We start from the raw sequence: 144,179 nt of genomic DNA, 5'->3' as shown, positions 1-144,179 counted from the left end.
AGTTTGTCGTAGCGAATTGGGTTGTTATTTTGTCAAAGAAAGTCCTAGAAAACACACGCGATTGGACCTTTTTGTGCTCCAGCCCTGAAAATGCATTCTCCCACCTTGAGTCCCCTGAGTTCCCACCTTGCAGCATGAGCCACTCCCACCTCCATGCAAATGCATTTTGTCATACTTGGTTTGTGTGTAATCCTGAATAATTCATCACAAAGGTGGTGCGAGGTGACAGTGGGGGAACAGTGAACATCCATCTAAGGCTGCGAACTGAGAATCACCTTTCTCTAAATGCACCTCATCATCAGTTCTCGCCTCTAAATGGGAGATGCTGTTGCACACAGCTGCAAGAGAACACATCTATCCACCTGGCACCTGTCCCCAGTGAGGACAGGGGAAGCTTTACCAGCATTTCTCTTGGGATTAGACTGACAGTGCAGCAAGCACATCGACACAACTATAAATAGAGGCCAATAATAACTTCATATGATGCATTAGAATGTGGGAAACTTTCTGCAAATATGCATTGTTTTATGAGCAGACAGTAAAGATGCTGCAGTGGTATTGACTAGAAACTGAGCCTTTAATTTGCATATAGATGCTTGTGATGGAGGCTCCACAAACGATTGTGGCAATATGCTGATCATGTTTGTAATATTATGACCATATTGAGTAGATAAATTAGTGACTCCAATCTAATGTTTCCTTAATGGGCTGCTGTAAGAAAATATTCACTTCAAACAATTCTTTGAAACTAGAATCAACCTATCAAGTTTCTTTTTTTGGTTAATCATATCTGAATCACGGCAAATGTATCCCTGCAGGGTCAATATGATTTAACATTTAAAAAATTACAAAAATACTCAAGCAGCAATGGTGAGTTGCTTTGTTCTTCTTGTTAACCAATCAAATGTGACTTATTTGAGCTTTGACACATCGACTAAATCATTCTTTCAACAGAATTGTGGAGTCATGCTCGAAACACAAAAGCCCAACTGTGCGACTTTATTAGTTCGCCTTCAGAAGCCAATCACATGCATCCGTTTATCAGACAGCGCCATCTCCGATTGGTCTTTCTTCTTTTGTTGCATTTTCCTTTTTCCTGTCACTTATTCTGAAGGACAGATTTTTTTTTTAGGCACTGTGAGGTGTCCTTATAAAATCACAGACCCATGCCGGGCTTCACAGCGGATGGGTCACCTGTCTCCCCAGCCTCCTGCAGGGGGCTGAAAGAACACAGCCGGCTGTCAGTCAGGCGTGAGAGCAGAGCGGAGGAGGGGAGAACCGGAGACGAAAGAGAAAAAAAAGATAAAGAGCGTTAATAGTGAGGGGTGCACCTTGACATTTTATTTATGTGGGAGTTGGTAAGAAAGTGGAAAGAAAAATCAGCTTGGATTCATCTGTGATCCTTAACCCGAGCCCCACCCACACAATAACCGTCCCAGTATTTCTGAGATTTACTTTGGATTCATTTCAGCTCATATGAATGCATCCAGCCTTTTGTATGTAATGCTCTGTAGAAGCACACTTAGTACACGCTCCGGGTATCCACACTGAAAAAAGAGAAAAGCAGAGCATTTTTAAAGTTATCTCTCACAGAGGTGCAAAAACTACTTTGAAACACATCATTTGCAAAGCTAGACGTGGGCATTATGCTGTACCTGTGAGGGAGAGTGTGGAGAGGTACTCACCTCTGCCGTCTTCAGGTGTGTATGAGGCTGATTCGCCCTGATTTGATCCAGGTGTGTTAAGGTTATATAGATCCTTGAGCAGCTCTTTCATTGTCTCACCATCAGAGATGGTGAAAGGTTCTTTCTGTGTTTCTTCTGTCCTATAGAAGTGTGCGATTTTGCAGAAGCACCACTTGACTTTCCTATGTGTTTACTTACTGTTTCCAGCAGTTCTAAAAGTGCAGATTGTTGATGCTGGGAATTTCTGACCCAGCTTTTTTTATTTCTTTGTAAACACAAACCTGATGGTTGTCATGTGTCAGCTGTTTTTAGGGGTTTTTAACCTAGTTTTTTGGCAGTGTTATTTAGAAAAGAGAGCCTTTTGGTTCAGTTCGTAACTCTGTTTTGTGTAAAATAGAGATTTTAGTGGCTATCTGGGATAACCTGTAGATACCAGGGGTCTGCAATTGCATCCCACTGTCAGTTTGGAAGGAGTCTCTCTGAGAAACTTTGCATTACACTTAGAGCCACTGCAGCTTTGGGAAGTCATTGATATGTATATTATAATGTCAGAGTTTGACATTGTAGTATTGTGATGACCTTACTGCCATCTGATGAAAGATAAAAGTTTAGAGTAAGGGATGCCAACATTAAAGCCTCAAACGAGGCAGACAACACAAAGCACCATGCACACAAGTTCCGCTGTCTCTCTCTATCGAGTTGATGTGCACGCAAGTTGTCATGTCGCACACACTGAAGCTTCAGTGTTTAGCAAGCTCTGCATCGGTCTTGAAGCCTTAATGTGCTCTACACTGTGTCCATTATTCAAAATGTCCTTCAATATTTATTCAGTTTTTACCACAATTTGAAGCAGGCAAGGCTCAGACATGATTGAATACTCTACCCTAAAGGGCCATGTTTCCATAACACTCCAAACGAGTTCTTCCACCAAGAATCGGGAAACCCTGTCCTAAAATGTGAAAGCACCAAACGTAGAGTCATTGCAAAGAGATACTGGGACTAAGGCCTAAGTGTCAAACATTTCTAGACTGTAATTTTAAGATATTATTAGAATAAACTGTACAATTGACTGCATAATTTATGTTGATTTTTGAAGGCAATGTATCACTGTTTGGTGCGGCTCCTGAATGGGGACAAGCTTTTCTTCTATACATGTAGAAGGGGGCTTCAAGGAAAAGAGGTCAGGAACAACTGCTTTTAAAGTTTCTTAATCCAGATTTGATATTCTTCAGTCTTTATCTGGATCGTTTGATCCAATAAAGTTTTTCTTCTAACAAGCCCTGAGGATACGGAGCATGCTTTGAAAATGTTAAAGATCTCTGCCACGTTTCTGTTGCATTACATTGAGTCATTTTTTTTAAAGTTGACTTGAGGCTTGGAAGTCCTTGTGTGAAGTGAATGTAAAAGGTGACATTGACTCAACCAAAGTACTTCCATACCGACTGACTGGCAGAAAGTGCAGAAACTGAAAAAGCTAAAAATGAATCTGGAGACAAACCACATGGTGCTTCTTTTGTTTTGAACACCATAACTGACCTGTGCTCAATTTCATCCATGAAATCATTTGTTACAGAAGGTACACAATAAACACAAGATTTAGTGTTATATAATTGTATCTTGAAAGATCTTGTAAGTTATTTTTCTACACAAACCTGAGAAGCTGTAGTTTTCTCCAAGGACTTTTTTTATAAGTGCATGATTTGAATGCAGATAGGGTTAAATTGCTTTTTAAGAACTCATACCCTTTCTATTGTCACCGTATGGAATCCCAATAGAAGTGGTGCTGTCGCATTCAACTCTACGATGTATTGACGTAAAAGATGGCCAAGCACATGTCAACACATGAATAGATTTTTTGACATCCAGCCTGTGGGTGTGAGAGTGGGAGGAAGGGAGATATAAACCCATGGAAAATGGCGCTTAATTAGACTTTCTCAGATAAGGGCTTGAGATATATCGAGTTAGCCGAGGTCTTTCAATAAATTCTCGGCTGTTCCAAACGAGAAGGCAGAAAAACGGAAGCACATCTGATATACTCAATCAAGTGCAATTAATCTCAGCTGCGGGTGAAGGTAAGGGTTGGTTGTAAAGTGCCTCACATTGCTGGCATCATTACACACTTGGATGCCCACTGACTTTTAAGAGGTGTGCCACGGTGGTCTATTTGTGCATCGGAGCGTGTAGTGTACAAGCAAGGCCAGGGACATTACCCTCGCCGTGTGTCGTGACACTGTAGCCTCATCAAGGTAACCTGCAGGGAGGCAATCTGTGGATGGAGTATATCAATGTTCTAATCTAAAAGTCACCTCTTTTATATTGGAGAAAGCTCTCACACCCAAATTAATAAGAAGCAGGAAACGAAGCCTCTGTATGATGAATGTTAGAACATTTCCACACCTCGCATGCTCAAAATGTCATACAAACAGATCTTTATTTTCTTTTCTTTTTTTTACATAAACTACACAGGCTATGTCCCCACTGGTTCCTTTTCTATTACATTTGTCATGTTTTGGTCTGTGGCTCTGAATGAAGATTTTCTTATTCTCATCTGTTCACCATGTAAATATGTCATGTTGCCATGATTGGAACATTTTTATATTAAGCTCCTTCTGGCTTTAATAATCTGCCCAAGAAAAGATTGTCATCAGAAATCTGGGACAAACAACATGTTATATGTTTCATTGATTTTTTTTTTTTCATCTGTATCTACAAAAAAAACATGTTTTTACTTTTCTAAGGGGTTTTTGTTTTATAAAAAAAAACAAAAAAAACATGTATACCTACTACATACTTTAAAAAAACAAAACAAAACAAACAAACATGATTTAAATTCACTAATTTAAGTTTCTGTATCCCAGGAAGCATCTAAAGCTATTGGAGATTTGTTGTTTGTTTCTTTTATTATGTTTTGTAATTATACTTGATAATAGAGTATTATCACTGATTTCAAATGTAGGCTGTCTGCAAATCAACCATGGTAATGTATCTTTGATTGGTTAATAATAAAATGTTTGAAAGAGGACTGACACTTGAAAGACAAAAATAAAAATGTGTGTTGTACTATCTTAAAAAATGTGCTTTCATCGATGAAGCATTTCTTTTCTTTTATTTCTCTTTGTCATTTGTTCTAGCAAAAGTACTAAGTCATTTAAAAGGCTCAATATTTCCCGCTAAAATAAACGTTAAGATTTATGTTTATAGATAAACATCATTAACAAGAAATGTTTTGTAAATATATAATAACATTGCTTGTTACTGTAACCATTATGTTTCACCACTGGGATCTGTGGTGATGTTTTCTGGACTTTTCTAACTGTCAGGAAATATTCTGCAGCTGTGGCTGAGTTGATCGTCTGTCAACCGGAAGGTCAGAGGTTCAATCCCCTGTTCCTGCAGTCATATGTCAATGGGCAAGACTCTTGGCCACAACCTGCACTCGCGGCGTCTGAATGGGATTAGTTACCTCTGGTGGTCACTTTACACAGCAGCCTCTGCCATCAGTGTGTGACGTGTGGTGTTGAAGGGTTTTAAATAGCCAGAAGACTAGGAAGCATATACAAGCTCAAGTCCATTTACAAATAAATCTGGCACACTGTAATTGCAGTTTGTACACTTGAATTCACATGCATTCAAGTCAGCTGGAATCCTATTTTTAGTCCAGTAATATGTCAAGCGTTAACATGACACCACCACCACACACTGTGCCTTTTTTTCCTCTTAATGAATTCTCCGACGTTATTAGATGGCTCAATGCTTGTGAGCTCTGCAAAGATCCCAAAAGTCACCATGGTACATTGGGAGTTATTACTAATTCTTTGTAATAATTCCCATAATTCTTTGCATGGACCAGAGGAAAATCCTTCTGCTGTTTTGTTCTAATGCAATGTATATTCATTTGCTCAGCCGTAAAATCAGATCAAGGATTATGAGAAACGCTGAAACCAATACTTTTCATGAGACATTAACCTTGTGTGTACTAATCACAAATGGTGTTTGTTTCATCAGCACAGTGATGACAAACAGAGCCGCAGGGGGACAAAGAGAGGCAGATTAGATAGACTTTCTTTCGTCGTTTCGAGCGCTCGTCTTTAGACTTTATTTTGCAGACTCGGAATGATTACAACTGCACAGAACAATAGCAGGAACAACAATGGAGCTTTATTGTTGATGGAGAAAAACACTTTGGCTTTCAGGAGTTCAAGATTGTCAAATCAGACACGAGGTATACGTCAGTCCCTTTGAGGAGCAATTACTCTGAAGCACATCAGACGGCAAGATAACCTGTGTGATGTGTCCACGTTATTGTCTTCACAGCTTATTGACTGTTATGATTTGCAACATGCCCCCCCCCACCCCCACCACCACCACCACCACCCCCCACACACATACACACACACACACACATATAAGAAATAGAGAATAGAGAGAAATAGATCCAAGACCAGGAGGACAAAGGGTATTAATGGTGACTTCATATAAGGAGAAATATGTGTGTGTGTGTGCGTGCGTGTGTGTGTGTGTGTGTGTGTGTGCGCGCGTGTGTGTGGGAAGGGGAGCTATTGAGCAAGTGTTTGGGCCAGTCTCAGGGGGTTGCAGAGAAGAAGCAGAAGTTATCATAGGTTCAGGGAGGAGAGGGGACAGAGGGAGGCTGGAGGTTGTTGGGAGGACGATGGAGGATAAGAGGCTGAGAAACCAGGTTGACGAAGATAAAGAAAGCGTTGGGTTGAAACATTCTGAGAAGGATGGAAGGACAGTGGTGGTCACTGTATGTCATTATAATGTGTGATGTTAAAATGATGACAACCAACCCTGTGTTATGGACGACACACTTCTTTTTTAAAACTGGATTTAATTCCAAAGTGAAGGGTGACCTTCAACAGAAACCGCAAAAAATATATCAGAAATCAGCCCAGATTCATGAAATAAGACATTAAATATAAAGTGTATGATTTGCATTTACTGCAATATGCAGTAATGATGTATCTGAACAGTAATATCTACTCTTTTAAATACCAACCTTTGCTTCAGTGGCAATGTCCCAATCAAATGGCTCCATCCATTAAAATTTCACATTTGGAGACCAATTACAATTAGATCGCAGAGGTGCATTGAATCCCTCCCTCTTTTTTTAAGCCTCCTTCTAATGTGGCCTCCAAATTCCTCCTCCTTTCTCCAGCCAAAGAAGGAGCCATCCTGCACATCCTTCATGGGCCAACATTTCCAAAGATTCATCGCAAACCATTTAATGTATTTATTTATTTTGTTGTTGTCATTGCTATTTTCATAATCATTGTCTGACATTTCAATTATGTATTGCCAGACATCGCAAGATGAAAGACTTAACATGTTTTACTAAAATTAACCAAAAAAAAAGAAAATGGATGTAATGGACGAAGCCTGAGTGACGTCAACCATCAGTCACCACAGAGGGCTCCATCGGCAGGAAATGCGATCTTGGTTATGACATTTTAATGTCCAGTTGTCCAGTAGAACACAACAAAAAAAAGTCATATTTGCATTAAAGGTCACATTATTGGCCAAAAGACACTTAATGCCAACACTCATAAAGCCTCCTTGTCAGTCGTTTTCATACCCCTTTAAAGAAAGTGTTACCTTTATACATTTTGTACACAATCCAAACTCCAATTTTATTTTCATTCCTTTGGGTAAGAAGTCTAAAAAAGGCTTTAATGTAAACAAGAGTGTTTACATGAAAACAGAGTAAAGGTTGTCGGAATCATATTCTTGTTTGCTCCTTGTCTGACCTTCACTGGCGCCAAACACCAGATTTTTCTCCATCACCCTGCAAAAGAAAAAGTCTGACATGTTTGCCCGGGGCCCATCCCATTTCAAAGGTGGATTTTTGTATGTAGACAACAACCTAGTAATTTCCCTCGGCGCAGCAGCTGAGCACACTCGTCTGTGCGATGACAAACGGAAAGGGTTATCCTTTCCCCTCAGACTACCGCACAAACATCGCTCAGATAAACCTAATTTTGCCCAAGGCTCTCTTCACCTGCTCCAAAACTAGAGCAATACATTTGCAAATATCTTCAAGAATTCCCACTTCCCCGAGCCTGCAGTAACGATCCCTCCACAGGGGCAGATCCCCTTCCCTTGAGGACTTTGGGAAATATAATTGACGCCTTCAATATCTTTTTTTTTTTTTTTTTTGGGCTCTAACAATTACAAATGTCATGGAAGACAAATCTCAAGCTCCATCAGGGACACTGTGGTACTTTTTGGGAGTGGTGACATTGGTGATGTGTTCGCTATTTATTTATCAGGTTTCCGTTTTTTGTTCTCTTGCATAACATTGTTTATGAATATAGCCTCATGGTGGGGACTGTTTGTGGTACTCAGCAGGTTGAAAGAGACTATGAAACAGAGCTGGGAAACAAATCACGCCTGCTAATGGTAAGTGGGCTTTTGTTAAAAGGGACCAGTTATTGGTATACTCACTAAAAAATGTCACGATTTCTATATGAAAAGAGTGAAATTAACTGAAATCCTACAGAGCTGTCCATGTAAAGCTTCATTTTCTAAGTCCTGCAGGAACTCTGAGCTGACCTAAAGTGGGTTTTTACCCCCAGACTTCTTTTAGATCAGACAGCCAAACTCCAGGTCAGCAGGGATTAATTAGCTTTTTGAAACTCCACCCAGCAGATGTCAAGGTAATCTTGGGATGTTGGCTGCAGGGGTCAATGCAATATCTCTAAAGCAGAGGGAACGGGAGCTGATCTCACCAGTGTCCAACACTCTGCCAGGCCAGGCATTAGTCCCAAACAGGCTGAGACCGCTCGGTGCCAACCTCCCAGCCTCATTCAGGCCCCATTAATGGCAGAGCTTTTAATTAGGTCACATTTTTCATGCCTGCAGGAGTCGATGTAACTTTTTTTCCCACTGTTTTATATATACCATCGATATAAAGAAACTGTAAAGCAGGATCAGATTTTATGAACATGAACAAAACTTGCACTCTTTCAGGATTCCCACAGTCATACAATAGAACTGTCTGTTTTCCTTTGCCCTCTTTTTATCTGAGCTAAGAGGATAACGTTGTCCCCTCTGTTCTGGAGCTTCGTGCCAGGGACGAATCTCCAGCCAAACTTATTATTAATCACTGAAACATGAGAAAACACTCAGGTAGGAAAGGCTCTGGGATTAGAGTTGACAGGGGCCTGCATCAGAAGTCCTTAACTTCTTTGCCTTGTCAAAAAATCTCTGTGGACCATTTTGGGACATGAGCAACATGTAAGCACTTTCCACCTATACATGGGCTTGTTTCTGAATGACGTTACTGCATGTTGACATATTCATTACAAACAGGAATATTTATCTACTGCAAATAGATCTGATTTTTAAGAAGTCAGTATTATTGCACATTATATTTGTCATCATACACGCGTACCATGCTGGTATAGTATAGGCAACTGGCCTGTCCCTGTGCTATTAAAACAAACGACTGAAAGATTGGGCAAAAAAGGTGGTCGTTGGGTTTGCTCAGAGAGTTAATGACTATGGAAGCTTCAACACAGCAAGCAATACAATAATCTGCATGTGCACACGTACATAGGCAGATACAGTATCAAGAACTGGCTCACAGAGGTAAGTAGAAAGAGGGGAGGGAAGTCCAAACCCAACCAGCTGGTGGAGGCCTGGGAGGTAGAGAGGAGGGAAAGATGTGTGGAACCCTCTAACACGTACATGTTAATGCTATGTAAGGCTGCTAATCAGCTAATTATTCAAGAGTAATTGTGGGTTCAGTATCTGATTGGAGGGCGACCAACTCTACAGCCAAGCCTAAAAAGGCTTTTAATGACTAGCCTCCCTTACCAAACTTCAGTGATCTAGTAGATGACCACAGTCAAATGTCTTTGAATAAAGTCTTGTGCAGAGTTTGGGATTTTACAAGCAAAACACAATATCTCCTTTCCACTTATGTGCACAGAGGCCAGTCAACAGGAAGTCCATCAGTACCTATAGGAATCTCTGTGATATCTAATGTGCTGTAAAACTCCTCCCCTCTTCTTTTTTGGATTTTGGAACATTATGATGTTTTATCGCTCAATTCCTTTGATTCAGTTGCCAATGTTGATTGTTAAATGAGTTTGTCTAATATAAAATTATTAGTTTATACTTAATGAACCTGAATGTTATGAAGCTAAATGATGGTTTAATATCGTATACAATGAACACACTAACTTTCCAATAGTGCACTCCAGTGCACGTGAGTGGGGCTGGTTGTTTTTCGTCAGCCCTGTGATTGACTGACGATCAGTCCACGGTGTACCCCGCTTAACGCCCGATGGTAGACGAGATCGAATCCAGCCAACCGCAATCATCTTCATCACTTTGATATGAAGAACGAACAGTCGTACTCTAAATCTGCATGATCTCCAAATCTATATCCCAAACTAAATCTCACAAACAGAGGAATTTCCAGTGTTACAGCGGCAAAGCAAGATGGCAGAAGAAAAATCACACAGTGCAAAATTAAATTAGATAAAGATGAAAAAAGAAACATTTACATCAAAAAGAAAAAAAAGAAGAAAAAAAACAGCCACTGAATGGTATGAAGAGGCAAGAAGATCCACACACCAGGGAGCTCCCATTAAATGATTTTTTTAAGTAATAAGTGATGAGCCAACATGCTCTTCCTCCAAAATACTTGATGCCAAAAAAACAGAAATGGATGAAATATTCTCTCTCCCATGGCTACAGCTACTTTTTATCCATCTGTAAAGACATACACTCTCTTGGGTTAGATGTTCAGATGTATCCATTAAGTATATACTGATTTACAGACAAATATGATTTGAAAGGAGGATTTTCTAGACAAAGCCAAACGGCCAAATTTGAATCAACAAAACGTCCAAGTCAGGTTCAACCTGAGAACGTCTTTTGTGTTTGTGCATGTAGAGCAGAGAGTGAAGGGTTAAAAGGATGACCTTACTGTTGAGAATCTGCGACCTGCTCTGGAGCTGCACAGCGCTAATGAGCCAAAGAAATTCAGCCATGCAGAAAGCTTCCATGGGAGCCTCAGTCTGTTGCCCATAACCATGGATATGCATGTTGTTTTATAAGCAGAGAGAGAATGCTGGTCTCATCAATTTCAGCAATTAATATGTTGGAGTTGGGCATTTATTTCTGCAAAAAGCCCATTAAAGAGCTCTGAGTTCAAAGGGCCTCATATAATATATTTTTTCTTTTTCTCTTTGTTAGTGCATGTGTGTCTGGTTATGAGTCATTCACTGCACTGCAATACTATTCTCAGTGTACCAGGCTATCTATGAAATGCCACCCATATTACTTCAGACTTAGTGCTCAACACAGCAAAGCTTCCTGGATGAACATGCAGGCTGATGGGCTGAAAAGCGGAACTCTGGTCTTCTGCAATTACAACAGGCTGTCATTCGAACAGATGACAGTAATTGTATCCAAGTTCAGGAATAATTTCCTCAGTCAAGTATTATGTGAAATAGCATCATCATTTCTGTCACAACTCAGACTCAGAGAGCTGGACAGACAGGGAGACCAGACCGTTTTTCAAGTGATTTAAGCAATCATTTATTGAAAACCAAGGAGTGATATCCTGATAAAAGAATATGCAGTGTATAATATGCAGTCAGTGGTGATGGTGTAGTGTTGTGAAGGCTAAACAAAGACACAAACAAAACCAAAGTAAGTGTTGACAAGAAAGACACATAGAGACTGAGAAGCCAGATTAAATACTCCTGTCCGGCCTGCCCTGGTGCATGGCCTCAAATGAACCAGCTCCGCCCCTTACTACCTGAATGCAACCTGAGTAGGGAGAGATACAAGGCAGCAGGAGGAGCCATGACACAGTCAGGGGTCGTCACATTTCTAAAATAGAGAGAGTTTTGTTCCCTTTAGGCTTAACACAAAACTGACAGTTTCTAAGTCCATAGCATAGCTCAGTATGCTGGAAACCACCAGGTGACACCTCAGTCCAGAGCCACTGCAAACCTGTTCCTTCACTTCCTGTTGCTACATAACTTTATGATGTTAATTCAAGGAGAGTGGTAGATTAATTTGTGAGCACAAATTGCACATAAGTGGGAATGTAATACCAATTTGTGCACCCACATTAGCCACTCATGCATATCAATAAACAACCCTTACACCCAAATTAGGGATTTGAGGCTAGCATTTCCTAATGATTAAATATTTGGCTCCTGATATCTGTTGAGCTCCACAGAAGGAGGGAGTGTTCGCTGGTTTGATTAAATTATTGGTTGGTTGTTAAGTCACATGAAATCACCAGTAACAGTAGCTCTAGCTTTCTAAAGCCTGGGTATGTTTAGGAGGATGTGAATAGTATCTAGAGATGGTTTGAAAACATAGGTCACGTGTGTCAATTTCAAATTATGCACTCGGATAAACACGCACAATAAAACTACTACACAACACTTAAAACTACTAACGCTGGTGGGAATAATGTACTGGAGTCCTGACTCGAGTCGGACTGGACTGGCTTGTGTTCACCTATTTGCATGTTCATGTTTCATCTTGTTCAGCAACAGTTCATGTGTCGTGGTGACATGCAGACAGCAGTTGTGTTACAGTGGATAGAGCTATCAGGGACAAAGAATCTAAAAGTCTGATTAATAGTGAGTAGTTTGCAGGTAATTGTGAGTGTAGACTGGAGACTGGCTGCAATCGACCCACCACTGCAGAATCAATCAGTGCATGGTATGAAGTTAAAATATATTAATCAAGGTTCGGGAGCAGGACGACTCCCAAATCACAGCTTCAGTAACCTGAGAAGACTATTAAAACTAGGCCATCCCACTCTCCAGCCTGTTTGACTCAATTCATCGCACCACCCTCCTTTCCTCTTATCCATTCTTGTTCCTTCCTCATCGCCTCATCTTCTTAAAAGAAAATTGAAAACTCAAGACTCGACTCAAAGTCACCAGTCTTCCAGTCCAGCACTGGAAAAGGGGGATGTGTCTGTGTTTGCAGGGGCACTGCTTTATCAACAGGCAAGACAGGCAGCAGCTTGGGGCCCCAGACCAGTAGGGGGGCCCTAGAGTGCTGACAAACTTTGGACAGGTGTGTGTATTATCCAATAGGAACACATTGCTAACTTGAATCATTGCACCTGCACCAGATCAAACTGCTGTACTGTATTATATGTCATGTTAGCACTTCTGAAATACCAGTGAAGCTGTTCTCCCTTCACATGAATATCCATCTGTCATATTCTGGTTCATTTCAGACAAGGTCCTGACAAGTCACTGCTGCAGATCACTTGAATTTAAATAATACATCAGAGAGAAGGGAATAATCTCATGAGGAAAATGAACTTGTTGACGTTTTAGACAAACCGGAAAGGAAGGGAGTTCAACCTCAATGTAGGTCATTGAGTTTCCGGCCTCTGTGAAATCAATCATTCTTTACAAGGGCTGTTTCTGGAGCAGCTTCTAGTCAAAATGTGACGTGTTTTTGAACTGGAAAAAAAAAAAAACTATCATGAAGGGAAGAAGCTATGATTGAACTTTGATTGGAGTGTTAAGATCGTAGATTTCAAAAATGTGTCAGCAGAAGGCAAATATAGCGAGAAGAGTCAAAGTTGTCTTCAACAAACCTAAATATACTTACAGAATATTTTTAAAGTTATTTCTGTGAACATTTCTATCCTTGCTTGTTTCTGTCTACAGGAACTGTATGTTTCACGTTGCATCAATAAGCAACTGACGCTGTCTTTATTAGAACTGTGTTAAAGGTTCTTCATTAAAGTGATGTGCATGAGGGAGTTAGAGCTTCTGTATCTAACGTTGTGCAGGACAAGCTGTGTGGGTTGATGATGCAGAGTATTACATGATTTAGTAATGCTGCTTAATACACAGTGTTTTATTGATGATGTTGATATACCTTCAGGTCGATGCAGAACAGAGGTGCCATGTACATTTTATCTGGAGCCCAAGCAGTTAGGACTTTTGCATGATTTAACCGAGGTTTCCTCAAACTTTCAGACTGATCATTCAGCCTTTGATTAAAAAATGTTTGTTCCTGTATTTATTTATTTTTTTTTCCTTGAAGGACTCTTTAACCCCCCCTGAACATTTGCTTGCTTAACGCCCCTGATGGATAAAAAGAGTGCATGAAAAACGTGCATTAAAAACATATTTCACTTAAGTCATTAAAATCACAGTTTTAAGATTTCATTCTGGGTTACAAAAGAATCTATTATTTTTCCGAAGCTGCACCCTCTGTAGGGATTTCGTTTATCTAAGTATTTGAAATAAAGGAGTTGGAGGTAAATCCTAAAATTGGACCAAAATGAATTGACGGAGAGGAGGAAGGGAGATGAGAGTATTGGTCCTTGCAGAGAATCTTTACTTTTTATTCCTGTCCCCTTCCACATGACTGCAGAGGTCTAGGTCGTTATTAGAAAAAAAAAAATAAGTCACGTAAGAGCTGCTATAGAGATTCACCGTCTTGCTCGAGGACACTTCAAGGTCCTGGATGGTTGAAAGAAAGCTTAGCTGCACACTGTGGAACTCTTGCTGCCCAGAGTTATGATGTGCACGAAAAAAGACACTGAATAGTACAGAAATCAGCTGCCTTTATTTTCTCCTCTCGATGGAATTTTTCAGAGTTCATCTTGAAACTATAAGTAATAAAAGGATGTAACACAGGTTTCAGGGTTTATGTGCACCATGCAATGTTTCAGAAATCATCACAGATTTATTCATAACTACCAAAAACAGGCACATTTAGAAAACATAAAAGCATGTGTGTGGGTGATGTGTTAGCAGTGGTCTAAAAAGTGGAGAAGAGGTCAAACAAAACCACAAGCAGTATAAGTAGATATCAGACCTCACATATACAGTTTGAAAAAGCACAAAGCAAATTTCCAAAAAGAAGAATTCAAGCAACAACCTTCAAATGAAGCCAATGAGGAAGTGTAAAATCCTGCAGTTCTCACCAGGATGAGGAGCTGAGTGTCCACCTGAGGCTGGAGCCCAGGAAGTCACATACACAGCATTTAAAAATGGAGTTTTCACAGAATAATAATAATACTAAAAAAAAACAATTTACAGGCTGATTCAACAAAATGAAATAAGTCTGATTTAGTTCATGTCATCATGGGCACACTGCACTGAATTTTGAAAACGATAAATGTTATCCATACGGTGCGTAGCTTACATGATTGACAGGTGGCCGCAGTGTAGCGGTTTGTCAGGAGGTTTAAAACCCGCCTCAGCTGCAGCTCTCAGCCTGTCGTCATGTTGACTGAAAGTTAGTCTGAGACAGGATTCCAAAACGGTGTCTGCTGCCGATGATCCTCCAGAGCCTTGTGCATTGTCAATTACTACTTACTGTAAAAAAAACTGATTATTATTACAATTATTTATTGACAAACAATAAATATTAGACAATTTCTCATTTCTCACATCTTATTTTCCTCACAAAAAATAACACCATGACAATCAGTGACAGACAAACATTCTTAGGACGGCGTGTGAGCAGTGCTGCAGAGTGGACAGCTCCTGGTGCTGAAACAAAGCACCGTCACGGCAGCAGCAGCTATCACCATCACCTCCTCTTTAGCCCTTTGCCTACCACAAGATTTTTTTTGTTATTTTTTTATTTATTTTTTACACAGTCGATCCCGTTGAGGGTTTTTTGGCAATCATTGAGGAGAAGTTTGACTCACATCCGACACACACATGGGCTGCCCAAGTCTGGCCTGTGTTCATGAAAGTACAGAGAGAGAGGAAGAATGAATATTCTGCACAGACAGAGAGCTCACTGAAATCACAGAGTTATAAACTGTGTGCATATATTCCCAATGTAAATCTGTGCACACAGTTCAGTAAATGTCCACACAAATTGAAGATTGGTGAACTGAACCACAAACCATGGGAACGAATTTGCAAACCCTTTTTTTTTTTAAACTTTTTTGTTTCTTACCTGAACCTTTGGAGGCTCAGTGCAACATAAATATCAATTGTACCTTCTGACTCTGTATCAAAGAGAGAGAGAGAGAGAGAGGTTTGCAGTCCGTTTATCTCTCCCGTCATCGAATCGATCGAGGGGCAACAGACATGCCAAAACTGAAGCCTCTGATGCCAGTGTGTTAGAAAGAAAGCAGTCAGTCGTTCTCAGCCTGCAGTATACCTGAAACACATGTTGGATGTTGAAAGGGAAAATAAGACACTGGTTACCAAAACACATGTCATCACTCAAATAGGTCAATAATGGACTCACAGGTGTTTAAAACTCACACATGCACTGATGAATAAAGACACAATTGTAATATTTCATGCTGCACCATACCCAGAGACCTTCACATCTGTGTTTTTTTTTGTTTCTGAATAACAGCCTGTTGCAAGTTCCAGCTGCACTCTTTTAATAAATCCACTTCACAAATGAACCTCTGATTTTATTCTAGCTATTTAGCCGCTTAGAAAAACATTTGCTCGAAGCCAACTCACTTGTCGACCCCTGACATAGTGGGATTAATTCAATTGGCATTCTCATGCCAGAAGACTGCCAATTACTTGATCTATTTGGTGAAAATGTGATAAAATGTGCTTGTCATTTCAAGCCTTCGATAAAGCAACAAGTACATTAAAAAAACATCTGAGAACTATGACAGACATCTTTAGGAGGCTTATCACACATGCCAATGAGATACAGCTTCATCACTTGATGATAAATGGATGGTGTGATGGTTTTTTTGTCAATGACACACTTTTTCTTTTTTCTTTTTTTTGTATAAAATTCATTGGAGCACTTAAGCACCAGAACATATAAGATTACATCCCATGTAAACCAGAAAAATTGAATTACAGTAACTCCAATGTAAATGAATAATGATAAAAAAAAGTGCATGTAGCGACAGCGAGTGAAAGTACGAGGACAGAATATTAATACAGAAGCATCTCTGAGGAGCGTAGGAGCACTGTTGCTGGATTCTTCTTCATTATCTCTTAAAGGCAGCAGAGGCGTCACTGCAGCTGCCTTTTGTCTCCCTTCAGGGACTATTTACCTCCGACTTAATTTCCTTGTTTTGCTAATTCTTTGCAAGTTTTTTTGGGGGGGATGTGTTGGCTTTGCTGTTTATGAATAACATCACAGGGAGGTGTTTAATTTACAAATGTAACAGCATTCACCTCCGAGAGGAAGTCATTTCAATAAAACGACAGAGACAAAACAGAGAACGTTCAAATCTGTTTCGTATTGTCATGCTGTTTTTCCTCATACGAGTAAATATTTCAAATTGTTGTTCATGATCTAAAGTGAGTTTCTGTGCTTTCACTGTCAGCCTTGTAAGTCTCATTACAAATTATGCATAAAACAAGCAGCCATCTTCTTGCATGGTGGGATTCAATTGAGTGAATATTATTGCAAGAGAAAGAACACTGTGGTGAGGATGTTCACACGAGTTTCCGAGCTGAGAAATAGAGGACAAAGTCCCTGAATATTTAATGACCGTCACATTACCCCAGCCTGATCAAATGATCTGATTTGCACTTGTTTTTTATACGCTCAGTCTTTGCATAATGCTCCTCTCTTATTCGAGAAAGGGGATTCTCTGTAAATTTGCATGAACGCTCAGAGTTGAGCTGGGGACGTTTTCGGCGAGTGTAGATAGAATTTGATTTGTTTGTGTGTTTCTGTGCGTGTGTGTGTGTGGGAGGTGCAGGTGAAACAACAAGAATAAAGGCAAGCACCAAACTGCAAAGTGTATTTTTAGAACATTACTTTTTCATCATTAAATAATCGCTCCTCTATCGAGAAAATCCTTCAAGGCTAAAGAAGAGATTTTGGGGGATTTTCAGCACTTTACCATCAGTTCCTGCTGAGTGCCTCTCGAAAAATATATAGTGATCAAAACATGATGGATAGCTTTCACATTAGGCTTCATCTGCACTCCCTCTCTGCAGCACTCACTGAGGTATTCGTTCACACTCGGCTTTGTGGGCGTCAAATGTGAATGTATGTAGCCATGGAATCTGTCAGGCTTGTTCATGGCACGGTGGGGAGCAATTTCCTTTAATCAGACTTCAACAGGGTCAGTAATTCTGAAAGCAATCACAATGCTCCAGACATTCTGAAATTAAATGTACACTTGGCAGCTCACGTTTCCCTGGGAACATTTGTTTTTGATGATCCTAATAAGAAGAATTGGATGTCTTTCAACAGACGAATCAGCCAATAAACATCAGTCATTACAAGTTTGACTTATGTTTAATATTTTAAGAAGGTTATAAGTAAGAGTTGGCAGAAACATTGCTCACATTGAATATCCCTCATGCAATTCAGTAGGGTTCTAAATTTAATTCCCAATGCCGACATTGAGCATGCTGTCTGTACTTCATGCTGAGAGGTGAGAAGTTTGCACAGCTCATGGAAGGAGGTTGTTGGAGCAGATGGCCGTGCATGGTATTGAATGTTAATGCAGGAGAGTGGAATACAGCTAACAGTGTGAACTGACAGAAAACAAAGCAGATACTGCAGTACTGAAGTGATCTCTCTTGTCAATTCACAGAGATGCACGATCCACTTTTTTTCTGTTCCGATCCGATGCATATGTACCGATATTTTTTTCTATGGGTTGTTGACGAGGACAGCGAGCCCTCTTCTTACCACTCTCGTTAATAATAATACTGATAATGTTATTGTAGTTGTTGGTATTATGTGGAAGGCTAACAAAGCTGTAGCAAACATTGTGTTGCATTGTGCAGGCTTCACATAAAAACCGGAAGTAGCAACAACTGTAAGGTTTTTCAAATTAAATCCTTTTGACGGAAGAAAAGGAATTGTACTTTTGCTCCTATAGAGGGAGCTGTTTCATCTCGCCTGAACGTCGTCATGGTGAAAATTTGTGGACTTTTCTTCCAGTTCAGTCTGAACATCTTCAGTGTGCGAGCAGAGAATGTTTAAAGTGCACAACTATATGACCTGATCAGTCACATGGAACAGCGGCATCAGATCGATATCCAGTATATGAATTACTTCAAAATCGGGTTTGATACCGATTTACTCGATTGGAACAGTCCCATCTCCATGTGAGTTAAGCGGCATCATGAGTAGGTTCCATAAATCCATCTGGATCCACAAAGCTTGTGTTTTTTTTTTCTTTAATGCTTTCTCCAATAAATTCACCTTGAAATAAAAATGCAAAGAAAAACATGTGTACAAGGAATCTTTTGCTATGTTTGGCCAGAAATGATGCACTGAGCCGATTCTTCGTTGGCCTGGAAAGAAGGACGTACTTGTCAGCAGCATTTGAAGGAGCCATAATAATGGGACAGCCTTTGACCCACAGCTGTAACATATCCCGTCATTGAATGTGCCCTTTAAAGGATGTCGCCCTTGAATTGGAACATAGCCACACCAAGAGTGATTCTGAGCAGCCAAATTCAAAAACATCTTCTCTGCAACCTGTTTCCAAGTTCCTTAAAAAGCGTGTGAAAATACAGAGGTCACAGTTCTCAATTTGATTAATGGTGCTGTTTCTAAATGCGGATGTATTTGGGTTTTTACAGTCCTACAAACTGCTTCTATGTCTTTTGGAAAAAACAAAAAACAAAAAGAAAACATATATTTTCTGGTAGCTTCCAGTGACCTGCCATAACATGTCTACATTCATCATTAAATGAGGATTTGTCTTTCGCACCCTGCCTTGTAAACACAGCTGCTGCCTCTGTATGAAACCTGAACTCTGCATTACAAACGTATTCAACTGCGGCTTTGATGGGAAATCACACAACTGTTTCCCCAAGCTCCACAGAGCTTTGATCCTGATGTATATGGCTGTTTTCACACCTATAACTAGTTTACTTTGTTCTGATTCAGACTATTAAATTATTTATTGTTGCATTTTCTCGTTGGGTTGTTATGTGTTCACACAGCTATATTGTATAGCTGGCCACAGCACACACCAACACCGTGTGACTTTACGAGTTGTTTTGAACCAGTAGATACTGTCGAGTCATGTGATGCTCTGCTGATGTTGAACTGCTTGTTGGTGAGAAACCATACCTATCTTAATGCTGATTTTAGTGGTATTCAAAATTGCAGATTACTGCATGTTTACGACAACTACTGCTGCTTTAACTTACTCACTTTAACTGGAGTGTGATGAGTCAACCACGGCCTGCTCCGACCTCCAACTCAGCGATAAGGAATGTGTGGACAACAGGATTTTTGTTCTGGAAGACGGTCGATTGTGTTCTCACTGCAAATGAACCGCTCCAGGCTTTGATTGGGAGTGCTCTGCGACCAACTCTTCAAAGCAATCTGTCCAAAAGGACCGGGCCAACAGGGCCAACACCTCCTTATCCTGGAACAACTTCTCCAAACAATCCAGGTGTGAAGACAATTACCAAAATGCCCCAAAAAACTAAAAAAATATACTTGCAGTTTTAGCTTCTCAAATCTGAAGAATCTTACCTCAAGCATGAAGCATATCCTGTGGTAACTTTGCCCATATCTTTCTATAAAAAAAACAAGAATTAAGAATAATGACCAAACGATTCATGAAGAAAATGAAAAAGAAACTAATGTTTAGCTGCAGTCCGATGATAAAACAAAATTCAGTAAGTCTGCAGGGCTCTTTTCTTTGTAGATTTGTCTTGTGTCTATTTTTGTGTGCCTCTACTGTATATGTACTGTGTGAGAAGTCCTTGTTTACATCTGTTCCGGTGTGCCGGGTTCATTGTGTGAGAGCATTTATTCGATAAAGGCTTTGGGGGATTTGAGATGAATCTTGTTTCTCTGTCGTTTTCTACTGCCTACTGTTTGATTTTTGGTATGAAAGCTGAAGATGAAGATTAGAGAAAAGCTGTGCGACCTTAGAAAGCATGTGTTTGGACTGTCTCAGGGCTGTGCTCCTTTCATTTGACCTTGCTCCTGATTTATTAATGACTCAATCAGACCCTGTAACTATTCAAATTCGGGGGCAATGTATCTATGATCACTGAAATGAACTTCTCCTGTGGTTACAGAATCCTATCAAGGTTTGACCCTGAAGCCTTTTGGTAAGTTCTGCTGGTCCTTATTCAACATCCTCCTACAGACCTGCTGCACAACTGTGTAACATTGAAACATACGATTTACATTCAAGAAACCTGACAGAATTCTCAATTTGCTCTGAGCTCAGACCTCACAAACTCTAAACTTGCAACTTAACCTTGCAAAATAACCTTTTATTTAGGATTTAAACCAGGGAGAGAGAGTGGGGATTGACATGCAGGAAAGGGGCGACAGGCTGGAGTCAAACCCAGGCTGCCCGCGTTGAGGACTACAGTCTCCATACATGGGGACAAGCACACTAACCACTGCGCCACCAGCGCCCCCGCCTTGCACCTTTTTCTAAGGCCGGGCATTTTTTTTATAAAGGGGTCCAAAAAGTCGACGAAAAAGTGTAAAAAGATAACCTGTCTCTTTACTCTCCAAAGCCTTTGCTTCCCCACACATGGTATCTTTTGTCTTTGACTGTATGCATTCGAAGGCCTGCAGTAAATCGTCCTCAAAAAAAGTCTATGGAAACCAAACAGAAAGAAATTTCGCTAAATTTCTCCTGAAAAGATCTGCAGGATTCCCTGCAGGAGACCCTAATGCTGTACCTGTTTGTGTCAGATTGATAGTTATTACATAAGTTACATGATATCCTGCTGTTTGGCTTATCAGATGGAGCTGCAAGCTAACACATTACCGAGAACAGTGGTGTCCTTATCAATATTCACTCTGCGTCCCGCACTGCTACCAAACAGATGGCTTTGCTGCTCTTTTTACATAAACCCACAAGAAATGGTTACACTTCTTGCATACAGAACACAATGTAGGCTCCAATAATGGAGTGTCACTCTGCATAATGTCCACATTTCTGATGGATTTGGGCTCATAATGGATTCTTAATTAATTCTTGTAGGTTTTTGAAAGGCGCCAGTGACTGCACAGATGATGCAGCTCTCAAACTACCCTGCACTTTTACTTTTTTTCTTTTAGGAATCAGTGGACTTGAACGTGATGATGATGATGGCGATGATGATAACAGCTCTATTTAGATTCCTGTGCGTCTGTGCAGCCACCAGCCTGCCACACATCCATCTGTGGTGTTCTAATATTCTCGAACGTGGGCTGAGAGCATCATTTGTCTTAAGTGTCAAAGGCACTTGACATTACGGGCCCTACAGCTCGCATCTCAAAGAGAGGTTGTCAGGAATCTGCCAGGCGATTTGAAGCCATCTGAGACAGGCCTGATCCGTCACGGGTCTCTCGTCTGTGCACTCTTAAGTTAACCACTGCAATGACTGTTGAGAAACTTGAGCTGAGGCCTGAGAACCAAACCTTTTACTGTAAAAAGTTGCCTGGCTGCAGCATGCTGGATTGAGCAGATTATTCACTTATTCCTGCTGAATTACTGGCTATGGCAAGCTGAGCAATTTATCCAAGGCAAGTCAAAAGGTTTTGACGGGTGATAGTAAGAGACAGACGTAAGTCTCTTATAGACTAAATATTAAGTGCATGCTACCTGAACCACATGATTTCTTGACCTTCATACCTTAAAAACGTTATTTTATTTATTTGTCCGTTTTTCAGAGAATTAAATTGGGAAATATTGAATATAAACATGGCTGTCAAACAACTATATATATAGCTTTTAATTGTTTAACATTTAGGTATGTAATTACAACTGCACTGCTTCACCAGTGTGGTCTGAAACCTAGAGACCTAGAGGCAGAAGACAACCTCCAAGTGTTGTGATTTGCAGACCGGCCACATCATTTCTTCATGTTAGACTTGTTCTTTAAGAAAATAGAAATTGATGAGAAATGTATGCAAGTATTCATTTTTGTTCATGTGCTTGTTTTCTGTTGAAAAGTAGTCTAGAAGGAAAACATGCACTGCTGCTATGTCAGATGAATGTCTCAGCAATGATTTATTTCCAGCAGTTCCCATAGCGTCACCATTCTGTCAAACTCGTTCTGATCAAGGAGCAATTTCAGCAGATACACTAGAAAGGCCTTTTTGATTTAGTTTTTGACATTTTTGCCAATATGTCTGACATGCAATATATGCAAATTGAACTTCTCTAATAAGCCTCTTCTTTGGTTCAATTGGTTCAGACCTTTTTTTTCCCCCTCTCATCTGACAGTCCGCGCTTCTAATTTTGGTCATGAAAATAGCCTTATTATTTTCCTCATAAGGGCATGCCTATTGAGATGTCACTATTCTCTTCTCGCTGAGCAATCACCCCATCCGTTCAATTTGAATTCAAAATATCACTCTCACTTCTCGGGGGAGATTGTTACCTCTCTGCAGCATGTTGCAGGCACACATACAGTGATGCGCTCACGCTCAAGCACCTCATCATTGTCATCTCCAATAAGACTTAAATGATGGATGATTTTGCATTCAAGGCCAAATAGGAACACTGAGTTCTCTCACCCAGCTCCTCCAAGTTTTTGGCTCCCTGCTCTGCCAGGAGGCGGAGAGAACACTTTGCATCAATATACGCTGCTCATATTTTCCTCTCTGAATATAAAACAAGGGGCAAGTCAGTTCAGGTCATTGGAGGGACAGACTCAATGGTATATACAGTATATGTGCTTTTTGTTTAAGAATTAGCACTGAAACTGCAGTTCCTTCAGTGGCCACTCGAGGCTTGCTCCAAAAGTGAGTTGATCTACATAAGATCCCATCATAAAATACCCCACTGCACAGAGGAATGAAACATGATTATATCCAGGAAGAACTGAAACATTTGGGTCTGTGACTCACATTGATATTCATGGGGAGTGAGAGGTCAAATCTTACTCAATTAAAGTTCCATTAAATCCTTAAAGTTCTGCAGATAGTCAGCAGCATGGTGGCTGTGATTGACAAGCAGATGCCACAGGCTGTGGCATCAGATTCATAACTTAACCTCTTGGCAGTTGTTGATACCTCTTTGATATTTTCAAAGGAAATCTAGGACATCATATAGGTTGCTTTGAGATTGATTGTCTTTATACCCTGGATTTGTTGCTTCCATAGCAGCAGCTACACCTCCTGGGGTCCACCCATATGACAACAACACATACACAATCAAGAGTCAACAGACAGTTAAATCATCACATGGTATGTTTACCCAAATACCCAGTTAACTTTTGTATTAATCGTCTAAATAAACAAAACAAAGGAAAATATTCTATCAGTTCATTTCCTTTTTATTACTGGTACAGCTTTACATGTCAGACATGGCAACATATTCCACTGAGTGTTAGCCCTGTACAAAACAGTTTTCTGTTTCGCACCTGTTCTCGTCACAGGAACTAAAACATCCATGTGAAACCTGACTGTTAATTTGACAGTGCCTGTTGAAATAGGAGAACTTTGAGTATAGACATTTTACGTTTTTCATTCTGCATATAAATAAAAAAAAGGCAAGAAGATAGCTTAACAGTTTATCCTCCACTTTTAGTTATGAAAGAGCATGAGGCATGCCATCCATGCTTATCCATGATTAAAAGTTCAGAGCCAGACATGCAGCGTTAATCTGCAGTTGGAGCTTGTGCAGGTCTTTCTTTTACAAACTTTAGTTTTTTCCCCTACAATTTAAATTTTTCATATTGTTCTTGATGTTCTACTGTATCTTACGGTTACATCCCTAATGCATGGATTTCTTTAACCCTGTGCAGAGAACTCGGCATTGTTCTTGGCTTTTCCCAACAGGATCTGAGGCTGGGAGTAGTGATGAAAAGAAGGATTGTTTTTAAGTCTCTCTGAGAAGGGTTGGGGGGGGGTCAAGCAGTAAGTTTGTAGACTTCCTCAAGCTCTCTTAGCTCCTTAAGTCTGACAAATGAACGGTTCTTGTTAGCTACCGTCACAATTACAATCTCATTCTGTGGGAAACCATATAGCTGACTAGCTCATTAGCCAGCTAATGAATTAGCCACGGGCATAGACTGTTTGCCAAAAGCTCACTCCTCTCCAGCACCACCAAGTCATCCAAATGTTGTCACATCTGGCTCTTTAAAACCAATGAAAGGCCAATTCTAAGTTTTAAAAAGGTAGCAGGAAAAAAAAGAATATGTTACCGTGGTTAAGTCGACTATTTATGCAGTCTAGGATTGAAGATTAAACAACCCCAAGATGTCCATTGGAGGAACAGGTTGGAAGACATGTAACTCTGCCATTATGCACTTATTCCAGCCCCTGTGCTCTCCCTATAGATGTGTTCTCCCTGAGAGGCTGACAAATGAACAACATCGATGCAGATCTGAAGAACTGTTGCTGAGCAGCTGCACTGTGAAATTGATATTAATTGAAATTGATTATTCAATCTGGGACACATGGGTCATTAATTTCTAATCTCTCCTTTCAATCAATAAAACATCACTCTCTCTAAAGCACCTTTTACAGCATTTGACCCTTGTTTATGAAGAGAAAGGATTACTACGATAGCATCCTATAATTAAAGCGGAGGCCTCGCCGCCTCTTCTATCGAAGAAAGTTGGGGGAGAGTTAAGAGGAGGTTGAGTCATTCCTTGTTTGAAAGTTTGTACTTTTTGTTACTTCTTGGATTTGTATGGGTCTGCACATCTCTCATTGTATAACTGGCTTTATTGTATTGAGTTGGGAAAAGACAACAAGGTCCATAAGATGATCTATAGAAGGCTGTCAGCTCATTTGACACACTTCACCAGTCATGCAGAGGCACCACACTTGAAATTGTTGGTCTATTCAAAAAGGATTTAATCAGATCAGGACAGATCCCCTGAAGCAGCATGTTTAGTCAGCTCTGCGTTTAATCTTTATGTTTTTGTTTATTATTGATCTACACCCAGTTCTTCTTTTGACATAAATAAATGACAGATTCATTTGTGTTCAATTTACATTTTTCATACATACCCAAATGCATGCAGACAGACAGACAGACAGACAGACAGACAGACAGACAGACAGACAGACAGACAGACAGACAGACAGACAGACAGACAGACAGACAGACAGACAGACAGACAGACAGACAGACAGACAGACAGACATAGAGAGATGATAGATAGATAGATAGATAGATAGATAGATAGATAGATAGATAGATAGATAGATAGATAGATAGATAGATAGATAGATAGATAGATAGATAGATAGATAGATAGATAGATAGATAGATAGATAGATAGATAGATAGATAGATAGATAGATAGATAGATAGATAGATAGATAGATAGATAGATCTGTCCTTGTGGCAGCGGAGTTGGACCAGTCTGTTAGAGAAGCTGCTCCGCTGACTGTCCAGTAGGTGGTGTAGAGGCTGATCAGGATCGTGGCCAATAATACAGCGGTAGAGTAACAGACTGTACAGCTGCATATCAGCTCCTCAATGAAAATTTCCATTATATGGTAACATCAAGCTTGCAAACCTGGGATGTACATTCTGGTCCATCCATGAGAAATAATGCACCACCACTGATAATATAGTGCACTTCATGTTAGTGTTTACATTGGTTTGCAGATAGTTTATAAAAATCAGAATATGACCATTTTCTACTTGGAGAAACTGACTCAACATCGGCACCAATGGCTGTAAATAAACTTGTGAGGGGACACATTTATGTTCTTGCACAACACAGAACCGTTTTTGTTTACTACGTGAACAGTAGTCTAATCAATCTTAATGTCATGGTTATAATTGAATTAAAATCACCCAAAGATGTTTTTTTGTTTTTTTTTATGAAAATGTATGTGGTGCATATCCATCTTATTGTTTGTTAAATAGTGGTTTAATACATTGATCTCCAACAACTCCAAAAATAAAAAAATGTGGTTAAAGCTGGAGTGCAGACTTCTTCATAAGAAGAGCCAACTTTTATAACGATGATAAAATACTGAAAAAATAAAATAAAATACAAAAAACCCCTGCAATCTCATTTGAATGCAGACGACTCACCACCATTCATTTTCCGTGGACACAAAAATATTATGACGAGGTTCTTCATGCAGAGTTGTTTGCCACAATACCTCCTGATTGGGCGTTGATTACGTTTGTTGGTTCAACCTTAATTATCCCGCCTGTGCGGTACCCATCTTCTGCCTCTGATTACTGACACATATTACCGTGAGGTTGTGAGGAGTTGCATCCTGTGCATGTCAACTGCGACATTTGAAGTGCCACTGAGGTTCCTAATGATCATTTCTGAGCACTCCAGGCTGCTTGGGATTTGATTTAAAGTGCACATGCCATTAAAAAAAGCTGTTTTTCCAACCAGACACACAAAAATAGAGCTTCTTCACACAGGAATCATCATTCTTGATGATGTTCAGACCTGTTTGTCCCTGAAGTGATTGAATCACCCCTTTGTCTTTGAATTATCTCTGCTTTTATATGTACACAAACACATTGATTTAAAAATTGATGTACTTGAACATGTTACATATTTATCTGATTAAGAACCATTTTGTCATTAAATCTCTAAAAAAGAAAGAATGATTGCCCTCTGATTAATGCATCACATAGATGGGGAGAGGTGTAACACGGTCAAAACCATATAATGGTGACTTATATATTCACATAACATAATCATTTAGAGGAGGAAAAACCTGATACAATCCCATGATCATCATCTAATATGTTATTGATTTCTATAATCCTTCTATTAAACTTGTGTTGATGAACAGATTGTGGCTCCAAGGAGAGAGAAAAAAACTCTCATTGGGAACTCTCATTACTTGGCTGTACAGCAAATAAATACCTTGGATGTACCCTTGATCCTAGGTAATATTATAGAGCTGTATCTATGTGGATGGGTTCCTTGTGTTATGTCGGGGGCTTGCACACAAAGACACACATGGATGCACACACACATGCAGTATTGTACCAAAAACAAGGCAAACACTTGCTAGCAAAGGCTATGACAATGACAATGAATACTTCACTTGTAATATTTATATCTCAACATACAGCGTACACACAGCAGTCCTTTTGTCTTATGATGTCACGCTCAGGGAGGGAAGCTCATAGGTTGGTGTGATGAAAAATGTTTTGTGTCAGATTAGCAAACCCTTTAAACCAAGTAGAGTTTGAAAAATAGCTATGATTCTCTGCTTCTCTGTTTGTCAGCAAGTGAAAAGACATTGGGCGGTTGAACGTTGGAGAAGTATACGGTCAAAGTAAAAAGGTACATTAGGTGGAATAAGTACCTCTAGCTTGAAATATAAGCCTTTTTCTAACGTAGGCCTACGATGTAATACCGTCTAAATGTCGTCTCCTAAAAAAAACATTGAGAGATCCAGACAGCCTTATTATTTATTTTACTCTAAAAATGTAAATCTTGTACATTTGGGGCAGCAGTTGCTCAGTCCGCAGGGACTTGGATTGGGTCCTGATGTGGACCATAATGATGAAGTTGGTCCGGTAGCTGGAGAGGTGTAAGGGCGACTCCCGAGCACTGCCGAGGTGCACTTGAGCTAGGCACTGAACCCCTGCGTAGCATTGTGTAGCAGCCCCACATCTCTCCACTAATGGATGTCCACAAGGTCCTGTTTGGACATGTGTGATTTGGGCCTGTGTGTTACTGAGTGACATGCTTCTCCCAGTGTGAAGCAAAGTGTGGAGCCAGAATTTCCCCCAGGGATCAAAAAGCACATCGAATTTAAAAAAATGAAATAAAAAGACGAACCTTCCTTCAATTGCTTTAAATGTGTTTCATATAAGCTCAATTTGGCCAAATTTGATATTGAACATTTTAGTTTGCTAATCCAAACCTTTTTTTCTGTAAAACCGACAGTATGAAATTTATGTAACACTAGTTTGAAAAATGAACAGCCATTTAATTTGAATCAAACTCTTTTCACAGCTGATTTCCTCTTTTATACAAAGTGTGTCCGCTTATTTTACAGTCATGAAATTTAACACAATGAGCCCATTTTTTAAAACCCGATTCAATTTAAATACCATCATCTAAGGCCAAACATTGATGCTGGATGAGCATTAAGTAGGTAATACTTTCTTGAAGCATGGCCTGAGTTATATTGAAAATAAATAGTTAATTTGTGATTTCACACTCCACTCCCTTAACAGACAAGCAGACTCACATATCGACTGTGAGGCATCACATTCGTAAAAATGTGACACATAATCCAAATAATTCATAAATGACCTTGTCTAACGCCGGTGCCTCAATCCTCTGATGAGTACATGTCACAGCAAAGGATTGTCTAATAAGTGATGCATTGGAAAGCCTGGTCAGAGCATCCCTGAAGCAATTCTTTTGTAATTGATGTTGCAGCATAAAATGGCTCTCAGTGGGCCAGGCTGATTAGGTTGGGTTTTTTTTTTTGTTGCCGTCTAGCCGCTCGCCTCTTTCAAACAGTCACTCACCAGGTGGAATGACAGTTTCACATCCAATTATCCCATTAAGCCTGTTTGCATTTGTGTGTGTCCTCCTGCTATGTGTCTCACATCTCATCTCTGAATGCATGTTTGCAGACCAGAAGGGTCTGCATATTAATATTAAAGTCTGACTATCACATACACTAATTAAGAGCAGCAGCAACAAACTCAAGCTGCATGAGTTTATTCAGAGCATTGAATACAATGTTTAATTTATGGGGATGAATATGCAGGAAAATTCTCTCTCTCTCTCTCTCTCTCTCTCTCTCTTTCTTTCCCAATCCGTCTTATCGTCCTTGTTTTGTTTTCTGTATTCACTGTCATATGGAGTCTGGGGACTCAATGCAAATCACCCGGTGTTCCACATACTCGCCAATTCAACAGGGTTCATCAACTCTCATCAGCTGTGTGGCTCCGCTGGTTTCTCCACCATGTACCAAACACCAACAGAAGAGCATAAATGCATGCTTGTCTATGCAAACTCATCATTGTTTTTATAGCACTTCAGTGCATTTTGAGGCACTGCATATAAACACAACTGTATGAGCATTTCATGTTGTTACTGTGCAAGGCATTAGTATGCAGCTAATAAAATACATTATCTATTCTCATTATAACATGCAGATTTCTGCATGTATCAAGTATAAAATCAGCTGTAGTGATGATTTAGTAATATGAACTCACAAATATGTCTTTGATGTTTTATCAGCAACATTTCAGATTAAAGATAATATATTTGGTTTGTCTGAACTGTTTAATAAATCAGTTTTTAAGGATATTTCCAATACTGAAGAAGAAGCTGTGTTTATGTCATTGTCTCTATGCTGATGATGTCATGCTGTTCACTTGACAATATGTGTTTTGATTAAGAATAGATAGATACAAGTACAGCTTGTACTTCGGAGGAGAATGACTGCAGTATGGAAGAGAGTCTAAAAATTAGATATTTAATACACAGCCTTGTTAAGAAAGTTAATCAATGAGCGCTGAGTAATAATCTTTTCACAGCAAGGTATATTTATCAGGTCTTCTAGTAGGTCTGAGTTTTTAAAAATCCATTGCTATGGGCCAGATTCCTGCTCTGGCACATCAATAAGGATTCCTCGTACACCATTACTTGTTTACAAGTGTTAAATGCACAAGCAACCATGACAACAGAGAGTAACTATGGGTAATGTAAGCAACCATGGCAACAGAGAAAAACCTGGGAGCGACATGATCATAGAAATAAAGTACGACTAGAGGTAGAGTCTTGTCAGAAGAAGCAGGAAGTTGAAAGAACTACTTTTGCGGTCAGTATGATGCAGAATGCCAGATGACTATACCATAAAGAAGTTTGGTTAACTTCATCACAAGCAGCACAAACAATATTTAATATACGTATAACCAGCTGCTTTTTGACCAAAACGTAAGATTAAGCTCAGCTTTACAAGGATTGATAAAAGATGAAAATACCCAGGCTTTTGGTTAAAAATTGAAAAGTATGTAAATTCTTGCTCTTAGTGAGATCAGTACTTAAAAGCTTGCTAACTTTACTCAGACCTAGTTTTTTCAGTGTCGTTAAGCCAAAAAAGAGAGTTGCATTTTAGCACCTATAGCTGCATATTGTATCGCCATTTTACCCCTCCAATGGATGTGTTTTCAAAGTGTGTTGGATCATCCTCTAACTACCCAGATGCCCCTAATCCTGACAAACTGCTTCACTCACACCTGGTCGGAGACCAACAAAAGGCAGAGTGTATGAAACTGTCCAGGTCGATGCACAGGTAAGCAAATCAGCGGAGCAAACAAATCTGAAATGGACAGGCAATCAAGGCAAAAATCAAGAAGGCAGATGAGGTCGAAAAACACTGGAAGGCCTTCTAGAAGAAAAGTATTAGAACGAGGCAACACAAGGGACACACAACCAGCTGGCAACATGAGGGAGGACACGCAGGGATAAACACCCACCCAAGATGGAACGACAACTCAGAAAAGAATCAGAGGCTCGACTTGTCATCAGAATCCTCATGAGGCTCAACATGTGTTTTGTTTACACAGTACTTTTTATTGATTCATGTATTGCACATCAACTTTTTGCTCAAATATAACTTTGAACAATTACATTCGCACCCATCTCGAGGAGTAGGTGTGCACCATAAAATACTTCTTCCCCGGTCCCTAAATCAAATGCCAGATAAAGGTCTGAAAACTGAGTAAGTTTATTTGACACAACACCAACTTACTCTTAGAAACTAAAGCACATTGAATCAGCATGAACAAAAACCCAAATCACAAACTAAACTAAAATATATATTTTCATTCAACTATCTTTCTGAACACAAAAAAAAATGAAAACAAAAAGAAAATCACTTAATCTAACTCGATAAGTTCAGCAAAAACAGGAGAAAAAGTAAGTGCAAAAGAAAATGGCAGCTCACCCCCACTGTTTTCAAACTAAGCAATTACTCAAAGACACAAAGATAGAGAATTCAACTCGCTAAGGTCTGAAACTACAACACACAATTGAACCAGTTTGGAGTTCCAAGGGAAAAACAAATTTGCCTTCTGTCAGTTTGAAACACGCTGCTCTTGATGGGACAGGAATGCAGCTTATAGACACGAACAATCGGGGGATAACAAGATGCACTCTCGGAGGTTTTACTTACCAAAATTTGTTTTATAGCAAAAATAATTAGCTTACATCGTATAAACTATTCATTATTAATACTGAAATAACATTACACACAATGGGGTTTACACTGTACAGCAACACCGTTTCATGCCCATCCTAGAGACTCTCTTATTCCCTGCACATCCACAGTCGTCGATGCAGCCTTCCCTCCTAATGAATGGTATTCATCTGGCACCCTGAGTAATGTCATTTTACAATAAATCATAGCAGCTAATAAACTCTGGATTGATTTGTGCTGATACAAAAACACGTCAGGCGGAAACCATCACATAGGTAATAAATTGATGCTGATCTGGTCGTGGGGACAGAGCAGCCAAATGCCAGGAGGATTTATTTATCTATTTATATATTTTTATCTTATTGGCGGCTCCTCAGCGGTGCAATCGATCTTGGTGCAGAGCCTTTTGTTCTCTGAAGTAATAAAGGTATGTATTGATTTATTGGCGGGCGACAGAGTTACCTTTCGCCTCCTCCTCCTGTGCTCTGTTTCGTTCGCTGTTGGGACCCTGGGGAGGAAAAGTTTGGTCTGTATGAAGGCTGAAGCCTTACACTTTGCTACAGTACATCCATACTGACACTGAGATTTAATCTTCTTGTCAAAAGACAATACAAGAAGTATGGATCTGGACAAGCAGATTTTCTCTGGAATGGATTTTAGAAGAAGTCAGGCCTCTAACATCTTGTACAAATATGTTTGTTGATTTTCTGACTCTGTCAAACGCTAACAGTCCCAGTATGAACTCCACTCAGGGCTACATGATCTGGAGTTGTCATAACAGGTGTGAGTGTCTGTAATGGTATAAACTGAGCAGTAATGCATGCAGGAAACACAGTGGTAGAAGCTTCCTGATTCAGCTAGGTATCACGAGCACCCACACTGCATTTTTTCAATCCTTTATTTTGTATCCAAACTTTAATTACACCACCCCCACCCCAGACATTTTAACAGCTCCTCCAAATGGCTATCAGTTTTCACAAATCGATACAGAATGCCTCAAACCAAAACCAGACGTGCCAGAGTTTCTTGTATCCCTTTTGCAATTGAAAAGTTGCAACGTTGCTCTCTTGTATTTCTATGATGATGTGGGTTAGACATTTCTAAATTACAGATTTGTAAACCTCGATATTTATTTTTATTTGTATCTTATCTTTCCTTGCTAGATTATTCATTACTGCAATTTTTTAACCTCTTGCACATCACTTTATTTGACTCAATGCACGTTTCTAAACTGTGTCTGAACTGTTTCAATAAGATTGGGAGGCATGGTAAAACGAGATATCACTGAGATGTCAGACTGGGCCTCTGACCATTTATAACCAGCAGGTCGTGAGGAAAGCTAAGGCTACACTTGCCAACTCAAATCAGCCGCTTCACAGTGAAATTGACCTTTGACTCTCAGGTCGTCGTTTGAGAGCTCCTTTAAGAAAAACTAAAAGACTCCAGGTCTCATTTGTTCACAGTGCAATTAATATATTCAATAATAATTAGCTATTTGGTTACTCTTATTGTACTTGAACTAGACATTGCTTATTTCAATGCAATAAGCCACAAACATGGCTACTGTCTTGACGTCTTTTCCTGTTGATAGATAGATTGTAAATTAGGTTGGAACGCATTTTCCGAGATTGTGACTTTTCCAACATGGTGGCCACCATCATTGAGCTTCCAAACGCCTCTGAAGAAACCAATAAGTGACATCACTGAGACTGTGTCCATGTGTTATACAGTCTATGTTTTCACTGAAACAGCAAGCATGCTGAATGCAAGGGTTGGTTGCCATGAGCAACTCTTGTTGCCAGGTGAAAGTGGGTTGACTTTGAGGTCACATGTCGGCGCACTGAGTGTTGTGATGACACTTAAGGGAACCTTGTGAAGACATTTCCTTTTCCAAAGTGGTTCCCTATCTTCATTGCCTCCTTGTTTTTGTTAGTCTGTTGTATTCAATGTTTCTCTCATGATCTTTGCTACTGTTATTACATTTCCTGTTTTTTTTAGTTTCCAGAATTTAATGAAGTTATCAACGTTTTTACTAAAACCGCCAAAGGTCATAATCAGTATAAATCTCATGCCTCCTCTTCTTGTGTCAAAGTAGGATAACACCACAAACTAAAATGAATCATTTTCCAACTAACAAGCAGATTTACAGTGAATCATTCGTACTTTGCTTTCCTCCAATATGTGAGCTCGAAAAAGTACTACATGTTAGAGCATCTCTAATCAAAGCTTGCCTCGTTCCACCCACTCACACTGCCATACAGGAGGCTGCTGGTGGAATAATAAAAAATAAAAAAAGAGCTATTTTCAAGTTTGCCATGATGTATTATTGCAAGCTGCCCCTGCAGGACGGGTTTTTAGAATAGTAGGGTAATTGCACAATGAGCAGAGTGCTGTTAAACATCATAATTATGGATATGTTACCTTGGGATCTTTTTATTTTGCTGGAGGGGGAACATGTAGGGAGGGCAAAACTACCAGTCCTCCAGTTCCATTTTTCTTTAAAAAGCCCATCCATATCACTAATTAGTGGCGGGATTCTGCAGGCTCCTGTTATGTGATCCTTACTCCTTATGAGTTATGAAAGAGTTTAAAAACCTAAGGCTTTGCTACCCAGCTGTAAGAGGAGCAGTTTGCTACAACTTTAAGGTCACTAAATGCTCAAAGTCACCGCCATCATGCTGTCAAATGTGTTGTCTCTCTCTCTTCCTAACAGAACTGCTCTTCTAACGCTGTGGTGAAGCGTTCATCTCCGCCACATAATTGACACGGCTGTATCCAGGAAAAAGACATGCTGACATTTACTAATACATTCCACCACTCACGCATCTCATCAAACACTACTCATCCATGTACAGCCATTGTCCAACGAAGCTTTTGACATGAGTTGGAGTTGATGGGGGGAGCCGACAAATTGAGGTGATGACTGTTAACCTTCACAGGTGCTTGACTTCCCTCTTTGTTCTGCAGGGTCGCTGAGGCACATGTGCATGTTAGCAGATTAAAGGAGGCATTTTACACCTTCGGTTGATGGTGCAGATTGAATCTTTGACCTAGTCTACAGGGGTACACAAGCACCAAATCAGTGACTCAACTACAAGTCAAAAATGTTTCTGAATCTATTTAACACCACGTTATTAATTTTTAGAATAATCAGGAGACATTAGTATATTTAATTGAATGAAAAATGTTGGATTATTTGTCTGTCGTAGACTTAAACCTGCAAAGCTAAATCTGCAGTATACTGTACCTTTAGACCTAGATGATAATTAGACATTCAGTCCAGTTCAGTGTTAAGTGTGCAGTATGCTTCCACCAATTTACAGACAAAGTTAAAAACAAAATTAAGTATATGGCAAGAAGAAGATTAGAATTAGAAGCATTAGGGAAGAATTAAGGGTGGAAAAAAATGCTGAGATTCTGAGGTCATATTTGGAAGATAAACTCATAAATCTATGACAATAAAGTTATTTAAGTCTATAGGTACTGTATATCACAACTTTTCTTACCCCCATTCAAATCTCAGAAAATGATCAATTCAGACAAAATGTGTAGGAAGGGGACAATGATTTTTTGATGTCAGAAGTATTCTTGTTTTAGTTTAACTATATATGAGGACGCTTTATGGGAAAAATAGAAATCAACAAGACTTTACACTTCTTTTGCTTTTTGGAAAAGTTTACTGTCAGCTTCAAGCACAATGGTAATGGTAGTAAGAAGCTTGTTTTTTCTTTAAAAAAAAGAAAAATGTGATGAATGAAAACCAGTGTGATAAAGTTCAAAATGTACGCTGTAGAAGGGGAAGTAATGTAAGTGTTTTTCAGCCTTGTGTCTGTCTGTGACCAGCAGGAGGGGCAGAGCGAGAACACTTATTAACTGATCACAGACCATGTAATTTCCTGGAAAATAAATAAATATATTATGATGTGTCGCAAAATTGACTTGGGCTACTGTTAATTAACCTGGGTGGGGGCCAAGTTAAAGAATGTGTGTGGGGAAACACTGGGTGTTCATTATTAGCTGTGTGTAACTCATCATACTGCAGACCACACAAATGAACACGGGCCATATCCAGGGGCCCGCTAGTTAAAAAGGCGTGTTACACAACATCTTCCTCAGTCCCCCAAGCTGACCTGAAAAGGGGATCTAAAATGCATCTTGCTATATGACAGTACATAAAAAGTGCATTTGTTGACCAACAGTGGTGATTCTCGAGGCGGCTGGGGGCCTGGGCAAAAATTAATTCCTCCAACCACTATGATATCTACCAGAGTAGAAAGAGTCAGAGTTTAAGTTTAGCAGTTGGTTTGACACCATTGTGTTTAATTTGAGTCTTTCAAACTTTTTCACTGAGGAGTATTGAGGTTTCATCTCTCCATCTGAGGTTTAAAAGATATGTGTAGAATCAAACCTAATCCCTTTAAATTACATCTGTTTGTTAGGATGACATGTTCCTTGTTTTAGTTGTTGTTTTCTTTAAGAAGTTCTAAAGTATTGAACAATCATTTTTTTAAAGGGGATTAGTTACGTAAAAAAGGGCATTGGGTAAAATGCAACTCTTGAACATGTGAGCGATCATCAAAAAAAGGATTTGGATTGTTTTTACACTGGATCTGTAATCAGCACACACAACAATAGTTGTATGTTTACATCATGTTGACATGAAGAGGTCTCATAACACAGGGCAGAGTGGTTGCAGGATTCAGTATGGCGGAGGTGTGGCCAAACAAGACTTTGTTTTGGTTTCATGCGGGAGCTCGAGGGCGACATCCACTGGATCAAAAAGTTGCACGTTCTTGCTTTAACCAAGGCTGTCTGTGAAATGAAAGAGATTGTGCCTTTCAAAGGTAATACAAGCATTTGTCCAAAAACATAAAGTATACGAGTGACATTGCATATCATCTCGTATGCAGTATGTTTTAGTGGTTATGGTGGCCTATATTCTGTGTGACCTTGAAGAGGCCTCAGACTGTATAACAAAAGAGAAACACAACAACACAATGTTACGACAAGACAGTATTTTTTTGAAGGACACGCTTTTGTGTGCTTTTTTTCTATTCTTCCCAGACTGTCTTGACATACTGAATGAAGCTCACACAAGCTGTCTTGCAGCCACAGTTTAACAATAGTTTGTTGAGCTGCCATGCACTTGAGTTGGACATGAAGTGCGGTGTGCTGCCTGAGCCTAATTGGTACTTGGTCCAATCACCTTGTCGTTACTGGCATTGGAGCCGAAACAGCGCGTCAGCAACACAATAGCAACAGCTGCTGTCCTCTGTCAGCGTCTACTCTGGATGCGTTCAGCCCCAGCACTGCTGTGCAATCAAGGTGTGTTTGACAAAGCTCACAGTCCAGGGTATACAAGCATAGCTGTTATTTAAACGATAGAGGGAATGGACAAAAACCTTCAAGTTGCAGTTGCATTGAAAAATGAGACACATGCTATGACACAGCTGGTCAAGTCAGCACTAAATGAATGTATCTGTTTAATGACACTGGAAAGACTGGAAAAAGAGTAGATCAGATTCTGGTTACAATATGGTTTGAAACCCAAACTCAGCAACCCTGGTGCCCAGATCAAAGCCTTGCACTGTCCCTAACCTCTCTTTTTTACTCCCCTAGATGCCTGTGTTTGTATTGTGTAAATATGTCTACATGTTTAAATGTAAAAAAAAAAAAAAAAAAAAAGTGGTTAACGCATGTTAGTACAAATTAATCTGGACCACTAAAAACCATGTAGGGGCACCAGACAGCCTAGCAGTTATGTTGCAAACCCGTGGACAGAGGCTGCAGTCTTCATCTGCTGTGCTGGGTCCAAATCTGACCTCAGCCTTTTGTTGCAACAATGTTAGTCCAATGGAAATTATAGATCGATTTTTTGGACTACCACTTTCACTGTTGGAAAAACAATTTCCCGCTTGCTAACTTGTTTGTCGATTGTTTGGTTTTGGACCTAATGGGTAAACCAGTAGAAGATCCAACCTTGACAAACTGAAGGAGGGCGCTTGTGACCTCCTGTTACTGAGTAAAAAAAATGGATTCTTCCTCATGGTTGCATTTTGGGATGTCAGTAGTTCTATCAAATGTGCTTATCAATTGATGAACGCAGCTGGACATAATTGTGCTACAGTATAAGGGACAGTTGTTTGTTCTTGAAAAGGGAAACAAATGGATTCCCTTGTCTCTGAAAAAAATACCCTGAATGGAATTTACTCTTTATTTTCATTTAACTTTAACACATCAGGAGCAGGGGGGAGTTTCTAGATAAACACATTTATATAACCTTGTTGCTGTGACCTGCCAGTGTGTACAGAAAACAAGAGAGCTTTTGTAATTGGTAAACTTTGTATGACAACGTTGTGCTCTAATCAAAATGTCCTTGGTACTTTTTTTTTTTTAATTCCAAGATGGCAGTAATCAATGTTTCTGAAGTCCTGACTAATCTGTCAAAACTTTAAAAGTGTATTTTTCAATGATGATTCCAACAACAGTTTTCCGTTATAACATAATGTTTTAATATCAATTTATCTACAAAATCTTGACTCACACCACTTTAATCTGGTCTTCATGGAAAGTGCACTGTTACTGAAGCAAAATAACATATAAAAATTACAAACAAATAGACTGTACCTTTTTTTAACCATAAAATGTCCATCCAGTTGGCATCAGGTACTTACAGTATAAATGAGCAGAGTCATATTGAAACATGATGATTCAACGTTTATGTGGTGGTATCTGAATTTTTAGGATAGAATTATTTTGTGAAAGAGTTTTTTTTTTTTGTGGAATAGTTGTGCATTTTCTTGCTGATTCACCTCAGTCTTTGTGATAGAGCACTGAAGGTAGATGCCACAAAACAGAAACCAAAACAACCACATAATTACATTCTTCAGCTGTCTACAGCTGGTTCTCTCCTGATTCAACATACAGTTTGATAATCCATGAGACGGGACAGCTGTAAGCGTCTGTCTCTCATTGGGCACAATGAAATCTTTCTTCTGGATTTCTTCTTGAGGCAGTCAAGATCTCTGTTCAAGCAGCTGTTAACTGCACAACTTGGTGGTCTCGTAATCCACTGAATTGGGCAGACGTGAGCTGAAGGCCTGTAAGGAGGTATGTATGCGAACCACATCGCTGGCAGTCAGTTTGAGCCGGTGCCGCAGCAAACAAGCAAACAGATCCAATCTCTGTTGACCTGGTGGAGACAGACGGTTCACCCTGTCTCGTATTTCCAAGAGCTGCAGCATGGCCGTGTCTTGGGAACCTTGGGTGTAAGGATAGTCCAGCTGGAGAATCAAGTCACGGATGGCCTCCGGGTCAAAGTGCATGCTGTAGCCAAAGACCTGGATGCTGTTGATCTTCATGTAGCCCAGGTTTCGTACTGGATCTGTAATTTCTAAAGGCTCATAGTAAGCACTGTCATTCAACCCATCTTGAGTCTTTATCCTGCTCCGGAGATAGATGTGAATGGTTTCAAAGAACGTCTTCCATTTGTTGCCCAGCGTAAGCGTCCAGTTATAGCACTCAAAGGGAAGGTCAAGCTTGGTGGCTTGCCAGTCTGGAAAGTTATTCTCATTTACAGGGATGTACCAGCTCTCTGAATGGCTCCCTCCAAAGGGGTTGATGTAGAGAGTAAGGACTGGCTCAAGGGTGCTGTTCTTTGTAAGGCAGATCTGGAGGGATATTCCAAGCAGCATGTGGACCATGTTGGACTTGTACTTGTTGCTCTTCAGCGTCAGCAGCATCCTTTTTCTCCATGAAGGGTCAAACCAGCTGTTGAGTCGCATATCATTGCTGATGAAAATAGCGTGGACCTATTAGACAAACAAGACATGAAAACAGTCAAAACAATTAGAAGACAAAGTAATAGTGTTGTTTTAGTCTTAAAAATTTGCTGTGTTATAGATGGTAAATTATCTGCAAGGTCTATGTTAAGGCATTTTTCCGAGGAGCTTGACATGTAACAAGGACCTTGGTTCGACTTTACCCAGGCACATCACGTCACTGATAGTGCAAGCCCGAAATACCTCTTGCAGAAACATCAGTTGAAATAAAGTGTCAACCTGGGTTGTTTTAAAGCCAAGCCAGTGCAAAAGTGCAAAGAAAGTGCAGTCCTTCAAGTGTCAACATGAAGCATCCTTATTAACCCCCATGTTATTTTCTGTGCAGGCAATGATTTTATTTTTACCTTTGATTATTTTAAGGTTAATTGCATAATAAGATGTTTGGCTAAGTTAACTGACAGGTTGGCGTGCTGTAGTTTTTTGCTAGAACACTTTGGCCTTGCGTCAAAACATTGTTTCAGAAACCAATTGGTGATGTCACTACGTCCATGTTGTACAGTCTATTTGTTTTGGTAAGATTATCCTGGCACAACAAAAACAAACACAATGCTTATGTACCAAGAGTTTACAGAGTGTTGTCCTTTGTTGGTGCATTCCTACATCGAGTGCCATGTCAGATTTTTTTCCTGTTCTGTTCATTCATCTGTCCATCAAAAAGCAAGACATTTACATAGTAGAGTCGACATTTACTGAGGTACAAAAATCAAGGTGGGGGGTGTACATTTAGAAGAAGTATAAAGTGAAAACAGGCAACCCATGACTTGTGCTTTTCAATGCTTTCAACCATATCTTGCAGCATTTTGACCTTCCAATGTAGCTATTAGTATTATTCATTTATGACAATATGCAACATCGCCACACCAAGTGAGAAAGGAATGTCATGCTGGCATTTGAAATGTTCTTAGCTGAGTGATAATGGGAATCATACAAGGCAAAATGAAATCAACATTTAGTTGGCTCACCATATGTCATCATTTACTAACTCCACAATGAGAGTTGGTGGTGGTAAGGATTTTGTTAAAATAACATGCCAGCCCCCCAGACACATTGCCAATTCAAATTATAATTGAGAGGAAGCCTTTATAAAACAGAACTGTTTTATATGTATGCAACATCTAAAAGATGAAACATGCAAAATCATTGGGCAAACCTATTAGTTCCTCAGTAGAAAGAAGGGAAATACTTTGTTATTCAGCATAGCTCCCATCAGTGAGTTTTTTTCCCAAGGCTAGTCTTGTGAAAGGCAGCTCAGGTTTTGGTCAGTCTGACATGATTTAACAAAGGTTAAAAGAAAAATACCTCTAGCCTGCGGTCAGCTCTCTGCAGTAGGTAGCCCAGTTCCAAATCCTGGAGGTCTGTCTCGAATCCCAGGTAGTTTTCCGAAGAGTCAGCCACCATGGGCCTGCAGGCCCCCTGCGTCAGGGCAAAGCCCGGGTTGCAGCTCCCACAGCGGGTGTGGTTGTCCAGTGCACATGCTGCACAGGCAGAACCTTCCCCAACAGAGCAGGGCGGTGGCAGCAGACAGGGACTGTGGTCGTAACGGCAGCTGCAGCTGTGCAGCTCTTCAGAGAAGGACCCGAGCTGGTTGTTTTCCGAGCAGTACAGGAGAGACTGGAAGTGATTCAGCCAGTAGGACTGACGGCTGCAGCAGGGATGGGAGAAAAGAGACAAAGGCAATAAAGGTTGTCATTGACCAGGGCTAAAAAGATGAGCTTGTTTAATTTGTAGCTGCATTTTTAGGTCAAGGATGTCTGATTAAGTCTGTAGAAAGCTTTTTTATCAAAACACTGGACATTATCAGCATGTCGGCAGCAGTTCAAAATGATTGAAATTCTGTAAATATGTGCCTGCTACTTTCAAATCTATGAAATCATTCTGATTTAAAACGCTGTATATCTAAATGTTCTGCAGACTATCTAGTTTAATCTCTAAAATAAATGTGCAAAATATTTTTTTTTAATAAACTGTTCTGACAAAGTTTATCGACAATTTATTTCTGGAAAATATCTCATTTGAGAAAAAAAAAGTTGCTTCAATTTGACTTTGAGAGTGTGTTATTTTTCAATGCTCAGTGCTGATCATGACAGGCTCGAGCTCGACAAGAACAGGATTATTTATATAAATATAGAAGACCTTACTCTCAGGATTTATGGCATCAAAAAAAATCGTGAGAATATTATTGAAATGTCTCTGCCACAAACTCCACAGTCTACCTTTCTTAAACTGGAGATTTCCTGCAGGGTAATGATGTTACACTCAAGTGAAAAAGGTTTGCAGGAAGTCTTCCTGTTATTGAGTCAGTCAGGCTGTGTAGTATACCATGTTATTTTGCAAAAGTGCCAAATGCATGTATGTTAACATATGCAAGAACTATGAGCATAAACACTGTTCAAAGCAGAGAGGAAGGACGGAAGGACGGAAGGAAGGAAGAGAAGAAGGGATGCATGAGAAAGACGACGTTGTCTTTGATCAGTTTGTGACATAAATGTTAGAAGTGCTCTGCAGCCGCAGGGTAACTGACGCTTAGATGCACATATAATTCCCTCATGTGGGGAAGAGTTTGATTCCCGTCTGTAGCACTTTCTTGACTGTGATCCCTTTATGCCTCTTATCCTCTTTGCTTGCTGAAGAGAAGAAATTCACAGTACATAGCGCTGGCTCTCCGTTCAGAACAGAATCTTTTTCTTTGTTGAGATGGCATTGAGGTAAACTTTATGCTAATCTGAAAATGTTTGTTGGATTACATTTGGGGCAAACCTTTCCCCAGATTCTCCACCTTTAATGTGTGCTTGGCAGCAGGAAGCAGGTCTGAATTGTGAAAATCCTTCATTTAAATATCAAAACCCCCAAATGGAAATAAAGCAGTCATGGGAGATGAACTGAAAGGACTCCACCTCTCCATCACCCGCTACCTGTGGGCAAGGCATTTTACCTCTGACAGCTTTAGCGGCACAAAGCAGTCACCCGGTCAAGACTGCTGTTGTAGTGTTAGTTCCCTGGTGTGATTATGTACAGTCTTCCACACACTGCAACTCTCCTTCCAACCCACTGTTACTCTCACTTTCTTATTCTGGGTTTATTTAAAGGCAAAACTGTGTTTGGAAAATAAAGTTTTTAGAATACACTATTTTAACCTCTCCGTAAAAAACCTGTAAAACTACAGTACACCTCTCTGTAATGTTTACTATAGAGGGGAAACTGCAGGAAATGTATGGAGAATAACACGAGAACAAGAGGACCAAAGATTTAAAAAGATGTAAGAAACCAAAAAGATAAAAGCAAATTAAACTAAATAACAACAATAATAAGGAAAGAGCAGTTAAAGAAATAAAAACCAGTAAAAAAAGTTAAATAATAGCAGATCAAATATCTGAAATATATAGAAAACTGTCAATCAATAAAAAAGCGAGCAAACAAAAGCAATCAATATCCCTTCCTTATTTATACTGCTTTTTCCCGTTCGGGGTCACAGGGGGCTGGAGCTGATCCTAGGGGTAGGAGGCGGGGTTAACCCTGGACTGTTCGCATGTCAACCGCCACACTCACAGTCACACCTACAAGCAATTTTAGAGTCGCCAATTAAACTAACGAGCATGTCTTTGGACTGTGGGTGGGAGGCGGAGAACCCGGAGAGAACCCACGCATGCACAGGGGAAGAAACTGCTAACTGCACAGAGGCAGGCTCCTGCACGATGGGGATTCAAACCTCCTAACTGCACAACTATGCAGCCAAAAGCAATCAATGTGACCAATGTTCAGTCAGAAAACATCAAACGCTTTAATCATGCCTCCTGGACACTTTTTCTTCTTACCACTGAATGCAATTGAAACCGTTCAAGGTTGTAACAATGAAATATGTCCAATCTAACGTCATTAAAAATCTATTTCACATTTTTATACAGAAATCTGAATTCCTCTGTTTCAGTCAAAGATGAAAGAACTCCTTGAGAACATATCCTGGTGGATGTGAATCGAATTGCCAGGACCAATTTTATGTGAGAAGTCTTAAAAAAAAAGCATTCTCTCAGCTGATTAAAACAGAAGCACTGAAATCATCACTTCAATGACAGTGTGCATCATTACACCTAATGACTTAGGTTTGAGCACAGATTGTTCTGTTCAGTCTTATCATTACTCGACTAATAAAAGCCAAGCTGGCTGCTGCTTTGATTCGCTCATAATTGTTGGAAAAGTTGCCCCAAGGAAGCAAAATCAATCTTCTATCCGTCATCCATCTCAAGTGTCTCACACAGGATGTTAAAGGGAGAGCAAAGGGTTTCTGAAGAGCCTCCGTTTGTCTCGCAGGCAAACTGACACACATCCCACTTTCTATCTCTTTCCGCCGGGTGTGGAGATTTCCGTGAAGACAGAAAAGAAAGGGAAGGCTCCACGGTTGATTCTGCTGTAATAATGTAGACGAACACTGCCTGAATGAGGGCGATGATGCTCCTACTCCATTTCCTGGCGAGTGGGTGGGAATATCAGCTGCATGGATCAGTGATTAATGTGTGCTTTGGCATGTTGGTGAAGGGAAGGAGACAGTGGGGTACGCTGAGAGAGAAAAAGAAGGACGGAGAAAGAGAGACTGGACGTTGAACGGAGTGCACTGTATAGATTCATCTGCAGGTTGATTCATGTGTTGTTCTCTCCAGCCTCACTGCCATCACTGTGGACGCTCAGTCAATATCAACACTGTGCAACATTGATGGGTGGTAATCTGCCTCTCTGACTAAATCAATGACAATTTCCAGTCAGTGAATTTCAGGAACTGTCCTCAACCAATGAAATAACATTGGTCAAACACTTAACAGGAATTATGCCCGTCAATTGACTTCTTTCTGCTGTGTGTATAGAAAAGACATTGATGTGTTCAACGTTGATGTTTGTTCTAAATCAGTAACAGTAATTTGTTTTTCATGTTTACAACCAGAACTGTCAGAAACAAAATGTTTATTTTTGTAGAATACATCAGGCATTGACCTTGTGTTGCAGGTCAGAAAACACACATCTATTTTTTTTGTAATTGTGCGTGAACAGTTCCGTGCCGTGATAGGGCACATGAGCACTCTCACTTGTCAAACGAACCGTGCTCAGGCACGGTACAGACTGCCAGTGTGAGTGCAGCCTAAGCCACCTCACTCAAAAGAACCTGTTTCACATGATGACAGCCTTGTTAAAAAAAAGGGTACATGGGAACATTTTGACATTAATCACCTTCTTAAAATGATTTTGGGGCTAAAAAGTTGTGCAAAAGTAAAGGGCTTGGTTACAAATACTAACCATGCAACTGCACTATCAAAACACACAGTGCTTATAAGTCTACTTCTCCTAGACTACATGAATTTGTTATGCAAAGGATGTGAAGCCGGCAAGATACAGTGAGAAGCCAAACAATCCTGTCTGAAATTCTCCCTGTTGAGTAAGTGAGTAAACACACTGTTAGACCGATTTGCAATGGCATACAAAAAAATAAACATGTCATTGTTTTATTGAAGACTTCATGAAGCTTATTAAACATTTAATGGGGCAGAGACTTGTTGGTTTAAAAATTCAAGGTTAAGTGTCGAGGCAGAGAAACTGTAATGTTGGCCAGGTGTGGTAATTCATGGGTATCTTCATGTGAACAGTTGTGTCTGAAAAAAGTGGTTGACAAATTGCACTTCAATGTAAATACCGAGCTTTTCATTGACTTTCAAAATCCAGCAAAATGTACCTATTTCTCGAAAAGCTGAACATGAGCGATAAAAATTACTTTACATACACCGATGGAGTATTTCAAGGGTGTGTGAAATTCTACTTCAGCAACGGGAGCATTTTTACTTCCACCTACATCCCTGAAATTGATCTTTAGAGAGGACTGCAGGCTGTGACTCCACGTACAGTTTTGATTTGCGCCTCAAATGCCAGAACCTTTCAACTCCAATGAAGATATATATGAACCAGAAAGAGAAATATGCAATATCAAGACCAGACCAAAAAGACTCCCTTGATGTAAAAATGTTGGCTGCAGGATATCTCCTCAAAGTAATTCTTGATCAAGACATGTTTTTTTGAAGTATTGGAGGCTGTGCTCACCGTTCTCTTGGCAGATGGACCTGGGGCTGTCTGTGGCATCTTTTACTCAGACTGAAGAGCTTAAAGATGACTCTGTGGGCTCGTCTGGAGAGGAGCTGCATGCTGTTCTCCAGCTGTTCATATCGCCACTGAAACATGTTGTCCATGGACCACAAGTGTTGGATGGTCGACACGTTTAGGAAATAGTTCTGGGGCAGCCTTCCATAGAACCCCTTGAATTCATCTGGAACAACAGAAATTGGTTATTTGACCAAACGAACATTATTGCAGTATTACTGTACCTTGTTCAAAACACATGGGGATGAATAAAATACGCCCTTGTTAAACTTTACCAAATGATTGTTGGCATTGACTCGAATGATGCTGGCCCTGTTTTTTGTTCAGGAAGAGTAGAAAGGCCATTTTGGAAGACCCTCACCACCACCTTCATTCAGAGTTTAGACTTCTCTCCACAAGAAGGAGGTTAACTTACACCAGCAGGGCCAAATTAAACAGAGACTATTTGTCCCATCACTAGCTGACTTCTTAAATAAGCTGTATAGGCATTGAAGCCATTACACTTAAACTGTGGACTGTTGGACTTTGTGTGTCTTATTTCACTGCATGTCTATCATGATGACGTCCATTAGAAGTTATGGATCCTATGGATGTATTTATGTCTTGGTACAGCTTGATGACTTGTATTGCAGGTGTGAATTCTGTTGCAAACTAAATTTCCCTTTTGGGATGTTAAAAAACAAAAATCCAATCTAATATTGAACATATTGTCTCCAGTCATTATGTCAATGTGGTATTCCTTTGATTGTTTCTCATCTACTGTCCCTGGAGACACAGTGTAAACAACCTAAAATGATGTTAGGACTTTATTGTGAGAATTACAAGAAGCAGAACACAAGTCATCTCTTTAACGGCTTTTTTTTTTTTTTGATTTTCACAACCATGGGTCAAATATGCAAGTTTAATTTTTACATGTTTTTCAAAAGAATCTCGCGACCCTCCTCTCAATTTCTCGTGACCCTCGAGGGGGTCATGACCCCCACTTTGGGAACCTGTATCAGGTCTCAGTGGCTGACAGGAACATGTACTACATATGCTTACACTTACATTCATTTTGTACATTCTGTAGGAGCTTTATTATATATATACACATTATGTATTCTATGTATCAGTTCATGGTCACATCAAAGAGAATACATGAAATAATAAAGTGACCAGTGCATACTGAGTTGTATGACACTATAAAATCAGAGAGTGGGCACCAGCTGTGTTTTCAGTTGGAGGCACAGGCTGTTTGAATAAGAGAGAGACCTTGGCAGCTGGTTCTGTTGGTTCAGGAATGAGGAGTTGAAAATGTATCTTAGAAAGGTATTTTGAAAATTGATTGCTAAAAAAAAATCGCTGAATATAACAGTTATATAATATAACCACAACAGCAATCAATGTTTTACTATCATGAGAATCTAAGATTTTTTTTCTCCCTTCATGGAAGAATGTTCAACTTTTTGATCCAGTAGGAGAATAAAGTGGACACGGGGGGAGAGGGGCCTTGAAGAGTATATGAGATAAATAAGGATTTTTTTTTTTTTGAACTGTGAAGATTTTCAAACGATTTCCCCGACTGACAACATGGAGGGTAAAAATGAATATAATCTAAAACCTTTCCCTCCAGAGGAGACAGATGCTAAAACAGGAGTTTTAGTTGTTTTAAGGAACCCAGCATGCATGTGCATATGATGCTTTAACAATAGCAATGTGTCAGTGGGAAGTCTAATTAAATCTCAATCCGTGTCAGTTGATCTTGGTCTGCTGATAAAGCAGCTGGCTGGAAGCGTGTGATACCTCTCGCTGAAGGACACATTTATGACACTTGTGAGTGTCGGCATTCTCAGCACGTTCCTGCACTCGCCACGCACCCAGCTATTAAAACATACACTTTGCAAGTAATTGCACTTAGAGAGATATTTCAGCAAAATCTATCTATGGAATTAAAAGAAGATGACGTCCATTTTGATTTCACCTGAGTAATAATGGTGAAGGCAGGTTGAGCGAGCACAGCAGTAATAACCAAACATTATGCTTGGAGATTCCACTCCAATTCTGCATCCCGGGTGATATGAAAAAGGGGGCTGGCGATAAATGGGCTTTATAGCAGATTAATCTGCTCCGGACATATTGTAAACTACCTGAGCCGAAAACTGTTGATTTTTAATTTGGTACTTTTGCCTTGTTAATATGCTTTATGCAGATAGTGTGCCAAGACCCAGGATTCACAACCAGCAATTATAGCTCACCTATAAATCATAGAACAGGGAGGATCACACATATAGGATCCACTCTCAGATTTAACAGTGGAGATAAAACACTTGAATTCATCCCCTCTTCCTCTCATATAAATGATTCATATCCTAAAAGTTAGATCTTCTTGCATTAAGGATGAAGCATGCAATGTGGGAAAGAAGAAAGCCTCCGTTATTTTCCAGAAGCCTTTCATACCTGATTCTTCAAACTCTTTATAAAGCATCCCCCACGTCTCTGTGATCCTCTCCAGGCTCTCCTCCATAGCTTGGATGTCCATATAAGGGCAGTTGCACTCTGGATACTTGGGGTCACAGCTGCACCAGCAGTCGCTGTCCTTGCAGACAAATTCGCCCTCTCCATTACAGGCTATGTAGCTGAGAGCAGCCTGCACAAAGCCTTCCCTCAGGTAGACTGGAAGGATCAGCTGCAAACCTGTAAATCCAAACTGGTTTTAGTGCTAATATGCAGACTTGAGGAGTGACCGTGTAGAATCTGTGACTTGTGCAATTATACAGATGTTAAGACTTTATTGTTCATGTTTCGTTGACGGTTTGCTTTGTTATCTTTAAAACATTCACTATAAAACAGATTAAAAAAGCAAACGTACCTTGAAGCTGGACTTTATTTTCAGGGCTCTGAACCAGCACAGAGCTCACAGAATCAAGGTTGTCATAGTTACTGCATCCAAGAGGACCTGTGCGGGTCTCTGTCACCTGGGCAACAACAAATAAAAAAAGCTCACATTTTAAGTCCTTCACGGCATCCAATTATGAGCAAATGCAGTGTTCAATTACCCGTGTTTATACGACTTAAGGTCAGTTTAAAGGGACGTCATATCAAGTGCCTCCTCAGTTATTGGCATAAATATCTGTCATAACCTTGAACTTTTCAGAATGCCAACACAGAGTTGCAGATGGCATCACATTTATTTGTGTCTCGCAAAAGATGCAATTAAATCATTCCATTTGCCAGATTTACTTTGTGATGAATGAGTGTGGTACTGTGAGAGATAGAGGAATCATCTGTGTTTCATAGCCCTTTAATCATCTCCTACAGGAAATGTCCCTGTGTCCCTTCTCTCTATATGTTTCTCTGTGAGACAGGTCCATAAATGTATTTGATTATATACGAAACATGTCCCTTTTGTCAAGTGAAAGTGCCTTTTTGTGCTTTGTTTAAATAAAGCAGTTTCTACATAATCAATTGTACTTTGTGAGAGAAACAGAAAAAAACTGGGGTAAGCTCATTTATTTCCTCTAAATTGCTGTAAGAGTGCTTTCCTGCACTTTTCTGCAAGAATGCTAAACCGTTTGTTTTTTTCTGTCTCGTCACTGATGGACGACGCTTCCATTGACCTTTGCCACAAAGCAGCTCCAGCAAAGCATCCTTTTTTTTCCCTCCCTCCCTCTTCATTTGCAAGAAGAAGAACTTATTTCAGTTCTCTTTTCTCTAGCTGTGACACGGCAGGGAAGCAACTAACCGATTCTCATTTTTCTCCCTTTGTGGTGCCGGGACACCATATTTTGTTCAGCGATTTGTCCTGGTCAAGCTTGTCAGAGGACAGTTGGTGTAAAGTGACAGATGGATGAGGCGAGACAATGAGGGTCAGTCGATCAGTAACACAATCATAGAGGGCTGACTGGGCTTGAGAGCTCATATGGAGGCCGCTGCTGCAGGGAAGTGAAAACACAGTATGGGGCTCTTTAATCACAAGCCTAATCCAAAGAAAAAAAGAGGGGGTTTGTGAGCGGAAGAATAAATATCCTGTGAATGGGAAAAGGAAAATGAAAGATAATTTGAGTGCAATTCAAAGACTATAATATTTCTATCACATTATAAATCCCTTGTTTCCCTCATGAGGGATTTGAATGCTGATATGAGAGTGAGGAAATGAGATACAAACCCGGGTTTTCAGGCTGCATGAATATTGAATCCATATAAGGAATTATTTGATATGCCAGATGATATGCCATATGGTAAAACACTGACTGATGAGCAGAGCATTCAATTTCCGCTTTGCATAGCAGCTGCTTATCACTGTACATGCATTCTGGTATATTAAAAATACTTAACAGGGCATTATTGGCCACCTGTATCAGGGCATGTTGCTGTGTGAGGGGAGAAAAAGCACACAAGCTCTTCCAAGTTGGCGGGTCTTCTTTTTCATGCCGTGACCCTCTAATCCAGGTGTTACTGTGCTTGAAGTAGACTCATTCAAAGAGCAGAGTGGAAGCAACACAAGACCAGGGAGACTGGATCGTTACCGCACACAGCACATGAATCATTATAAAGCCTGATAGCTTCTAAAATCCTTTCTTTTTTTTCTTTTTTTTCTTTAATTTGTTTTTTCTAAAGTAAGATAAACCTCTTTCAATGTTTCTTAAAGCTGCATGGAGCAAATGTGGCCTGTAGAGAGCAGTAGAGACACTACCTGAAACGTGTACGTTTTTTTTTTTTTTTTTTTAAAGTTAAGAATAAGTGCATATAAGGGAATTTTCAAAGCGGGATTTATTGACTGACTCTACAATGTCAGATGACTGACATTTAGTCTGAAAGGGCATTAAACTCGACACAGTGAATCATCCGAAGAAAACTTTAGAAATTCTTTAGATTTGCTTTCTTGTGGAAAAGGTCACCTATGAAAGCTGGTGAGTGTTAAGAACAGGTGAGAGGTTTACCAAGACTTCTTAAGGGCACTTTGGTAACAGACATCTGAACATTTCCCTCCAGATTCTTGATGAAACTATTTAAACTGCAGCATAAATGACCTAAGAACAGTGTGAATCACAGCTATTATATTATTGCAGAGACTCATGTTGAAAGGTAAAATTGAAACTCGACATATTGACATTTTCAAAACTCAGGTCAGACTTTACAAAAAAATGGTTTTGTGAATAAGAAGACTAAAGCAACTTCTGAAAGGATGCATAGTGCAGGGTACATCCAGGTATACGCCATATACCCACTTCTTTTACAGCCTTCATTGCTTATACCCGCTTCTAACTCAGCGCTGACTTAGAACCATAACTCCGTTCAGTCTCCCCATGACTGAACCGAAAAGTCAGTGGAGAAAGTTTTATAAATGTCGCCATCTGTTGTACTCCAACACTAACTTTCAGTCAACCTAACGACAGGCTGAGAGCTGCAGCTGAGGCGGGTTTTAAGATTCTTTACAAACGTTACATCATGCCCACCTGTCAGTCATGTCAGCTAGGCGCCTAACTATGGATAACACGTATCGTCCTTAAAACCAAAATGGGGCAGTTTTAAAAAAAAAACCTGCACGGTGTGTGCTAGTGATGACTAACTAATCAGACCTATTTAGTTTGTTGTACCAGGCTGTAAAAATGTTACTTTAAACAGTAAAAAACGTCTGTGGTGTTTATGTGACTTCCTGTTTTTCTGTGTATGTGCTCGAATGAGCGTTTATGATGACTTTTATTCAATCATCTCACCTAAGTCAGCAACTTACACAAAGGATAGAAGATGTCAAAAGATGTCATTCAGATATATTAAGTATTGTTCATTTGTCTAAAATGTATTGCCATGGCAGTCTTGCACTATTTTAGATTGTTCGTACTGAGTGTCTCTTTGCCGGTATCATAAAGTTTGGTTTGAGTGATCAAAGATGATGAAGTTAGCTGTCTTTGTACTTTGCAACAGTCCAGGCAACAACTGATCGATTCATAGGCCAGGTAACACAACACTTTGTTTCTCTAGCAAAATGAAATCACAATACAATAGAGAGGCTGTCTGCAAGATGAAATATGAAACCAGAGACTCCCGCTGTTTCCCTGTTGAAGTCTGATTTCTTGTTCATCACGGCGTGTAGACTGGCCGGTATATATGGTCCGAGTTGTTTGGGGTGATCGCTTTTCGATTCAGCCCAGGAAATTCTCAAATTGTACCAGGAATGCTCCCTGATGCTCTCCAACAACTGAAATCATTACTCTTTGTGCAAACACGTTGATCAGACCCCGGGCTCTTCGCTCGTCCGTGACTTCTTTAAGAAAGCCCAGGTTTCCACAGTCGATGGTAACGGGCTTTTGATAAATCCAAAATGAGCTCCAATTTCTCCTTTGCATGCAGGCAGCAGGAGGGCCTTTGGCTCGCCAGACCTCCCTCTTTATTCCTCAACCAGTTCAATTTCAACTTCATGCAGAGTACAGCTTAGTTGTATCTGTTCCGCTGCTGTGTGGGTCAACACCCTGTGGAAATGAAGCAGAAATGTGGAGGAATATGTTTCTTTTGCCTCCCATTCCTCCAGTGATGGAGGTGAGTCTGTACTCTTTCCACTTCCTACCTGTCAGTTTCGCCCTATGACTGTCTTTGGAGCATGAAAGCGCATTCTAGCTCCTCTCTGTAGCTACAGAAAAACCCTAATTCCCAAGAAATGACACACACAAAAGCGTCTGCCTCTGCCCTTCTGATGTGCCCACCTCAGCTGCAAAGACGAAAAACCCAAGCCCTCCCTGAACACAATGTAGAGCGAGGACAGGGCTTTGATATAAGTACAGGGAGACTGATTCATGTTCCGCTCCAGCAGGGAAAGCCACACTTCACAGGCCGACTACCACTGTGTTCAGACAAATAGAGAAAGGGAGAAAGAAGGGGTCATCCTCCTCCTACCCTCCAAAGCCCTATTAACCCCACACAGCCTGAGGGTGACAACAGGAGTCAGAGCGAGTCGTCTTTCACAAGATTTATTTATCTCCCCCAACCCCCCGCCATATGGGCTCATCACAGAGCTTCCTCCAGACGCAATGTGCTTGCGGCGGCGGATCATCACATCTCATAACGAGCCGGATGATAAAAGCCTCACCTTCCACTTTAATTTCATTGCTGATTCTAATGTTACATGAAAAAGGTTAATTACAAAAAACAAAAAAAAAACACCTTTATTTATTCTTTGCAATGCAAAAAAATATGGGGGTCATGGAAACACTAAACACATGCATGGAATGCTCCGAATCTTCATGTTTCCGAGAGAAATAAAGTCTGTTTCTACTAAGGCCCTTATTGGCTGAAGTAGCCTTGGAACAGTAGCCTCCCTAGGGAGGCGTCCAGGGGGCATCCGGACCAGATGCCCGAACCACCTCAACTGACTCCTCTCGATGTGGAGGAGTAACGACTCTACTCCGAACTCCTCCCTGGTGACCGAGCTCCTCACCCTATCTCTAAGGGTGCGCCCAGTGTGGGAAATTACCTAGACTCTCAGGAGACATCTCTGAACAGAGGTGTCAGAGAGCCACAGGAGGGCCTCCTCCTTCGCAGACAGTACCATACGAATGTAAATGTTATTTGATTATCACAGAGTCACTGTCTCCAGACAGACAGAATACACTAAACTTTAAGATCACCATTTGTTAAGTGTAAGGTCACCTCCCCATATCTCTCTGTATTGTATAAAAGGACTTGTAATGTAAAGGTTCGGGAGAAGATGCTCTGGCCTCTCCTCCGTGCTGCACGTATTAAAAGAGATCTGATTCAAGCGCCACCGTGAAGTTCTTCTTTTGAGAATTAGCAACTCTCCACCTCGTAAAAGGAGAATTTTCCACGACATTATGGCGACGAGAGGATGGGATAGACGTTTCCGCTGATTGCAACCTGAGACTGAACTGAAGGAGCTGCCGGCCGGGAAAATTCCGCTCCGACAAACGGAGATTTTGGATCCCACCTGACGTCAGATACAGGGTGCAGACAGCGGACGCTCTATCTAAGTGAGTACGGCGTTTGAATCATTTGCTCAATTTGTAAAAGCCTAGGTAGCTGAAACGTAATTTAAGTCCTTTGGGGTGGTTTCAGTTATGCTTTTCGGGTCCATATAGTGTTTTATGGACGCCATGCCCATGTAATACCGGTCTTGGAGGTTTATGTTTTTGGTAATTCCCATACCCTGCGCGGTGATGGAGGTTGATGTGTAGTGGTTTTGTTGATGTGTTGTGCGTTTTATATGTTTAGAGTGTCTTAAACGAGAAAAGTTAAGAAAAAGAAAAAACGAAAAATGAAACTAAAATATCTAACGAACAGCACGAGGCTGTCTGCACTTAAAGAATAAAACACGTGAAACAACGATTATTATAGATATACACAAGGCCCCACTAAAATAAAATGGGCGTATGAGTGATAATCAAAAATAAAAACTTTGTTTGCGACATTCAGTGTCTGGCATGCAGATTGTATGCTATTGAGGTGCGTTGCTCGGAACTTATGTGTCATACAAACCACCTGGCTGAATTAAGTTGCAAAAAGTTTTAGTGTATGTTTGATAAGATCCAACCATGCACTGTATGGGAAGATCAGTGTGATTGTGAAGTTGTGTGAGTGATAAGCCCATTGAACGTTTAAGCACATCTGTCCCAGTGAGTCACTGAAAACATGAGAAAACAAAACGGGGAAAAATAAACATTTATATCTGATTTTTTCTTTTTCTGACAGGCTCTGCTGAATTAAGAGCAGACAAATGGGGAATATGTGATTTAAAGATGTTCAACTTTAGCAGTTTCTCACACATGAGATGTCTTCTATTAAAAGAAATTAAGCACAGAATGTTTTATGATGGCGTTGAGTATGTTAGACTAAAAGGTAAAATGAAAGTAGGGAAGAAAAGATAGACTGATTTTTGTTTTTTCAAAATTAGTAGAGATTGAAAGGAAAGAGAAATGAGGTTTTAAGTAAGAAATGAAGGACAAGTAGAAATGTAGGGTTAGATTTTAAGATGTGACTTCCTCCTCTGTCTCCACACCTACAACTCTGCAGCAACACCTCCTCCACAGGAGGTCAAGCACACCAGACAAACTCTTGGAAAGAAGGGGGGCCGACCACACACCTGGATTTAAAAGCCTTCTTTCTGTCTCTTTAAGCAAGTAACTCTGTTTCTCCAAGAAAGAATTTTTACACAGGCCATGTCAACCAAACAACATGAAGGAGGTTGCAGAGGAAACACCTGAAAAAAAACTGGAGATTGATGGGCCACAGAGTCCTGGACAGAGATTGCCACCAAAAAGCAAAAGGAGAAGAAGACTGGGTCCATATCGAACTGAAAGTGCAACAGCACTGACTCCAAGAACAATGCTACAGGAGGGAAGGAGATGGGAATCCTGAGATTAATACAAGATCCAGAAGAATCCTGGTCACATGCACCACTTGAAGATGTCTGTTCATTCTGTAGGATTCCTCTTGACAAAGCCAGAGGAGGCAGTGGAGGAAGGTCAGAGTAGTGAGCAGCACATACAGAGACACACACACACACACACACACACACACACCTACACACACAGAGAAACACTGATTCGACTGAAAAAGAGTAAACATTGCAACTAACACTGTAATGATAATTAAAATTTTAAACAATCTTGAATTTTAGAAATAGAATAGTATATTGTTTTCCAGTCAAAATTTATTTTTAGACGAGGTTAAAGATATCCATTTAGTCCTGAGACTGTTTGGAAATCATTGTTTTATAAATTAAGGTGCTATTGTTTGAACTTTCTAAATCTCACCATACCTCCCCCATCGTGCCTGAAGAAAAAAAAAAACAAATTGGGGTTGGAATTCATTAAAATGCTTAAGGGATGTAAATGAGAGGTGGTCAGCATCCGGCAGATGTCTGTAACACCTATGTTAATCAGCTTGGGTTTTTGGTTGTTCTAACAAATGCAAATTCTAGCATTTCTTTTCATCTTGACTCACAGTTCTGTGTTGCTTTCACAATCAATGGTGCATTTTATTCTTGGATGAAGATACCATAGGGTGTTCTCCAATTTTTCACTCTGGATTGAAATAGAGCTGAGAAATTAGTTTTTATCAACCATTGTGTATTAATACACTTGTTCAGTATGTTGACAATGTCTGTGTATATGTTTCCCTATGCAGAGGCATTGTCAAGCTGAGACAGTGTTTGTTGTTTGTCCATTTTTGTTTTCTGGCAGAAAACGGTCCGATATTTTGCAGGACAAGTTTGCAAGCTATTTTTAGTTTTTTAAAAATGCATTATTTTACTCCGGAGTTTCATAAATTTGGTCCTGATTTACGTCCACAATCTTGGATGTTAAAAAACTGCAAAAACAAACAAACGGTTGCCTAATTGGTTTGAACAGGCTATTGTTGTCCATGGATTTTAAAAAGGGTGGAGATCTCCCTACCCCCACACATGGGGGTAGATATTTGGCCATGACTGACTTTTTTGACTTGAACTCCTGACGCAGATAAAGCTTCAACTGACTTGACACAAGCTTTATCGAGTTCCCTCTGTCTATGACTACCAGACACTACCAACCTTTTTAAATCTTTTTGTGCACTCATGTGATTTTAAAATGAAGAACAGTCTTAACCTTACTCTTTACAGCTCAAGATGGAGAACCACACCCCTGTCTGTGTCAAAAACCAAGAGATGCACTCTTTGACACTCTTTTCATTAACTTTGATTTGTTTGTACTAACACTGCTAACCTGTCTGCTCAGGCAGCTGTACTATTGGGAAGGATTTCACAGTACATACTGACTTTAAATATGCATTTCATCAGTATGTAAATGTCAGCTCATACAGGTGCTAATGACCCAGAGTCACTGGGATTTGAAGCTCCTGGGACTGCTGCTCTTTCACCTGTCTCCCCCACTCTACAAATGTTTTATCTGTCCAAAATGACGTTTTTACCCCTCAAAGATATCTCTGTGCCTCAAAAGTTTGACACATGGTCTTGACCATGTGTCAAAGGGGTGGATAACCATGTTTTCTAAGTTGTCTTCCCTAAGGTGAAAGCGGCCCTTCTGGGGATTACATTGGTGAAACTCCACAACATCCAGCCTGGAGATGGAAAGGACCTGAGAAGGAAGCATGGACGTTTTAACCACGGTGGACAAGAACCAGATCTGGAGCTGCTGACAACAACAACTGCTGTCCAGATAACTGAGAGGGACACCTGGAGATGATGACAACATCCACTGACGATCGGATAGCTGAGAGGGATACCAAGATCCATACATCACTGCAACCCTTTTTCGAGCCATGGCACCGACGGAAGAACGACGATCTAACCTACGGAGTGCTGAGAGAGGACGCCGTGGGACGATTACCTATCATCAACTGATTCACTATACTGATACTTAGACACCCCATCTCTTACAGAAGGGTAAACATGGACTGTGTGCAACAACAGATGAAGACACAAGATTCAACACAGGATCGGAACATCCAACAAGGGCATGATCAAAAAACTTGCCACAGAGAACTGTTTCAACAACATAAGTGCCTATTTTGTTATTATTTTGTTTTGTTTTTGTTTTATTTTTACTTTTTATTTGTTTTCATTCATTTCCACTGTAACGAACAGTCTGTTTTTATAATGACCTTGTATGGTAATTTCTACAAATGTTGTGTTGACACTTTGTGTCAAGAGGGAGGAATGTGGGAAATTACCTAGACTCTCAGGAGACATCTCTGAACAGAGGTGTCAGAGAGCCACAGGAGGGCCTCCTCCTTCGCAGACAGTACCATACGAATGTAAATGTTATTTGATTATCACAGAGTCACTGTCTCCAGACAGACAGAATACACTAAACTTTAAGATCACCATTTGTTAAGTGTAAGGTCACCTCCCCATATCTCTCTGTATTGTATAAAAGGACTTGTAATGTAAAGGTTCGGGAGAAGATGCTCTGGCCTCTCCTCCGTGCTGCACGTATTAAAAGAGATCTGATTCAAGCGCCACCGTGAAGTTCTTCTTTTGAGAATTAGCAACTCTCCACCTCGTAAAAGGAGAATTTTCCACGACACCAGACACCCTACGGAGGAAGCCCATTTCGGCCGCTTGTATCCGAGATCTCGTTCTTTCGGTCATGACCCAAAGCTCATGACCATAGGTAAGTCACGTTCATACTTGACTTCTGTTTTTGCACCTTCCAGCATACAACCCCAACGGAGAAGGAACAAGGAAGAAGCTTTTTTTAAATTGCTCACAATTGCAGGACACATCGGTTTAATCTTAATTAGAGGCCCTTCTAAATCCCTGCTCACGGACAATTCATACTACTAAATGAACATCTTTCTATCAGAGATACTGTATATTACTGGATAATATTCCACTTTATATTAGTGTATGTGTTACGGTAACTCTACTTTGCTCTCATTCAAAAGAAGGATTTCATAACAGCTTCCAATGTAAGCAGCTCTAAATATGTAGCAAACATTTCACAAAAACCCTTCTCTTTAGTTTACAGCCAAAGTCAGACTGACATTTTATAACAGAGAAGACAGCAGCACAGGGTTTTTGGTTTTTGATTACAGGCTTCTTTGAATAACAGCAATCACTCGGCTGTACAGGACAAAAAAAAGCTTTTTCTTCTAGTCGAGGACATTTCTTTTTCCTATTTGTCAACCCAGCTACAGTACTTCCATCAGTAAAGGTCGACTTCATTACATCATCCGTTTGATGTAATGCGGCTAAATCAAAACAATGCACACCGTTCTGCAGTGGCATATTTTATGGACTTCCAGGTAAATGTAAGGCTAAAAATGAATCTTCACCAGATGTTACAGCTACTGAGAGAAACACAAGAAAACACAATGAGTCACGGCTCACCAAAGGCTTCACCTGTACCATAGTGTGTAATGAAAAGAGCCACACTTCCATTTGACACATCCGACCTGCGTGAGGTTTTTCTGCAGGTCGTCCAATCAACACAAAACACAGATCACAGCTGGACATTAAAACTGAAGTGCACCCCAGACTTGAGAGGATCTGGAGCACAAAAGAAGCCCACAGTAGGTATTAAAATGATTGCAAGACAGAAAATCTGAAAAGATTCTAACAACTTCTTTTTACCTTCAGATAGTTGTTGATCTTTAGAGAGTCAGGTTTAAAAAAAACAAGTTTTTAAGAAAGAAGACAATTTGGAAGTTTGTCTGTGCAAAATACCTTTTCACTGCTTCCTCGGTAAAAACTGTTTGATAGTTTTTTTTTTTAATTTCTCTTCGCAGTGTAACTTTTGCAGACAATGATTGAGATATATTCTACATTAAAGGAACTTGTTAGCAATCTGTGCGACTGACAGAGTGTTTAGTGTGTTGATGTGTGTGGTAATGGGAGGGGGGGGGGGCTTGGGGAAAGGTAAGAGAACCACTGCTATAGTCTGAGAGTAATTGTTCTGTGAGAACCAAGCAATAGAGACACGAGGGCGTTACCTTGATGGCAGTGGAGGCGATCTGGATGTGGTGCAGCTTGCGCAGGGTGCTCTCCCTGTCGATGAAGTAGGAGGCAGCCAGCTGGTGCAGAGCTTCCAGAGTCACAGTGGAGGAGTTTCCAGAGTAATCGCTCACCTCGGCTTTCTTACTCAGTTTCCTCTTGTCCACAAATATCGTTAAGGCCTCTTCTCCTGCAAGGAGACATTACATTTAGTGGTTTTTTTTATACATATATATTTCCCTGTGCTTGCTGAATCAGAGGGCGCACACATTATCCATTGCTGTCCAAGGACATTTTGTACTTATTTCAGCGTCCAGGTGACCAATGGGTACAAAATGTTTTTCAAATTGTTCCAGTGGATTGCTCCGCTGGCAGCCAGGGCTCTTAGCGCTGAATCATACATCCAGATTTTTGTGTGGCCCTCGATTTCTAAAGGTTTATCTTGGATCCAAAACAACAGAACAGAACAAACAGGTTGAGACGGCGGTGGACGAGTTCAACTCCTGGGTTAAAATTTGACGGTGTGTACGTTGGCTTTGGAGAGCAACAGAACCGCTGTTTTAGGTTCAAGCATGTCTCTTACGTTAACAAAAAAAGTCCATCTGTGTAGCTTTTATCTGTTGAGATGTTGTCAGACAGTTCTATAACAATCGGAGCCTGTCAGTGGCAACAACAGCACCTTTCTCTATGTGCTCTGAGATTGGGCGCCAAAAGATTAAACTCTAGTCATTACAGGCTGCTGCAGCCTGTACTGAAGCAATTCCTAAACTTTTTGAACTTGTAAGTCCTCTCGACCAGGGGCTCCAAAACTTTTCAGCCCATGACCCCGAAGAAAAGCTGCAAGAGCCCCCCCCCCCACACACACACAAACACTGTCCCTGGAGGTGGTGGAGGTAAAATATCCAAGCAGACACTTTAAAACGACTACAACAGGTGAACAAAACATCAAATTATTTGTATCGTAAATTGTATACACCGAGAAGTACCGTGTAAATACCAGTAAACCAGTACATTGTTATTTTTACACATATTAAAGATTATTTAAAAAAATCTTTTATTCAATTGTTCATGTGACCATGTGTGAAGTATTGAACACACCTTTAACACACCAAGTGATTATGCTGGCTGAACCAGGAAGTACTGCTTTGTTTCTTGTTTTTAATTTTTTTATTTTTTTTTTTCAAAGGCATCACTTGAGCTCCACTGTTGGCTGCTCTCGACCCCCTGGGTAATCCTGTGTCACACTTTGATTCCAGTTCCGGGTCGCTGCTCCCGTGGTCGACCTACTGGCTCGCAGAGCAGAATTTAGCGTTATTTAGCATTTATTAAATTTTAGTATGCCTGCACTGTTGTTCTGTTGACTCTCTGATCTTTCACTTGGATTCTTTTGCACATGAAGTCTGAGAATCTGCGTGTGGCACCATGGCGCCACAAGGTCCCTTGCTGCTCTTTTTTTGCTTTGAATTATTCGTACTCATATTTGGGATCATTTTTAAACCAAACAGCTGCTCTGCTTCTGGAGAAACACACACATGCACACATCCACTGCATTCCAGGTGTTTAAGAGCACAGCAGCAGCTCTTTAGGAGCTCCTGAAGCACATAGACACTTGACCACAATTAGGAGAAGCCACATCACCCTCTCTCTCAGTAGCCGGTGATCACAGCAATCAGCACTTTATAAGTGCAGAAGCTGTGGAGCTGCTCACACTGCTTAAGAGTTCCCAAGACACTACACATCATATTTCTCATCATAATGCAGCGTTAATGCTTCGGGGCCATTTCTCTGCCCACTGCCTTTTCTTCCTCCGCTGCTGAAGGGCACCCTCTTAATAACACAATCTATTTATTAATTTCATTAAGTCCATATGTTTCTGCACACAGAGGCAATCCATTCAGGACCACAGAGGCATATCTCTGGCAGCAACCCAAAGCAAACTCCTCATTCTCCTCTCTTCATACCACTAAGTGCTGGCTGAGGGCCAAAGTGCGTGGCTGCATCGCCGCCGGCAGCTGCTACGGTTGTATTACATGCAGCCACTCACAACAGCGACCTTTCCTCAGCCGGATGTTGGGTCCAAACTCATTGACAAGTGTTGCTCTGTAGAAGCAAATCTGCTTTGCAATACTTACCTGCACTCTCTCTGTAATCTTAAATGACTTTTTTCTTCTTCCACTTAGAGTGCTATTAATGCATGTTCATTCATCACGCCGACGAAAGACCAAAAAGAAGGGGTTCAACTGTGACCAGGAGTGGCAGGCTCACAGTACACAAGCTTTTACATGCATTCATTCCTCTCTTTTTCTGTGCTGTCTGTGCTGTTTTATATGGCTGTGATGTTTTATTCAGTTACTTACTGGAGCTGAGTTATTGTGCAGCGTCCATCTGCTTTCCATATACAACAGCCAGGAGAGCTAATTCTAAAAGCTTTTATTGGGGCAAATTGTATACTTAACTAAACACTACATCATGTGGGGGAGGAGTCATTCCTTAAAGCACATTGTTCTTCTTCAAACTTCTGTACAATAAAGATAATAAGCTTCACACAAGAAACTGTACTTCTACTTAATAATTAGTATATGTGAGATCCCACAAGCCCTTATGGTAAATGTTAAATGGACTTGAGCTTGTAGAGCACTTTTCTAGTCTTTTGAATACTTTCACACTGCAGGTCACACCGACACATTCACACACTGATGGCAGAAGTTGCTGTGTAAAGTGACCATCAGAAGTAACTCATCCCATGCATATACGTTAATGTATGAAGCAGCAGTACAAACTTGGGCATAATTGTCTTTCCCAAAGAGCTGGGGATCAAGTGAATTTTGCAGTATTGCGTAAGCATGACTATCAAGAATACTTCAAAAAGGTCACATTTCAACCTAATCAGTTAAAACATTTCAAATCAAACCAAAAACAGATTTCTTTTTTGTCAAACAATGTAATCCATTTATCTCAGATTCCACCATCTTCCTCAAAACAAGAACCTTTTCTTACTCTGATGCCTTTTTGTTGTTGTTAGAAACTGAACACCTGCTGACTCAGACTTGCTGGCATGAAATGAAAAATGAAGGGCCGTACTGCTCTGTGAATAAACACAAGGCTTGCTGTTGGGGTCAGTTGGCAGACACATGATTCAATTCTTAAAACGCACAACAGTCCATGCATGCATACCAATATGACTCATCTTAACAACATCAAATGAACAGTATTTTGGGATCATCATATTGTTGTTGTTTACCTCCCAGCGTGGCTGACAACAGGAAGTGCGTGCCATACTTCCTGATCAGGTTGTCCGTGATCGTCTGGGTGTTGGGCCGACGGCCCAGGAGTCGAATGTTCCTGATGAACTCAGGGGTCAGAGGTAACGGAGACGCCAAGAAATCCCTCCTTTCCACAGCCAGGTTGTTCACCTTCCATCTCCCAAACTCCCTGCAGAAATCACAGGAGAAAGACGTAAAATACCAGTTCAAATATTTATTATTTTTAAGTTCTGTAATGGAAGTGAGAACATTGCCTTTAAAGGAACAAATGCTGTCTGAGGACACTTCCGGTATTTAGAAGTTGCCGCTCTACTCGCATTCAAAAGAAGGAGCTATCAATTAGAACGCATTATAATTAACAACCAATAAGTGCAAACAGCAGACGAAATTGTTCTTTGATCGAGCAGCAGTTGACTGTGTCCTGTTTTACCCATGAAGTCTTTTCATTCATGAAAACATATAACCAGAGATTGTGTGATCAATAAAAATGCACACAATAAGTTGTGACTTCGGAAAGTTGTTGGCCTGCAAGTTCAACCTGTGCTGCCTCTCATGGTGACATCAGTTTGCCCAAGGCTGGGAATCTCTGTAAGTGGAATAAATCATAGGAAGAAAGACACACGAGGGGGGATAATTCAATTTATATTCTTCGCTTTTGCAATGTAAGGATTCCTGCACACCATGCCCACACAGCCTGTACTTGACAAAGAAAGTGGGAGAGACCAAGGGAGGGAAAAAAAGCAGTGAGAAGAAGAAGAAAACATCCATGCAAAACCGGGTTTGTCATCTGGGATCGACATGTGCTCATACTACAAAGTCGATGCATGTTTTCCCTAATAGCCCCATAATGACTGAGATGTACATTGGAATGGAATAAATGAATAAAGCACATGGTGGCAACAGCTCAAAGCATCATTGCTCAAACGCAGAATGTGTTCTGAAATGTGAGGGAATGAAAAGGGGGGGGGGGGGGGGGGCAGTGTGAACAAAAGACTCCCCCTCACACCTAATGTCTGACCTCAGCCATTATATTCCCTGTTTAGAGCAATCCCTAATGCTTCATGATCATATTGCATTTGGACATGTTCACATTTGATTGCATCTGACAGCTTTACAATGATTACAGGATGCCGGTCCAGGCAGCAGGAAGGGAGCAGAATTTCAATAAAGCTTTGAATACTGTAAAGGCAGGACTTTCTTTCTGCTGCCTATCTCCCTCTTACAGCTTTTAATCCACTGTGGTTCTCCACTTTAATGTAAAGCTGAAAACATTTATAATAAGAAGGGGAGAAAAATATGAATGTCAAAGCCTGTTTTGCACTGGAGCAAAACTTGAGGAACCAAAGGATATGGATGTTGAACAAACAAAGACCAACCTGGCACCCTGCAAGCATTCTTTCTAGTTTTCTTTGAACAAATGTGCCCAAGGCACAGCTCTTTAAACTGATATTGCATTCAGCAGTGCTTTGACTCACATATAAAGTTATACTACCGGCAAAAGTTCAAGGTGTTTAGTGGAAGATTGCCATGTGAAGTGTCCTTCAAAAATACTTCAGTGTTCTGCGTGACCTGCAGCTCCGCACTCAGCTTAACAGAGACGGCATGGTGTGAATTAAAATCAGACTTTCATGGGCTGCTTGTCTGACATTTGGGAAGAGGTGCACAATTTAGGAGAAAACTGTGTTTTGTGAAGAGAGGTGAGCGTCGCATCCGTCTTTTGAATAGCTTTGCAAAGTCAAACAAGTCAACGGAAAGAGGTAGGCTGAATAAGTGATTTAGATTCTCACAACAGTGCATCTTTTCTATTGTTGCATCGCAACACATTTCCTTTTTTATTTGTTGTTCCGCCTCAGAGGAAAGTTAAATCAAAGAAAATAAAACACCATTTCATTCTTCCTGGTAAACATTATGGTGCATTGACGACAGAAGTAAGTTGAATACAAAGCACATTGGAAGTTTCCATAAGAACAGACATAAAAAAAAAAACTACTAATCAATACCTTTAAAAGGAGTTCGAAAAAGTTGTTGGTTTATGTTTGTTTACTTCAACTTTCCAGCTAAAACTGGACATGTTGACCTGACTTAACCCCTTGACGCCTGAATTTATTTCCAATATCAAAACTGTTTTTTTTATGTGTTTCTGCTTACAAGTAGATGCTAAATGAAGTCGAGAACATTTGTTTGAAAACAGCACATAAATAGATATTACATAAAAATAGCACATACATAGCACATCAAACGGATGTTGTTCTGTCTCTGACTGGTCCTATGACAAACTAATGCTTGCTTCCTCGGTATGTATTGAAAGTGCATCAAGCGGCAGTGGAGGAATACAGATGCTATTTTGGATGCATTTGGAGCGGAAGCCAGTTTGATGCAAATTTGTGACAATAGGCGTCAAGGGGGTTAAGTCCAATTTCTCAAAGTCCAGTTAATGCGTTTGGAGTCAATTCACCTGGTCCAGGTGCTCTGAATGTGCTCCACAGTTCAGTATGTCCTGGGTACCATACATCTAGCAAACCTTTGTCAGGCATTATGGTAATCAATCCATGTGTTAGAATAGTAGTGGTTGAACTGACTGAGACCAAAACCGTTCTGTGGGTTATGTCGCTACAGGGCTAAAAAGGTAATATTGCAGACTAAATGGTGTCAAAAGTTGTCCTCCTAAGTTATTATGAGGAAAAAAGAGGTGAAACGTGTGAAGAGCTGTAAACACGCTTCGATCCATCTTAAAACTCCTCTCTCCTTTTGTTTCGTTCATTATTGTCTTCGAACAGATCGCTCACGTTTCCGTTGATAAAAACGTCTAAAAACATGCACACAGAGTTCCCAGCATTGCCTCCACACAGACCTACACGGTTGCAATGCTCGGTTTTTCAGCTCAGCACCTCCCAAAGAAAAAAATCAACACGTTTGGATTAAAGGGTTTTCTATTTGCCCCGAGCCGTCCGGGCTAAAAGGTACAGTCTGACCGCTGCTAACCTGCTGTCATAACAAATTGGATAAAAGAACCGACGGCCAAACTCTATACGACGAAGGCAGCACGAGATAAAAAATGCAGGGTGAAAACAGCTAGCTCTACAGAAAATACATGCTCTCAGATGTGAGCGTTCAGCTCCGGGTTTTCTGCTTTGGGTTGAAAGCACTTTAAGACGTTAACATCCTGTGACAACAAGGAGATGTTTCCACAGAGACTGATGACACCTGTTGCATTTTAAAAGCATATTATTTCATTTTTTAATGTTAAAGCCATCATGAGAGGAAAAGTCCCTAACAGGGTAAAATAAATAAATGTTGAACTTCAACCCTGTTAAAACTACCTTATCTCCATGTGAAGATCTTGTAAAATAAATGAGGATAACTTGAAGTTAGTGTTGTTGAAATGGGTCTTGGTCTCAGGACTGGTCACTGGACCAATTGTTGAAGGTCGAGGTCTTGTCTCGGTCTCAGATTGGGTGGAATTTACTGGTCAAGCACTGATGAGGTATTTTTCCACCTCTGTCTAATTTAGTGACACGCCGGCTGCACACACGATGAGGATTGTTTCTGATGAGACATGCGATGCATGGTCTGTAGTGTTTTATTCCTAAATTGATCCGATGCTCTCTGCGTTCCAGCGTCTGACTTCCTGTCCTGTTCGACCTGCTCCATTCAGCTTTAACTCAAAGCACCTCAAAATAGCCTTGGTGCGTATTCAGAGCGGAGCAGAGCAGAATGATTCTGGGAAAGTGGTTCAGATTTATTTACTGCAGCTTGGACCTCAGTTGATACAAATCATGTGATAGAAGCCAGAAACTGAACAAAACCAAAACGTTCGCGAACCACTGAAAGTGGCTCCTCGATCCACCTTTGGGCCCCGACCCACAGATTGAGAACCACAACTCGAGCACACACCAGAGATAAACTGCGGCACATGTTGTAAAAACACAGTGTTGACTAAGACAGGATGGACCGCATGCAGTACACACAGATGCTGGGGGTTCTGCAGATTATTATTACCCCTAAAAACACAACAAAGGTAAAAATAAATAAATAAAAAAACACATTGCACATACTGTTACCTTAATAAAATACATGTATCAAGTGAGCCACAGCCGCCACTGTGCAGGGATGAAAGAGCACAACACAGCTATCATCTTCATAATACATTCTAAGGCACTTTGATTCAGTTCTTCTTTTCAGGATTCAGTCAAGCTGACACACAAAGAAGAGGAAGGACACGACCTCCAAGCAAGTGAGAAAAAGACTCCTTAATAATGTCAGCTTCACGTCTTTTTCTTTTCACCACAGTCAAATGAGTACATCTTGTACACACGTACAGCATGCCATCTTTTTTTCTGGTTCTGTGAATCTCTATAAATAAGGCTATAGAGTCCATTTCTTTATCCGTGGGCTTGTTATGATTTTAAATCATTATGTGGAGAGTTTTTGGGGAAAACAGATACATGCCACCTATTGAGATCGGACCTATTTCAGCATCAGTAACTTGCACTAATTAAAAAGATACTTGAAGAACTCAGACACTGTTTGAAGAGCACAGCTACCTTTGAAGTTTGAAAAAAAAAAAGTCTGATGTGTCCAGTGGAGAGATTGTGTTTATTTCCGAGAGCACTTTCCCTCCATCACAATCTGCATGGTAATGAATGTATAAAGAGACAGTTATGAAGTCACAGACAGATATCGCTGCTGTAATTATAATAGATCGCTTGTGATTACTTTGAAATTTCTCAGGGAAGGCAACAAGAGTGCTGGGCCAATTTTTCTTTTTTTGTGTGCAATCCGTCTGGCTCTGGCCCCAATTTACTCACACAATTACGCTTATATGAGAAGGAAATGCACGGGGAAGAAAAAACATCCCATCAAAGAGCCTTCAGCCTTTTTAAAGAGCATTTTTAAAAGGGATCTGAAAGACTACTTACTGGCGCTTTATGGGATGGAATAGCAACAATGACAGGAATCATTTCTCGACGTTCATGAAAACCACGTAGAAATGAGCAGAACTGTGAACACTCTATGTGATATTATTTTCCACAGTAGCTGCAGCTTTTCTGTTAACATGGGCGCCCTCTACTGGTGCTACTGTTTCCAGTTTGTATTTTCCTGTCCTGTGATAGGTTGTTGCTTTGTTTTCCTTTGAATAACATGATTAAAATCTAATGACTCCTATACAGAGCTTATCATATAGATACTGAGCACTGGGGAGCTATATTAATAGCTCAATATGTTTTAACAAGTCGGCTTGTAGCTTCATCGTGACCCTACAAATAGTAGCTTTTTAACCAAGAGTTAACCACAAGTGTGTTTTAGCAGGTCTTTGCAGGGGACATGCACCCCTGAAAATGTCCAGCAGGCTGCCCTTAAAATGTTTCTGTGTTGCCTGTTTGCGTCAAAGACTGTAAATATTAAATGACAAAGCCTGAGTCCCCCTTTCGTTAATGCAGGGGGCTTTGGAGTCCCATCAGTCATGGCTGTTGCTAGAAATGCTGTCTTACTTATTGTCGACCTAACGACTGGAGCTGGAGCCTAAGGAAGGGTTGAAAGCCTCATGGCAAATGGTTACACCGTGCCTGTCTGTCAATCAGGTCAGCTATACAAACAAACAAGGAGCGAGTAAAAAAATAAAATAAAAATCTCATTTGTCAGTGTGTGCCAATCGTAGCATGAGCTAATCAGACCTCACAGTCTTTTTAACAGGCTGTAAACATGTTCATTTCTGCTGTAAACACAGGTTTTTGATAGGTGTGGTAGCCTCTAGTGGACACTTGAAGAACTGCAAGTTCTTGCACTTGCACATTGACTTCACTTACACCTCACACTAGGAGCGTAAGAAACTGCAAATCAATTTCCCTCCGCACCACAAGGAGACTTATAGAATGTTTACAGAACTTTAACCCTAACGTGCATTTATACAACTTAATTTGAAGATTGTGCATATGATTTGTTTGGATAGATATTGTAATCAATTCTGTCTTTCTTTGGAACCATGGCAATCAACAGTACATTCATAAAGCTCCATTTATGTTAAAAATACAAAGGATGGATCTGATTGCAACTTTCCTGGCGTTTTGCGGCTCCAGTTAGAACTGTCGGCATCCTACACCGAGACTATCCTTTTCAGATGTTAGCGGCTGCAGGAAGTGGGGGTGCTGCAGCACCCCCTAGTGGCGAGGGGGAGCTTTTTTTTTTAAATAAATGTTTTTAAAAATTATTAAAAATATTTTTGCACATTTTATAAATTCCATTTTCACATTCCTTTATGAATGGGAAAAGATTTTGACCCATGTAGGCTATTACATGTATTTCTTGATTTTGATTTAATTATTTTTAGGCATAATCAACACAAGTTCACGGAAGTTACGTTGTCAACGTAAGGCCGGCTCATGGTTGTAGACGCCGAGTAAAGTGAAAAGGTTCCCTGCTCGCTCCATGCTCGGTCTACGAGTGGCACAGTTCAAGATGTAGCATCGTGTTGGACTAAGTTCCAGTAACAAACAAGAGCCATGTTTTCAGAGACAGAAAATTTGATTGACTTACGTCTGTGCCTCCCCATCTATGTGGCCTCACCTGAGCGCACTTTCTCAGCCTTGCGTCTTTTGAAGACACGCAGCACCATGATGACCCAGAAAAGACTCACAAACCATTAATTGATGTATGCCAATACAGACATCATGAACTCTCTGGACATTCGTCCCCTCATTAGAGACTTTATTTCCACGACCCCAGAGCGCACCTGGACATTTGGACACCTGTAACCAGGGCACTCTGTCCGCAGCTCAAAGTAAGATCATGGTGCCGCCGCGCACTTTCATATATGCAGTTTAATGTCACACTATAGTATTTTTGCAAGCTGGTGGGGATTGAGAGTGTTACTTTGATCGTGTGTTCTGTGCGTAATGGATTTGGAGAACTATTTAATAACGTGTAAATGGTTTGGATTGTTTCTTTGTGGCTTGCGTAAAAAGGTTGGAGATGGAGAAAAAAGTGCTCTTGTGCGTATGTTTGCGTATTGAATGTGGAGAGCTATTCAATAATGTGCTTAGATTGTCTGAGATGATTTCTTTGCGCTGTGCGTAAAAGGATTTTGGAGCTAATAGAGTCGTGCGTGACGTAAATGTAGGTGCAGTGACTCAGGTTGATGCCAGCTGATCAAACCTGTTGCATTGTTTAAGTGTTATTGTGAAGTTTAAGTCATTGTGCATATTCCTCTGAGAACTGATGGTGTGTGTCTGTGTGCGGCCCTGTCTGTGTTCACTGAAGAGTGTAAAACAATGACGTGGTGAATCTTCATCTTTTTAAAAACATATTTAAATGTATATATTATAAATGTATTCTAAATAGGCCTATAGGCTCATAGGGGGGTTTTTTTGTCCAAAAAAGAACAAAATATTTTTTACAGCACCCCCTGTTCAAAATAACTTCCATCGGCCCTGGACGTTAGAGGGTTTCAGGAGGCAGGACAGAAAGTAAAAGAACAATGCTTAAAGGACAGACAATGCTGACCTGACGCTATGGTGTAGTTTCACATATAATTGCTATCAACAAAAGAGCGGAGAAGAACATAATGGCGAACAGAAAATAATTTCATTCTGTGCATGACGATCACACAAGTGGGACGTATGGTCACCGTAGGTGGAGCCCAAAGTGAATGTTTGAAGGCCTGGTTCATCACACAAAGCCAAAGAGAGTACACAACCGCTATGTGAAGAATTATTTTGTGTGTGACAGAAAGAAAAAAGAAATCCTTAAAAAACATGTCAGCTGCGTGTCCTCTCTGTCAAATGTTGGACCTCTCTCTCTCTCCAAACTAAAAAAGCCCTGACTGCTGTAATCAGAACGGGGTTGAGCAACCTTGGCGGCCGATGATGGATGGAGGGAGTGTGGCCTTTTGAAAGGGTATATATCACATTAAAGCAGGAGTAATGAGGAAAGCTCGAACACCCAGATGTTTGAGTGATACAGAGCGTGAATCCATCTCCAATTCAAAGTGACGCACACAAAGTTAGAACGAGTTTGTGGCAGATATTTGGAGCGCATATCCATTTCAATTTCTCTTACATTATCACAAAACAAGACACTCTTTTTTACACGGTGTTAAGCAGAAACTCTACCCAGAGTGCGTAAAATAAACATAATAATGTTAAATGGATACGTTGTACCTGCTGACCTTTTTGCTGACGCCGTAGTTTTCAGACAAAGGCTTTGACTAATCTCTTGCTCAGATACATCGAGTGTAGCTATTAATCTTCACCTCATTTCATGCCATACAAATAAATGACCTCTTCAAACGGGACACTGTTTCTCTCGGGTTCCACTTTGTAGCGTGAAAGCACTAGTTCAAAGCCACAGCACGTTCTGTGGAGAAAAAAAGAGGAATACACAGGGAAGGAGGGAGGAAGGGCGAGCGAGAGAGAAGGAGAGGGAGAACAGGTACAGAAAGAGTATTCGCAAATCCCTGCTGTTGTTCGTTTCCTCGGTTATCGTTGACTGTGATAAGCTACCCTGGCCTTATCTTAAACCCCTATAGGCCAAATAGTTCATCCTGCGAGGAGAGGAGGAAATGAAATGGGTTTCACCACAGAGTTGATTTTAAGGGGCCCCAATCCTCCCACCAAGCAGCTCCGTCATTATTATTATCAATAGCATTGCTCCTGTTCAACTCTCTGGATGCTATCATGAAACAAAGTTTTAGAGTTGTTGCTGTTTCTCTCTCTCTCTCTCTGAATTCAAAGAAGCTTAAAAAAAATCTTCAACTTCATTGATAGGCGGTTTCAGGAAGGATTCTCAGTAATTAAGTGAAATGCAATATGCAAATGTTGGTCCTGAATATTTCTGTTTTATGCTCTTTTATATTTGTCAGGAGGTTGAGAGATGATTCATGGGGAGGAGAGGAGGCTTCTGCTGCCCATGTTTTCTATTCATATTCTTGACTTTACTTTTTTATGAAAAGTAGTCGATAAATTGACCTCTTTGCATCCTACAAACTTTATTTTAGTGACCATTAGAGAAGAGGAGATCGTTCTCAAAATCCAGAACTGAGCTCATCTTGATAGACGCCACTTTTTATAGGAATAGGGAATTTTAACCACATGGTTTCATCTGTGACAATAGATGGCTTGTTATTATCATATTCATTGAAAGCTTATTTAAAGGTCACATAATTCTCCTCTTTTTTTAAGTTTAAATAATTCTAAGACCTGTCCAAAGCGTGTATATGAAGTTTTTTTTGTTTTTTTTTGTGTAAATCCACTCTGATCGTGTATTTGATCATATCATAAACCCCTCTATTTCAGCCCTGCTCAGAACAGGCTGTTTCTGTCTGTAGCTTTAAATATGTAAATGAGCTGTGTCTGACCACGCCCCCTCTCTGGAAGCGCTGGGGTCAGCTCGGGCTTTCTCGCTCCATGTCCTATTGTTTACGGTGAGAAGGCAGACTCAGAGGGCAGAACAAACACCTAGCTGTGGGAGTGTCACCCACCTGGGAGAGGGGCGACTGCCGTGAAAGAAAAGTCTCCAAACGTCCTGTTTGAGCTCACATTTTCTGAAAAAAATGGAGCAGGCAAAAGGATGGACTTTTCTCATCATTCAGGGGTTTGCAGTCAGACGAGGGACATATATTAGTCCTACAAAACCATGGTATGAAGTGTATTTTTCAAAATACGTCATGTTAGTGTGTATTTTTATTAGATTGGATCATCACTAAGCCTCTAAAAAATACCTGTGCGTGTTTGCTGGCATGATATTTTATTTGTGCACAGGGGATTTTTCACAGTTAAATAATACTTATAAATCTTATTCAGTGAAAAAAAATGACATGTATTATTCAAGTGCAATATGTTGAGAACACGGCCAAATACATATCAACGCTCCTGCCTTCACCCTGGTGAACATGGCAGCCTTCCCTTGGCAGTGTTTCCTGTGGACAGGTGGCTGAGCAGGAAGGCCCACATTGTGTTTGTGTTGGAAGCAACGGTTGGCTCTCCAGTGAATCGCCAAAGCACACTCACTGACAGCCACAAAAACACAACCGCTCTATGATTTATTTCAAGTGTAATCAGTAAGAGGTGACAAACAGAGTAGAGGGCTGACTTAATGTGGAAGTGTAACTCAAGCTTTGCTAAGGTAAAAGCTTGAACGCTGTAACTCAAAGCACTGCATCTGGTGATCCATCTTCTCCTGTACTGGAACATTTATTAGGATTTAACAAAGATCCAGACGAACAATGAACAAGACCAGACAAGACGATAACAGAGTCACTTTCAACCACATCTGTCCTCTTTCCTACATTTAGGACGACGACTCTCCAACAACAATGAACAATATTTACTCATTTAAGCGATGCCTGTGCATCTTTTGAACAGTATATTGCACATGTGACAGTAAGTCTCTAACACTATTGAATTTGTTTCGATGAAAAGGTTCACACTGCAATCATCTATCTTGACTTTCGATCAGTGCTCAGCTTGGTTATGGCTTCAGGGTAGAAACTTGTTCTTGAGTCTATCGGTGCATGCTTTGATTGATCTTTGGCGCTCTCCTGAGTGCAAGAGGTGAAACAGGAAGTGGACAGGTTGAGATGTGTCCTTGAGGGTGCAGGATGCCTTGCGTATAACGGGAGGTGTAGATGTCATCCAGGGCAAGGCAGATGTGTGTGTGTTTGGCGATCTCCTGTGCTGCAGCGATAACCCTCTGTAGGGTCTTCCTGTCAGCAACAGAGCTGCTGCAGTGCTGCACCAGGATCCCGTTTGTCAGTGTGCTCTCAATGGAGCTTTGGTAAGAATTCATCAGCAGCTGTTGTGTAAGATTGACCTTCCTGAGTGTCTTAGGAAGCAGAGCCGCTGTTGTGTAATGACGTACACCACTGTTCCACATTTATAATCTTCAGTGAATGAATAGTTCAGTGAAACGGCTCATCTCGGGAGAAACTGCCAACCTCTTAAGCCTGAGGCGTAAACCAATATAATAAAAGTGAGAGGTTTTTTTTTTTTTTTTAAGTGAGCAATTAATCGAGCCAATTTAAGGAAGACTGTCTAATGTTGTGTCTCATAAGACTTCAAAAACAAGGAAGTACAGAGACCAATAAGCTTCCTGCTACTTTAAAGCAGCGGCTGAGGAAATGTGCCTGAAGGGGGGGGAAAGAACTACAATTTATTAGGAGTTCCTTCAACAGCCTGTTTACCACCAGGAGCAACATAAAGTTGCCAAAATCTCTGAGGGAATTGCAGTGGAAGAGAGCAGACAAAGAACATCAGTAGGAGTGTAGCAGCGGGGTGTTGAGAAGCAGCGCTGGGGGAGTTTGATCTAAAACACTAACCTCAAGCCTCTTCAGAGCACCTGCACGCTCCCCTGGGGTTGAGAAAATGTGCTGTTGTTCACTCTGTTTGAAGTGGCTCTCATATCCAACATGATTGAACATGAGCGGCGTTCTTTTGATCAAGTTAACTCTACGGGTTGGCGCTTCCTGCATGCTGTTTTTTTTTTTTTTGTATTTGAGTCTTATTGTTTTAAGTCATTATATTGATGTACAGTGACACTTTCCAACAAAGTTACTCTTTCAACTAATATGCACTTTTAGAAACTTTCTAGTAAGGTTTCACCTGGAGAAAGGGCCTGAATCTAGAAAACAAAAACATGTATCTGGCTACGTAGTCTTCATTTACCTGAACTTGCTCTTATAGTGCAGGGACATAAACACATATAGTAAATACTTTGAGGAAGTCAAATGAGGCAATTGAAAGAAGTTTTCAAGCTCTGTATCCCGTGTCCCACAAGTGTCTATAAAACACTTGTATGTGTCCTGATCTGGAACAGTCCCTGTCCCTGTTTTAACCAAAAGAAAACATCACAAATGCACCATGATTTAAAGTTTAATACTTATTTGTTTGTACATGCATCAATCTATCTCAGGTTTTCAGCTGTCACTAAGCTAGCCTAGCGTATTACGCTAGCAGGACCCGCTGCGTAATGACAGGTAGGCGATATGGCCTGGGACATTATTATCTCACTAAAAAACATTATTATTATTATAGCGAGATGCTGCAGTTGACCTGAGTTACAGCTCCAGTCTTACACATATTAGTCTGTAATTACTTGGTAAACATACCTGGCGAATAAAATTGAACATATTGCTCAACAAAGATGAATCACAAAGTAAATCAAAAGAAATTCAACTTTATTTTATTCCATCCTCAGACTTCTCTCCAAACTGGTAATCAAATCTCAATTCTCAGTAAACACACACTTTGGATGTCCCCAAAGCATCAAATAAAGAAAGCTGTTAGTTCTGATTGCCTGGTCTGAGTTTGAATCATGTTTACTGATTCTTTGATCGGATGTTTCTCATTAAAATCAAAGAATCTAAAAAGGCAAAAACCTTGTTTTTTAAAAAAATAAATAAAAAACTTAACATGAGCCTTAAAAGCTGACTATTCACTGATGCATTGAGATGTCAGAGAGCATATTCATTTTCATAATTATAAATGTATAAACATAAGTTTCTAAACTTGTGGTATCTCATCTAGATCAAAACTTTTTTTTTTTTTTTTTTTAGCAGCTCCAGTCACTCACATCTACTTATTCAAATGAAAGAGCCCAACAGGGAAACATCAGCCTTGATTTGATCATGGGTTGATGAGTGGGTAAAATGTTTGTTTGAGCATAGCTATAAAATTAAACATTATGCACCAGTTTTCAAGGTTTTTTTTTCTGATTTGGCGTGACATGGTCCTCCTGAGACAATACGGCAGCGGGCCCAGTTTCTTTAATAAAACAACTCGAATGCATTTTTCATGAGCCAGCTCCAGGTGTGTGCACCCCCGAAAACATCACCACATTTCACCCCCGAACAACGCCACGGCACTGAACGAGAGCTGATATTTTGCCAAAAACATATGAACACAAGCTTCCTAACACGGCTGTTTCCCTTCTGTCCTTCTTGGACTGGATTGGGACTGAGTCCAAGAGAATTTCAATTTGGGAAAGATTTACAAGCTATTTACTTTTTAGGTTAGTTTTGCCTTTTTAATATCATCACAATTAATCAACGCCGCATTGTGGTAATCTAGAGAGCCTCAAACACAACCTTGCAGCTGACAGAATCCTCTCAGGGGATTCTGTGATAATGCAGAGTAATAAGTACTAAGAGCTCACTAATCACTTGGCCACATGATAAGACTATTAATCTTGCTGCCCGTGCAGCTCGGCTCCGACGGATCGCTGCCTTTTTTGCCATAGAAGGAAATATTAAAAAAGCTCTAATGCAGCAGCCGTTCGCAGACGCCATAAAGCATCCTTGCAGCGATCCATAGATGTCAGGAACCCTGTCCATCCATTTCCTGAAGCCCAGACAACATCCCCCTTCTCCCCCCCCCTTAATGACGAAGGATATGATTCATGACACAATCTCGGCTAATTTGCTCGCATACCGATACCTCAGACTGTGTTGCTGTCACGACAAATCATCATTTTTTCCAGCGCTAATCACCATATTTCAGCTGACCACCTGATCGGGAGACTCCCCGAGGGCTTTGGAAAGGCTGAACGTGACGTACAGCCTGCTGATGGCAACATGTCCGCATGAAATGCATGATGATTCTGTCGAGGAAAGTGCCAGAAATCTTGTGAACGTTGGCAGCGAGGAACCTTTTCAGCATGACGGCACAGGGCAAATAATCCAGCCTGCCTACTAAATAACCATGAACAGGCTTTTCAGAGAGCATATTGGCCAGTGTGTGTGCACAAATGTGATGTTTCATTTTCTCCCTTACATCATTTTGATGTGACAATAAAAAAAATGGAGGCAGGGTAAAAGAAATGCACTGCTAAAACTCCTATGCTGTTGAAGCTGTCACATCTGCAGGGGTCAAATCCCATATATGTGGTAATGCCCTTGGAACGACCTTGTCCTAAATGAAATCAGACGTACATGTTCAAGATAGTTCAGTCCCTTCTATCTCAGTCCTATCATTTAATTCAGCTTCATTTGATTGGCAGAATACAGTCCATTTCTTAGGACTCAGAGCATGGCTGGAACGAGGGTCTGGTAAGGATAGACAAATACCTGGCAATGATGGAAACAGGCAGTAACACCTCCATGAATGATTCTGAGGACATAGGATTCAAACTGTCTATCCAGAATTATTTCCTCCAAATCAACATAAACAGTGTAATAAATGAACGGTCGACGTCGCTGTGTGGTCACCGGTAGCTACAGAGTCATCGAAGCTGAAAGCTCGCTCTCTCATCCCAATTTCCTACTCACAGTCCTGTTATTAAAAAGGTACGTTTGACTAGTTTGGATGTACGCCCTGAGTGCACATTCATCAACACATTTGATTTCTCTTTGTTTTTCTTTGATAAAGAGGAGTTTTAATTGTTTCCTCAAAATTTCGAATGATTAACTCGTTATCTCTGGATAATAACGCTGGCTTTCAAACAACTTCCTGTAAGCCACTTTCTTGAGATCTCAATAAATAAACTGGTTATCGCTCCAAAATCCACCGCTGTCATCCCGAGATAACAAGATATAAAGGTCAAGATCTCCAGGAATAAAACCAATCACACATCATTACAGAAACAGAATCAGCCTGTGTGTGGGTGCAATCAAAGCCTACACACGTCTTTCATTTTAGTCTTTACTGCAGTAAAAATAGTTTTTACTTTGATAATTGTTAAACAGAATGTATGGATGTATGTCGGCTGAGGGCTTGCACTAAAAGTGTAACAGATTAAAAAAGCATCAAATTTACACCTAAGTTTGACTTTTTCAAGTGTTGACCACTCCAAGCTATAATCATTTGCATCATGTCTATCATTAAAATAACAGTAATTAAAGTCTGCAGTGTTTGAGCAGCTGTGATTTTATTCAGTAATTATGCTGGCTAAAGTTCATATCTGATCCGCTAGTTTAACTGTCTTTCTCTGAACATATCTGGGTAGTATTCCTTCGTTCTTAAACGTCTGTGAAAATCTCTGAAACGTTCTGATTCTCAACATGTTGTGGTCTTGTTTTGTGTTTGTTCAACCATTCCTTTGTCATAATACTCCTGTTGAACGACTACATAGACTTTTGTCTTGTTCATGTCTCGAGTGTGTGCGTGAGCGCTCACGTGCACATGCGTGGTTGTACACTTACCTTACAAACGACTAAATGCTAATCTTTAACACTGTTTGCTCATATTTAATGAGCTAACAGTACGCTCTCAGTGCTTTTGTTTACAGCCTGTGACTCTTATTAAATTGTGTAAACAAAATCAGATGTGGTCTTCATTTGGATGCAACCAGTCTTTCAGAAAACAGCCCTGGAGACTGTTTGATGCGTCTGGAGGGAGATGTGTCATTCATGTGAGTAAAGTAATTCCCAGTCCTGCACTCCTTACTAACCTGTATATCTTGTATCTGGTGGAGAAGCCTTGCCGGTTCTTCTCCACAAAGTCAATGTACTCCGGGGAGTGGTGGAACGGCCCTTTATCCGACAGGAGCCAGTCCAAGGGGCCCCCAGCCTTGTCATTGGGGAGGCTGGTTGTTGCCGCTGCAGCTGCCGTTACCACAGACCGTAAACACACCCAGCAGTGAAGGCTGAGGCTGATGACGCCCCATAGAGCCATCAGAGATGGAGGGCGCGAGGAGGGGCTGAGGGGTGGCGATGGTGAAGGTGGGGGGGTGTTCAGCAGCGAGAGCCACTCTTTATTAGCTGGCTCCTCCACTGGGATGACCGGGGGACCTGCATCACCTCAACGCCCCCCGAGCACCTGAAGGAGAGCACAAACAAAGACATCAGGACACAAACCAACGCTCCCAACCGACATATAGACAGAGAGAGGTGGACATAAAGCCGACAATACTTCAAACTTTAACAGCTCCGTGCGGCGCACAGACACAGATGCTTGTCATCTCAAGTGTTTAAAAAGATTTCATTACACAGATGGATCGTTTCTACACCATCGCTTTGTGTTGGAATGATTCATACGTTAATCACTCATGAATTAAAGGGAAATCAATTGATCATTGAAATCATTCATCAAAGAAAGATGGCAAACTCCAGCTGCAGCTTCTTTAGGATTTTGTACTTTTCTCTTTTGTTTAACATAGTAGCAGATCAAAAATGCCCAGATTGTCCTTAAAAATGTTACACAATTAAAATGATTATTACTATTAAAAAACTGTATCATGATGAATCCCTAAAAACGTAATTGATAATTGGATTAATCAAATGTTTGAAATTCTATCATTTGCATTTTGGGCCACCCAATAAGATTTTTCATTGATTCATAAAATTGCTGTGTGCACGAGAGTGTGTGCGTGTGAGAGAGAACATCCCGGCTCCGTGCTACATAACAAAACTCATGTTTAAGAAAATATTCCCTTTGGACTCTTGTGGAGAGATTAGACTCACATCATCTTCAGAGAAAGACAGACAGATCAGGTCCACTGTCCGTACGTCCCTCTTGTAAATACACCAATTGTCCTTTTTTTCCCATCACTGTGACAACATTGGGACACCTCTTTCTGTGCAAAGGCTTAACTATGGTGTGCTTAAGTGGAAAAAATAGCATGAGGGTCCGATCCACTGAGCCCCACCTTCACGGACAGCCTTGCTGCTAGACTCAAAAAGCTCTGATTGGGTTAGAGTGCTCATGCGTGAATGAGATGAGATGTTAGAAATATTGTTTTATTACTTTATGTAGAACAGGAAAACACAAATACCAACTCCAGAAATCAGCCTCTACCTGTGATCTCCTGATGCATGCTGGGAAGCTAAAAAAACTCAGAGTGCTGAAATGTCAATGAATGCAGATGAAATAAAAATAGTCTAGCTGTCTACATGTAAAGCTCCTGTGAGGACTCCGTGTGTGTGTGTGTGTGTGTGTGTGTGTGTGTGTGTGTGTGTGTGTGTGTGTGTGTGTGTGTGTGTGTGTGTGTGTGTGTGTGTGTGTGTGTGTGTGTGTGTGTGTGTGTGTGTGTGTGTGTGTGTGTGTGTGTGTGTGTGTGTGTGTGTGTGTGTGTGTGAGAAATCAGTGCAGCAGTACTGCAGGATACACACACTGGAGAGCAGCCCTTCACTGGCAGCCCTACAGTGTTCTGCAAATCACGCAAAGCTACTCAACATACAGACCATTACATTTAAAAACTCAAAAAGAATCACTGAACTATAACATCATAACAAAAGCAATACTAAGTTACAGTTCTATGCTACTTAAAACGCAAACTTTCCAGGGTCTGTTGGGAATAAATAGCACCATCAAATAAAATGAAAATCGCAGCACTCTCAGGTTAACTGCCCTGTGATGTGCTGTAAATCGGTCTTATTCAGAAAGACGACAACCAATCTCTCTCTCTTTTTAGACAGCTTAGAATTTCACATTAGTTACGAGTCATTGCGTTTTGTGATTTTTTTTTTTCTCACCAAGGAGACAAGAAGTTAATTTCTGTTAAATGGGAAAATATTAGCAAGAGACGATTAGTAATGCTCACGGTGTGATCTTCAAAGATGTGCTCACACAAAAGTCTATGACTGCTTCTTTACTGTTCTTTGATGATGTTTACAGCATATGGCTGTGCTGCAGTCTTAAATGTACACTCATCTTTCTTTAATTGTCACTTTACAGGAATGTTTCAGTTTCATTTAAGAGTAGTACGAAGAAGCAAACCAAGAATAACACTCACACAGTTAAACAGAAAAAAAAAAAAAACATATCTTGGGAGCTGCGTTCTCACAGCAGACATGCTGTTCAGACTGTTGTCCAGAGCTCACATTAGTCTCCATCATCTTCTCGAGCCCTGTCAATCATCTCCCCCGCAGTGACACACTCCTTTGCTGTGTTTGTGCGTATGTGTTGCTGTTGCGGTACTGGGAGTGGAGGTTTGAGTCCCATTACAGTATTCTGATGACAATCTGTCAAGTTAACTCAGCCATACCATTGTGTGTGTGCGTGTGTGTAGGTGTGTTTGCAAGTGTGGGTTTCGACAATCATGCCTCTCAGACAAACCAGCAGGAAGCATGGGAAGAGTGCACAACAGCTGGAGGTGGGTAGAAACAGCAGCAACACAACGGATTTTTCATAATGTTTTATGTTTAGAGGAGAATGTTGATTGCTGAAAGTTGAAGCTCTAGGGAGGTCTAAGACTCAGCAGTTTTGACGAGATGAGCTGGAAAATTCAAAGTGCAATTCAGTCGCTGCTGACACTGCTTGTCTGACCCCAAAGAGTGAAGGACTATCTAGCTTATGCATTCAAATGTTGTTTTTTGTTATGTAGTAAATTGTCTCCCCCAGGCTGTTTTAGTAGATTTACTCTTCACTCTTTTTTTTCCCTTTTTTGACTTGGAAAAAAACGAGAACAAATCAGGGCAGCCACAGGAAAACATTTCATATTTTCATTATTCTACACTTTTATTACACAAAGTGGCTGCTAACAGCTTGGAGATGGTGAGAGGGCTTGTCATGCTAGCACATGCTTTAATGTTGAGATAGCCTGGAGCTCAGATACAGATTGAGTAACTGAGGTCTGGTACGCTCATCTCCAAAATGTCAAAATTCCCTTCAGTGATGACACAAAACAACATTTTCCACCAGTGTTCACGCTCGGTTCTTCATCGGTCATTTAGCAAGTAGCCTTTAAATATTATTTAGTTTAACATGTTGCACTCTTTATTTGATATATGTTCAAATGCTGAGAGAAGCATCCGATTGAAACATTTAAACAAATCAGAAGATTAAATTAAATAGCCTGTTTTCTGTTGTTGAGTTACCTTTGATTGTTGTTCTTACCACTTACGGATGTTGCTCTCAATATCACTCGTACATGAATGCACCTTTCTTTACTTCTTCATAGGTTGTGGCAATGTGGACTGCACCAAATAGTATTTAATGGAGCTCTCAAACAATTTCCTAGAGTGTTGGTTTTACAGTATTTGTTTCTCTGAACTATACCCAGCTTTGCTGCTTTGCATCCTGATGAGCAGGTTAAAAAAAATCTCTCCCCTCACGAGTGTTGAAGGAGGACGACCCTCACTGGACGGCAGGTCATAAAGTGATTTAAATTGGAAAACCACAACAGCTCTTGTTCCAACTCCAAAACACAAACGGACATGCAGCAAAAACTGTCCCCTTGTGCTGATATATTTTGAACCAAAAATGTCAGACTAAAGCATCAAGATTTTCCTTTGAGATTAATACAGTTCTATCTTGGCTCATCTGCTCTCTCTTAATGCACATAAAAGGCTGAATGGACCAGGTCTGTAGAGACAGCTAGAGGAGATGGAGCAGTTTGAGAGGTTAGAGGATTTGTATTTCAAAGTTACTTCCACTCATAGCACCTAACTGCTGTACCATTTTCACCGCTTGCTTTTTTACCACCTTGGTCTTTATTACAATTACAAAACCTAGGTTTTAAAGCACTTTGGCTCAATCTTTCTACAGTCTGCCCTTACCTGAGGTAAGATGAGCCTCTTTTCATATTTAGGTCCAATACATCAAGGCAATCCCACTTCTGTCGCTAACTAATATATCTGCATATATTTCAGGATGTTGTGCATCCCTTCAAACAAACACAATGAGTGTAAAAATAACTGTTGAGATAATATAGCACGTCAGACCCAGTCTCCTCTTTAGAGACATTGTTGGAGTTGTATCGGATTGACACCATATTTAGAGTTCTGTTTGACCCTCTTTTTATTGGTCACAACACATGAAAAGAAGGCTGAATTTCCTGTTCCTTCTTGAATCTTGGGATGGCTGAAATAGTCCTTATGTGAACCTTTATGATGATATGAAGACACACTTTGTAAACATGAATCTGCAGCCCTTTGCCTATAGCCATGTACAAAACTCTTTCAACATAAAATGCTGCTATAATGTCAATGCAACTTTAATGGAGTTTTCAATTTAGTCCCTAAAATATCTAAAAACCCATCTGCTGAAGTTCACAGTTGAAGTTCACAGTTATACAATATATATGTCAAACTTCATATAAAGTACATGCGTAGGCAGTGATTTGGTAAAACTCTGAACAGTGTCTGGGAGTTTCAAGAACACATGAAAAAATGGTGCAAAATCTTCTTTCTTTTTAACTTTTGTTGTTCATGGAGTCAAACTGCCAACGAGTCCTTCAGCGATCTCTGCTGTGGTTCCAGCAGTGTTCAATTCTTTTTTGGCACAGAGACAGAGGACCGCTGTCTTCCCATCTTTTCTGTTATCTTCTGCCATGCTTGCACATCAAACTTTCCTCTTTCATCCCTTTCAAAGGGCCACACAGGGTACCGAGCAACACTGCGGTGTCAGAGTTTGTCAGAACACACACAAAGTTGTGGCTTACTGTCGCTTAGAATCAGCTTCTAAAGTGAGTTGTGTTAAAATGCAACACATTCTCACTCATCACGCTTCAGACATGGCAGCCTGGCCAGCTGTGGCCAACTCAAAACATGACAGAAAAGGTGCCATCCTATGATGCACTGTCGTCAAGGAAACCAACAGAAATATGAAATGTGTTTAACATTCAGATAGATTAAAAAAAATAAGTTGAACTAGGTTTCAATGAAGAACATTGGGCAACTTGTTGTTCATTAAATGCAGCCTGGTGTTGCTTTCTATGCTATGTTGTGTTTGTTGGCCATGTACGAATTATTCGCACCTCAAATCAATGAAAACATATTTGGCTGGTTGCGTTTGCATCGCGATTAATGGTCATTCAAACTACTGAGTTATTTCTGGGCACATAAATTACTCTGATTGCTTTGAGGAAACTGTATGCTGTATGCTTGGATTGCTAAGAACCCCTTTTAAATTCTGAGCTGGTGAAAAGTTTTAATCTGGATAAGAATGATCAAATTTCTTCTACCAAGGCTCAGTAATCCAGTTTACTAATAACCAGTTTTTTTCCAGAGTAAAATTGGATTGGATCAACCTTACGTATATTTCATGATTATAAAATCTGGATTACCGTTGTTTCGTGAGGAACACACACTTCACATTTTGTCCACAGAGGGCGCCAAACTGTACACAAACTGAAGCTCTTTCCATCATTAATGTTAAATTGAATATTTAAAGATAAAATTGTCCACAGATGATGCTTGATGGAGACATTGAGCCACCATCCAGCATGTTGTATTCAACAGTTTTTTTTAGGGAGAACTCACTTGATAATAGCTCTGATCAGACTGCTGTTTTAATCTGTGATATTCACGCCTTTGTGGTGTTTCACCTTTAATCTGAAAATCGTGGATGTTTAATATGAGGGACAAAGCTATAGCATCTTATCACTGTGTTCATAGGTAGTAACAGAGGCAGGATGGTTTCAGTGGAGCCAGCGCGAGGCTGCAGTCTGAAAAGTCTGATAAGAACAACTGACTTGGATACAAACCTACAAGGTCATCTTTTGTTAACCAAACACTTTAACTCAATTTTATAGGTGGGCACTGACTTCATTTACATGGTGCATTTTGTGTATACAGCGACCTCTCTCAGAGGGGAGCCGGTGGCGTGTTTATCTAAAAAAAAAAAAGGTGCAGAGGTCGTATTAAAAGACTCTTTAATCCTATCATCCAACAGGCAGCTGTCCAAAAAGCTGAGGCAGGAAAACTCTGGGCTCGCTCTCTTCCCTGTTGAACACCTTCATATGTTTTACCTACGCGCTCATCTTCGTCATTCTCTTTTTGTCTCTCCTTCCTCAAACAACCCACTCTCTCCTTCCCCGCTTCTTCTGAAATGCCTCCAAAGCCCACTGACTCACATCCTCATTGTTTTCTTTTACACACTTGGTGTGACAGTTCTGTCTGTAAACATTCATTGTTTTTCTGACAAGTCTGTGCCAGCCTTATAATCACATTATCTCCACAACAAAGCCATCCACTAAGTCTTTGTCATCGGCTGCCGGGGTGTTATCAGATACATGCCATTTTCACTTTACAAGACCATTTTGTCACATTTCCAACCTTGTGCAAATACTGCTTTTCATCGCTGTGAAAAAGAATGCATCTCCTTGAGGCAGGAAGGAGCCACATAATCTAGAAACAACAAATCAAATGTTTGGTGATACAGCAAGGAGGAATTTTCAATTTTAGCAGTCGACAAACGCCGGAGCTCCAGTGGATCCACTCAAATATGATTTTGCACAACGTGGGCTAGCAATAACCCGGGGCTGTTTGGATCCTCTGTATAAAATGAAAGCTCTGTTTGTTCCTGTGAGGTCCTCTCAATGGGATTGTGAGTGGAGTGCAAACGATGGCGGGAATAGAGTTTCTCACACATGAATGTAATGAGGACTCATATTCCCTGAATAGGCAAATGCTAAGAATAATATCCGTGAAAGGATGAAGCATCAAACAGCAAATACAGCCCTTTTACCAATCAAGCATGTAGATTCAAGCTATCAAGTGACTGTCTTTTTTTTTTTTCATAAGCTCCCTCTAAATTATGCCAGACGTACTCTCCAAGCACTGAGGTAATCAGGATTTTAAGTTAAATTAAAAACCGGTTGAGCCTTCAGAAGCATTATTTGCTGCTCTCTGGAAACATCTGTTATTAGAGCTCAAGGTTTACAACATTTCTCTGGTTGCACATGTTGGCTGACAAATTCTCCAATCACCTCAGCCTTGTCATATGACGTGCAATTCTTCTTCCATCAGCTTAAAAAAACAAGTTCAACACATTTGCAGAGGAGAAATACAGCGTTTCTTTGAGCGTAGGAGAAGCACAGACATTATAATCTATCTTTAAATAAATGACACGATATGGCAAGGCCGTGTTTATTTCTGCAAGAAAGAAAGATCGCTTTAAAAGGTCTCTTTATTTTCTGGCCATTTCCATGGAGAGAGAAGTGTGTTTAACAAATGGCCATTTGAGTGAAGCACAGCCAACAGTGGATCAAACTCTACAACATTTTTACGCCCACTGCCAGTCATAATGGCAGGCCATATTCAGTAAGCACCACTGAATATCAAATAGTTCAGCTGCAGAAATGCTTAACAACTTGTCCATGATGACTTCTAACATTTTCCAGGTTTAATGTCTCATCATTACTTGACCATAAGGCCAAGAAGATCAATGGTGGAGAAAGAAATGCTGAGTGTGTCTCAGCATCTTTTTATTCTACTGGCACCATTTGCTTTTTGACTGAAGACTGCCAACCCAGTCTGAAATGCTGTATATATAGAGAATATCACTTGGACAGGTATTTCCATATTTGTGCATCATTTAGCATCACAAAGAAGTATACTGCATTATGAGGTGGTGGAGGCACAATGTGGACATCATCATCATCAGCCTTCAGCGTCTTCTTTCAGCAGAGGCCCGACTTGTCAACAGGCAAGGCAGGCAACTGCTTGGCTGACAAACTTTTAAACCACAGCATTGCCTCAGAATTGAATGGCCTCCCCAGGGTTATTATTGCTGTGAAATTAATAACGAATGCTGGTTGGAGGGGCCCCCAATGAATTTGCCAAGGGCCCAACAGACCCTTAGAAGAATTACAAATCTATCACTTGATCTAAAGTTTACAGAGTAGTGTTGGTACCTAAGAATCTGAATCTGTCTTATGATTATGTTTTCAATACAGGGTCATGGTCAGTACCAGGGTTCAGGTTGGAAAGCAGCTTGGTGTTACTACGATTGATGTAAATAAAATAAAATATTTAGGTTTAAAAGTATGAAAGTTGACCATCTTAGGTAGTATAACTTATGGGAGCACCTCTTTCTCCTTGCTTACAACACACAAGTCATGGGGCTGCAGCCCTGACAATGCCCCCCAGTATAGGGGCTCTAATATACCTACCTGGTGGTGGGGTTGCTACCAGTAAACCATTTTTAAGGAAAAACCCAATTGTTTGGGGCTCTGTGTCCCTTCTCACTCTTTAATCCCGAACACATGACTACATTACTTCGATGTAAAACAGAGACCACGTTAAGACTGGTAGTCAAAGAAATAAGACACCATACTATAGCTTAGTCAAATCTCACAATGTTCTTTCCTGAGGCATGATGTTAAAAAAGTAAATAAAACAGCCAATCAGACATTATTGTGAGGCCTACTGGTGAATTCATTACGGTATGACACATACACAGTGACGGCCTCGCGTGTCCTCTGGCTATTTGGAACCTCAGTGTAAGATGACGACTCTCTTTGTTTCTTTGCTTTTACATCAGAATGATCAAAAAGGAAGCATTCACAAAATGAAAAACCATCACGTCCTCCACTTATACCGCTGTTACTGTCTTGTAAATGAACAGCCTCCGGGGATGAAAAAAAGTGTTTGCAAATGTGTCACTCAGGAAAAAAGATAATTTTCCTCGAAGGCAAGAGTGCTGAAATTCTTGACATTCTTGTTTTCAGAGGATGTGATTGATTAAGAGTTCTTGAGCTGAATTAACCAAATTGGCACTTGTTGCCACTCTGAGTTAATATCTTAATTGATTTTGCTAAAGAGAACATCCGAAACAAGCTTTCATTTATGGCCCTCTCTTACTAATCTGCTTCATTTGTGATGAATAGATTTATCTGTCTCCACAAAATCTTTGGGGCTGTGCTGCAGTACTTCCAGTAACTCTGTGGAACTGCCAGAATGTTTCCTCTAGATATAAAGGCATGGCTACTGACTGCGGTGTTGGATCTTGACTTTCACCCCGTCTTTCTGAGGATACTGCAAGCTTGATGAGATGTGGGAACTCCCAAGCTTAATCTTTCTTGAGAATTTCAGCAGCCGTTTTCATTGGAGACCGGCACAAAAGACATCATTCAGCCCTCCGAACATCTGCTCGCTTATTGTAGGGTGCCAGCTGTAATGGTCACCTACCTGAGAGTATGAGTGTAGATATGTACCAGTGTGTGTCCTTATCCACAATTGGAGGCTTCCAAACAGCATCTCTCTGTGGACACTGCCAGTATGCAAACTGAAATGACTCTCTCTCTCTCTTTTTTTTTTATCTCTTGCAATCAAGCCCCATTCCCACATGCACCACACTCTTTAAATGTCCAAAGATTTGCGTGATTAGCTGCATGTGTGTAAACAAGCAGGAACACATAGCCCTCTAGTAGAACTTTTACAATAAGGCAAGGCATGCTGCTGCTGTTCACGTACAGAAAAATGATCTGCAAAGAGGTGGAAGGGGGTGTTTTTATCCTTCAGTTGTTGTGATCTTCTGTTGGTCATTTTTGGCACTGTCAATATGCAGATTTATATGTCTCCTTTTTGGACTGTCAGCCTCAAGCCCTTTTCTTACATCACATTAAGTTCTAAACATGTCCCTTTATTTTCTGCTCAAGCTGCATGTGTGAACACAAACAGGTGAGTTTACTCCCTGACTTTACGCAGTAATGTTCCTTACAGCATGTATATTCAGTGCAAGTGAGAGGATCCGATAATGTTTACATCCTTAGGGTTGCTTGACCGCTGTGATCTTTGTGCATGTGATGACACTGCTTCATTAAATTTCCCGTTCCCCTGTTTTTTCCTCCCTCACTCTCTTAACTGTGAATTCGTCCAGCATTGATACTGAAGCTAAAACTGTGATCTTATTGAGGACTCTCTCACTCATCCCCAATGTCCGCATATTCGTTTTCACCACATGGCTTGCCTCCTCAGACCCTCAATACCTCTGGCGTCTGACCGGGAAAAACTTCCCACTGTGAAGGATGTGTGAACAATCAACTGTGGAAGATTTCAAGCGCAGGCTACAGCGATGTTCGATACACTTTCAGGAGTGCATGAAAACGGCTACTGAAAGCATTTGGGAGAAATGACAGTAGAAGAGACGCACTGTAAACGAGAGAGAGGTTGGAGGGTTTAATTAAAACATTTCATGAGATTTTCTTCAACAGGATCAGCTTTGTAACACGTCCGCGAGCCAACCCCAAAACCACCCTCAAAGTAAGGAAGAGGGAACTGTTAAACTATACATCTTCCCCTCCATGCTGACTAATGAGTTTTTTGGCCCTAATTAACCCAGTTATCTTTCCCCCTACAACTGTCAACAATGCCTCTCACACTAGCGGTAAAACACGGCCTTTGTGAAATCAGAATATGTGACTGCCAGTTGCACTCATCCGGCTGTCTTGCAAACAAATACAAAGGATGAGCTCCCGTGGTGTCCTGGGAGGCAGACATGAAAATGTCACTAAGTGCTTGCACACATGCACCCACATACATTATCAACAAACCTGCATATTTAACAGCACACATGGAGACTCAAAACAGTAATTCATAACCTAGCAGTGCTGAGCTGCTGCAGGGAAGGTCGAATTAAAGTGTGTGTGGCGTTGGTGTGTGAGGGCGTGTTTATTTTCTGCACAAAAACTGTAGTTCAGGTGTTGCTGTGTAGACTGCTACATTTACCTCTGAGCCTTCTCGAGATGTTCCAATGTGGTGTTTGAAGATTGTCCTTCCATCACCAAAGACACATTTATTAAACATGTAGCTCTGCTGTCTTGAGTCCAAATTCTGATTTACTAAGTGAACACTCTGACACATAATTTCACACACGTTAACTCTGTTATTTTCTTCATAAGTCCCGCTTTATCACTCTGAAGTTTGGCTTAAACTATGATTTGCATTTTGGCTGCAGTTTTCCTTATCTCATATAATCCTCTTTGTATGTAAATGACTTTAAGTGAAGTTAGTCACTCAGCAAAGCACTAATATTTATATTAGTTATTGACATGGACGCCGACTATGTTGATGTTCACCACAGTAAAGGGAGATGCTGTCATTTTAGACTGAATTCTGAGGGCTAGTCTTTAGCTTTCTTAAACCCCTGATTTAGTGAAAGGAGGGATGACAAAACAAAATGTATGCATAACATTTAGAAGTAACAGTTGTATGAGGATGTGTTGATAAAAGACCTCAAAGCAGCAGCGTTTTATGGCCGCCTCTCAACCACTGGTGTGTGTTCACTTTAGTAACGTCATTCCATGATGCCCGAACACACTTCTGTATGTACACAGTCTGATTCAGCAAGTGGCAGTATGCCCGTAATTGGTTTGCAAATCTGCCAAGAGGCAGAGTCCATCCTGCTAACTATTTGACCCTCTTTCTACTTTGTCATCGAGTGTGCAACACAGAGGACAAAATGTGCCCATGAACACAAATATGTCGTTTTTTGAAGCAACCATTAACAATGATGTCATGTAGCGTCCCACTTCGTTGTTTGAGCACCGTTGTGGGCGTTGCTCGAGTACACGTGAATTGTGCCCAATACTACCTCTTCAAGTGGAAACGGGGTAATGATATGTTTGTGTTCACACTGATCACATGAAAAAATTGGGCTCAAGTGTACTCTGATCTAGCCATAGGTCCCAATTTGAAAACACCAACGGTATCCTTAAACTTGCCATAATATCCAATGTTAATCTGCAATTTGAATTATGTCCTCAAACGTGATAATGTACCAAGCCATTACAAATGTGTATTTTGAAAGCTGATAAAAATGGTCTCTTCACAACCCCAGACAGAAAAGCCATACACACTAAAGAAGCAAGGCGTCCATGGTTGTGTGTTAAAGTTTGCTTTTTAAAAAGAATTCCAAACAGTCCAGAGTTTCTGCTTCCTCCCTCTGATAAAGCAGCGGCTGATCAACAGAGGAGCCAGGATGCAGATAAGCCAATAAACCAGCCAGTGTTACTGCCTCGAATGCACTCTGGGACTCTTACAGTAGTCCAGTCGGGTTCAGTAGACTTGTCTTTTAGGAAGCATACGTCACAGCAAAAACTCTGTCTTTCTAAAATCCCCTTTAATCCATCTACCACTGTCTACAAAATACAGTAGTTTGTGAGAGCAGAGAAACTCTCCAGCAAACATCTCCATGGCCAGCTTGGAAACAGATCAGAAAAACAAATCCTTCCTCTCACAAAAGAAAGAGAAACATTTGGCTGGAGGAGGAAGCAATAAACTGATAACAAACACTGCAAGCCCTCTTTTTTTAATACTGTGACAATTCATTATGGAGGATAGATGAAACGAAACAAGCCCAGTCGCACAACACCGGATAATTTTGATAAAAAGGTCGACACACCATCTGGTTTAAAAAGTGAAGTCAACGTGAAAAAAAAGCTCTAAACCAGTGTATTTAACAATGACCAGCAGGGGGCGACAACATTGATCCCATTGCTCGAAACAAGCGATGATTATGAGCCACAGTTAACATTGTTCTTATTAGTTTATGCTCTCAAGTCCTCTTTGATTATTTAATCATTTTGAGTGAAATAAAAGTAAAGAAGAGTCATCTTTAGCACGTCACTATCAGTGTCATTAGCAAGTATACCTAATAGTCAAAATATGGTCTCCTGTGGTTCCAAAAATCAAGATGGCAGTCAAACAAAGCCTCATACAGTAGGGTGTACCAAAATCAATGATTATTTAAGGTAGCTAAGTCAATTTGTGTTGTACCAGAGAGTCGCAAAGTGAAGCCCTAGAGGGAGGCCTGGGGTTATGACGCGGGGCAAGGCTAAATCCAAATAACACACTTCATTCTGCACTGCTATCAAAGCATGACATATTTTGTTCGAGGACTTCAGGGTAAACGTAAAGCTGACTATGAATCTACACTCGATGTTACGACTAAAACAAAGAAAATCTAATGAGTCATAAGTCTCCTTCGATGTCACCTGTACAACATTGCGTAATGAATTCTGCCACATCCTACCTGTGTGGAAAAGGTTTCTCTGCAGTTACCCCAATCAACACAAAATACAGATCACAGCTGTCCATTCAAGATGAACTTAAAAAGACTTGAGAAGATCTGTAGCACACAACAAGCCAACACTAGACCTATAAATTATTGCAGGACTGGAAATATAAATCTGAAAAGACTTTGATCATTTATTTTCATGTCGAGGTAGTTGATCATTCAGAGATTCAGGTAAAAAATCAGTTTAAAGAAATTAGTTACATTATTGAACATTTGGAAGTTTGTTGTTGCAGGAAAACTTCTATAAACTTCCTGAAAAAAAGCTGCTTGTTACATTCTTTCAGTTCATTGTCACACTGGAGCTGCTATTCTGCACTTTTTCCACATTTTGATAGCAGAAATAGACGTGGATACAGTCTGGTTCAAAACGGTTGTGGTCTTCTATTGGTTCCTTCTGTATTATTCACTGAATTATTATCATAAGCTATCCTGTACAATTTTATTAAGCAGAAAACTTTTTGCATAATTAGTTGTGTGGCTTATCTGACTGACAGGCCGGTTTGTTGTCATTGTTTTCCAGGAGGCTGAAAGCTCGTGTCAGCTCCACGTCTATAACTGTTTCTCCGTTGACTAAAAGTTAAAATGGTAACCGCCATTATTGAGCTTCAGAACTCCACTTATAGGAAACCAGTGGGTGAGGTCACTGAGCATACGTCCATGAACTATACAGTCTATGCACCAACCCAATCTATTCCATTTTAATTGTTCGAATGAAAGCTCAATTTTCAGCAGCTGCTGAGCATTAGAGTTGTGTAAGTGCATGCAGGAAGTGTTTATGTAAGAGTGCGTCAGGCTGTTTTCTATGTCTGTTTATCCCTCTACTCAATGGCTGGTGCAGCGATGGGTGATTAATTATTTAGACACATTCAATCCTTTACTCGGCTCGTGGTCTCTATCAGTGTCTATGTGTGTGTACACGTGTTGACTGAAGCCCGTTCAGTGTGACATTTTTAAATCTACAAGGAATATTATATAAAATCACTGTAAGCTATTGTATATTTAAAAACTCAAGTTGAAAGCAAACAGGAGCAAAATTCCCACTAATGATGGCTTTACAGACTGTAAACTTCATGCTTGCTTCTTTTTTTTTTTTTTATAGCTGCATATCATCGAGCGGCTGAGAGAATACGGAGAGTGAAGCCTCTATAAATCAGAGTAAAATACAAACAGAGCTCTTCTGCTGGTGGCCTTGTGCAAACAGGGACAAAGGTGCCTCTTAAATTAAAGGGGCCGCCTTCTTTCCTCGCTGTTCTCGTCGGCTGCTTTATTTCGTGCGTCTCTTCTGCTTTCACACCGATTTCCTTGACTGCCAACAAATGGAACAAATGAGACGTTATGTCCGAGCGCTTTTAATCCCCTTCCTTTTATCGTCCAAGAGAAAGTCTAGCCGATGTATGTTTTCAAAACATTTATTTTTGATGTTGTAATATTGAAGCTCAACCTTAAGCACTCTATGTGGGCAGTGGCAGATTGGTGTACACTGGCTGTATGCAGCTTTGTGTACTTTCTTCATGAAAAGAGGACACTTGAACCTGACCCAACGTAATTGGTGATTATCTGAGCTATGAGAGTTCAGGAGCTGTGTCGGTTTATTTATTAAGAATGTGAAAGCACATTGATTTCTTTACTTTACACAATTTGTCGTCCTTTTGTAGACCCTTAAGCGTGGTGCACACTACTGATTACTTCCTTCCACAAAGCAAGCCAGTGGTAGTTTCAAATTGTAACGGGACTTAGCGTAAAAAGATTTTGAGTCAATAAGGGAGAAAAGATGTGAAAAAAGCGACGCTGCCAGCCCTGACTGTACCGCTATGTTTCACCACTTTTTAGATGACGAAACATGTTCTAAAAAAAGTGTGTCCTGTACACCAGGTTGTACGATGACGGGCGTCCTACGTGTCCATGGTATGAAATTCTAGGACTGCTAATGGGAGCATAAAGACAAGTTCATGCTCGGAAATACCACCTTAGCATAATGTGAACTTGTTTCTACTTAAATAGTAGAAACAAGCTCTTTATTATTCAACCGCTCTAACACATAGTGGCATCTTTGTCTGATGCCCTTAAAATGATTCACGGACTGATTACCCCAAAACCCCTTTAATATTCTGTAATACTTTAAACCATATACTGAGCTCATGTTTCCCTTGGCTTCTATTACACACCTCTGAGATATAACACAAGGTATGGCTCCAGTGGGATAAGAATTAAGTTGAGGGTTAAACCACTACATGCATGACATCCCATGTGGAAATCACAACCTCCACTGTGATTTTCATGACAACGCCCATGTTAATCATAACAGGCTTGTCTAACACTAGCTCCTTCTGAACTCATTTACATAACTTTACCAAATAAAAGGTTCATATCACTTTTAAGAAGAGGAGTTCACATTGTGATACAGGGTCCTTCTTACTCAAGCACCTGCACGTAAAAAGTCTGTTCATGTTGCTTGAAGAAGTAATCTCGAGTATTTAGGTATCAAATAAAATGTAACCTGCATTGGCCCTGCCCATGCAACTAAGTCCCAGAAAGCGTTCCCCTTTATGGTCAGCCTTAATTTAACACTGACGTACTTTCTAATGGAAATGTATCATTGCCATGTCGACTGTATGGTGTTGTGTGTGTGGATGAATGTCCTTGACTTCATTTGAAAAAGTAAAATAAGGTATGACATTTGGTATGTTACTTTTTGTAACGGACGGCAAATTCGCCACAAGAGCTCAAGATGTCGAGTCTGCTGGTATACAGTATGCGTGTGTGCAAAAGAACGGGCTTTCAGGATCTTCAGACTCAATATTCAATTACCAGTTGCCTCAAAGAGATTCTGCTTTAATGCCCCAGTCGCACTTAATCTGAGAGATTCTATTTTAATGCCCTCGTCGGTCCCAAATCCCTCAATGAGACATTTTTTCCTCTTTTCATCATCTTCTCCTCCTTTTTCTTTTTTCCACATCTTCTCATTTTTCCCCGGCTCTCCCTCGCACCCACTCTGCTCCATCATTTCAGATTGAAGTCAAACCCCACGCTTCGCTCATTATCATGAAATAATGGGCATATTCTGGCAAATGTTGACCTCCAAAATACCACCAAAAACTGCACAGTCAGTCAATCCTTTTATCCTCTTCTTCTTCTCTTTATCCTCAGTTTTTTTTCTCCCTATCTTTACACCCTGTATCTACTTAATTCAGACCTCGTTTTTTTTTTTTTTTACCTCCCTCCTCACTCTCCCACTTCTAAGCAAATAGCTGGTATGATCAAATACACTGCAGCGAGGGCCCTCATTCATTAAGTCGTAACACTTGTTAGCTTTCCGGCTAACAGCCCCCCCCCCCCCCACAGGAAGCTGCCGCACTGGAGAGACGTTGAGTGTCAAACTGAAACTACATGCTCACTCCGCAGAATCTCCTCATTCCCTTGTGGTGTGTTTACAGTGAGTGTGGGAGGAAGAGAGGCACAATTCCTCCCTCGTCTCCCATTTTCTCCTCAGCCGTCACGTACTAACGACGCCTGATCCAGACTGATCAGGCGCCCAACACTAAACTGTAAGAACAGGGCGCCCTCTCAGGCATGTCATTCCTCCTGTTCCAGTTAATTAAGACACTTAAAGTTCACCCCAAATAGCCTGTTTGAATGTTTGTGTTGAATTTTTTAGTATAGTACAGAGTAGAGAGTTTATTTTGTTTATTTTTTACTCATCACTTGTTGGGCCGGTACACGTCTAGCGTAATCAAAACATACTCAATGTAATATCAAAAAAAAGATTGCACTACAGAAATGAGTGATTAAATAAATGTGATTTAATTTACAATAAAACCTTGTATTCAATTCACCAAAACACCTTAATAACCGGTGTTCAATAAGCTTAAAATGACGACAGCTGCAGAGTCCCTTTGCACCTTTAAGAAAAAACTAAAGACCCAGTTATTTCTTGGACAGCACGCACTTCATGATTGAAGGCAATGATGATGAGGATTTTTATGATGATGACTGAGGAGGGTTTTTATGCTTCTTCGAACTTTCAAGAACAGCTGTTGATGTAATTGTTGATGACAAAATATCGTCTTACATTATTAAAACATTAAAGGAAGAGAAAGTGCTTTGCCTCTGTTCCCTTCCTGCCAGCATCTTTGCTTCCAATCAGACTTGAAGCTGTTTGCTCTTACTGACTTCGTTTCCTCCTCTCTGGATCCTTGCTGTTGTTGTTGTTATTCGCTGACGTTCATTGCTGCAGATAAAAGTATCTGCTAAGTGAATTGTTGAATTGCAACTTTGTTTTTACTCGGCACCATCTATTTTATTTGTAAAGATTTGACAATAAATCTTAAGTCAATTTGATATCAGAGCCTTTCTATGGAGAAAGCTTATGACGTTGTATGTTTACAGTATGTTGTCATTCTACATACTCCTCTGTTGCTGTCCCATTCTAGGATATATGTGGTAGCAGAATCGAGACGGCTGATCCATGTGAAAACTTTTAGAGAAACACTTAAGAGTAACTCTTTTAAACAACAGATATGTATCTTTTTTCAATGTTACAGTGATGCCTTTTGTCTGTTTCTAGTGCATAAGGATGTAAGGTTTCTAGATGCGGATAGTGGTGCTTGAGCTCCATTCAAAGAAACTAAGAGAAAATAATGTTTGCCAAGGGCATTGTTGAATAGTGGTTGGTACTCTAGCTCAGTTTCTCCTCCACGACAGACAGCTGGCCTCCTCATTGACACCTGCACAAACGAGCAAATCTGGCATAACAGTAGTCACACAAAAGTGTCTCTCCCTGGCTGGACATCCTAACAGGGAGGAAAGTAGGAGAGTGTTGAGCTGTTAACTTCTCCTTTTGTGGCGCAGGTGAGCGACACAGGGAGAGAAATCTCTCTTTTCATGGGAGGAGACAGTGTGCCTTTCAGGCCCAGACACGCTCGGGTTCACCAGTCTCCCAGGATAGATGAGGACGGCGGCTGAACAGTGGCCCTGTTGTGGCCCTATAAACCGTCTGAGGATCTGGCACTTCTGCCCAACACTGGCGAGTAGCACTGAGAATTACAGCACGTTTTTTTTCTCTCTCCACAGCATAAGATCAGCTATAAAACCACCTTCCTTCCTCTGCTATGGTTTCTTAAGATATTACATTATTATGAACTTACATTTTAAATATTACAAATAACACCTATGCAATGGTGCCCTTGGGCCAGTATGATTGCATTTTAAATGTTATTTGTATGCTTCGAGGGCGTTTGGCTCATAATCAGAGTCTCTGCTGACGCTCCCATATGGCTGCCCTGACTCATGTGCTGTCTTTGAGGGTGATGCTAAAGGGTGAAATGTATAATTATGAAATCAGTGGGAATGTTTTGCCTTTTTTTTCTTCTCTTCCTCCCCGGCTGAAAGTGAGCAGGCTTTTTCTGCCTCGCTGCTGCTTGGTGAAGCGTGGCACTGTGCACACATCAGTGTTAGAGATCTGATCCTCTACAGGCGAGAATGCCAATACACCCTAAGGAATATAGATTAGAGATGTTTGTTGGAGGAGGCAGATAAAGGGTGGCAGTGTGTGTGTACAGGGAAGGGAGGGAGAAGGGAAGGGAAGGGAAGGCAGTCACAAAGCAAGGAGATGAGTCTGATTGTGCTCATATATGTACTGACAAGGCATGAAAAGCAATATTGTGTTCGCTCTCCTGGAGGCGGCAGCGCTGTAGATAGAGTTTGCCTGTTTGCATGCATGTCAAGGTGTGAGTCTGTTGTCATACTTGTGCAGGTATGTGTGTGTGTGAGTGTGTGTGTGTGTGTGGGAGTTTGAGGAGGCATTTCACACATGTCACAGCACAGCACATTTGTTTTTGGAACGCTATCCAGGTCAAATACACTGCAGGTATGTGAATGTATCAAGAGAAATAAGCAGACCGTTTTCCACGGGATGGTAATTAATTGATGTAGGAATTCTAATATGTAATCACACACTGAAATTTCACTGGGAAAAAAAAAGATATATATTACAAAAGAACTCACCGCGGTTTGGAACAGCAGATAAAGTTTAACTCAGTATTTCCCATTCTCGGTGCCTTGTAATTGCCGAAATTGCAGAGGAACTCATGTCACAGTTAATCAGGGTTCAATAGCAACTCCGTGAAGGGGGGGGGGGGGGGAAACAATCAAGCACTCCAAAAACACTCAGTACACACACAGGGATCCGGTAAAACGCAAAAAAAAAGTGAAGGGTGGTGAAGGCTGCTCCGGACCAATCCGCCGCACCAGCGACAAACTTTCACTTTGTCTGTGGGTGAAAAAGTCGCTTTATCCCAGCTGCAATTCAACGTCCCTAGAAGCTTTGACCTTTGTGAGGATAATGAGTTAACAAAATGAAATCATCCAGCAGGAGACGTAGTCAAGGGTAGAGAGAGAGAGATGAGGAGAAGGAGGAGGAGGAGGAGGAGAGAGACTCAAGAAGCGCAAAGGGGCTGTCGATTAGAGGATTAAAAAAGACGCGTTTGCGCAATTTGTTGCAGCCAAAAAGCGACGGGGTCCAGCGGTGGGACATGCGACGGAATGCAGCTACAGGGGGACGCGGACAGCCGCCCCACCGAGATGGTTAAAAATCCCGTTATGAATTCCAAACCAACAACACGACCCGCCTACTCCGCATCAGTGACTGTGTGTGTGTGTGTGTGTGTGTGTGTGAAGGAGCGCATGAGACCGATCCTGTAGAAAGTGTAGGCGCCCGGCAGCAGATAACAGGCATGGGCGCCTCAGCTCTCCCCTCTGCCCCTCTCTCGCTCTCTCTCTCTCCCTCTCTCTCTCTCATTTAGTCACATGTTTAAGACACAAGAAGCCCTTTGTAATAGCTGCCAAAGCGGGGTAGAATAAGGTAGGCGACGTGGAGAGAATGATAACACGCCACTTTTTTTCCCTTTTTTTTTTAAAATTCACACTCTTCCTTCTCACTTTAAATGAGGCTGTGCACTAAGCGAAATGGCAGTCTTCTCATTAACTTTATGCCCCAATATAGTTCTTTTAATGCCGCCGTTATTTATAAAGACATGGGCAATGGCAGTAATTGAATAACTCGAATAACTGCTTGGCTGGGTTCACAAAAAAGGAAAGAAGGCTTCCAAAGAGAGGACGTCAACACTGAAGTCCTTTTCTGTCTCAGCTGTCACATTAATCAGAGGAGAAAAGGTGCTGAGCAGAAAAAAAAAAAAAAAAAAGCTCAATCCTCTCAGGTTTTGTCTTGTGAAGCATGCCTATGCATGAACCATGAGTCATTAAGCGAGTCTGTACAGGACGCTCTGCTCAAATCACCATGCAGCAGAGAGACCATGAAGCCACTGAGTGAATGAATGGATGCTGGCGCTTTCATAATGACTATGACAGCACACATTACAGTTACAGGGATCAGCGCTGTTAAACTGTACGCCCAGGCACCTGATTTCATTTCAGGTGGCACTGATCAAAACCAGTGCCAGAGCATGTAGGGTTTGAACTTGGCCAGGAGGGATCGAACTGCTCTGCAGGAAAAGGATAATCACTATGCATGGAGAATAACTTCAACTAAAAGGCTTGTGAAACTGAATTAAAATATCCCCAGAGATGTGAACATTTCTATGTGTCAGGAGGTTTTAAACATGTTTTTTTAAATCGTTAATACCAACTTTAAAATGTGTAATGTGCATATCCTACCAATGTCTTGAGGCTCCTTAGGTATCCTCATGAATCTGAGAGGACATGCATGTTTCAAACTTTAGGGATAGAAAGTTACAGATTTATAACATTAAAGTAAAGAAATCAAAGAGCAAGTCCACAACCAACTAAAATAAGATGATATAATTACAATAAATCAACATGGGAAGAGTTTGCAGTTTGGCGCAGTCATGCCTGGCAGTGCTGAAGAGAGAATTGTGTGGCCGGATACTTGCTCTGATTTTAGATTTGATGGCCTGGCTCTTTGTCAGAAAGCTATGTGCAGCACTAAACATTACTTTTTGAACTTCTAGCTTGTCTATCAGTGCACGTTAATCAACATATTGCAGTATGCATCAGTTGAAATATGCTGGAATAAGCACAACAGCTAAAAGGCATCCCTAGTCCTATGGAAAACGAGCTGCATGTTCAAACTAAATGAAGACATTGTTACAGGCCCATTAGGTGGTTGAAATGAAGGATAAGCCAGGACTGTGGCATATACCAGTTGGCTGATTACGATTCAGTGTTCTATAATAATAAAAAGAGGATAGTGATTTTCAAGAGGAAGATGAGAGACGCCAGAGCTAACAAAACAGACGAGCTGAAGGCCGCTGTAGAAGCTACCTGAGCTTCCATAACAACTGATGAATACCAGACTGATATGACTCCATAACTGCAAAAAGAAGCCTTGAACAAGTATTGAATTCATAGATGTATATACTTTTGAGAAGGTCGACATTTCAGTGTTGTCAATTCTGTTTTTTTCATATTGGTCTTACAGTTTGTGATCTAATATTTTGAGTTACTGGATTGTCAGATTCTCATTCGCTGTATCAGCTGCACTTTAAACAAGACAAGACTTGTCATAGTTCACCTATAATGTGTAATGGATTTAAAATATAAGAAAGATTCACTGTGTAAGTTAAATAAAGACAGGTAAAATAACTTTTCCAAAAGGTGCTAATTTTTCAACATTCCTCCGTATGGGCTGCACGTTTTGTTGTTGCCAAAACTAGATCACCAACGATACGAAAAATAAATCCTGTTTGAGACATTGGACATCAACATAATGGCTAAAGAGCGGGGCTTTAACATTTTTTTAATTGAATCATGAAATTACTGGGTAATTCTTGTCACACATTCATCTGTTTAACTAAGCTTTATCCATTTAAAAAGTTTCAAGAAAGTTTCATTCTAATACATTGAATAGGATTTTGACTAATGTCTCAACCTTGAGATTTTTACTTTAATGTACAAAGGACCAAAGATTGCATATAGTACATGCAAAGTGCACGACTGTCTGCATCCAGCACTTTCATGTAACAGAAGATGTTATTACTCCTGTTAAACACTGAACTTTGTTACCATGTGAATGGTAACGGTGGTGTTTCATATAAAGTACGATGTGGGTGGTGTCTGGGAGTCATTTTTCAACCCCTGAGTCCACTGGGACTAAAGAAAAAGAACTAAATCCACTCGGAAACAGCAGAAATTAATCTGCGAGAGCAATCAGCCCCGTGGAATTCTACAAGCACAGCAGCCTCATAGTGCTGCTAATTAACCCAGTTCCCTTGCATGTTTCCAGTGTCCATTTAGTATGCTGTGCTGCTCTGTGGCCCGTCCCTGCTTCTGAAGTTGATTTATGTCGTGTCCCAGCAGAGATTGGTGCCGTATTCTCTGTGACACGAACCCAGTTTTAATATTCCTATCTGTCAATTCCGATCAGGACGGTGCTGCAAAAAAGTGACAACTTGTTTGAAAAATTTCATTAATTTAACCATTTCCTTAAAGTGTATCCATCCATTTGTGCACTAATTTAGAATAGCAACACTGTTGCTGCCTTCAGAATCCATCCGTCATTCACAATAAGGCCCCTTCAGATGTGTGGGTCTTGTTGATGCTGACAAGTGTGGGGAATTGGAGCTGTCCATGGTGCTGAATAACCAGCCTCACACTGTTCAGAGCTCCTGGAGTCATCAAAGTTGAACTTTTAAATGATATGCTACTTTAATGCTTGATTGGATAAGTAATGTGCTGTTTGCAAGAGAGCCCTCCTCATGTAACAGTAAACATAATAATTACAAACCACTTCAAATGTGTTTTTTTGTTCAACAACATATACACTCCAAACTTTGCTTCACATAAATACTTTTTTGGTACCTTGAAATGGCTTTCTGTTTGAAACTGTATCCCTCTCTTTCTGGCCATGACCCGCTTTGTTCTGTAATTCCATTAATTCCGCTATCAACCATTAATGACCTCCATTAGCATATTAATAAGTTATGTTCATGAAATGGATCTCCATCGTGTCTGCTGGAAGTGGAGCAGCCCAGTGGATGTGCTGCTCCAGTGTCTGTGATGAGCGGGGCTGTGTCACTAATTTACACCTTAAGCACAGTCTCATTAGAGGACCTGGGAGTGTCTGTAGAAAATCACATTCATTTTCAGCTCTGCCACTCACCGCCGTCTGGATGGGTGCAGAAAATGTTCCTCTGTAGAGGGGGTGAGCTGAGTGTGATATTTGGCCTTTTTCAGCGTCATTCTTCATTCTCTAATGCCAGGCTTCTGCTCACAAAGGAGATAATGTCCATGTCATTGTCTTCCCTGTGTCAGAGACCTTTTTTCAGGGGTGGGATGTTTGTTTGACTTTTATGCAGGGTGGGACTTAGATAAAAATCCTGTGGCATTTAACCCAGCATGGTCTACCACCATCAATTACACAAGATCCATCTAATTGCTGCTTGTGTCAGGGTCTAATGTGAATGAATGAAATGAAACTTAAAGGATTGATAACACTGGAGACATTGTTAATGTAATTGCAACTGTCTGGTACTTAGAAGTGCTGTTGACCAAAGATGTTTGGATGAATTGACACAATGTGCATGGAGTCTGTGTACCATAGAGTTATTTTTAAATTAAATATTTTCACAATTAGTCAACTTTATAACACGTTATTAAATGTTGGGTAGAAACTCAATAAAAAATGTCTTACAACTCATTTAGTGTCTTCATAGATTGGTGTTTGCATTTCCACGTTGGAGATTGAAGTATTTTGAATGTTTAGGCACAGACCTGAGAATAACCACATGTCAAACGTTCGAGCTGTATCCAGTTTTAACAAACCAAAGTGTGTCAGAATGAAGTGAGCTTCAGATGCTTTTGTTGTCCTAATCTCCCGGTTCACCTTGTATTTGCTGAAGTGGATTGTTTTGAAACATCCTCCTTCGGTATTCAGACTCACAGTTTGCTCAGTCAGTGTCCTGGACATCCCACCCAGAGGTGCTGTGCTGGTGAAATCAACCCACAGTCAATACAGCTAAACACATCACCAATGTTTGCATCGAGAACTGTGTGTTGGGTCTGCCAATAATAGCAAATAATCTCTGCGAGTAATCGGCAAGTGCTGTGAATCCACTCACCCCAGAGTCTTACCGCCCCGCCCATTACAGTTAGAGCTGTGTCCAGAGCAACGGCTAACTCTGTAGCCTTCATAAAATGAGCTACAGTAGCTTTCATTACTCAAATAAAATTGAACATATCTTAAAACTTGCAAACCTAGCAGTATTACATTAAACTGAACACTGAAGTGAGACGAGGTGAACGGATCGTTATTTCACATGCCATCTTTAGTTTTGCGGATTTCTTCATCATACTGTCCTTTTGGTTCCTTATTTTTTTACATATGTATTTGTAAAGGGACCATGTATATTGTTAAAAAGATGTATGTTGCCATTTGTTGATTTACCCTCTTTCCTGTTGTTATATTCTCCTTTTTCCTTTTCCTCCAGTAAAAAGACCAATGTCAAATTAAGCAGACCTCTTTCTGCCCATTGATGATTACAGTAAGTCCTTCAGAGTCTATGATTAGAGCAGTGTCCCTTGAAGACCATTGTTAAGTACCACTAGCCAATCAGAATCAAGTATTTAACACAGTCAAATAATTACAGTTTGCTGTCAGACAATGAAACCATTACAATTATAGTTTAAAGCTCAGTAGAAGGGACAGTATGAAGGTACATTGTGTTAACACATGTAAGTAAGAAAAGCCTCGGTATCAGTCTGCTTGCTGCTTGTTCCAATTTAGAATCCTTTCCATTTCTGTGGTTATCATTTTGTTTGTAGATTGTAAAAGTCATTATTCTGGCTTTGTATTTCTCTGCATCCTAAAAGTGTAAGCTGACCCAAGGAAGAGTAGCATCTCCTTAGGTGAGGCTAATGGGGATCCAAATAAATAAATACATGAACAGTAATGTTACTTGTTCATTTCTTTTTCTGAAAACGTAGTTGTAACAACTGGACGACAGCCATTGGTTGGCCTGAAATAATAAAAAAAAAAAAGACATGTTCCCCACCATAAAAGATCTCTGCTGACCAGTTCAACCCTATACTCCAATACATGTTTGACTTAACGCTTTGGACCAAACTGCCTTTAATACACAACAGGATTTGTCTTTCCGACCCAATTTAAGCTCCATCTCAGTGGATCTTACTGTATAAAGCCGAATGTCAGGGTCCTGCAATTCCTCTACAGTCACACACAAGCCGACACCCCCATTCCTCTAGTTTGACCTTCGCCGTCTCCAATATCCCTCAGGCAGCCATGGAGGACAGCAGATTCAGAAAACTCCATTTCGTTGGGCCTGTGAAATGAATTTAGATCTGTTCAACCAAGAGCCCATTCATTTTGGCTCCATTTTGCCCTCTATCATTTCCCCAGAATGCCATCAGAACAGCCGTTATCTATTCCATATTTAAAACAGCGGGGATTATTATTGGTGCAGGGGATGGATCTACCTCTACTTCAGACTGATTTCCTCTAGCTATCTTGCATTACCTTCTATGTATTGCTGCACTACAGATTCTCTGTATTAGAATATAAGCCATTGCCAGCAGTATACCCTGTTTATTGTGATGTCTGCTTATCGCTGCATAGACGGGACAAAGGGGCTTATGAACAGAAGGAACTTTTGAAACGCTCAGAGGGGAATATTTCAACTTTTTTTGTCTCATCACAAAGCAAATTCTGTTGCATCCCCTCTTGACTTCTTAAGGAGTCACGCCGCAATCATGATTATTTACCCTGATTGAACGCGACAAAATCTCAAGAACAACCCCATTGACTCCTGTTCTTACCAGATGCTGTACAAGACTTAATGAGAGTCTTCAGGGTTAATGTTTTCATCTACTGGAACTCCTCACAGTATCATTACCAGCTCCCAAATGCATCCTACTTTAGTACTTATAATACCGTAAACAACGCTTTGTGTAACGGCCGATATGAGGCTTAATGTTGAACCTGATGAGAAGAGGAATTAAGAAGACACCAAAGGCAGAGTTATAAAGGTGAGATAACCTTGTTTTCAGCTCGAAGCATCAACAGTAATACTGTGATAGCAATCAGTGTTTTCATTTCAGATATTTATCACAGTGTGGCAGCATCAGTGCTTAACAGTGTGGCCGCTAATTTCAGAGGGATTGTTGGACTGATAAAACATCTGCAGAGGAGGGTGAGGAAGGTAAGCTGCTTTGACTACCCTTCAGTAAACACGGATCATATTTCCTATCAGACAGTGACAGTGCTTTTCTTCTGAACAAGCTGCCCAGGCTCCCTTTGGTATTTTCATTAAACTAATTCCACACTTTCCCATTGTGATCTAAAAATCAGTAGACACACAGTATGTCAAATCATCAATAATAATAAAAAACGATAACGAAATATGATGTTGAGGCTGGTGGGGACTCATGGGAGTGATTATCCCTCCTATTCCCTCCCTTACGCCCCGTAAAAAGGAACTCCATGTTGACCGTAGCCAACATGAACAGGTAAAAAAGACCTGAGGAAGAGAATGTGAAGGTATTTTAAACTTGTTGTGAAAAAGACCCAAATTAATACAAATTCCTCTCTATGACCTACAAAAGAATATTGTTATCTTTAACTTCTGAAAAGGCTTGCAGTGGGCAGGTGTCAGACCAAAGGGATTAAGTATGACCTTTGTCTTCAGCAAAAACAAAACAGGATGAGAATTGTGTGAAAAAAAAAAAAAAAAAAAAACTACCTACACAGGATGTATCACTTTGTCCACAGGGGGCGCCAGAATCCACACAAGCAGAAACTTCCTGACAGGAGCTTTAACATGAGTGTTCTAGGCTTATATTAGGACATTTTAAATAAACCTCAGTTGCTTTCATGGTGCTGTTTAATCAACACTCATTTCAGAAAGTGAATGTATTACTGTCGTGAAAGAACTGTAAAAAACTACTGTGGCAGTAGTGTGTTGGAAAACATTTTGCCACCTGCTATAAAACACAAAAAAGAAGAATTTTAGTATAAAGGTACGAATTACTGTTTAACAGATAGAATAATTCATTTCATTGCATTGTTCGCACTGTGTGGCATATTATCATTATCATTAACATGTAATGGCAATGAGTTGAAAAGGTTGCGTTATTTAATTTCCTCTGCATCTATTGTGAAATCTTCTTTATGCACTGTTTCCCTGGAAACAATGATGAATACTGAAATAGAAGAAAACAACTATTCCTGCATGACTAATTAACTTTCAGAGAAGGTCCCTATGTGGTGATTTCTAAGTCAATGTGTCGGCAATAGCTCAGTCTGCAAGGACTTGGAGGGAAGTGGAGGGAGGTGGAGGGACGCCGGTTTAAGTCATGGTGCAGGTCTGGATGTTGGTCTCGCAGCTGGAGAGATGGAAGTTAACTTCCTGAGCACTGCTGGAGTGCCCTTGACCGTTCTTGGGACTCGGGAGCGCTCACTGTGGGAATCCCTGTCCATTAGTGCATGTCCATAGTTTGTGCATGTGTGTGAATATCAGCCTGTAGGTGTGTTTTTGTTTCTTTTTGCAAAAATGAATTTCCTAAAATCTGTGAACATTTCTCCAAACTCTCTCCTCTTTTTCACATTTATCCAGACCTGAAAACAGCCTTATTCATTTCCCTTCTTACTATACTGAGTAGGATCCAAGACAGCTTTTATTTATTATTATTATTATTTTTTTACAATAGGAAGTGCATGCTTGGAGGGATTAAGTAAAGGTTTGAGTTGCTACTCAAAAGGTGAAGTCGCATTTTCTTTTTGCTGTGACAGAGCGAAATTCATGACAAAACGTTGATGCCACAAAATCCCTGAAAAGGCTCACAGAAAAAGAAGAAATACTTGAACATCAGCTACAGCTAAAAGCCCTTAGGTTAGACACTGAACGTACTACTACTCCCTTCAAGCTGTTGTGTTCCCCAACAAAACAGAGTTCTTATACACATTTGACAAAGAAGTCCCGGTGCAGGTGCTCCCCTGTTGCTGGAATGTAATATGTTGTTTTATCAGTCCTAGTTTAAAATATTGAAATGTAACCCTTGCGATCAGCCGTACAGCTTGAATGTGTATGTGTAAAGTGAAACACTCCAGCAGTGCAGACTTTGTCAATCAGTTCTCTTCTGGAAGGAAATTGGAAGATTGAGAGGCCAGGCATGGATGGACCAGTGTGCCTTTTTTATAACATGGATGAAGCCTATCATTGAAACCCAATGAACAGATCGCTCTGAGATTCATCCGAAATGATATAGTGCTGTGAATGAGAAGGCTATGGCTTCTCCATTACCCATCCATCACCAGTGATGTATTGCAGATAAACAACTAGGCAGCAACAAGCTCTTGCTGAGAGGCTGACCTCGTTGATGAAAGTGAAAACTCCCCCATGGCCATCCCTGCATACACAGCCCCCTCTCCTCTATACAACAGTCGGTGCTTGTCTCTGTACAAGGGAACTCATATCAACACTATTACTTCTTGGGGGTGGTGTGTGTGCACTGACAGAAAATAACAAACACACAATATTTCTCCAGACTTGGGATGGAAGGTCTCATGTCTCGTCCACAGTCCCTTGAGGTGAAGTTTAAAGGTTACTCTTGCACTTATCTCTATTGTTCTACATAGAAATACATCCGTAGAATCTGTAAACGGGTGTCTGGACTGTCAGTGTGTGAAGTTTTCTGGTTTTTGTTTGAAGTATATTTGTAGGCTGAGCTGTGTTGACCAATCACGTCTCAGCAGGCATTGGTGTCTGCATGAGAAACATTCTGTGGACAGCGGGAAAACAGGCTGAACGTCCAACAGCGTTATTGAATTACCAGCTCCCATCGGCAGTATTCTGCTTATGATTTAATTGTCCTTATAAACATGTATCTTATCAAAATGAGGCGAACAATCTTTTCTAGATCTGTCTAACAAATGTGCTCGTCTCTGTGACACGGAAGCCTATTACTTTTTTAAATCGGCACAAAGATGTAATCTAAATAAAAGCTTTTATTTCCAGTAATTGCAAGTAAATCACAAAAAACACATTTCTTTTCCACACTCTTACGGTTGAGGTGATCCAGACTGAAGCAGCTTTATAACTTGTATCGTTTCACTGAGACTAAGCAGATGACCAGGTGCTACTCAGGGATGTTACAGAAAGTGTACACAAAGTGAAAATGCTGCTGTTGACGTAATCTGAAGTCTTGCTTTGAAGTCATTTAAAGCTAAACCAGTGGCTTCACTTAAATTACTCAGAAATTCTTCCCAACATCTGCTTCTTGAGACATCCTCTATCAGATGATGATAGATCATAGGTTCTCAGAATGCTCTCTCCAGGCAGATGTGCGTCTTCACTCGCCTGTGTCTTACTTGTTTCTGATCCACCCAAGTCAGCCTTTTAACTGTTCACATACGAGATGATTCAACTACCCAAAAGCATAAAAAATCAACCGTGAGCAAAAAAACACATAATGATATTAATGGCATTAACACACCCCACTTCAGAAGGGTTGTCCCAATTATGTTTGTAACCCACAGCCCTTATTTAATATGTCTGCTGTTAGAGGTCAACCCAACATTTACATTTCTCTGCACACTGTAGGACAGCTGCACAGCCCCCTCACTCTGACATCTCTCCATCAGTGCATGTCCACAGGATCCAGCCTATGTGTGGGTGGCATGTTCAACATCAGAGGGTAAAAAATGCTCTTTCGTCTCAGGAGGTTAAGCAAAGTATGTTCTTCTTCTTCTCCTAAAAAACATTAGCCAGTTATTACAGACTAAAACGTGTGTTCTGAAAGGTTCTCAGAATGCCTAGATCCAGTGAGGTGACTCGAGTCCTATCGTCCTGCCATTGTCACAAGCAGTTCTTTCAGGAGTTCAGTTTGATCAGTTTGTACAGGACATGGAGAATATTCTTCATATTTATTCTCACGTTCATGTCTCCGGGGCTCATGTATTTCATCCTGCATCTCCTTTGTGTTTTTCTGCTGTTTATCTGTGACTGGATATGTACATTCAGTCTGGCATGATGCCCCTTTAACTCCGGATACTTGGACTTCATAGTCGTGAAGATGAGTGGGAAGTTGAGTGGCCCCTCCGAGCATCTTAAAGCCTCATTGTGTGGTGAGGAATCCATGGTAACAGTCTGCTCCAGTTTGAAGGACCACACACAGGAAATGTACACGTTTTTTTTGGTAACATAATGAGATAATAGAGTAAGGTCTTTTAGCTGCTGTTTGTGAAGTGTCTTGGGATAACATTTGTGATGAATTGGAGCTATACAAATAAAGATTGATTGAATCTGTCGGTTACGTTTGGGCTGATGAGACAACCCCGTCTCTCCGGGACAGGATTCATTTCCATTAAAAATAATGTTGCAAGGATAGTCTTAAGTTGTTTTGTTTTTTTTACACAAGGCCAACTTAGACGCATCGAGTTGCAATTGCAAAAAAGTGACAAGGTGCTACCAAAATTGATGCTGAACAACTGATGACCATGTTTTCATTTGTTGTCTTCAAGTATCTGCTGGTAGCAACTTAAACATTAGGAGACGATACTGTGTTTATGTTGAGGCACATGCAGCACTTGTACTTTTTTAATGTAAATGAGTCATTTTCTATTGCTGAAAACATTGTGAGATTGTAGATGTTAAGTTTATGGCTGTTTAAAGCTCTTACATTTGCATTGTTTTGGTATCACAAAGTGGGTGTTGTGTAAACCCACAACACAATTAAACATATGCTTGTCAGAATCCTCACAGTAGAAATATGTAGCACAAGCAAACTCTTGAAGTCAAAGCAGCATTTGTGCGTACCATCACCTCATATTTAGGATTAAAATAACTCAAGTATAGACATAGATTAACTAGAGCATAAGGCTAAGTGGAGACATCCCTTCTTTGATACAATTCCTGTTTTTCTTTTCACATGCCAGAGTAGTGTCTTCACCAGGCCTGGGTCCTGCAGAAATCAATACTAACCTTGCAGATTGAACCATCCTTTGTGCTATTAAAAGGCCTGTCCAACCATTAGGAGTCATTTTTGCATTAACAAGTGCAGGAATCCTCATTAGCTTCTCTACCTAAAAGCAGCCTGGCTGCATTGATCAGGCCAAACAGAGCTTGCTATTAACATGTCCTGCTCACTTATCAATGCTTCTGACATTCCTGCGGTTTGTTTTCTGTAATATTTAAAGAACATTGTCAGTGCTAGTGCCACACTAACCAAGACCAGTCCGGAGTTCTCCAAAACTGAGACAACACCAAGGCATTTAAGTATCGAGGCTGATTCTAGACTAAGGCAGGGTGAGACCAAGACCAAGACATTCAGGAATAGAGACTGAGAGGAGGCCAAGACAAAGTTGCAGGGGTGGCTGGACAATCGCCTCTCAGTGGTGGTCTTGACAATCTGGAGTCAGGCCAGTCTGAGACCAAGACAAGACCAATTTAAAAGGCCTTCAATTCTGAGACCAGACCTTCAAAATGTCACCTCAAGACTGGTCTTGAGACCAAGACCAATTTTGAGAACCACAACACTCGTCGATACTATTAAATGAGATGTTTAACAATGTGGTAAAGGATTGAGACCTGCTTGGGCACGACCCCACAGACACGTGGCTCAGCCAGGAATAAATCAAGAATTCGATCATGTTTCTGTTTTATCAGTTTCTGAAGGCAGAGATTTTTCTCTCCGTGACCTGAACCCACATCAGAATTGTATTCCACAAAGGAGAGTAAAAGATGAAATATCTTTTTTCCTCTGTGTACTCTTCTTATCCAACCTTTTGTTTCGCCTTCAAGAGGGTAAACAAATGACACAAAGCTGAGTGGAAGTCTTGGAGATAAATTCTCAACCTGTGGTTTGCAGAGGATTGAGCTTTGGATGAAGGGACAAGTTAAGGCATGTGAAGTGACCCGGTCCACATTACCCCTGTCACTATCTGTATTTCCCAGCTTGGCCTGATAGATCCATGGGCCCTCTGCTGACAGAGATAATACGAGGACCAGAGAAAGACTGTTTTGTGACAGCCTCGAAAGGAGCGAGGAAAAGCAGAGAAAAAGGGGAAAGTGCATGACTCAGCGAAAGGTGCCGCACCATTAAAATTAAATTTACAGCTGGTTTCAGACAAATCTGTAAGCTCTGTGGCTGTAGGCAGGGGTGGCTGGGCATTTGGAGGACATTACAAATTGACACCCTACTTCTTGGGACTACTGAATCATTTATTACACCTACCACTACTTAAGCTGTCGAAGCAGTGATGGGTTTGGCACTGTGTTGTCCACAGTTAATTTATCAGCGATGAGCAGGCTGCTGCCCAGTCCACTGTTGAATCTTCCTCAGTCAGTAAAAATGTCAAAATCTCCGGCTTTCATTTAATCTGTGAAGCACGTCAAACTACTAACCGAAGCATACACTAAGCTAGAAGATGCATGTGTGTGCTCATTTGAATAATCAATAATCTTATCTAATGATAAGATGACACTAGGTGAGGGTCCGTATGATTTTTTTTAAAGGGAATTGTTAAGTATCAAAAACCAGCAGCCAAAAAAAAAAAGAAGAAGAATATTTAAGCAACCTGCAGGACGGCTGTGCGATCTCAATCTCAATATGTGCACAACACCATAAGAGAACTGATGATTTTCTGCTGCAGACTATGACCCCTGATTAAACATACAAGTTAAAAGTGTAACAAAAACCTGGCTTTTCCTGTTGGAGTATTGCACAAAAAAAGAAGCACTTCCAACATTCTGCAGACAAATTGATTTTTTTTTTTTTTGAAACATTACCATAATACCCTTATATCTATCTGCACAAATTAATTACTTCCATTACAGTCGAGCTTAGCTGAATGGATTTGCATTTTTTGGCCTTATAGCAAAAGCCACTCTCCTTTTTCTGACTTTTATTCATTAGGTCTTCACTCATGGATACCAGGAAAAAAAAAAAAACAAAAAAAAAAAAACAGACCTAATTTGGGGTTTTCTGCTTTCCAGCTTCACAACAGTTTTTATCAATCCATGACTTTTACTTTCTTTCCTTTGTGCAATTAATGAGGTTTTTACTGTAGGCTTAAATAACTATGTTAAAAAGCTTGAACATCAAACAAAAACGAATCCTTAGAAATCATTAAAAATCTCTAATTTTTAACAATATATATAACCGAGAAAGACTAGAATTCTGGATTGCATTCCTGCAGGGGCTTTTTCAGTTTCAAGTAAAAAAAAAAAAGGACTCATACGATATATGTAGTTTTTGCTTTTTTAAGTCCTTCTTCATAACTCAAGAAGAAGGCAGAAAGGGGGCTTGGAGATACATCCTTTAGTGTCAAATCTTTCCAGAGTGGACAGGTCGGTGAACATGTTTGATTGGCAGGTTAACCAGTCAGAGCACAGAGCCACAACGTGAACAAAGCTTGCAGTGAACCAGCCATGGGCAGATGTCATCGTGTCAGCAGGACAAAACGAGCGCAGCGTTTGTGATTTTGCATGTGCTCCAGCAGATGAATGAGCAACATGGCCTGCTAAATGATTACAGCCATGTACCAGGGACGGAGCCTGATCTTCTTGTCCGCCTTGTCAGAGATGACACTTGTGTTTAAATCAACTGTTTGTGCAGAGTTACAACAGGCCTCTCTTAGCTTCTAATCCATTACAGTGTCGCCCGTTTTAATGTTTGTATTTTATAATGCGACTTTAGACATGCATCATATTTTTTAGTCTTTAAAGAATAAAGTTCAGAAGCTCCTCCTAAAGAAAACACTCCAATGGCTCGCGCCATCTTGACAGAGGCGCTGCTTGTCAACAGGCAAGGCAGGCAACTGCTTGGGGCCCCATGCCAGGAGGGGGCCCCTGTATCTGAACATAACCGAACTGAAAAATGAAAAACTTATTAGCCGGTCTCTAACTGTGTCAATCTGCAGTTTGTACATGGGAATTTTTAAAGCTAATGTTCAAATTAAACAACCTGATGTGGCTTAAAAAGCTTTAAGAGTGAATCAATACAGGGCAGATGTGCAGACAGAAAGACAAAGTCCCTGTGAAGCTCTGCAGAGCTGAAATGAGTTGTGCGTTTAGGTGACAACTTCCATGGCATTCATTGAAGTGACAGAAAGCTTTTTTTTTTTTTTAGATGAAAATCTAAATCAAAGAACATAAAAGCTTGCTCTAGATGGGAAAAAAAGCTAGCTTCTGGTAGTTTGGTAACTTCTCAAACTGCTGGAAGATTGGGTAACCTTCACATGCCCATAGTTTAATTAACTAACTATGAATTGAATCCTCAGAGTATAAAACTGAAATAGAATTCTTTAAAAAAAAAAAAAAAAAAAAACTCAGCTCAAAAGCAAGAAGAATGTATCATTTGATTTTATTTATTTTTTTAGCACCAGTGAACTATGAAGTCTAAACTCAATGTCAGTTTATATTACAGCCGCCTTCCTCAGGAACAAAAGTGGGTTTCTATTCAACTCCTAGCTAAACGCTTTCATTGGCCCACTGAGCAGTGGTGATTTGGCTTGCTTTCAAAACACACTTTCACCCATCAACAGTGATTTAGAGTTTGATTGTTGGACATCTGTTTTCCAGGGTTTTGGATAATATTTACTGAGAAACAGAGCTGTCGCCAACCCCTGGCGTTTATCCCCAATATAGACAAGGGATTTAGAGGCCCTTTAGAAACAGTGATTGACAGTCATGTTAAATAACAGACAGCTTCCAGAAGAGCCGTCTTCCCTTGTGGTTTGACTGGCTGTAATTTTCCCTGAATCTGGTGCGAGCATTCCCCTGCTTCCAAACGCTGATTTAACAGTCCTAAAGCACCTCGGTGCACTTGGTGCTGAACAAAAAACAAACATTGCTAATGCCAAGTTAATTAATAGAACCCCAGCTGCTTAGGTCTGGAAAAAGACATGACAAAGCCAAGGAGGAAATATTCTGCTCCATATGTGTCTATTGTGTTGATAAATATTCAGTGTCAATGGGAAATGCCCTTATTGCACCTCTCATCTGCTTTGTTTGTTTTGTTTACAGGGGCATTACTTTCCAAAAAATGCTCGGATTAATTTTTCGTATCATGGCTCATGGGGGTTTCCAAGTGCTGTCAGATTTGAAAGGAAGTTACCACACAAGTGGATAGTTTTGTCAACACAATGAATTATTTCAAGTTCATGTGATGAAAATCAAATTTCTGAGGGATTTTTCAGGGAACACATTTATTCCCTCACTCATTAGCCCATTCTTTAAACAAATGCCTTGGTCTAAGAAAAAAGCTGCTTAACATCAACATGGATGAAACACACCAAACTAACTCTTGTACATTCTAATCTGAACATATAACAAAGAATAATGTACCTTTATCAGACATGATTTTTTGTTCTAATCTATATGTTGGATAAGCTAGCAACAAGCTCGCGCAAACGTAAATAAAATTCAACAACAATAACATTTATTAGCAATACAATTATTTAGTTATTGCAGAACTTTCTGATAACATACACATCTTGTTTTTACAGTTCTACAGTTCAGTTACTTTTATTCATTTGCTATTTTCTGTCTGGTTGGATGAAGAGTGAGTACGACCATCGTGAGCTTTAAAGTCCCAGGGAAACAGAACTTTGAGTTTATCTAATGAGCTGCCATGTCTTGACATATGTTGTACTGAAAGGGGATAGAACCAATCACAAGACAGAAGGCGGAACATAAAGTTGGGATGAATTTGATTGGATCGTTAGCTTTGTGACAGCTAAGGTTGAAAATAAGTAAACACAGATGAGTGCAGGATGAGTCGTCAGGCGTTTGAAATGTTTTACAGGAAGATAAACAGTTACAGTTACCATGCTTTATCAGAATATATTTGGCAGATGATGTCTTATATATAAACATTTAACACATCAGCGATAGATTTTACCTGGTACGATTATGTATCATTTCATGGGGACTCATGACCCATCTCGTAAACACACAGGGATGTTTTAAATTATTGTATGTGGTGAACTTCGGAACACACGCCTTACGCAATGTGCCATATTACTTGACATGAGTCGTATGAATGTTTGCAATATTGGACACAATCATCGTCATTATCAGCATTTTACTGATATTGACGCTTGCACCAGTAACATATTCTTGTTATGATAATGTTATGAGACATTAAGACACATGCATGTTGAGATTTTGCGCAATGGAAAAATATTTGGACAAGGAGGCTAAAACGATCGTGTTTCAGAAAATAACTTGAGAAAGGGTTGTGAAGGATCAATGGTAAGAGATGAGTAAATGCCACCTTTGAGAAAATCATTGAATTTGAAATAACACTATCTTTCACTTACGAGCAGTGCCAGACCTTTTTTTTTTCCTGCCCTTTCAAATGTAATCTCCCTCTCCCTTAATCAAGGGACTTGGGTAATTGAAAGGATAGATAACAACATGTTTTCATTGGGTGCAACGCTTTATCTTATCCAGTTTTGAGGGGAGATAATTAAAGGTCAAATGACTGACCAAGGTAGTGCTTCTACTCGCATCGGTGCCCCCTCTGATAAAACACCATGTCACCCAATCATTTAATTGACTTTGCTTAACATGCGCTACCTCAAAAAATTGGAGAGCGATATACGATCGTGGGAGGGAAGGTCATAAATCATCTACCCTGCCTGTAAACACTATCACTTAAATGGGATGGTAGATCGAGCCGGCGCTGTTAACAAATCTCCTTTGACCTGCAGAAGCAGACGGACAGCCTCTGCTGCTCGGCCGGGACCATTTCACCGGAGAGCAGCACAGGCGCACATGCACCTTTCCATTTCTGACTCTTTAATTTTTCATATCCAGCCTCTCTCCTGATACGAAGAGGCAGGGCAAATTGAGAAACATTGCCCAGAGTATGGTAACTGTGGTCAGCTAATGGCTCTGAAATATGTAGGCATTTTCCCCTCTTCTCAGGCACGCACGCTATCGATTCCTTTGGGGCTCCATCAATCATGGCGATAACTCCGGCGTCACATAAGTTACTGAGAGCCATCGCTCAGACCCCGAGGCCGAGGGAGGACAGGACAGGAAGGGACAGAAATCTATGGGGTCTTTATCTGTCCAGTTTGTTTCATTCCTGTCTCTGTGTTGTTGCCACCATTCAAATGGAGGATGACAGTAAGAGCCTTTGAGTCCTCTGACAATCAGTCTAATTGTTAAAAGTCAAAGTGCTGCCTCTTTAACACCTCTTTTCATTTTCTTTTAAAATATGATAACCTCTCAGGTCTTTGGGAGGCTTGAAGATGAATTTATTGGTAAAAATTATTTTCTGTGATGAAGAAGAAAATGTCTTGCTGAAGCTAAACCATGGAAGAAATTGCACATCAATTAAACATGATCAATATTCTATTGTATTTCTTGTAGTATTTAATATATCATGAAACATTGTTGCTGTGAAGTAAAATAGATTTTTCGACCAAGCAACATTTGAGCATTAATATTAATAAACATGCATCTTTAATATTGTTGTTTCTTCTCTTCTTTAATAACTGTATGTTCTTCATTTAAAGATCAGATATGGTCCACTTTTTTGAATAGTTCAGATAAGTCTCAGAGCTGCCCAAAAAAACATGCCTTCAAAGTTTCTTGCCAAAAATCCCAAATATGTTATCCCTCTCCTTCAGCCCTGCTCAGAACAGACTGTTCTCCCGAGAGGAAAATGGATGGCTCACCCAAAACGTCCACATACTTTAGTTTTCCCTCATGCACTGGATCCGTTTCTGGAACAACGAGCAGCCATGAGCAGGTGTACACACCTGTGTCATAGGAAGACTACTAGATCACACAGACATACAGAAAGCAACATGCTGCTTGCTCATTTTTCGGTCTGTTTGGTGCCTGTTTTGACATAGATAAAGTGATGGAAAATACAATCAAGAGTCTGTATGTGTTTTATTTTGAAATTTACCGGATGCTCTATGCATCTACTTATTAACTATTAACCTGTAGTGTAAAAACACTGGCAGTGTATTTAAAGCTGAGCGTAGTGGCCCTGCTAGCATGCTCCGGAGATGGACTGCGACGCCTTCTGTCGCAACACAGTCATATTGTAGAGTGGCAGTGAACAGTGGCGTCGTGTGTGACGCTGACAAAGTAGCGTGTGAGGAGAGTAAGTAGAAGTTGGAGGTCAGGTTTTCTCACTTAATGCCCCAAAGTTCACAGTGAGAGGGCAGAGTCAGTAGACCAGGGACACATTGTGATTGTTATAACAAAACCATCTCATAGCATATGACCTTTAAATTATAAGAGTGAGTGCTGTAGCAGAGAAAATCATTTTGGCTCATTATTCAATAATAAGCTCAACAAAGTGGCACTCAAGTTCAAAAATATTCAAATGCATGTTGGTGCTGCAGTGCTGCAAAATAAAGGAGTGTCTTTACATTATCCAAGTCAATGCATATTCTGTCTTGTGAGACAAATACATCTGTTCTCTTCATTTGATTTTCACTGAGAGCCCTGGATAGAGCTTGAACTACTTCATAAATAAGTCATAAAAACATACATATACAATTTTATTTTCTCTTGCTCCTGTGTGATTTTAAAAACATTTAAGTTGTTTGTCTCTCTTCATCGTGTTCCCCCTGAAGAGGAGAGCGGTCACCCTGCTGTAAAGATCCACAGATTGTGTTTCGACGGAGACTTGTTTTCTATTCAAAAGAAAACAATGAATACTTATTGTTTGCAATACTGATATCCAGGCACATGGAACATAAGGACCAAATACTTTCAACTGAAAAGCCTCAGTGCTGAAATACCGATATCTATACACTTTCTTGAAAACATTATTTGTCTTACATGTCATAATATTTGAGCGTGTCATGGAGAGATTCAACTAGATTCTGACAGTAACAGGAATGTATCTGAAAGTCACTTTATTACATTTGTATGTGATTGACAACCCGCTGCCTTCGCTGACACCGTCTTAATTGTGCTGGTGCAGTAAATCCCTGCTATCATGCAGTGCACAGAGATTTTAAAAAAGTGAGATTGATTTGCATGTATTCTTTGACCCGGGCCACAGTCACAAGCCTGTGCAAATGTCACTCAATGCACGTTGTGGCAAAGAGAGCACAAAAGGCAGCCGGGTGTAATATTTATTTTAAACTGAATTTGATGGGTATTTAAAAAGGGGTCTGTTCTTGTCTTTTCTTCAGGCCAGCTGTGAGTAAACAAGCGGCCATCGTCTGATTGCTTTGCTGATGTCAAAGCTTTCCCCTGGGACCCACATCAAATATTCATAAAGCCTGTTCTGAAATGCAAGTGAAGTCATAGCAGAGAGTGAGTTGCAGAGGGGCTGCCACTATATCTTTTCTTTTTTGTTTCTTTTTTTTTACAAGTTCCTTTAATCTGGAAGACAGTACCAGCATGTTTTAGCTTCACAGTATGTCATAATAATGGCCCAGACTGGATTTCTCATTTCAGGCTGGTTAGATCTCTGCTGGGCTTGAGGTTGGCCATAAATAAAGCATTGCATAAAATGAAATGGAGTCAAATAATGCAGGTCGAGTTGAAATAGCATCTAGATGATAGATATGTATATGTCTTGAGCCGACATTCTTTTCAGTAAATTGGACATGTGTAGTTGTTCAGGTTTCCTATGCATCTCCCAGAGATGGACTAATATCAAGTTTTCGGAAAAGGAGATAACAATGTGGTATAAAGCTGTCGAGAAAATTGGCAGTGTGCGTTTGGGACATTTCCAAAAAAAATAATGATTCAATATGTTTTTGTTGTTTTTCTTTCCACTTGCATAGCTTTGAGACTTTTTATTCAGAGCACAGCAGGTCATTTGAATTTATAAAAAAAAACAGGAGTTCTGCCGGCAAGGACAGAGAACAAACTTTTCAACAACAAAGAAACGGTTTTCCTTAAAAAATCGTCTTTGAGTTCTTAAACCAAATGACAAGTTTTTGTTCTTTCGACAATTAACTAAAGGTGAGAGAAAGCACGGAATGTGCTCCAAACATTTTGGTGGGAAAAGCTAAGCAAAGACTGCTTCCAAACTAATTTGCAGTGCGTCACCTGGCCAAGTTGCAGGAAGATTACATGACTTAATTACGGCAATTATCTGGGACTATGTGATGCAAATCCTGTAATCTCGGGGGCTGTTAGCGGAGTGGTTCCCCATGTGGGGAGGCTGTAGTCCTTGGCCAGGGTTCGAATCCGGCCTCTGGCTCCTTTCCCGCACGTTATTCCCCACTCTCTCCGTCTCTGAATTCTGACTGTTCGCTGTACTATCTCTACAATAGAGTCACAAAAAGGCCAACAAATACATCTTTACAAAATATTGTAATATCAGCCTGGCATATGTTTTCCTGCCTGAAAAAAAAAAAGATGTCAGTGTAGCACTGTCTGTGTCTTCAATGCTATGAGCTGAATTCTTTCTAAACAACTGCAACACCTGTTTCTTAATCCAAACTCCAACAGATGCACCTCATGATGTGTGATTAGAGTCTTTCTCTCAGGCTGTCAGACGAAGATCTTTCATCTTTTATTTAGTGTTGATTCAAACTTCAACACCATTTACAGATTCTACATAAGAATCTGAAAACAGGGGATCTGACTTTTTGCCATGTTTCTAAAGTACATTTGTAGTTTAAGCAGTCTGATCACAATTAGCAGACTTTGGTGTATCCACTTCAAATAGTCTGTGTGTACAACAATAAACTGGCAGAAAGTCAACTGTGCTTATGACATGGTCAATGCTCTTCAACAGTTTTCTTATTTATGTCTCTGTGGACAAACGTGCATACAAATTAAGCATCAGAATTTATTTCTCCAACCTCCATTTTTTCAGCAGTATTAGTTATTGTTTGTAAATCACAAGAAAATGTGTGTGTCAGGTTCGTACCGCTTAAGTGATAGCTTATTCTTGCTGTCCTTTGTTTGACACTTTAGTCTTTTGTTGACTCTGTATCTTGGTTACATTTTTTAGTATAGCTGCACTGCCGTTCACTTACTGCTCTGTGTGCCCTTGAATTGCACCCCAGGGATAAATAAAGGTTTTTGAATTTGAATTCTACCATTAAAATGAGACTCAATAGATAAGTGGGCAGTACTGCAGGATGCTGTGGCACTTTGGAACATTACAGACGTAAAATGTCACACGGTCGATGAAGTCTTGCCTAGAAAGATGTTAAACACCTAACACTGGCTTCATTGGAATTACTGAGGAATTCAGGCCGGTTTCCTGAGGCACATGGGGCATCAGTTGATGACAGATGATGAATATCAAAGTGTTCCAAGATGTTTTCACTGAGTCCATGTTTTGGGTTTTATTATTGGCTCTGTATCATTAAGTCCCTTTTTTGGGGGGGGCTTTTCAATCAGTTCGGTCCATTGTCATTCAACCTCTAAATCTATGTAAACATTTAAAACTCAGAAGATTTTCCAGTTGCTACATTTTGCTTTGTGAAGCATTGTCTTACAAGAATCTCTTGGACTTTTAAATGGTGAATTTTCCAAAAAGTATTTTTTCTATGGCGCCATTTGCCGAGTGGTTAGTTTACAGTTAATTTATAGAAGATGCGGTCGTTGGAGTTGGCTGCTGGGTTTAAATCCGTATTATCTGCTTTCCCCTCTCTCTCTTTCTCTCTCTCTCTCTCTCTCTCTCTCATCCTGTTTACCAAAACTATCCACCCTAACAATGAGTCGCAAAAAAAGGCGCAAAATAATCTTAAAAAAATAGAAATGTGTCACCATTTGAATTGAACCCCTTTTTTTTCCATCTTGAAGAGTAGAGTTTGATATTGAAGCATCACCATGACCAACAACAAACAAACTCTTAGTGTGATTCGCTGTCCTCCTGCACTGAAACGTATCCCACTGGGCGCTGTAGCAAACTGACACAAACGAGGTACCGCTGAAAAAATACTTTGTTTTGTTGTTCTAATGTGGATGCAAACTTGCGGCTTCATATTAACATTCCTGGTCAGACTACTTTTTAGTTGTTGTTGTTGTCTTTCATTTTGTTCTCGCAAACAAACAGCGGGAAGCCGGAGCGGTGGCATCATCCTTCTTTCAAAGGGAAGCAGCAGGGGTTTATGGGAAACAGAACAGGTGCTAGTGAGTTATCAACTCTCCACAACTACGGCTGTCAACTTCATGATTGATGTCCTCCAGTGTTATTCGCTGTAAATAAGATTGGAATCCAAATTGCCTGTGCCGCCTGTGCTGCCGGAGTCAAATGGCTAGAAAGAGGAGAATAGAAAAAAAAAAGAGGGTGATTGGGTGACAGAATTGGAGATAGTAAAAACCACAATGATATTGTCTGATTACAATTTAGCCTCCGAGGCAAAGGTGCATATTCTGCTTCATTCAGTGTAGCCAGTGGATATCTGAATCATGTTATCCACGCCAAGACCTCCTTTTCAGTGTTGTGGTCATTGTTCACAGCCAACAAGCCTTCTGATATGCAAGAATGGAGTTAGAAGGGAGAGCCAATCGTCAAGAATGGATGTGTATCTCTATACATGTGCAGATTTCTGCTTATGGAGGTGAACAAAAAAGCTTAATAATTGGCCCTTGGGTTCCAAAATACATGGGGTCCAATGGCTGCTTAATCACACCCAGTCAACACACACAGAAAGTATACATATGTACAATATAGAACTTAGGAAACCCTGTAAAGTAGCAGGTGTAAAATGTGTTTGTTATGTTTACAGAGCCCAACGTAACCATGAGAATAGGACTTTTAAACGTGTCAGTTGTTCAAGCAAAACAAGGAAAAGTAGTAAGAAAGAGCCTCTCAGTTTGACAGCTATCTGCCTCGACTGGATCGAGAGTGATGCAGACAGGAAGCTATAGATAGAGACATAGAAACAGAGAGAAAGAAAACAACATTTAGCATTATGGTAGTGGTAAATGGCCTTGAGCTTGTAGAGCGCTTTTCTAGTCTTCTAACTACTCAAAGCATTTTTACACCGCATGTCACACCTACACATTCACACACTGATGGTAGAGGCTCTTATGTTAAGTGTCCATCAATATTAACTAATATATTCATATACATTCAGTCCTCCCCCCGAGGACCTTAAGTGGTTTAGAACCAGCGGTCAAGCCATTATTTAAAACCTTTAGTTTTATATTTGACTGATTTGTACAGTTTTGTTGTGTTCTCTTCTGTAGCTGATTTCATTTATGTAATGATGTTTCACTGAGACGACCTTGACATGAAAGACATGTGGCAGCATCATATAAATGTGGAAGTAGTCTGCAATTAAATGAAAAAGTGATCTTTTTATTTTTCGCTGTTTTTAAAAACGCAGGTTTATTTGTCATCAGAAGTTATCAAATGTTGTGTTAAAGTCCATATTTTCTGCTGTAGTCTTTGCTGCAGCATTGTTGGCAGGCCAGGTTTGTTTCTTGTGATAACAGCAATTAAGATTACTCCAAGGCCTGAACAAGCTTTTAGCTATCTAAACAAATTAATCCCAATTAGCCAGTATTTGGTGGCAAAGTTGATTACATCAATTGTGGAAAACAACCTCAAACAGGGGAATTGGATGTGAGATTGGAGCCATGTTTCTCCGCTCCTAGCATTTTGAGTTGAAGTTTGAAAAAAAAAAAAGAAGTAGAAGAACCATTGCAACATATAATCTCACATAAATGTTACTAAAAACGAGGGGTTTGTCATTTCTTTGTTAGATTATCTCAGTCGCTTGCACTTAGTGAAGCCATGGAGTCATTATTATCAAGGAGCCCCTATGAACTTTTCTCCAGCTGGTTCTGTCCCAACAGGGGCTTTCATTAACATGGACTCCAGCTCCGAGCCTGGAGCCTTCCACCGTCCTTAAACTGCCCGCGCTCAAAAGAGAAATTAGCAAATGTCAATCACCGGCTGACACGACTATCAGGAGGAGTCGCTGTGAGTCTGAAAACAACCCGAGGGGTTTGGTGGTGACAGAGCGGGGGTATCGTTTCCTTTTACATAGTCCCACTATGAATATTAACTTGTCATATTATGTCCATCTTTCTCGCTGTGCGGAATTTTTTTGCCCACGGTGCTTCACACCAAGTCGCCCCCTCCTCCTCCACCTTGTTTGCTCAAAATGACAGCCACTGAAAATCATGTAGGAGGATGAATTAGATGGCAGATGATACAACAATCACTGGCGCGTTAGCTTGCAGGATTTCAACCAAGAGAGCTCCTCTTATTCTGCAGATAATATATGCAGTTCAGACACACAGAGATTATTCTAATTTACACGGCTTAGCCGAAGTTGTGTAATAGCTATGTGTGGTAGAATATAAATGACCATGGAGCAGATGGGACATAAATTAAGACATCATCAAGGGTTCCAATGATCTTGACATGGCAATGGAAAGAGAGAACAATGATTGACCCAAAATACTTTCTTTCATGCCTTTACAAAAGCAGAGTGAAAACCATATTTTTCCATGATGCAAGAAATCTCTTGCATTACAAAAATGTCCCTAACATAAAACACAATGTTCTTTTTTCGATGGAGGAGCAGAATGATGTTAGGATGCTAACATCATTGGACTAAAGGTTGCTATCTCAGTGTAGTAGGTAATTGGGAATTTCCCTTCATTAGTTGCATTCTTAAAGACTTTCCCCTCATTTCTGTGACCTGCATACTGCAGTCGCGATTCACAACCAACTACCAACCTTGATTCACCTGGTGAGTGTGGCATAGCAACATGATGTTTCCTGACTTTCCCACATTGACAAGGACCTTCTGAATGCACCATTAAACAATTGACTATTGGCTTAATTGGCTGCAAAGGGTACATTAGTTTGTGTCCCCCAATTTCAAACAAGGCTGGCTGCATTAATTTCTCTGCTGTTAGAGTAGTGTAGGGGAGAGAACAGGTCCGTAAGCCTGATGTATTCGCTGGTAAAAATACGGTGTATAGGAGGGTGTAGTCTCTGAATTGAGATGCAACACACAGCAGTTGTGCCAAACAGAAGTCCCTGAGTCTCCCGTTGTGTTTTCCCTGCATGCAGTCCTGTGCTCCCCTGTCTCAGCTGCCTCTAATTAAGGCCTACCTTATTATCCCTAATGTATTTAGGCTGTGTGCCGCAGTCTCAGCTGCTAAAAGTAATGACAGATTGGTCTAATTCTTTATAAAAACAAACAGAAAAAAAAAATCTGCTCTCACACTAACTTCATCTTCCTGTTGCGGTGTTTTATTTTGTACTTGTACTCATATTATAAGCATTTTTTAGGAAAGCTTGTTGGCTGTACGATTACATTTCAGCAGATTTAATAAGGTATATGTTTTGAATTTCACTTTAACTCATAAGTTACTTCATCAAAATGCAAATGAAACCACTAAAATTGCAGAAAAGACACTTTAAACTGTGATTAGATCCTAACAGAGGAGTTCATTTGTTCATCTCGCCCCTACAAACACATATGAAGAAAAAAAACCTCCAAATCTTACACAGCACATTTAAATACACTTGGGAGTACTATCTACTCCCGAGCCCTGTGTGTGAGATACCCTAATATTGCACAGGGGTTTTGAATTGCAATTAGAATTTTATCAGAGACTTAAATGGAGTAAACTCATAAGAACACTTCCACCAATGGATCCTCTTAAGTGTGACCCCCGAGGTCAGCAGGGCCAAGAAAGTCTTGCACAATTTTACTCAGCTGTGGTCAGTGCATTAACCTACTAAAGCATGCCACAGTGTGAGAAAGAGCTCATATAATCTTTCCCATAATCTGTAAGACTGTATGTCTGTTGTGTATTTAAGTTGTTGACTGTAAGAATTCAGACGTACAATTCTGACAGCCAGACTTCTATGCCATCCATCTAAGAGTAAGTCTTTTCGGTTTGTGAAGCTGTAATACATATGTGTAATAGAGATCTTACACAAGATGCAGAGTCATATTGGTATAGGAGCCAGCTGTCTGTTTTAACAGGATATTTTGCTAAGAATGTACGTTTGTTATTTACGAGTCTAGGAGAAGTTATCAGGAAGTACACAAATAGTAAAGACTACAGGGTCCTGGTCAAGCATGTGTAAGTCATATTGAGATCTTGGTCAAGCATGTTTAAGCAGTTGTCTGTAACGTATATTATGTTGTTGTGTTGTTTGTAAAACAGACTGCAGATTTATTTAGCCGTGGTCAATGTTCTCATTGTTCATTTAACACAGAAACAAACAAAAAAAAACACCTAACACCTTTCATTGATGTCTCTTCTAACTTTCTAGAACCAAGTTTTTTCAAGGATGGAAGAATTTTTTCCACAGGATGACCTTGTTTCTTTTCCGATTGTCAACTTCTGTTTGGAAGAGCCTGAAGCTGCAGAGTGTGGAGGCCATTTTTTTTACTGCAACGCATACATTTGAATAAACTGAATTTCTGACACTTTGCCTTTATTGTATAGTGCTAGTGGTAGTTTTTGTGAGTATGATTCCTATCCAGTCTGCAGAAACAGCACTCATCTCTCGGCGATAAGCCTCAGGTTTTTAATTTTTTTTTTTGTCAACAGGTCAAAACTATGTCTAAAAATCGCAAGAAGGATTTTCAAACGTTTTCTTCACAATGGCAAAGGCCAGCCAACTTACCACATGCCTTGTTTTTAACCGCTCATGGTGAATTGCCAAGTCTGCTTAGGTTAAGCCTCCTCCAATCTTGGCAGTACTTCAAGTTTTGGAGCCGAGGCCGCCCAGACTTTCACATCTTTAGTTTCTAAGTCCAACCATATTAGCGGCTGAATTCCTTGGAGTCCAGCAAAATCTGTGATGCATCCCTTTTGCTGGTTTAACAAGCCCTATCTACATTTTTACTTGGCTGCTTCTTTTTGAGTGATCATAAGTTTCTACCATTTTGGTTAATACTCAAGTGGACGTTTTATGTAATCAACCCTTCAGGGAGGAGGTCATCTCTAAAAAAAAAAAAACTCTATCAAAGATACCGCCATGAATATATCCCATGTTTTCTAAAATAAGCATTATGAATGCTCTAATTTATTGTTTCCTGTGGCTGTCAAATCCGTTTTACCTTTAGATGGCAAAACACCCGTTGCTTGACTGATCTCTTGACATTTTTTTACACTACCACTGGTTGTTCTTTAAGTCAACCAATGTTTCCATACAAACTACTTGTATGAGCCAGCTTCAACTTACCTATTTTTAATGATGCAAATTCACAAATCTGCTATATGCGATGATTGTACTGCTCCCAATACCCCAATAACCAATGACAGCAAGCAGATGGGAAAGCATCAATGGCTCACCTCCGGCTCGTTCTGCAAAGTTTACAGTATCAGTCGCACCATCTTCTCAGCCAGGATTCCACCCATATTCTTTATTGAGAAGAATCACATTTCATAATTTGTGTTCACTGAATAATACCCATTGCAAAAACAAGAAATTACAAGACATTTTCGAGGAAGGCATTTCACAAAGGAAATGTTTTCGCCTTTTACTCTCCCAAGTGAAAGAAAATCTGAGTAGAAACAACATGAGGTCACAGCGATCGATTTTCTGTTGACCAACAGTTGTTGAACATGTGAGAGGTAGCTCCCAGGGGGAAAACTACAGAGTATTTCTTCAAAAAGGGAAAAGAGAGAGAGACATTTGATTGCCACATAGGCTTTCTGATGTTGTTTTTCACTGACTTTCATTCTCAGTCAGTTGATAAGTCAAATATCTGCACAGCTCAAAACACCAAAATTGCTCTGTGCTGCTAGATTGTTACTGACACATCCACTCACTGTGCCTTTCCTCTGACTTTGTGAAGTTACGCTCACAATGACAAAGGGAGAGAACGTGAGAAAAAGTCAACTTCCCTCTAAACACAATCCATACCCTCTGTAAATCTGTGTTCGGAGAATGAAAATGACATGGGATGCACATTCTCTAACACAAAAATAAATCCAAAAACAAAGGCTTGCTGGTGGTGTAGAATGTGAGCTCACCTCTGGTCAGGAGTCGACGGTTAGCTCCGACCGTCAGCTCTCACAGAACAGGCTTGGACAAGAAAAATTTATCTATCTATTTTTTTAGTTGTTTAGTTCAATTGAAAAGGAACAAATATGGGAGGTGGTGGATGTCCATCTTTAATGTTTTCGGGTCACAGCTCAGCCTTGAGGTTCGCCCTGGATGCTGTGACCTACTGTAACACACCTAACAAACCAAGGCCACTGTGTTAAATGATTAGCCCGACCTACTATCAACTAAAATGAAGAAGTAAGAAATACTACGAGACTGTAGACCCAAACAATCTATGAGTATAACTGATCTTATTCTTCCAGGAACCTGGGACTTTGTGAGTTTACACAGCAGGTGTGTAGTTATAAAAATGTATAGTTTACACTTCTGTTCATACAACTTAGGAGAATCTTGGAAAATGTACAGAAGATCAACATGTTAATAGCAAACACATAGGATTGTAGTACACTCAAGGGAGTTGATTGGGAGCCAAGAGGGCGGAGCTAGAACCACTGCAGTCCACTGATTGGTTGAAAAAGTCTTAACTTAGTGTGGACAAACCTATTTGTGGATTTAGAGTCTTTTTTTTTTTTTTTTTTCAACTTTTGTCAGCAAAGACGTCTTCAGAGATGCTGGACTTCCTTAGAATCAATGGTCTTTGTTTACTGTGCCACATTCTTCTTTATTGAATACATGGCTGTATACACAATGTTGTTTCACTATGATTTAGTGATGTCTATGAATTTGACTCAATGCTTTAAAATCCAATCTAGATTGGGGAGTGCTGTGTCATCCGCCCTTCACTTAGGCATTGTGTTGTGTTTGATTAATTTTTGCGTTGGATGGTCGTTGTCTGATGAGTTCATTTTTTAACAATTTGATCAACATAAAATCCCATTTGAGTGTTTAATGTTTTTCCTTCTTTCATTTGTAGAAGCGTGTTAGCCCCATAGAGCTGTCTAAGGTTGGAGCATAACAGACTGCTAAAGAGAGAGTGCTCACCATAGTAGCTTCTTCCCCCCCTAGAATAGAGTGTGAAAAACTGAACATAGTGTGTATTGGTATTTTTTGTAGTATTTCCTATTTTCAAGAAATTTTATTTATTTCTGGGACGTTTCAAAGTTTGTGAATGGGAACTCCAAACTTATCAAAACATTTGAACACAGTGGGTTCAGAAGAGTAGAGCTTTGTAGCAGGAAAAGAGCAAGGGTGAGGCAGCAGTCAGAGCTGACCTCTGGAGCCCTAAGTGGGAGTCACTGTGGAGCCAGGCATCGGGGTTTTTAAAACCAAACCGAGGAATTCAAAAGTAAGACTGGGGAGAAGTTTGCCACTGCATTTTATGTTTAGAGTGAATATACTAAATGTACAAACATGTTGCCAAGGAAATGCTTTACATATCACTATTTACCATATCCCATTTTTTTTATAGCAGTCTTTTACAGTGGGACCTTTCAACATATCGTTATCACTTTCCAGGACACTCTGTGTAAGGTCTCTGCAGACAGCTAAAATGCAAATCTTAAACAATGACAGATAGTCCTTGATTAGACTTGTGCCTGTGCGGGGCAGGCTGGGTGTGATAGTGGAAGAGAGTGAGATCATTTGCATTGATTATGTCACCTTCTTGTTATAGAGAGCCAATCCCTGGGAATTAACTTCAGTTCCGGATCTCTAATCACTTTTAACCAACGTGCTGAAATGAAGGCAAGAGTGATCGATATGGCTTCGACGTCTTCCATGTGGGGGTCGCTCCACGTCTTATCTCCTCCTCTAGCAGCATTGACAGATGAATTTAACAAGAGGGGCACTATCTGCCTCTCCGAGAATAAAGCAGCTAAACTATCCACGGCCTTGCTTGCACGGTTTCAGCAGTATTGATGAATATATCACAGTGCGTTCAGCCAGAAGGAACCAATCCTCCTCCTCCTTGTCTTTTCATTTTAATCACTGATTTGGTTGGAACTCTTCCCGTGCAGCTGGGTGTGATGACCCATGGTAAGCCGCGTTTTCACGAGCAGATTTTTGTGCTGGTAAATGAAATTCTTTCCATTCCTAAATGCATTCATTCTGGCTATTCTGTTGGAGGTCATGAGTGCTTTTACAGCTCAGTAAACAAGTTGAATAAAGCTTTCGCTGTGCAGTAAACAAATTACCTGATGCAATGTTTGACATCACAGTGCACTGCCAGATGTAGAGTCTTGATTGTGTACTTTGCCATACTCTTTTCATCTGATATGATGTTGACTTTATATAGTAAGGACAATAAATAACTAGAGGGTTGGATTCTGTAGAGAAGCCTGAGCGAGAGAGAGAGAGAGAGAGAGAGAGAGAGAGAGAGAGAGAGAGAGGACGCACAGCAAAGCGCTTGCAGGGCCATCAATGATTGAATCATTTTCTTCACTTTGAAATGAATGATACTGTTTCTGGCCCATCGACCAATGTTGTGTTCACCTGCAGCAAGAATGTTCAAAGGATAAAAAAAACTTCTCCATGGATGATGGCAGTGAGGTTCAGAAGTCTGACACAGAGCCTGGGGCAACATAGCTTCCATACATTACGGAAAAAGAGTGGACAGAATTTCTGTCTCAATGTCAGGGATACACATCTTAAAAGTAAATCAAGTAGACTCAGATGACCTCGATTTCAGCCTCCAAGTGTCTTTTGCATTCTCCACTTCATCTTATGGAAGAAAGCACATCGTACAATATTTTGTATTTATGGCCTTTTATGGCCAAAAGAAAATAACGGGTACCATGAATAAAATATTTTGAGAAATGTGTTCCCCTCAGCTGTTTATCGTTTTGCAACTCCTTGCACATTAGGTCAATGTTTTCAGCTAATTTTTAGACATTAATAGAAATTGCATAGCATAAAGCTCTGTGTCCACCAGCTTCAAATGTTTTTTTGTTCTGGTAGAAAAGTCCAGACTGAGCACTCTGAAGCTTTTGAATAAAGCGTTTGTGAACTGGAAAGCGCTGCACAGCCATCCTGTCTCCATGACAACAGTGTATTGACTAGGCCACAGGATGACCAACACTGCTCCGTTGCTTTTTGCTGTACTTGAATTTCTTTTTTATATGATTTTACCCAATTAGACACGGAACAAAGAGGACGTGGGTACGATCTGTAGGTGGTAGAAATACGGTGAGTATAGTATTTTGGAAAAGAGCACCGGTGTCGCCAACTGCGCCTTTCTGAAAATTCGAAAGATTTTCAATTTGAGTTCTCGGAGCGGCCGTACGAAAAAGTTGGACTGCTCGGAAAAAGAAAACACGGGGTGCTGCACATCTTCTTTCGGAGGCCGCCTGCTGCTGCAAACGCTCTCTATTCATTTAAAACATTTTAAAAAAGGTCTAGCGCTCAGAAAATGAAATAGGTGGACACAGAGCCGAACAGCAGCATATGTGGCAGGTTCATCGGTAAATAACAAAATCAATCCAAGAGCTGTTTAGTCTTTTTTTTCCATTTCTCAAAACTAAAACTCGGCTACTTATTAGCCTTATAGGCCAAGTGAAAGCACCTGGATGGTGGCACAGTTAGTTATGCTGAGGATTGATTAGGTGTGGTGCATAGGTTAACAAGGTCCCTGTGTGGGAAATGATGAAGGACACTTATTAATATCACAGCATGTGCAGGCCCGGGGAAAAAGGGCACTCGTTGTTTTTTCAAGCAATCTGCCGCCCCACAGTGTCAGAGCGGAGCGGCAGAGACAGCTTATTTACCGCTCGTCCCTCAGGATCTGTGACATTTCCATATCAAGCCTCACCCTTACCCTCATTTTCTATACCATGTTTTTCTTGTCTTTTCTCTTTTTTTTTTTATTTTGAGGAAGAGGAAAAAAATATAGGGGAAATGTTGGCTGACATGAACAGCATCACTCTCAGTATGCGAAATTGCAGCAAATATATGAATTATTCATGTATTATTTGAGCTGTCTGTCATTAGCTTTTCAATAACATACCAGGATAATGGCATAGTATGACATAACATGTTTGAAAAGCTGAGGTGATTGTTTATTGCATTTTAAGCATTACACCCCAGTTTTGCCATTTAGTTCAACAATGTGGGGGGTTCAGTCAGGGAGATATGAGGAGTATGGGTCAATGTGTGCAGAGGTTGTGTGTAGAATTTAAATGAAGAGTTGTGGGGGGGGTGCTTGTCATGACAGAGTACCATAAAGTGATATGGATTTATTGTCCCCAGGGAATTGTGTGTGTTTGTCTTTTTCTTTCCACTGTGCTGATGGTTTGGAAACCATGCTCATAAATCATGAGTGTATGGACGCGTACATATTATGCACAGGTTAGATAGTATACATTTGATTTATATATAGAGAGAGATGTACATATTAACCTAAGGAGATAGAACCACAAACCGTCACGCCCTTTGGACAATTAACATTGGCTACATGTTGTCTTATTTAGTAGTTACACCAAAGAGCTATCAGCTTTGCTTTGTTTACAGGTGTAGATTCAGTTTTTAGAGGAAAGGACAGTAGACTGGAGCAGAGAGTAGGAAAGAGACAAAGGTCGTCATCTGGTCGTCATGATGGATGCTGCAAATCTAACTAAGAATACAAATGAAGTTGGGGTCAAACCTGAGCTCCTCAATCTGAGGACTACATCATCTGAGCCTGGGGCAAAAGATCTAACCACTTGGCAAAAACTAAACTGTTCGAACCTTGCAGAGGGTGTGACTGCAATGAAAACCCCACGGGGACATAGTAAACAACAACAACCACACAAATTATAACATGTCAAATTAAGTTTAAAGCATTTGAGTACCTATAAAAGAGAGAGAAATCTTTACCCAAACATCTGTGTTGTGGTCATCTCAATGTAAAAACAAAAATGTGTTTAAAACTGTAAAATAATACAATGGCACAGTATGTGTAGCCCATGAATAAAAAAACAAGTACATGCAATATGTATATAACTGAAATAAATAAATATCTACTTTATTTTTATTTTTTTTCATGACATTATATGTACTTTTCTGATCAGTTCAATCAGGAGAGACTTTAGTCAGAGTTAGCAATTATTTATTGAGCAATTTAGGAAACAATTAATAAGCAAGGTCTTTGGCGATCAAACTCCGTCAAGTGGACTTCCTGTACTCAGAGGAGGAAGGAGGTCGACAGTAGGGTGTGATGAGGAGTGAGTTTCTGAGGCTGGATCTGAACTGTGCTGAGCTGGAACAGAGGAGGGCCGCAGCGATCGCACTAAAATGACAGAAACTGATTTTGGAAGAGCGAGAACAGGTTTTAAAATGTGACCGCAGCAGGATGGGTGGTTGAGAGAGGTCGTGGCAGAATCTGGTTGAATTATTACTGCTTGAATTTATGCTAAACTGAACAGTAATAAGATTCAAAGATTCAAAAGATTAGCACAGCGTTTCATCAGTTTGCGCTAAATGTGACTTTCTTTGTGTTGTGGTGTTGTTCATGGTTTTTGAAAAACCGCACTGGGGCAGATAATGATGTGATTGTTTCTGCTACATTAAAAAATAAAAAAACAATGCTTCATCTCACGCAGAAATTTAAGAAATCATTTTTTTGTCTGATTCCCTTCAATTGAATCTCAAAATTTCAACTTTTTTATGACAACCAACACACACTAATTATCCAAAAAGCGTGTCCCCTATGTTTTCATTTTCTTAAATACCTTCTCCTGTTCTTGGTCCGGATTTTCATTTTCTTATTTTCAGCTTCTGACTAATCATCCACAACAAAACAAAGTCAGAGTCTGCACACAAAGATGGCACGTCGGCAATTCCACTATAAAACTCTGCAGATTCCCGCTGTAAAGATTAACTTTCAATTTCGTTAATTGGCCTCCTAAATGACATTTTATGTCTTTTGTATTTTCCTGCAGAGGTAATTAGATTAATGAGGAACATCGCTGTTTAACAAGAACAGGCTGCACAACTGTCCTTGGGAAGACAACCATTGCTGCACCAACAAAATGTTGATGGCTAAACTGTGGTGAGCAAGCCAGAGGAATGTTTACATGAGGAGAGACAGAACTTCGGAAAAGAAGCCGAGGGAGGCAGGAGGGGAGGGGGGCGAAATAATCATTGGGAGGGGGATGTGCGATCCACAGGGGCTCCTGCTAATTGCCTCGCTCACGAGTTTGTGGGACGTGTTAGTCGGCGACTGGATCTGGATCCAGCTCTGCCGCCTCAGGGGTGTTGGCATCTCGGCTCACCAGACGACAGCTCAGTTTGACATGGACTTTTTTTTCCCCTTCCTTTCCTTCCTCCCAGCCATTGCAGCCTGCCTCCCCTAGAGGTTTCCCCCCCATCAGAAGTGGCCTAGCTGTGATGGATTGGCATCCTGTGAGTGTCAAACTGCTTTATGGCTCTTTAATGAGGCGATCAGGCTGAGGGAGCCTCCACTGCCGCGGCCACTATTGGCGCTTAAACAGGAAATCAAAACAGGTGAAGTTTCATTACGGCTGCTGTTAGCAACCGCCTTTGGTGGACAAACTGCTCCTATGTAGAAACAAGCACACACATTCAGTTAGGGGGGAAATTGGAGCATTTCCATATTTGAGATCGATTCAACTCACCCTGTATGTTTGCATGTGTTTAACGGACATAAACTAGTTATGTCAAGCTTAGGAAACATGTGGAATGCAATTCCTCAGATTGAATAGAGTTTCTGAAATCTAAATGTATGAAAGCAATCAAAGATGCTTCAACCAAAACTGCATTATTCTGAATTCCTGCTCAAACAAGGCTAATTCTTGTATATGAATAGCATAATTACAAGCAAGACAGGGGCGAACACTTGCACAAAGCAGATGTCTTCTCAGCTTCAATATTGCATTTTTTTTCTAATTTTTTTGCACTTACATCATTATGGAAACACAACAGAACAGCCAGCATTCAATAATGATGTTTCAGCTCATAGCAATCTGTTGGTTTTAATGTATTCTGCATTGACTTCGACTTAGCCCCCACCCACTCGCACTGTCTGCACACAAGCACAAATACACACCTATGCATGTCTGCACACAATCCAGTCCCACTACAACACAAAGTGAACCCTGTTGACAAAGAAATACTCCAATTATGCATAAAAGAAGATACAGCAGCGAGCAATTACTCAAACTGTGCCAGCTGTCACAACAGTAATACGGCTGTGTGTATGCCGTATGCCATCAATCAGGAAGGCGCCACATGTGTGTCTCAGCGCAGAGCTGTAGTCTGCTGATGGCCAAAAATAATTTATTCTGACAAAATTAGTCACAACTGGAAAGCAAAAAGTATGTCTGTTTGTTGCAAACATCAAATCCCAAAATAACGTATGCAATGAATTTCTAATTTTTCTCAATCTGTGTACTGTCAGTGTCTTTCTTTTACTGCCATGTCGGCAGGAAGAAGAATCCAACGACATTTAAGTGACGGTTAAAACTTGGTGAACTGAGCATGAACTCTGAAATGCTCATTATTGTTTTCTTGGACAAATACAGGATGCATTTCTTTCCTGCAGGCCACAAACAACACGACAGGACTTTCTATGTTTCTGCTCATCACTTGCTACAAGTTAAAGTCAGACAAAGTTGCAGGTGAAAAAGAGAACAGGACACGAGGAAACATCATTTAATGCGAGAAAAATGTACTTTCTATAATGGTATCTTTAATATGAGAGACACTGGACATTGTTTCAATGCCCCTGGATTTCAAGATGCACATGAGTTAATAATTACTGTCAGGACTGAAAGACAATTTCCAACAAAATCTTAAAAAGTGGATCTGGAGAAAATGACCAATCCTGCCTTTAAGTGCTGAGCCAGTGACTAAAAACCTTTAATAATGGGATACAGCATATTGTGCTTCTTGAGCGTGTATGTGATGACATATTAGAATGCATGAGCCTCACAAGATAATAAAACAAAACTTAGGCAATATGTGGTAACCTCTTCAACACAAATCATACAGCCATGATTTGATTGCATTTAATGCTCTATAAATGTCCAGCAGAGGATGTTGCAGCAATCTAAGGACAACACAATAAATAAACAACATGTTTTATAGCGACCATGATGTCTAGAAGATAGAAGATGTTAAAAAAATAATTATACTCCTCTTTTAAATCCTTTCTATTTATCCAATGTGAAGCAATTAAAACGCCACTTTGGGAGAGACACTATAAATACACGTTGAGTCGTAAAAACTAAATTAAAGGCCTCTTAATGCCGCTTGTTTTGTTTGGGGGTTTGTGTGTGGTTTTTCTTTATTTTATTTTTTTTTTCAATTTTGGAGATTAAGCCAAAAACAGTAAGTCCCATTCTGTCTTGTATCTCCATTGCTCCGCAGAGGCTGAATAAAATACAGAGTTTTACTGATTGGAATTACTTGTTGCTCTTCCTCTAAAGATGTTTTTTTTTCCCCCGGAATAGCTTGCAAACAGAACCAATTTCATGCCGCTTTAACACTTAGAAAATCATTTTAATTCAGGAACACAAAGCGGATCCCAAACCGCTGCAGTCAGATGAAGACCATTATGAGGATTAAATACACAATACATGTCATTGACATGAAACTCTCATGAATCTCACAGATTTTTTAACATGTTATCTTGATGCTAACACATACTGGAAAATGCCATTAACTTGCTAAAACAAGTAGCTGCACAATTGTTGAAGCTGAGGAAACAACATATGTCACTAATGTGCTCAACCACCAACACCATATGAACTTGTACATACATGGATCAGGGGACTTTCAAACAAACACTTCCTGAATAGAAAGAAAAGCCATAACCTCTTTACTTTGCAGCCACAGTGACTCCGACACTTACTCTGTCACTCCACAGAATAGGCCTTCCTAAAAAGCACAGCAAGTGGTGATTATGTAGGAAGGGAAGTGGATGAAAATAAATCATATCCTCCAGCCTGGCCCTATGGAACAAATTCAATCTCCCCAAATGTGCAAGCAGTGCCCAAGCAAGGAAACCGATGTACTTAAACTCATTGTAAGCATTTTGATTGCTACTTTGCCCATGCTTTAGATTATAATCCCACAGCATTGCCACCAGAGGCTGAATGTTGGAGGCAGCAGGCAGCACTAAAAAGGTCCCCTGGACAATGATTTATGTCAGCGCAGAGTGTTTCTAAAAGCCTAAACTTAATAAAAAATAAAAAAAATACCGTTTCTGCGAAAGGTCAAGAAAAACTTTGGCTTCCGATATTCTTGCTAAAAACAAAGAAAAAACACATTGAATGGATGAGATTTATATTTGATTTATTCCACTTATTATTATTTTTTATTTCAGTGTCATAGTAATAACATTGGATATGTATGAATAGCACTGTAAAACACTATAAAAAGAACACAGGTACAAAATGCAGGAGAAATATAAAAAATCCACAGCACACTCAGTAAAACATACAAACTCACTGTCACACGTGTTTTAAAAAAATGTAACATGCATCACAGATCATACCACATTCAAACACAGCACAGTGCATGAACAGACATGATTTATGTACATATTTAAAGGCAGGGTAGGTCATTTTCTCCAGATCCTCGTTTTAAATTTTCTTCATGTACCAACCCGATGAACCAATCCCGCCTCCATGTCTCCATGCTCGTTCTCTAACCCTTTGCATGCTCTAGCTATCACTCAAAGCGCGTCACAGATGGCCAATGTTGTACTGTAAATGTACTTACCACTGAATGAGACTGATGCAGTTTCTACACAATGCAAGTTGTGAGCTGAGGTCACCCTTTTTAGCCACGTAAAGTGAGAGGCGTGGCTTTTGATGGAGCACAGAGGGGAGGGAGTGGGTGCAGACGGAGCGCTAAGGAAATGCTACTTTCAAAATCATACTAGCTTTCAAACATTACCTGACCTGATGTTCTGTTTGGAGTCTGTTCTAGAGTTTAGGAGCTTCCCCTTTAAAAGCACGATCACCTCGGAATCGCTTGGAATCAAACCTCGGCCGCCCACTTGGAGGACGACGGCCTCTGTACGTGCGGCACATGCACTAACAACTGAAGAACCCAGACGACTACATTTTGATAACAACCACTCTGCATATCTGCAAAATAACAAAGTGATATACAGGATCGGTCTGGCCAGAAGGTGCATGCATGCATACCTTTCCTCCTACAGAGCTGTGATGCATAAACATCCAAAAACAGATCACTTGCTTTTAATTGGGATTTTGGGAAAAAAAGAAAAAAAAAAGAAAGAAAGAAAGAAAATCATGCATTTCAGTGTTTCCATTATAAATTTGTACGGGGGGAAAAATAATTGCTGCTTCCATTTTAGTATGAATAGAAAACATAAGTAAGACTGAAATGATATCATCTTGTAATATATAATATTAATTTCTATACTAAATGTGGACTCTATTTGAATGGCTTGTTGAGTATACTTATCATATTGCCTATGAGCACTTTGGACTAATGATTCTGTCTCGTTATGTCTAATAGAAAGCAGTTATGGCCTCCCTGCAATACTTTATCCTTGTTAAAGTCTGTGCACTGGACAATGGCTGTGCAGCGGTAAGTTATTACTGAGATGAGCCCTCCAACTTAGCTCATTTCCATCCAAATGTCAGCTTTGATTAATCACCTCGGTGAGAGCCCTCCACCATCTCATGCATCCGCCAAGACGCGGCATCACCACAGCACACCAGCAGACTCCCAAACAGGTCCGGCTTCCACCGGCTGAGACACAATTGAGAAATTACAGTACCGCCTTCAGTACAGTGAGAGGATATTGGAAGGATGTCAGCAGAGTTCTATCAAATGAAATCATTTTCGATGGAGATATGAAACAATTTAGACGTCTAAATTAGCGGGAGTCACTTTGTTTCCACAGATTGATTGATATATCCGTCATGTGTCATGTCCCAATAAACATTTATCGTTTTTCAATCACATAACAAATTGAAAATGAAAGTTATCTCAAGTTTTTGTTCTGAAAGCTTGAAAGGAAAGTGCTCTGGGTGAGAAAATCTTGACAGTAGAAAATTCAAAACTGGTTGAAGAGAAGTCAATAAGTTTTATGAAATTAACTTTGAAGCACGCTAGCATAATGATTTTATGAAGCAAAAAGAATGCATTCGATATTTGATAGCCTTTTTGATGGATTTAAAGTGAAGATAAAACTGACATTTGCAGCAACTCCACCTGTCAAACTCATCTTTCAAAAGTGACTCGATTCTAAATTAGCTTCCTTATTTTGCTTATGCTTTATTACTGATGACTGACAGGGAAACAAAGATAAGCATCTCCTCATTATGCGGCCAATTTACTGATTCATGGAGCAGTATCTATTCTGATGAAGTTATTAATAAACTTTTGAGAAAGTTTGACAGGAGAAAACAGAAAACATCTGGGGAGTCCACTCCGTCAGATTAAAATGTGTATTATCTAATTCGAGGAAACCTCTTAAAATGTTTTGTCCATGAGAACGCAGATGCTAGACTGATGAACGTTTTGAATAGACAGTTGTGGGTTCAAAATTTATTTATTAAGAAGGTCACAATATTTCCCATTAACTAGCAGCTTATTAGCAATTAGTAGCATACTGGCTGCTTTTTAGCCATTAAGAAACTTTTATTCGTACCTTATTCTACTTGACCATCTATTCATTTGACCTCAAAACAATGATTTTTGTCCAACATGTACCAGTAATTAATTGGGATTAAGGTTGCAGAAACTAAAGCCTAATGATGTACATTTGTAAAAGTAAGACGTTCGTCCAGAGGAGATAAAAATCCAAAACGCTGATTGGCTTTGACAACACGCTGTCACTCAGATTTGTGACTCAAGTCGAAATGAGTGATCTTGATTCAATTGTCAGCTGCACTTTTCATCCAGATCTCCGTTTCTATAGAGATCAGTGAATCATGGTTTGAATCCAAGGATGTCATTACTGAGGAAAACAATCCACCTGATTGCTGTTGACACTTATTGACGCAAATTTGCATCAGACCGCTTCTGCTCCAAATGCAGCCAAAATAGCGTCCGCATTCCTCCATTCCTAACTGCGATTTCGAGTAGTGGTTAATTTTACAGGCAGGTAAAACTCTTTCTGTCTTTCACGGAGAGGCTGTGAAATCAACAGAGAAAACAAAAACAGAGGAGGCTCTAAATAAAAGACTGATAAAAACGGACTGACTGAGAAAGAGTTCTGTTTCCTTAAAAGCTCTCTGTTATCCTTTGTTGGCCGTCAACATGGGTAACCTATTTGAACAACATGCTGAGCTCTCTGGCTGCCTCCCTCTCCAAAATTCAAAGACAAAGTTCATTTTTTTTATTTTTTTTTACATTCACTTCGAGAAAGTTGTCACACCACTAAATAAAATCAGGGCGAGCTGTCCCATGGTCTGACACTGGACCTAGGAGGAAGGACAACAAGTCGGTGTCATTCGACAATTTGACCAGGTAGCTGCCCTCCTGAGAGCTTCTGCAAGCGAGGCTACAAATGTTTTGCAAACGGACACCAGAGCACTTCACATGCTGGCAATCCAGACACCTGATTTCTATCTCGAATCTGTAAACAGAGATTATAAGGCCACAAAACAACAGGCGAAATACAATTTATCTTTCAAGACAGAGACGCAGGCAACTAAGTAATATAATGTTTTGCATAATTACCATATAAAAGTCAGACCTGTGATTGACTGCTGACCAGTCCAAGGTTTACCTGCCTCTCTTTCCCGATCACAGCTGGGATTGGCTCCAGACCCCATGCGACCCCGAACAGGAAAAGCAGTATTGAAAATGGATGGATGGATTGACGTATTTGCAATACGTTTTAAATTAACGGCAGAAACTGACCTCTTGTCTGAGCAACTATCAGGTATAAAGTTTGGGACTTGGGGGGGTTGTGGTTGAAAGTAAATAACTATGTAGACCAGCAGAGTAAAAAAAAAAACCTTTTGAGTTTCAAGTCTAAATGAGATTCTTAAACGAGCTGCTCCTTCCCTGTGGAGCGTCCGGCATTTTCCCCTGGCATTGTGTACTGGTGATGTTGAATACAAATAAAGCGTTGTAATCATAGCTGCGTTGAATAAAGATTGCTTTGCATTCACAGGTAATTGTAGAGCTAATCATTGTTGTCTCTGACAGATGTTGCCACACAGAGGCAAAGCTGATTAAGAAAACCTTGTGGCAAAGTGTCTGGATTGTTCTTGGATCTTTAAATGGCGGGATATAGGAGCCAAGTGTTAGTCGATATCCATTCACTGCTTTTGCAATAATACCAACTGCCCTGCGATAAAGATGTTAAACCAGGTGGTTTATAAGTTCAACCAACACGGGTTTTAATAAGTTTGCAGGAGACACAAACATTAAGTGTATCTATGGCTCAGTTCTGAAACAATTCAGATTTATCTCAGTCCATAATACCATTTCAACAAATGTGGGAATATAAATATATATGTGGGAGCTGAGAATTAATCGTCTGTCTTTTTCTGCATTAGCCAAAAACAATGCTTCTTTTAGCTTTATCGCATATGATGAAAGACCATTGAACATGCAGTCCCTTTGAGTAAGGGGCTCATTTATTTCTCTGTGCCCACTTTATATATAGCACTGAATATATACGGGAATATTTCAAGGATATTTGAACTGAGATGTGTGTGTGTGTGTGTGTGTGTGTGCTGACATAGAGACAACCATTGTGACAAAGAGCAGCGGGTGGAACACATTAAAGGACATGAATTGGAACCACCAAGAATTCATTGCACCTGTTGTTTTCTGTCATGAATGTCTTTTGAAATAAGAGAATATTTTTGAAAATAGGCCCCCAATGCGACGTCCTTGCTTGGATATTTTCAGCTTTTGAAATAGAAATAAGGGCTTAGCACTCACAGCAGGCAATCCAAAGTCCAGTTCATTTCACTAGTGTGAGTGCTACTTCCTAGGCCCTGTCACACTTGGAAGAGGTGTGCTTCGGCACGGCACAGATCATGCACGATCAGAAACGTGAGTACACAATGTGCAGCATTCTGTTATTAAGTAATCCAGTTGTGTTGTGGCTGATGGACTGTAATGACTCACAATAAGCCACAAAGTCAGAAGATGTAGACGCATTCTTTGGGTTGTTCTCCGATGTGCAGACAAGGACTTGCCAGTGTGTCCTTTTTTTTTAGTTCTTATTTAGTACTACGACGTTATGTAGGCTACAAGAGCTAACCTTGCACAGGCCCGGTTCATCCTGGAGCAGTGTGAGTGCAGACCAGGTGGGAGAGTGGAGCCTATAGTGTGAGTGCAACCATAAACTCATCATGTGGTTATTTGTTTGTTAATACTGAAAACTGCTCGGTCAGAATACAGAAAAGAAACAACCTCGCTTATTTCTAAAATGACTCCAAAAATGACCCGTTTTTTTATGTCTAGGGCTTTATAGCTTGTTTTTCTGGATTCAAATTGTATGCACCCCCTCCCTACATACTTCAGCTCTGTTTGTGTGCATGCTGGAGGGTCGGCCACATTGAGTGCCTTCCAAAACCTCTCTGTGTGAAGTGTAGGTTGTTAAACCCTCCAACAGAAAAGCAAGCTTATTGAACACCGTCTACTAGTCGTCATGGGAAACAATCCGTGCATACGTGAAAACAGTACATGTGTTTATTTGACTGGGAAGAGTTTTATGTTTATAGAGACTTACAAGAACGTATTATCTTATAAAGAGCAGATTGAGATGGAGATGATCAACCACGGCATGCACCACATATTTTTTATTTATGTTTTCTCTCATATTGTGGATTGATTTTAATGACTCTGCTCTAAAGGCAGCGTTTGCAGTTTTAAAAAAAAACTAGCATGATTTTGTAAGTAGCATCCTCCCCGTTCTCCGTCTTCACCCTTCCTTCCACCTGTGCTCCCTCTGAAGCCACGCCCCTCACTTCCATGGTCCAGAAGCGGATTTCAGCTCATGCTTTCAGTGTGGGCTCGTGCATGCATGTGGTAGAGAGGCTTGATTGGTTTAAAAAACGTGTACCGAGTGCCGATATTGGTCGAAGTTTTTACGTGTTTACTACTGCTACAGATGACCCATTTCTTTTTTTGTTTGTTTCTTTTTCTGACCACATAAATTATTCATTAATGTCAGGACCTAAAGACAATTTCAAACAAAGTCTTTCAAAGTGTATCTGGAGGAAATAACCGACCCTGCCTTTAATTTATTTACATGAATTTTTTCACTTTTCATTTTTGAGTGACATAAAATCATAGTTATATAAAGTCCATGTTTCTGTGGGAGTGATGTGAGTTCGTCCCATAGCTCGCGGCTGCATTTCTCCCTTCCACCTTATTAAGAGCTTCAATAGCCAAGGGAAAAAAAGCTCTTTTTAAAGCATGTCCTCTTTCAGGCCAGAGTCCTGTATCTCTGTCCTGTTTGTGGAAGCTTCACACGTAAAGGACTTTATACATTGCATTCCAGGGTTCTGAGTTCCTAACAATACTGTGGTTGTGTGTGCCTGCTGTTTTTCAAGATGTAATTAAAATGGGTTTGTTTTGGATAGTCGACTGCATGCTCTCTGACAAAGAAGTGTTTTACATAACTGCATAAAACCTCCTCGAAACCACTGTTTGGTTCCAGTGTCACAACCATGTTGCCCAAACACACCCTGTGTCCTGCAGCAATATATCTGCAATTACTCTGTAGTGTTATTGTGACACATTGGGCTGATAGCAAAAATTAAACAGTAGACTTCCCTCTCTAACAAGCACTTCTTCTTAATGCCGCTGTGATAAAAACCTTCCAAAAAAGCTCAGAAAGAGCACTAGAAGCTACTAATTATAATAACAAAACAACGCCACCCCCGTGCCTACCGTTGCTCGTCACTTCTTTGGCCTCTGTGTTGTTGAAAACGCCTTTAAGAATTAATGGACTGTCATTGTTAAGAGCTTTAAAATGATCTATCAATAAAAACCAAAAACATTCGGTCTCCTTCTGTCAAACACGACACGCCTGGCTGTAACAGATTAATGCTTTGGAAACCAAAAGAATAACATCACAACGTTTTCAGATTTTCTCCAGCTTGACATGATGTATTTGAATGTTCTTTCTTGCTCTTGAATACTAAAGTTTGCCTTTCAGAACTTACCCTTCTGAGCCTCGTGTGTTGACAACAGAGAATCGCCTCTCTTCAAAAACGCAAGTGCCATTTCCATCAACTTGCTACGTAGAGGATTCCAAGCAGTAAAAAGCCCATCTGTTGATGTTGTGTGACTGTGCGTTCAAGTCACAGTCCTCTCTTCAGTGACAAGTCCCAGAGTGCATCTGAAACTCTCAGAGGCTCAGATCAATCAGGCCTAGCAAAGTGCCCAACTGTTTGACACATCCCCATCCAGTCCTGCTTTTCTAAGTGTTCCAGCTGAGCGCCATCTAAATGTTTAAAGCCCTCACTTCTTAAATATCTGCACTCCAACTTAATCATCTGAGGAGGCCGTTAAACGTCTCCGTTAGCTTCAAATTAAGGCTCCTCTGAAGTGGCTGAGGCAGGTCGGAGAAGCAGGTCAATAAACGACACCACAGCCTGGTTAGTCTCTAGTAGTACACCGGCTTTTGAAATGTTTGGCACCATCTAATTTCCAGTCATTGGATGTATCAGTCACATCAAGCCTGTCCAATTGAGTTTATGGCCAAGCATCGTTCTTTGTTTTAGTCATGCACTATAACTTGTCGATAACCCACATTGCCAATTTGGACCCATTAACAGCGAGACTGAAACATGCAGAGTTATCGCTCCAGATGTCCAGGTTTGGAAGTGATGTAGTAGAGGATTGATGAAGTCTGTTTTGGACATCATTTGGTAGCTTTGGACCGGTCAAACAATGTGTCGCTTCACAGAGGAGATCCGCTTTACAATCCAGTCGAACCAAAAGTCAGTGTGAAGATGTTAAGATTTCTAAACCTTAGCCCTTCATCTACACCATAATGTGTTTTCTTAAACCTAACCATGGAAAATAAAACAAACATGTTGTGCATAAAGGAAGAAGAAGAAGGGATGAGGATATGTTAAAAAAAAATTATGACATTTCAACATGCAAAAAACTTTTTGTAGGTTATTATAAAAAACATTCTTGGTGCCTTAATTGTTCAATAACTGATCATTTTCATCATTTGCATGAAAGACAGGGACTCATTGAGAAAGGCTTAAAAGAAGCAGTTTATGTCAAAGAAAGGAACATGGAAGTATACTTTCCACACAAGTTTAAAACATTTGGAATATCAATAACAGAAACCTGCCTACAGATTGCATTTTAACTTGTCTTTGTTTTACAGTTTAAACCCAGAACCCATCTCGCAGCTCCAACCTGCTCTTCGTCAAATCAGAACTACGCAGAAACACAAATCTCTCATCTTTCATTCAACCGGTTGCCATATTGTCCCCTGTGCATTTTGACAGCTGAAAGAGAGAACAAAATCCGATTTTTTTTTCTCTTGAGCAGCAGTGCAGCAAGAATCTCAAGTTACAAACCATGTCTCTGTGAGAAAAGTGGGAGTTCTGTAATGGCTACATCTGTACTGTCATCTCTTGTATCCAGAGTGAAAAGGCATCAATAATCATGTATTCTGTTTTTGTGGCATGTGTTGGAGAGGTGGAGGGTTTCATGGTTGGGGCTCCTTTTTCTGTTTGTGTTGATTCTCTCCTCCAAAGAGACTCGAGACAGCGATGGAGAGAGAGGGGGATCAGATGGATGGATGTTTTAATACGCAATTCTGATTCAGATCATAATATGTGACATCTCTGTGCATTCTGCACACCAATATGCACAGCCTTGGATAACTGCGTCTTAAGTAAAATGACAAAATGTTACAGAAAGATATATTGGAGGTCACGGTGAAGTAGTGGCCTCTTTTTTCAAAGAGCAATGTGTATGTCATGATGTGATATGTGTCCTGACTCTCATAAATCATTTCCTACAACATGCCTCTCCTCGGAGACTGGCACTGTGTGATTCTCTATTTCCAATATGCACACACACACACACACACACACACACACACACACACACACACACACACACACACACTCTGATGGAAGCTGTATTAAAAAGTGATTGTTTCTAAAACTCGTTATATCCCAAGATGTCATGACTAGATTCTATAACATACCGGTATATGGCAGCGAAGAATACAAATATTTAACTGTGTGTTTAATTTTCAGTATAATGTGATAATTAATTACAACATACATTTTTTTATGAGCTTCCACCAATCATTATTTGCA

At 40.3% G+C, this 144,179-nt stretch overlaps 1 protein-coding gene across 1 annotated transcript; it reads right to left on the bottom strand.

The window, feature by feature from the left end:
- Nucleotides 1-38,212: 38,212 nt before the first annotated feature.
- Nucleotides 38,213-98,189, bottom strand: LOC306827951 (BMP/retinoic acid-inducible neural-specific protein 3-like). Its single transcript, XM_079350091.1, has 9 exons — nucleotides 97,057-98,189; nucleotides 77,762-78,129; nucleotides 62,362-62,552; nucleotides 59,120-59,310; nucleotides 48,546-48,651; nucleotides 48,134-48,370; nucleotides 45,641-45,863; nucleotides 40,865-41,207; nucleotides 38,213-39,535 (listed from the first exon to the last, which is right to left on the bottom strand). The coding sequence occupies exons 2-9, from the start codon at nucleotides 77,983-77,985 to the stop codon at nucleotides 38,765-38,767; spliced, it is 2,286 nt and encodes a 761-aa protein (XP_079206217.1). The 5' UTR covers nucleotides 77,986-78,129; nucleotides 97,057-98,189; the 3' UTR covers nucleotides 38,213-38,764.
- Between the last annotated feature and the right edge of the window lie 45,990 nt (nucleotides 98,190-144,179).

This window comes from Symphodus melops, assembly GCF_947650265.1.
Source record: "Symphodus melops genome assembly, chromosome: 8".
NCBI classification, from domain to species: Eukaryota; Metazoa; Chordata; class Actinopteri; order Labriformes; family Labridae; genus Symphodus; species Symphodus melops.
The sequence above is the reverse complement of the archived record's forward strand: the minus strand, read 5'-3'. Positions and strand labels throughout refer to the sequence as shown.

Coding starts and splice junctions, on each gene's coding strand:
- LOC306827951 (XM_079350091.1), bottom strand. CDS start 77,985: ATGGCTCTATGGGGCGTCATCAGCCTCAGCCTTCACTGCTGGGTGTGT. Junction 48,652..59,119: donor TCGCCTCCACTGCCATCAAG/GTAACGCCCTCG, acceptor GTTGTTGCCCAG/GTGACAGAGACCCGCACAGG. Junction 41,208..45,640: donor GTCCATCTGCCAAGAGAACG/GTGAGCACAGCC, acceptor TCCCTGCTGCAG/CCGTCAGTCCTACTGGCTGA.